Raw genomic sequence first — 107,792 nt, 5'->3', positions numbered from 1 at the left:
ACTGTGTTGGTGTACGAACAGCTATGTACATTCCGGTACATAAGTCTTACAGTTTAATTCATCGGTTTATTTTTTAAAGCAAGGATAATATAAGCCTCGTTTACTCCTAAGAGCATGTACTATCGGCTTATTTTTTATATAGGTCTGAAATGGGCTTTGTTTAATCTCATCTATAATCATATTCAGGCCTCGTTCTTCTAAAGAAATGATACCGACTTTCGTTATTCATATATGTAAGTGATAATACCAACTTTGCTTTATGTACATATAGGTACTGCGGGGCCCTTCTATATCATATAGAGTTATACACACATTCATGAGGAAGGTATGTGGCGTGTAGAGGTTGAGTGTGCGAATAACGGCATTGTAAGAGGTGTGACAGGCAGGGTAACGGGGTTGTGTCACGGGATTAACATCAAGTAACTCTCGGAGATTATGAAGGACGTCTGTTACACTGTCATTTAGAAATGACCCTTCGAGGAGCTTTGGGGTATCGGGGCCTGAACATTCAAGAAGGTGAAAGGCATGTGAAATGGTCACGGTAAACCAAGAAGTTGTCTGTCAGGCTTGGTTGTGGATTGTAGTCTCTAGCTGTTGTGGTACGCAATAAAAGACAGCTGAGGTTGTGTGTGAATGAGGCCACAACCAGGCGCCATGGCATAGGTCTTGTGTGCGTTTGTAAGGATATTATCGAACTTGTTTATTCCCGTACACTGGATAAGTTTTCTGTTCTTTGAGTATCACAGGCCATATTCTCAACTCGTCTCTCTCATATATTCCTAGATAAGGATGTCATCGGCTTTCTTTGTCTTCAAATACAGGCAATGTTGTCCTTCTTTTGTGTATATAGGTATTTAAATTCGTCCTTACTTTGGTATTCACTCTACCGTTACTTTTACTTCTGCCACGATGTATTTCTTTCAGATTTCTATATTCATTATTCATCTGACTCGCTGGGGCAACCCTAGGGTATGAGGGCGTGGTCTTTGACCTGAGTGACCTCTAAAGAGCTAGAACAAAGGTCAGGCCATCGCATGCAAAGGTCTTACGATCGTGATCGTATACTTTCTTGCTCACCGATCGTACCACCGTCGTGCTGAAGGATCGCACCGTCGTGCTCAAGGGTCGTATTTTCGTGCTCAAGGATCGCACCGTCGTGCTCAAGGGTCGTACTTTCGTGCTCAAGGAGCGTACCGTCATGCTCAAGGATCGCACCGTCGTGCTCAAGGATCGTACAGTCTTGGTCAAGGATCGCACCGTCGTGCTCAAGGGTCGCACCGTCGTGCTCAAGGATTGTGCCATCGTGCCTAGATCAAGTCTCTGCGTTCCCCAGCAGCGAAAGATATCAGATGTGCATACACAGAGATCTTCACTTCGGTGTATTGGGTGAGCCCGGCCTTTGTCCTCGAGAAACATCTAGACCGTCAACCATTTCCTGTGGTGGCCAACTGTGTTAAGGGGGAACAGAGAGAAGACATAGGCAGAGAGAGAGACCTATGGACGGGGAGACATACGGTCACTAAGTGTAACTAGACAGGACCCTCTCCTACAAGTCTCACAACTTCCCACGTCATGATGGGGGAGAAAGAGAGAGACAGAGAGAGAGAGATAAGGGCAGGGAAAGTCGTTCAAAGAAAGGCATGTCTAGCATAATCGGCTTGAAATGCCTCCACCAGAGGCCATTTCCTTGATTTCTGTGAACCCAGAAAGTTTGTCTATGTGGCCCCATGCTTCCACCCCTCCCCCCCCCTCCCTCCCTCCCTCCCTCAGAGCATTCGCATTACCTTCACCCTTGCCGCCTTATAGCGAGCGGCAGACGCCAGCTCCCAGCCCAGGGAGGAGGCGGAGGATATTGTTGCGCTACCTCTCAAATTGTTTCGTTTCTTCCCGAGCAGTTCCTGCAAATAATACAGTCTAAGCTTTGTCTAGCAACTTGGAATGGTCTGAAACTACCGACGCTCAAATATGTATACAATAAGTATCAGAAACCCAGTTGTCAGTTTTAAGTAAAGTGGGTTTAGATCCTCCTAGATAGTAGCGTTCGAATGTCTTCCCCGCGCTTGGGCGTCGTCTATAAGAGGAGCATCGCGCGTAATGCGATTAGGAAAGCCCAACACAATTATGTAAACTCAAAGGCGTCTCACACCACAATTATATGGTCTACATCACCCCAGGTTCGTACTAATGGAGATTTTCACTTATATTCCACGTCAATTACGAAAAGTTATGGAGAATATCGTCTGTTTTACCGTTATTCCGTTAGGGTTAGGCGGCCTGAGAGGACCGTTACAAGGGGGCTTTGGGAGCATTTTTTTTTTCGATTCCATTAAGATGCAATTTTGCGCTTCTCTCTAAAGTCTTTTGTCGTTTAAACTGAGGTAACTATTGTGGACTTGCCATAGCGCCATATCTTTGGGAGATCAACGTCTTCTTCAGTTAAAACAAACAGCTCAGTAGTTGACTTGCCTTTGTTGACGTTGTTTGATTGGTGCAGTGACGTGCGTCATGGCGGGCAACGTTATTTGAATCTCGATGAAATTCAAGGAATTCGGAGAAAGGAAGACATGTGTGGCAAACCTCTTAAACTTCTATGAGAGAGTCAGTTCAGCTCTACGTAGGAGGAAAGGTTAGGTAAATTGTGTGTACCGAGAATGGCTGAAAGACTTTGACACTACTAAATGCGAAGATGGTAAAGAATTCGAATCTTCAGGTAGAGATAAGGGGGGAAACTCCCTCAGCGGATAGAAATTCACCTTATGGTAAGGAACGAGCGCCATATGTCAGAGGAGCATTCTCAAAATGAGTTGGGGACATCCAACTGGCGTACCACAAGTTCCAATCCTAGGACCATCGTTCTTCTTGATCCATTCCAGTGACTCGTTAGGACCGGACTCAAACCTGAGTATGTTTACTGTTGATGTCAAGGTTGCCAGAAATAAGGAACAAGTGAGGAGTGCAACAACTTACAAGGGGACCAAGACAGAGTCCAAAGTTGGTCTAATACATGCTTGATGAAGTTCATCCCAAGGAAACCCAGAGTACAGAGGATGGGACGCAATGGAGAGTCGCGATACGACTATCATCTAGCACAAAATAAGTTGCAGGATTATGAGTGTGAGAGGGACTTCGAAATTGAAAGTGAACCTAATCTTTTACCACAGGGCCCACCTTAAAGAGCTGTTAAGGACACGAACTGTCAGGAATCAAATATTAGACATCTATTCATGTGTACTTTGTTCAAAAATATTTGGTTATCTGTTTACATCGTATATCAGAACAAACCTTGGACATACATATTAAGTTTACATCGTATATCAGAACAAACCTTGGACATACATATTAAGTTTGTTCAGCGAACTTTGAAGTAGCACAAAGACCTAATTGCAGAGGTCCGGTGGGGGATGGCAACAAAGATGGCGCCAGAATTAAAAGAACCGAGTTTTAGTGAGAACTTTTGAAAGTCATGAATACGTCCGCCTGGAGGAGAGTTGAGCGTGACGACCACAACTTTCAGGTTTTTAAAGCTGTTTGATGACGCCGACAGTGAATACATCATCGATAGATGTACAGATTGAACAACCAGGACACGTAACGTGAAATCAAGCAAGTTACTTGTTAAAGAAAGACGTCAAGAACTACTTTTACAGTAGAAAGAAGACGACTGAAGCAGACTTAACGAGGAGATAATGAAGATAAGTGGAACATACCGAGTTATGTGAGACTGTGAATGTGGACAGCATACGGAAACTTAAAAAGTTGTATGAGAGTAAAGATTGTTCAAGTGATGGGGGCCCCAGGAATGTAGAACTCTCTCCTCGTCCTCTAAAAATTGGTAATTACACATACACATATGAACACACGCATCCCCCTTCCAATACACACATACACACACACACACACACACACACGAACAACATCTCACCAAATAAACGAACAAATACATATGCATAAGCACATTAGACACAAAGACAAATCAAATAGGTATTTGAGGCAGTAGACGGTCAAACGACACAAGGAAGAGGGTCATCTGAAACCCCAGTACTCATGTGATGCGAAGCTTTACAACCTTAGCAACAAGCTGGTCAGGCGAACCCAGCCTGTTGATATTCAGACAACAACAACGCCACGGGAAATGGATGCACAATCTCCAACAATTTTGAACGAAGAGTATCTGAAACGTTGAGTTCAAACAGCTTATTGCAGACCTAAGGATTGCAAGGTACTTTGTCCTCTGTTCAAACGGAGGTTGCACCACTGAACGTGGCTACCAAGGTCACAAAGCCAGATATTAACACCTCCGGTTGGTTCATTGGTTCGATTCCCCCCACACCTCCTCCTCCTCCTCCTCCCGAAGTATTCAAAACAGCTCGAACCTGCCAACTACTTGTCGTCACCCGAACGGGAATCCCATACGTGCGCTTGGCAAAGGAGATTGGAATGTAGATTTCCATTGCCACCATCCGTGATATGTCCTCGCGCTGTCATCGAAGTGGTTTAGGAGCTAAAAAAAAAAAAACAGAGGCAAGATCACATGCAAAGGGTCATCGAGAGGTCACTTACGAACTGCCAAAGAAGGGGTCAAATGTCTTGTCACTCGTGTAAGGCAGGTCTCTGGATTCGAGGAGAGTAAAGGACCAACCAACCAACCCCCCCCCCCTCCCCTTCCTCAGTCATAGCTGTGGGACACAGTGAGCTACACATGTTGTCGCCTCCAAAAAACACAGAAAAAAAAAAAGATGAGAAAAAATCCTTCACGGAAAGCTTCAATTTTGGATGGAAGGCGAAAACATGTGCCCAGCGAATGGCAAGAGCGGCCGTCAGGGGCCGAAATTAACATACAAATGAAAACGGAGGCGACAGTCGATTGTCAGAGTGTTGATTAAAATTATCATGAAAGTGCTGTCGCAGACAGTCACAAGAAGCAGCTTACCGTAGGGTCGAAGATCCTACCCGCTGACCGTTACCACGTCTCCCTTACGTCCGCCACCCGGCACCACACTGGACGCCCCAAAAGGAGGAGGCCCCACCCACCCCCCTTTCCTTTCTCCCTCGCTGGGGAAGTTGGAAAGAACAATATCTGTTCTTGTGTCGCCTTCGGCTCATATTGGCCACGACGCGGCCAACTTTTCTCATCGGGAGGGCGTGGTGCTTGCGACAAGGCGCGGGTAATACACTTTATATCCACCATCTGGCGCGGCAAGGGGCGGCCCGGCCCCCCACGCCTCCTTACCGTCTAATATGCAGTCGCGGTCCAGACGGGGGCCAAAGCCAACCTCACTTTTCTTTCCCGGCTCACAAGAGACGTCTGTACAGACCCAGGGCACCAATAGCGACTGTATAGATGACCAGATGTTTCAGGAACTGAATTCACGGGTTAGAATATATATGGAGAAGGTTTTCTGTAATGCACATAGAATTGAATACGACAGAATATTTAGAGTTATCATTCTTCTTATGTTCTCTTATTTTCTCAGTATTATGCTACCATTAGGTGGGTGCTCAAACACCAGTTATTCATTTAATTTCAATCAAGCTTTCGCCTTCACAGAGGCGTCAGCAGGAATGTACAAAAAAAGAGGAAAAAAACTGTCACAAAACTTGGATATGACAAGAAAATCGCAAAAGAATATGAATAAGAAACACACTCGGAAAAAAAAAATTACGAAGCACTAAACGCGAAACAAATTAACATCATCATGAAAAGTAGTATGACTTACATTCTAAATGCAAAATATGGAAACAAATATACGAAAACTTACAGTTGAAGAAACAAAGGGCAATATCAAACGAGGCAGGAACATAGAAAGTCCATCATCAAATACATTAAGTTGGGCCGTTATTATCAGGATGTGTGGTTGAGGTCAGGTTGGGCCCGTCTGATTCTCTCTGACCTTCGTAACGCCAGACCGGGTTGGGCAGAGCCGCGTTCCTCCTCTCCAGAAAGGGGGGACTCGGTAACTTCTGGCGGGTCAGTGACGTATTCTAAAACGGCATTAGGTCTACGTCCTATGTGGGTGCCATCAAAGACAGCTGTATGGCGGTGGTCGTGTTTGTCTGGGTATTAATGACAGGTGCTTTCTCTAACGTGGATGGCTTCTATTATCTGTAGTCTCCTCGGATCAGTTCAACTTATAATGATTTTGATGTTATTCACTATAATCTCCCTCATTAGTCTCCTTCCATACTTCTGTTGATGATTTTGATTCTACTTTCTTGTAAGTGCAGGTTGTATGTCCAATGAAGTTTATGTGGTGGGGCTGACAGTCCCTAATACTGCATTGGTACTCATATACCACATCGGTACGATTCAAACCTCCAGAGCGACCTCACCATATTGTTGTTCTTTACGAGCGAACATGATTTCGGACTGTTGTTGCATATTACCCAACATATTCTTGCCTTCATCAATTGCTTTCCAGTTCTGACCACGATATCTTGCACAAATTTCTCATCCTTTCGATATGTGTCGTAAATGTGTTCCTGTTGCAGACTTTAATGCTGTCACGTTGAGGCTGTCTGTTTGCAACGAGATGTTGCTCCAGCATGTTGTTCACAATGGTATCAAATTCAGTATTTGAATAACCATTGTTAATCAACATTTGCCAGACACGTCGAAGTTCTTGGTGTAGAAGCTAGCCAGGTTGAGCACACCTTGATCGCTCTCCTCACGTATGCACGAATGACACTCCTCTTGAAAAATTCTGAGTGCATTCACTTATTCCATTCATACATTTACCTTGGTTGGTGGGTTTTCTGTAAACGTCGGTGACGAAAGATCCTGTTGTGGCAGTTCCCATTACATCTAAGAAAGGGATCTTACCATCATTATTCAACTTTACTGTAACTCTTAAGCCTGAAGTTTCTTGGAGTCGGTAACGGAGGTTTTGCTGAGTTTCGAGTTATCGACGCAGATGAAAATATCGTCTATATATCTGCAGTAAATCTGGAGTGTTAAGCTCTCAGGTCGCAATGAGCATGCATTTATGTCCTATGTCGACACTACCATGGCCTCTTACTGGCAACATTGCTTGCATGATATTGTAATATACTGATTGCTTGCGAAATTTCCCGTCAAAAGTCGTACTGAATGTTATTTCATATTTCGATGTAAATAATCATGAGGTAGGGCGACCATGATTATGAGGTGGGGCGACCATGATTATGAGGTAGGGCGACCATGATTATGAGGTGGGGCGACCATGATTATGAGGTAGGGCGACCATGATTATGAGGTGGGGCGACCATGATTATGAGGTAGGGCGACCATGATTATGAGGTGGGGCGACCATGATTATTGGGAAATTTCAGTCACATTCACGCTTATCAATAACGAGAAATCACGAGTCGTAATGGTCGATTCGAAATTCATCGTACCCTTCCGGGAAGATACTTTTTTTGCCGTTTGTACAATGAACTCCCTTACCGTATGGAGCATAACGCCTCACGAAGTATTCTTTTAAAAGGTAGATCACATCTCACCCCTTATCGCTGTCCACTACTTCGATAATTTGTAAGAACAACGAAAATTATGACGTGAACGTCTCTTTCGGAAGCCATCCTGTCCATCCCTCATCGAAGTGTTTTCTTTACGAGGTTTTCTACCTTCGACGTCCCAGGTCCGTCTTGGGACGCGTGAACGTTTATACTTAAGCTTTACGTCTGAGTTCGCAGCCGTTGGCTGATGAAGTACCGTCCTGTGTGTTAGGAAACGCTTCAGCATCCTTGTGAAAAGTAGGTCACCCCGGCCTACACTTCCACGCCTTGGAGGCGCGTATCATCATGGGTGATTACCTATGTATTGTCTGGCTCGACCCAACGAGCTATCCGAGAGTCAGCGGCGCTATCTGAACTTTGGGATTTATTGACCAACTTAAGACCAACTTAGGTTACGAAGTTCTTCCCTCCATCTCTACGGCGCTCTTGCATATAACTTACCAGAAACGAGGGACTTGTTCGGTAGAAGTCTAACTATTCATTTAATGATTTCTTTGATCAATATCAGTCAACGTGACCAACTTTAACATCAATCAATATGATCTACTTTATTATTAATCAACATGATCTATTTCTTGCTTCATCAACGGGATCTTTTTCACTATAATACAACACGACCTATTCTATTGCAAATCAACATGACCTTTTTTTTTGTCAATCAACGTGACTTAGTCTATCATCAACTAACTCGACGTATTTCATTGTTAATCAGTAAGATCTATTTCCCAAACAGCTCTGTACACATCTACGAGTTTTCCGCGTCCTGTCATGTAGACAGACATGGTATAATCACTCAGGCCATCACTTATATCTACAATGCTCTCCGTAAGTAGTCCTGAATACCGTTTTTTGAAGGCTCCGTTTTTTCTCGAGCCTTTGGTGGATGAATTGACGAAACTACATCACGGATCTGACTTAGACTCTTTTGTACACCTAATTCCATAAACCCTTTTTGCCTTTACCGATTCTTTTTCAACAATTATCTAATTCCTTCTTCGTCGAAGTACTACGCTCCTTTCAAAATCTTTTGTTTTTGTGTTCCACGACACCCTGAGGTAAAACTCTCTAATCTAATCTTTCTCTTTAGGCTTTTCCATCAACCCATACGAGATCCTTATCAATCTTTCCTTCATTCATCAAGGGTCGAGTGTGACTGATTCTCAGTATTCGCAGAGAGCAAAGTGTGTGCGAGTGTGAAAGGTGTGTGTGTGTGTGTGTGTGTGTGAGGAGGGCGAGAGCGAATATGAGCATAAGTTAGGTAAGGAGAGGCCTCAGCAATGGGATGAGGCAGGACGGTTGGAAAGGATGTCTGAATTTGAGTCGGTGGTTTAGTATAAGAGATGAGACTGAGAATACGATAGTCAGGAGTTTACGGGTTCTTGACTAGAAGGTGTTGGATCGTGTTTGTCGATCCCCTTCGCTAACATGTAGCTATGCTTTGTTTTCCTGAGACCCTTCTTAGAACCGTCTGTGAAGTTGGGAATACGATCTTGTGTTCGTGGGTTTGTCGATCCCTTCGTCCTTATACCGACATTATGAGATGCTTCAGTGACATGGCGGTTTCGGGACGAGGAACCGTCTACTGACAAGGTATTGCGACCCTCTGGGGGCGTAGGGTATAGTGCTCCTCGATGTTGTGGGTGGGTGGCGAGGCGGGGGCTGTGTGAGGCGGTAGCCATGCCAACATACACCTGTTTATCCGGCGAGCAGCTGAATGCTGTCTGTAGCCAGGATAGGATGTATGTATGAATATATGGACGAGCGAGTGTGTCTGCGTGTGTGAGTGAGAGGGGTGCATGCAAATGAACGTGTGTGTGTTTGTGTGTGTGTGTGTGAAAGAGAGAGAGAGAGAGAGAGAGAGAGAGAGAGAGAGAGAGAGAGAGAGAGAGAGAGAGACCATATGTACGTGTGTAATGACCTATCTGTACAGCACAGGGAGGGGTTTCTACACTCATGGGGACTCCCCTCCCCCACTACATCTTGCCCTATCTCTACTTTCACACACTTTTTCTAAGCTTCTGAATGCTGTCTGTATTTTCAGCTTCTGTATGTTGTTTGCATTTGAAGCTTATGTATGCTGTCTGCATTTTAAGCTTTTGTATGCTGTCTACATTTGAAGCTTCTGTATGCTGTCTGCATTTTAAGCTTCTGTATACTGTGTGCATTTCAAGCATCTGTATTCTGTATGCATCTTAAGCTTCTGTATGCTGTCTACATTTGAAGCTTCTGTATGCTGTCTGCATTTCAAGCTTCTGTATGCTGTCTGTATTTGAAGCTTCTGTATGCTGTCTACATTCACCGTCTCATCACTCAGCTTATTTCAGTCGTGCAGTTCTCTTATACAATTAAAAAAACATTTCTTTACATTTCTTTCTCTAGTGTTCGCGTGTATTCTAATTTACCACTACCTCCTCGTCTATAAGGGCAGGGAGGCCTTCACTCATAGGTCGTCATCTATCCTTCGACCTGACCCTTAAGAGAAGGTCGGAGACCCTTAAGAGCAAGGGTCGTATTTGGTGAAGGCAATACTGTATTTGACTACATATATATTGTATCTGGAGGAGGTAACACTACATTCGAGGAAGCCAGTATGAAATAGACTCTATTACGGTATGCATAGAGTCGATTATCGCTCGCCTTATATTGCATGCTTGAGTGTGTGTGTGTGTGTGTGTGTGTGTGTACAGACGATGGGGAGAGGTTTAGCACAGTGAAGATATCCCATGGTTACTAGAAGTCGTCGACTATGACGTAAATGGTGAACCTAGAAATCGTATTTTCTCCATCATTAAAGATTTCCTAAACCCGGCAGGCGGGTCTTGTCTTTAAACGGTCCGTCCTGCCCTTAGCCTGGTACGAAGCCCTTGTCTTTAAACGGCTTCGTCCTGCCCTTAGCCTGGCACGAGGCCCTTGTCTTTAAATGCCCCGTCCTGCCCTTAGCCTGGCACGAGGCCCTTGTCTTTAAACGCCCCGTCTTGCCCTTAGCCTGGCACGAGGCCCTTGTCTTTAAACGCCCCTATCCTTCATTCCTCCCCTGACTGGGGTGAAGTTAGGGACAACGATAACATATATATCTTGATCGTTAAGGTCAAAGCGTGGCTGGGACTGACCTCCGGCACACACACAGGGACGAAGGCCATACTGCCGATCCTCGCACACCTTAATACTCGCCCTTGAAGAACAATAACGATCACCCTTTTGGAGAACATCATCCTCAACCCTTCTGAAGAACAATAAGAACAACCCTTTCGAAGAACATCACCCACCTCCCCAGCATCGTACAGCCAGACATCTTTTTCTCTGTTTTTATAATCTCTTAAAATGAACCTCCCACCACCCACCACCATCCCGATGGCTAACCGGTTAGATTAAATCGAGGAACAAAGTCGGAGGGGTTCGAACACCTTCCTCCCCCGCCAACCAGGGAGAGGAGGATCAGAGATCGCCAAGCCAGCAGACTCGAGCATCGAACACGTTTCTTCCCCTCCACCCCCTTTTTTTTTCTCCCCCCCCCCCCCCCCCAACGAGGAATATTGCAATCGAGAACCCGAATCGCCGCGCTGTTGAAGACTAATAAACCCACAGTGGTTAATTTGGCCCCTGGGGCGCGGCGGCGTAGGGGCCAAAGTCCCTCGCAACAATTAGCCCATCATTTTGTATTCTGGGGTTCCTATGGACATTTTAGCGGCGACCGGGAAATAGGGTGAGACAGGGAGAGATAGGAGAGATGGAGGAGGAGGAGGAAGAGGGGGGGATGGAGACATTCTCTTCCCCCCCCACCTTCCTTCGCCCTCCTTTGAAACTTAATCAAACGAGTCTTGTACACCACCTAATAGAGCGCTACTGTACATTTGCAAGGGAGCCGGGGACCTTGTGAGAGAGAGAGAGAGAGAGAGAGAGAGAGAGAGAGAGAAAATAGGGCCGACGATAGCTTGACCTGGATCGTTTTAATAATTCAAGGTGCCATTAGCGAGAGGGTGGATCCGGCCCTGGGTCACAACACACACACACACACACACACACACACACACACACACACACACACTTTTCCCGTGGAGATTTGTAATGGAATTATGCAGCTCGAAAATTGTTTGGGGAACTGCGTGGCGCGTAATTAGTAATGTAAACTGGATTAGTCATTCTGTAGTTCAGTGTCATATAACATGAGCTTGGCGGACGTGGAAGGGGGGAGAGGGGAGGGGAGAGGAGTATGTGGAGTGGTGGATAGGGAAGGTCGTGATAGGGGGTGTGTGGATGGGAGGTGGAGCAGCAGCAGCAGCTGTTGCGAAATGAAGCTAAAGCAATGAACATACTGAAATAAAACTAAAGGAACGAATATGGGGAAATAAGACTAAGGGAGCGAACATGGGGAAATAAAGCTAAAGGAACGAACATGGGGAAATAAAGCTAAAGGAACGAACATGGGGAAATAAAGCTAAAGGAACGAACATGGGGAAATAAAGCTAAACAAATGAAAATGGTGGAATGAAGCTACAGCAATGAACATGGCGCAATGGAGCTAAAGGGATATACACAGTGAAATGAAACTAAAAGGAACGAACGTGGGAGTAATAAAGCTAAAGGAGCGAACATGGGGTATTAAAGCTAAAGGAACGATCATGGTAAAATGAGGACACAGGAACGCACACAAGTAACAAGACGGACCAGACGGATCACTAAACGAGAGAGAGAAAAAAAAAAAGATAAAGCGAAGACTTCGGACAAGCCATTAGCGGAGGAGAGCATCTCTCCTGCTGACGACAGACGAAGGGGGGGACGAAATATAGGGAGGAATTGGTCACAGGAGATACGTAGGTCGAGGGCGGGAGGAGGATTAGAGGGAGAGAAATGGACAGGGCGAGGGAGGGGGTTGTCTACAGGGACGCCTTAGATTAGGAGGAAGAGGGAGCAAACTGGAGTGTCAGGGAGGGTAGTCCAGGGGGAGGAGTCGCATTTACCCCCCCTTCCTTTCCCTACAGGCACCCTTCTCCCTTTGTTCCCCTTTCCCGCATCCCCATTTCCCTTTACTCCCTCCCCTCACCCACACACCACCCTTGCCTCCTCTTGTACACACACACACACACACACACACATACGAATGGCGACATCCATTCCCCCATGTCAACAAACGCTGACAACTCTCAGACGTCGAAATGATGGGTGACGCCTACCCAGGAGAGCAACATACACGGTAACCGACAACAGGAGACCAGAGGGAGCCACACAACAGGAGACCAGAGGGAGCCACACAACAGGAGACCAGTGGGAGCCAGATAACAGGAGACCAGTGGAAGCCAGACAACAGGAGACCAGAGGGAGCCAGATAACAGGAGACCAGAGGGAGCCAGACAACAGGAGACCAGAGGGAGCCAGACAACAGGAGACCAGAGGGAGCCACACAACAGGAGACCAGAGGGAGCCAGACAACAGGAGACCAGAGGGAGACAGAACAAATAAGAACAATGAACGGTACAGTGAAATACAGACAGAGAGACACAGAGACTTAAATAAAATAACCTACAGAAAGATAAGAAATCATATCGATAATATGAGAATGAATTGAGGGTCCTAAAAAGAGATATGACTGATAAAGATAAGAGATAACAGAACGAACTTAAAAGATTCAGCAAGTGTAAGGAGGGGGGGTGAAGAGGGGGGGGAGATAACATAACCAGCTTGTTAACAGATATGACGATAAAGACAATCTCACGAAACAATGATTCGTGATAGCGATAATTGGTTATAGCGTAACACCGATCCATTCATCATCTACCATCACCATAACACTGATTATAGCAATCATAATTTCATTCAGGGATATCTGATGTAGAGTCATACTTGACAAGCATGAAGAAAACGTCACAATATCACGATAGAAACGATAGACTCGGGACATTTAACTGATGATATATCATGATAGAAAAGATAGACTCAGGACATTTAACTGATGATACCACGATAGAAACGATAGACTTAGTACATTTAACTGATATATCACGATAGAAACAATAGACTTAGTACATCTAACTGATGATATACCTTGATAGAAACGATAGACTCAGAACATTTAACTGATGATATCTCACGATAGAAACGATAGACTCGGGACATTTAACCGATACCACGATAGAAACGATAGACAGTACATTTAACTGATATATCACGATAGAAACAATAGACTTAGTACATCTAACTGATGATATAATCACGTTTGGAAACAAAGATCGGGAATTAATGATACTACGATAGACGATAGACTTATAATTTAACTGATATCCATAAAACAATACTTGTCATCTAACGATGATATATCACTGATAGAACCAAAAGACTCGGGACATTTAACTATACACGGAACATAGACTTATACATTAACTGATATATCACGATAGAAACAATAGACTTAGTACATCTAACTGATGATATATCATGATAGAAACGATAGACTTAGTACATTTAACTGATATATCACGATAGAAACAATAGACTTAGTACATCTAACTGATGATATATCACGATAGAAACAATAGACTCGGGACATTTAACTGATACCACGATAGAAACGATAGACTTAGTACATTTAACTGATATATCACGATAGAAACAATAGACTCAGATCATTTAACTGATGATATCTCACGATAGAAACGATAGACTCAGAACATTTAACTGATGATATCTCACGATAGAAATGATCGAATCAGGACATTTAACTGATGATATAGATAAAGCTGATGCTGCTAACAGTGTGGAAAGATTCTACTGATCAAAGTTTATTTTAACGAGTTCCTCAAAATATCTGTCCCGATTCTCGAACTACCTCGAGGACAGGCCCCTCATCCCACATCCCTACAACAGGAACAGCCTATTCAATCACCTCGAAGGACAGCTTAATGGTCCGTCTGGCTTGTTCCAGGGCTTAATGACCTCAACTGCCACCAGTGGTAGGGGTCGTGGTGACGTGTGGTGGTCAGTTGGTCAAAAGCGAGGAGCCAGCCAGGTTGGGTTGAGGCAAGAAAGCCAGGTCGTCGTGCCCAAGGGTCGTACATCTGCCCCAGTCGTAGTCGGCCAAGGGTCGTACCGTCGTGCTCAGATCGACCGGTGTCAGATGTACCGTCGTGCTCAAGAATCGTACCGTCGTGCTCAAGGATCGTACGTACCGTCGTGCTCAAGGATCGTACGTCGTGTAAGATCGTACGTCGTGCTCAAGGATCGAGTACCGTCGTGCTCAAGTGACGTCGGCTAGATCTACCGTCGTGCTCAAGGAGTACGTGTGCTCAAGGATCGTACCGTCGTGCTCAAGGAAACGTACCGTCGTGCTCAAGAATCGTACCGTCGTGCTCAAGAATCGTACCGTCGTGCTCAAGAATCGTACCGTCGTGCTCAAGATCGTACGTACCGTCGTGCTCAAGAATCGTACCGTCGTGTCAAGATCGTACGCGTGCTCAGGATGTACGTCGTGCTCAAGAATCGTACCGTCGTGCTCAAGGATCGTACCGTCGTGCTCAAGGATCGTACCGTCGTGCTCAAGTATCGTACCGTCGTGCTCAGATCGACGTCGTGCTCAAGGATCGTACCGTCGTGCTCAAGGATCGTACCGTCGTGCTCAAGAATCGTACCGTCGTGCTCAAGGATCGTACCGTCGTGCTCAAGGATCGTACCGTCGTGCTCATGGATCGTACCGTCGTGCTCATGGATCGTACCGTCGTGCTCAAGGATCGTCCGTCGTGCTCAAGGATCGTACCGTCGTGCTCAAGATCGTACGTCGTGCTCAAGATCGTACCGTCGTGCTCAAGGATCGTAGCGTCGTGCTCAAGGATCGTAGCGTCGTGCTCAAGGATCGTACGTCTGCTCAAGACGTACCGTCGTGCTAGATCTCGTGCTCAAGGGTCGTACCGTCGTGCTCAAGGGTCGTACCGTCGTGCTCAAGGGTCGTACCGTCGTGCTCAAGGATCGTACCGTCGTGCTCAAGGATCGTACCGTCGTGCTCAAGGATCGTACCGTCGTGCTCAAGATCGTACCGTCGTGCTCATGGGACAGAAATTCTGGTCGGTGCCCAAAGATGGCGACGACATTTATAGTGCCTAATGTCTAGTATACGCGGAACTATACTGATATATATTATACCTTGACAAAGAACATACTCGATATGTTGACGCAGCATCTACTTCTACTGGTAGTTAGCATACCTGCAACGATATACTGCAAAAAATGAAGAGAATTATACCCATCAACCCCGATCATACTCCCAGTGAAAACATACTAGGATAATTGTATGTTTAATAATAGCTGCCGCGTATACTACATGCGCATACCGAATAAAACTTTAAACCCTTGATAAAACCAGCTTTAATAAACAAAAGTTTAAGTTTTTTTTCTCTGCTTCTAGTAACAATCGGAACCGTTTAAATGTCGACTTCAGCTTTTAAAATCTCGACTGTTAAATATAAAATACTATCACGACATCTCTATACATTTTGTAGTTCACACGTATTTCAAACAGGATTACACGCATCTCAATATGTTCTATTCATTTTGATCGGCCAAGCTCAGTCCTGTGTTGACAATAGTATTAAACAGTATTTCTTGCAAATTAGAATATAAATCTCTATATCGTCTATACATGTATAGAAAATGCGCAATATTCGGACGATGATAGATTTGCATATTGTCTGATGCACTTTGCCTAATGCTTCTAGGGATACTCTGCAGTTCTACCATAACTGGTGAACTGTACGATACAAGATATTCACGACGAAATCCCCTTGCGAAAGGACGTAACACAGGAAACTGAAGACACTAGTAGCCCAAACAGCACAGCGAGACAGAACGGGGAAAAGAGATCTTGGAAAGCACAGAGACACTGAACACAAATGTGAACAGACTTGTACAAGAGTCCTTGATCTGTCTAATCCTTGTAACCTGACTGTCTCCATATATGCTGAAGAAGTGAGCAGATGTGCTTGACAAAGATGCTGATAGATGTCTCTGGGTGGACAAGGGGAATGGAGGATGGCGAATGTTAAACGATTCTTTTAAGAGAGGAGACTGAGAAGCTGTACTGAACTGTTGAACAGAGTGTCGAAAGTGGTTGTTGATGTAACGGAAAAAGCTAATCGGAAAGCAAACACGTGAATGCTGAAGGTGAAATCACTTAAATGATTTCACAAAAGATCATGCCTAATAAACGTAAACTCTGAGAGTCGATTCCATTTTAGACAAAAGAAAACGATGGATGAATATGTGTATTTGGACCACCAGAAAGACGTTGACACTGTCTCTTCAGGATGGCTGGAATGGTTGTCTCTGAACCGCCAGAGCGCCTTTGACACTTACCATATAGGATGATTTGAAGATCATCACATAACCCCGGGACTCCTTCACCAGGAGCTCTTGCAACTTCAAGGATGCACTACAAACAGTAGCAGGGAAAGGATGGAGTGAAATTCTTCGACGAGATAATGCTCCAATAACATATCCACGGCTAAGGTGACCTTTAAACTCTCAGAATAACCACAAGCAGGCAAAATCCGGTAACACCAAGGAGTAACACCTGATAAAAGTACCTTTAAAATGCACTATCACCAATAGCATGTTATTCTCCCTTCAAAATGAATATATAAATATATAATATAATTATATATATATATATATATATATATATATATATATATATATATATACACACACACACGCTATTTCTGTCTAATAACCAAAATGTTTTAGCAATTATCAGCTGGTGTATACTGAAAGAGATTTGATAGTATAAGCAAAGACTATCAGTAACCTTCATATAAAGCTTGGCAAATACTTTAGTGATATCTTTTTTTTTCCCCCTCCAGTAGGTAGTCGAGCCCGAGAGTTGAGTATGTTATATCCCATCTGTTTCTGTAATCCAACAACTTCCAATTTCTATCAATATTTTCATAGCTTCTATCAATCACATTTCATCCAGTTATGGTTATCAAGTATCATCCAATTTCTATCCATCAATTCTGTCATCTAGTTTCGATGAAATTAATTCTACTGCGTCTATAGATTTCATCTTATCCAGTTTCCATCAGTTTTAGATAACCACAGAGCATCGAGTCTTCTATCATCCGTCTGCCCAAGTACTCCCATTAGTCAGCAGAGAGGAGATAAGTGGTCAGTTCCTCAAGCATGACCCTTCACCTGTGGTTGTGTGAACTAACTTCCTCAGATGTACACTAGCGAGTGACTCACTCTTCCTTGTGGTAATGTCGAACCTCCTCTTCTGCATGCTAAACATTTACTCACTGTTAGGCCAGTCAGTGAAGCCTGACACTTCACAATAAAAGTGAGTCTGCTGCCATTTAAAAAAGCCGAATCTTCAGGTGGAGATAGAGTAAGAATCTCCTCAATGGATAGTTACCTCAGTGGAATTGGAAGAAAGAATGGAAGTAGGCGAAGACCTCGAAATGGTATTTTAAGACGGAGACAATCAATTGAATCTTTCGTCAATCTTCAGTTTACATTGTCTTCCCTACCATTACCAAATCAATTCAAGGTCTTCCCTACCATTACCAATCAGTTTACTGCTCAATTATGATATTCCTGGAACTTTCCGAGACTGATTTGATGCATTTACTACTACACTGAACAAGGTGGGATTAAGTATTCCACCTTGGGGAATACCAGTAGCAAATCTTTGACTTCGCTTTTGTAACCTTGTAACAACAGAGCAGACTTTGTGAGAGATATAATGGAGTATCAAGTGCAGGAGCCGAACACCTTAACCATTTTTGAAAGCTCATACAAAATCACTTGCTTATTAGCAATATCAAATGAATCTCTTCGGTCTAGAAACGCGAGAAGAATATATGTAAAGACTGAAGCAGTGTGCAGACATAAACATGTGTGCACATTCTTTCCTTAAAGAGGAAGAAACGTATTCTATTATAGGACTGGTAGCAAATTCAAAATACATAAAAATAATAACATTTATGGTCATGCAATAACAACTAAACTAGAGTACATTGCAGCTTTCCTAAAAAAAAAATTTACAAAACGGTTTTATCTACAGTTTTATAAATACTTAAACAACAAGGCTGCAAGAGTTGCCGAGACTGTTGAAACATCTTCCATCCATCCAAGACTTGGGTTGACTGGCAGTAGTCAAGACCTACATACGCCTTGTTTTGGTAACACTGTCATGCTGGTCGTGTGGAAACTTAAAACAAGCGCATACCTTTAGGATTTAAAGTGAGACACCTGCTCAACACCATGAATTGATGTTTCCAATCATCTCATGTCAATGTAATGGAAGGTAATTATTCTCTTGGTGAAACAATGAAGGTGCCATGAACACTTTTCTAGAGGGAAATTGGGTTATATAGTCATCTAAGTAAACATCTGATGAATGAAGACATTTCTTAAGAGATATTCTGAAAGTTGATGACATCTTGCAGACATAAACAGCCCTGAAAAGTCTTGTGTGAGCGTGTGTATGTGGCTCTATTCTAATAAATGAAGACATGTCTTGCTCAAAGATATTCCGAAGGTCGATGATGGAGTATCTTTCTGAAGACATCAATATCCCGGAAACATCTTGTGTGTCATATGGAACAACTTCGTCCTCATCACAGCCAGGAGTCCGTCTCACGAACCAGGTCCTCCGCCTCGAAGTCTCATCTCCAGTACCTGTCCTGGAGTTTCGACTATCACTTGTCGCGAGTCCGAACACCTCTGACCAGCCACAGCGATTCTGTGCACCACCGCGTCCCCAGCGCGGGTCAACCAAGCTTCCAGAGTTAGTTTTCCAGGAATGTGGAGTTCCCCTTCCTTCCAGAACCTGTGGATCCAGTTATGTAAATACATAAATCGCATCTGATGTTGAAAACTAAATTATTCTTATGTCTAAAACTCAGAATATAGTATTTACTGGAGGACAGTGATCAATAGAATATAAGAATCAAGTCTAAGCACCCAGCTGAATTAGAAATGAATCCTCCTTTTAACTTGCATTTTTGTATTGCACTTATTACAAACAACAATGACGGATATACAAAGGAATACAGAAGGATTCAAAACACCAACAACAGACTATAGGAAACCAATGGTCCGTTCTTGTCTGGATTCCTTTGTATTCCCGTGACTGACCTGTGCACGCCCTGTCGAGAAAACCAGGTGACCACCCCATCACGAGTGATGACATACAGGTACAGTTCCCCTGTGGGAAGGAGGGCGAAGTGGCCTCCTGGGGCAGCTCCACCAGCAGCTCTTGGATGCCGAAGAAATTCGGGTTGGGCGTCAGGTCCGCCAGACTCGGAGGAGGGTCTGCGCTCTTCACGACGGTGCCGTACTGGCCGAACTGCGTGATTCCGTCTTCACTGAACCAGTCCATCCTGGATGGTAATTAGTCTAACGTGTAAGAATTTCTGATCAAGTTCAAGACAACAGACTGTGCCATTATCTGTATGGCATCAGAAAATACTCTCCTTATGACTAATATAAATTACGATGCAGACCATAGATCAATCTTTAAGTCTCTCTTAGGAATATTTGCCTCATACTTTGGCTTCTTAGGTAATGTTAGAAAATGACTTTTGCCCAACAGTAGGAAAAAGAGAAAGGTAGAGCGTGATATACACTGGCGACGTCTATCAAGAAAACCCATCGACTGAATCTTGTTCACACAAGCTTGTAAGCCACAAAATACCACAATGTCGCTTTGGTGTAGTTTAACGATTCATCATGTAGGTGTTACCGGACTCACCGCTCCGCTAGTTAAAAGACACCTTTAGCTAGGCTGTATCATCGTCAATTGGATCAGTCTCGTCGAAGAACATCTATATCAATGTAGTCCATCCTGTCCCTGCTACCGAATGCAGCGCAGCCTTGAAGCTGCACGAGTCCTTGGATAATGGGTCCTGGCGTTATACTTAAAAAAAAAAAACTTTCATCTAGATATTTCTTTCCACGAAGATAGAATAAAAACGACGAAAAACTGCACAAAGAGGATCTTAAGGAAGACTAACCTGTAGATGTAGACCTTGTTCTGACGGGGTTGTAGATTCTCCGCGAGAGCCACAAGGAGGAGGTCATTGTCGTGAGAATCAGCTCCACCCACACCGCGTTCTCCAGGTACTCTCTCTGAAGCATGGACAAGACGAGATCTACGTGAGGCAAGGAATTCTTGAGATGACGTAATTACAAGAGTATTGATCTTAGTCCTCTTCAAGCTCCCTTCTTCACGATATTGCATCTAAATATCCTTAAATGATGGCTTGAAAAACAGTATATTTTAAGTTACAAGAAAACCTAAAACCTATCTATAGTAATCTCTCGCGAAATATGTATTAAAATGATAACATTCAAGCGTTTTTGGAAGGGTTTGTCGTCTCCAACACCTATTTCAATATATAATGTGGCAAACAAAGTATCTATTCGATGCTTTGAATATCCACTTTGAATTTGAAAGTCTTTTTCGAACTAGAGACTAATGATGCGGAGTCTTCGTGAGAAAAACCTAAAATCAAATGTAACAAATTTGGATTGTGGAGTTGTGGCATTCGCGGCTCCTCTACCTGCAGGACGTGACCACCGCACCTGCAGCAGGGAGAACTCCTCTGTGGCTTCGTCGAAGGCAAACACGTAGATGGAACCTCCTTCCCTAGTCGAATCTCCGGGATCGGCGATGGCCATGAAGGTCCGTGTACGATCACTCGGGTCTGTATGTCGGGCCAGAGACACCTGATGACATATGGTGGTCTTTACTCGATAGGAAAAAATGTAATTTACATTTCATTCATTTTAGAATTATCGAAAAAGTTTCCTTTAAAAATAACTAATCATGGGAGACCCTTGAGTAAATTTGGATCTGGTAGCTCTTTGTTCTCCATATAAGATCAGTAAAGAAAAATTCTAACATTATTAATTCCGTCTTTACCTCATAGCTAAAGGAAGTAGTCACTGATACCCCTGTGTTGTTAAAGATGGTTAAGAACAATTATCTTCAGAGACACGTAGTATTACGAGGGAATTCAGGCATTAACAGACCACTGGGTAGAAACGAGGCTGTTTCTGATGGTGGAACCGAGTAAAGACCAACTCATGAGCAGTTCTGCCCAAGAACACGTATTTATAACGTGGTACTTCAGCGTCCACCTCTGGTCCTCCCTTACCTTGGTTGGGTTCGTTGTTGGAATCCGCTGCCGCTTGTAGAAGATCCCAGCCGTCACCTCGCAGGCCACCACAGTGTCCGTCCCGCGGGCCTCCACCACCACCAGACACACCAGGCCATCCAGGGACATCACCTGAGGATGGCAGAGTGTCAACGCCCTCCGGACTACATCGGCCTCTCAGTGCTGCCCTTAGTGACCAACGGCTCAAAGGATCGCAAGGAGGAAAGAGCAAGGAATCTATTCTTAACGAGTCTCGACAACACTTTCAGGAGATAACGATTCTTGTCGAAACTAACCGAAAAGAATAAATTCCTATGCCTTTTTCACAGTTTTTCTCGATTCCTTTTTCCCATCACCAGCGTCGTCAAATCAAAGGACATCACCTTCTCTGGTATAAATTAACTAAATCTATACAACTTTAATCTCATTGGTTTCTAGTCTTTTGATAATGAACATCACCTTGTCTGGTTATAAATCGACCCTAAATCTATACAACTTTAAACTCATTGGTTTCTAGTCTCTCTTGATAATGAATCAATGAAGTGTAAGTGAAAAACGTATATACCAGTCTGCTAGGTAACCCCAAGCCATTTAACTAGGGTAGGGTAGGGGTTCCTTAAGGTTCGAGGCTCCCCAGGGTAATGTGGCTATACCTGCACGTCCTTAGCTCCGGGTATCCTAAGGGAGGAGATCAGCTCGGGCCCCTGCGGCCTCACCTCCCACACGTGCACGGCCTCGTCGTCCTCGCTCTCGACACCGCGCTGGTCGGTGGAAAGAATAACAGATTCCATACATCATTTACCAGATTACGTACATTCTAATTCCAGAATACATCTCATATGGCGGAAATACCTGGAAATAATTACCTCAAATTCTTCCATTAAGAACATCTCCAACACCAGTTATCTCGCCAGTTTGTAAGTGATTACTTAATATTACTGTAAGCAGGTAATTAGACCGTAAATCTAATGGCAAACTTCCTAACTGCAACACCAGCTGTGAGGCGTTAACTCAATGGTAACATGACTGGTTCTCCTACATCATCCAACCAAGGTGTCTGCCTTCGTGTTATGATATTATGAACTGGATGTGTGGGATATACGAACAGGAGTGCATGGGAAAGGCTAATCAAAGGCGGCCAGATGGTCTATTATACCTGCCCGAGAGCAAATGTGAAGGACAGACAAGAGAAGACCTGATGGTTTATGATGAGGTTATCTGCCGGATGACTACATCATCCTGCAATCGTACTCTATTTTGATGGGGACAAGATAATCAACAAGTCTCTATCAAAGATATGCCTCGCTAAAAAGACGCTGGATAAAATGATTAATAAAGACACAAGAGGATAAATATATCTTCGCAGAGTCGGATAGTGTGGTACATCGTCTTTACTTAGAATCTGTTTTGGTAAATGTCATCCACACACGACCATCACGACCGGAGGATATCCTGTCCTCACACCAACAAACTCTCTACCAATGTGGATTGGATTGTATCATAGAATTTAGGCTTATAAGCCAAGTCCTGGAGCTTCTAAGGGTATTCAGAGCTCTTAATACAGAATAAAACTCTACCAATGTGGTAGTCTTAAAGCATAATAAGTGATATTTTCTGAAAGGAATTTTCACCAGCCTTTAAATAAATCATTCCCTAATACCACATCACTATGTAGAACTATCACTTAAATTCCGTGGGTCTCAAAATCCAACGTGTCTCCGGATCTCGTCCACGTTAATCAAGACACATTCATCTCACATTTAAGAAGTTGACGGTATACTCCAGTGCTAGCTTAGTATGCATGGTATGTGAGCCATACTTAACGGGTCCCTAATGATGTTGGACTAAGCTCATGTTTCTATCCCAGATCCCGGAACTTAATATCCTTACGTAACCCCCTCGGTCCGTTTTCCGTCTGCTCTTTCCCCTAACATTTGAAGATCGCGTTCGACTTCGACAACATGGACTTCTATTTTTTTCTTCCTATTTCTATAATCTAGGAGACGATTTACGCCTATTGTTTGGGATGGAAACTATATTTCATCTCGTATATATACTTTTCCTCATTCTTAACACCTGCAGGAAACGCTTGAATCCCTAAATATCCGCCACCGAAGCGGCTCTGCTAATTCTCTGCTGACGAAGCGACCTACCGGCGTTAAGGGCTCTGCGAACTCGGACTTCGGAGCCTCTCGCCGGCAGGCATGGCCGTCACCACGAACCACCGGCCCTGAGAGGCATAGCTAGCCACACTGCTGGTGCAGCGCCCAGGTAACACCATACCTGCAACACCCAAGCTTTTATATACATAACGACCACAACGAGCCTTTTAGAAGCCCCCGCACAACACTGAAGAAAATGGGTTGGCCAAGGCAATTTATGCAACATGAATTAGTAAACATATAACAATTTTCTTAGAAAACGAATAGAATTATTTATTCCATAAATTTCTTAAGATGACACGATGAAAATTGTTCCTCATACCAGGGTCTTGGTACCGGTCAGTGCCTGGGTCGTACTCGAGCACCAGGGTCTCGCCGAGCCTGGTTACTTGTGCCAAGAACCTGGAGGCGAGGGGAAGACCCCCAGTCTCTCCCCAGTCCATCCTGAGGGGTACGAGACGCTCTGGAATCTCGTCAAACGTCTGCAGCCGACGCCATCCCCAGTATTCCCAGACCTGACCTGTTCGTAAGGGGAACACACACAACGCTCTTACATTACCGAGATCACTAAGCCATTGGTACATCACTCACAAAGCAAATCAAGATAAATCTCTCAATGAGACTATACCCAGCAAGTGGCCAGAGAGTAACAGATGCAACGTCATTGATACGAGTAACCTAAAGAAATTGTGGCGAGGGATCTATTCTGAACACTTGCCATTCTAAACACTTGATCAGGGATCAGACGTTTACAGGCTCGGGTCAAAGGCCATGACATCCATTGGGTACGATGGCCCGGCCTTTGACCCGATCCTCAAAGAGCTCCTCCTTCCACGAGTAATAACTTTACGATGAAGTCAAACCAGCTCTCACTTCAGGGCCTGAACCTCCATCGCCCATCGAACCCAAACCCCTCGAGTCAACCCACCTCGCCACTAACCTTGCAGAACCTCTTTGTTCCTGAGGCTTCGTTGTGCAGGAGGTTGAAGGCCTGGAGGAAGGGACTCAAGTTCAGGCTTGGGAAGGTCCGCAGGTCCACTGCGGTGGTTGTGGTGACCGGTATGTGGTAGTTGGCGTCGAAGAAGAAGACAGCGTTCTCGAAGTGAACCGTTGAGGTGACGGTGTTGTTGTGATCGCGCGAGAAACTGCAGGTGGTGGCGGCATCCAGGAAGAAAAAGAATTTATTCTAATTTTTTTTTTTTGGCTTTATGTTAGCAGAGGCGGTACAGGCAACATAACGCCCAAGAGAAGACCGTCTTACTAATGCGATTCTATATATAACTGTGGGCCGACTGCCCCGTCCAGGATTCGAACCTATGCTGACTCGACCCCTGTTGGGCGGCCCGTGAATGCGTTACGGCCAGGAACGCTAACCACTTACACCACGTTGGTGTTCTTTCCCATTCATGAGGGACGTTCTGTTAGCTGATGGAATGGCTAACACTTGCTTTCGTCTGTTAATTATTGACAACCGCTACACTCTTACTACGGACTATCCTCTCTTGACAGGAACACACTGATACTATCCCAGGTTACCAGACCCATCTCCCATTTCACCTCTGACACAAACAGTATTCTGAATACCTAAAAGAAGATATACGAATCCTTCATTCATACACCAGATGAGATCCCCCCAGCAATAGACCCGATATCAGGCCAAAGACACATCGGTAATATACCCTATTCCATCAGTACTCAGGCTGCCGTCTTATTCCAAATACCATCAAAATACCTGTACGATTACCACAGTCATATGAACGATACCCCACTTCCAGACAACCCACTTTGTCCTTCACTAATGTGTACCTTGTACCACTACTCTATGGCCCACTCCAACTACCCACTCTACCGCTAACCTGTACTCTTTCACTCTCTTCGCCACTCACCGCCCTCCTCACAAGCTCAGTAAGGTCGAGGTTATTGAAGAGCCCATCTCTGGCAGAGATACTCGGAGACAACACGGCAAAATCTGTAGGGGACAAGAAACCAACAACTGTGAACTGATCACATTCAAGGCCCCATTTGGCTACACTCATCCTGCATTTTCGCAACGTCCTCACTCACGAACTACTAGTTAAGGTAGTTATGAGCTAGTAACATGGCTAGTTTAATCAAGGCCTCAGACTTGAGGGGCACAGGGCATTAAGATTGTAGATGAGGAAGAATAATTTTGATTACTACTCTTAAGTTATTCAAAACTTCAAGTTTGAGTTAGTGGTGCAAACTTTAGAGAGATTCGTCGACCCGTTAATTGCAGTACTGCTAGTCTGTTGCGTTAGTGGAGTGCACTGACCTCTGGGGCTGGTGATGACGAAGGCCGCGGTAAGAGTCTGTTGACCTGTGCGGGTCAACAGGTGTCTGGAAGTGACCTTGACCCTGTTCACCAGCCCGTGAACTCTGGTGACACCAGCAGGTTTTCGGGAGGTCACCAACACGTAACGAGGTTGCCACGACGTTACCAGAAGTTTGCCATCGCACCATTTGGTCACCAAGTTGCCATCAGGTCACCAGGAGGTCACAAGCACGTCATCACGACACCACCATGTCACCAGCAACAGTCCATCAGGTCATGAAGATACGTCATGAAATGAGATGAAGTAAATATATCATACACTGACTGTCAATTGCGAGACAAAAGCTGATTAGCTGATTTGTTAGTTAATCAGACTTTTGGCCTCAACTGCCAGGGTCGTTAAGGCCGTCAACGTCAAATCATAACCACCTACTGAAAAATGGCGAACACCTTTAAGTATGTGAGATGATTCAAAGGCCATACACACTGTTGATACATATACTGCTCTCCGTCAGGCCGCCGTCTTGGAGAGCAATACTGAGGCTCACCTGGGTCTCCAAGAAGCTTCAGAACCATATTTGATGTCTTATACATGTGATATAAGCCATGCATAACTATATGAGGAATTCGTTCAGTATATCATTGGAACTTACGAAAAAAAAGTTTTCTTTATAAAAGATTCTGCATACAAACATTTAAAAAAGAAAAAAACAAGAATTAGAGCATAAGACACCTAGAGAGTGGATAGAATTAGACATAGACGGGGAAAACAGTAGAAGACACCTAGCGAGTGGACGGAATTAGACACAACAGACTGGGAAATAAAAGACAGGGTAAAATAGGTTTCCACCCAGGACGAACCTTATCCTAGAGAGCGCGAGGGAGTCGCTGAAGACGGTGAGGCCAGGAATTTGGCCACAGGAATACCTGCTGATCCAGTGGGTGAAGGCTGCAGACACATCCACACCCTGCACAGTCCTGGTGATGGAAACACCAGGGAGCCCATGAGCCCAGGGGGAAAAATGTTGACTAGTATCACGAAGAAACAGGAGGAAGAAGTTGAAACGAGGAGAAACACAAACGGGACAAAGAGAAAGGAAATAATAAAATGGTCGAAGAATACAGACAAACATGTGTTTAAAGATTACATAGTTTGGTCCCTTTTTTATATGTTGGAGGCTCCAGTCAAGGAGAAAAGTCCACATCAAGGCCGGGCCTTTGTTGAAATATAGAGAAGGACTATGAAAGGGAAAAGGGAGGAGAGGAAATGCATTTACGAACGAACATCATCAAATACTTTTCAGTGTCTGAACTTATCTATGAATCACTCAAGACCAACACGACAAGCACGACGGAGGAGACCTGTTGTCCTGGACGTCGACGTCGCCCCTGACGACAAGGTCCTCCCGGAAGGTCTTGTGGGCGAAGATGACACAGGGCGACCTCCTCCTGCAGTACTCAGTCACCCTCACGCCGTTCAAGGTGCCGACGGAGGTCACGACGTTCTCTGTAGGGGAGGGAACGGACTCGTATGAGTAGAGACTCGCGAGTCAAAAGAGGAGGACGAGTCAAAAGAGGATCTAGAATGCGCTTAGGAGAAAAGCTTGAACAGAACATGTGAATCAAAATGGGCAATAGAAAACTTCGACCAGGCTCGAAACACAAGCTCTGTGAGGTTCTTGATGGTAATATCCCAGACTGTTCCTAAACGTCTCGCTGTCCATTTACATGAAGCCAATCGTAACGTCGTCCAACATAAATGGTTTGCCTTCCTCGCGATCCTTTACCACAGCATCCGATGATCTTGCTTGCTACGGGGTCGACTCTGTGTCACCTCTCTGGACCCACTCAACTCGATTCTCAATTCCCTCTGATGTGGTGGCCACTGATTGGTCAGTTTAAACTACCAATCCTGTCTTCACGACACCTTTTATCGTTCGAATTCTCAGCTCAATCTATGTTCGACCTTTGGTTCATTCCGAGAGTCCAGGGATGCCTGGAACGTTGGTTGGACAGGAGGTACGAGGAATCCAATCGAGACACGAGGAACATCGGAACAAACACGAGTCAAGGGGAACGGGGAACACGACCGAGACAAAGGGAACCGGGAACAATCAATGAGTCAAGAACTTGGGAGGAAACAGTTCATAAAACAAGAACAGACGGAACAATTCGTGAATAAAGAACTGAAAGAACAATCAGAGGCCAGATGAATCACACGAGTCAGTAGAACAGCCAGTAGAGAATACCTCATCATCAACTGTGCGAACACGACCTGTCATGACCAACCATATAAATTTTCCGCCACTAAAATGACAAAATCAGGCACGCGCTACCCTTTCCAACAATCCTACTTTCAACAGAGGAATCAATCCTAATTATTTCCTCCACAAATTTCGTGATTTGTTCATGGATCTACTTCTCTGTAACGACAACTACGAATCATTTGACTAACAACTCTCTAAAAATGTCTGCAGACGTCACGAGCAGAATTCGTTGCTACATCTAGAAGTCGTGGCCACACTCAGCATTCGTGACCACATCTAAAATGACCGTACAAAACTCCTTCCTATACCCAGAATTCGTTACTACTCCCGGAATTCTTTACTACTTCCAGAATTCGTCACTATATCCCGGGCGCGCGCGCGCGCGCGCGTGTGTGTGTGTGTGTGTGTGTGTGTGTGTGTGTGTGTGGTGGGGGGGGGGGGGGTCGCATCCGCTCGCTGGGTGAAGACCATCATCGACAGTCCATCTCAACTTTAAATCACCTGTCCGTCCACTTTCCACCTGGCCAGATGTAAACTTCGTAAACACGACAGACAACCTCGTGATGAAGTACGGACCCAGCTGATGAATCCTGCTGGTGGTAATGACCCCAGCTGGTGGTCGTGATGGTGGTAATGACCCCAGCTGGTGGTAGTGACCCCAGCTGGTGGTCGTGATGGTGGTAATGACCCCAGCTGGTGGTCGTGATGGTGGTAATGACCCCAGCTGGTGGTAGTGACCCCAGCTGGTGGTCGTGATGGTGGTAATGACCCCAACTGGTGGTAGTGACCCCAGCTGGTGGTCGTGATGGTGGTAATGACCCCAGCTGGTGGTAGTGACCCCAGCTGGTGGTGGTGGTGGCACGAACAGTGATCTCTACCCGAGGTGTCAATGCCATCTGTGACCCCAGATGAAGGTTCTGACCACAAGTAAAGACCCTGGAATGTTGTCACAGACCTAATTTCCGTTCCAGCTGCCAACACACACACACACACACCACACACACACACACACAACACAAACACACACACACACAAACACACACACACTTGCAGTCACTGGAAAATCTCTTTAACATACACAACGAAATCCAACAAGCGAATTGCACTCTCTTACCCCATTCCACCAAGAGAGACACACACCTAGTTCAGGTGACCCTTACCCACAACCAGTATGCTGTTCAGGGCGAGGTGACCCGTGACGACCTGGGCGCCATCAGTCGTTAGGATGTCTCCGACGTCAATGGTGTTCTCCCCATTCATAGTGGTGGCCTACAGGGTGAAGAAGAAAAGATAATTTTTCAGTTCGGTTTTACCCAGACCTGGAACTTTCACCCCTCCACCACCCACACCCTGCCACTTCAGGTCCTTATTAATTCTAAGACTCCAGGATCTATTCCTGTGAGGGAGTCCTGGTGTTACCCAGGACTTCCCCATCGGCTCCTGCAGCAGGGAAATGTAGAGTCCTTTGGAGTTCAAAAGGTTCTTGGACGAGGCTCTACTCCCTAGAGATGACAGCCTCGCCAAATGGTGACTTTTCACTCGCGGCGTAACCTCGAACAGGCGGAGTCCGGAAACACCAAAGATCCTCATATTATCAAATGCCAACCTTAATCGCGCGTTTCTGAAGGCAATCTTTTTTTTCTTTATGTTCCTACAGCTCTTTGTGCTCACGTGTGATGACGGTACGACGAGTGGGTGCTCAAGGGTCGTACCGTCGTGTTCAAGGGGCTAACTGTCGAGCTCAAGGGTTGAACCGTCGTGCTCAAGGGTCGTACAGTCGTGTTCAAGGGACTAACTGTCGTGCTCATGGGTTGAACCGTAGCGCTCAAGGGTCGAACCGTCGTGTTCAAGGGTCGTGCCGTCGTGCTCAGGGGTTGAACCGTCGTGCTCAAGGGTCGTACCGTCGTGCTCAAGGGTCTACCTGTCGTGCTCAAGGGTCTAACTGTCGTGCTCAAGGGTTGAACCGTCGCGTTCAAGGGTCGAACCGTCTTGCTCAAGTGTCGTACCATCGAACTCAATGGTTGTATCAGTATGCTCCAAGGCTGAATTATACTTATCTTTTCAACAATTCAATCTTGCTTGTAGAAAAATGACAGCATAGCAAGGTTTATGATACCCATTCTGATTATACCCTCCCCGACGTGTGCCAGACGACAAGTGGTCTAGACGAAAAAAAAATCATTGTTTAGTTAGCATTAGTAATGATAATCGAGGATCGCTTCAGAGGTATACAAAACGTCCAGTAAATCTTAGTTTATGCATAACCAGACGACTGCGCGCGCGCGCGCGCACACACACACACACACACACACTCGAGTGTACAAAACCCTCCCCATACAATACATACGAAATTACACACACACACTCGAGTGTACAAAACCCTTCCCATATAATACATACGTAATTACTTACACACACACACACACACACACACACACACACACACACACACACACACTGGCAACAAGAACCTGGTTGATCTTCAGGAGTTTACACGTCTATTCTCACTACGTTGAAGTTAAACATGTTAATTCCCACTACTTTGAAGTTAAACATGTTAATTCCCACTGCTTTGAAGTTAAACATGTCAAATATCTCAGGTCGAAGTAAATAAACACGTTTAACATAAGACGAAAATAGCGAGGCACTCAAATCCCCCGAGTGGCTATCAAAATACAGACGACAGATTATGTTTCAGGAGTACCGTAATGGCTTGGGTGATAAGGGCGTCTGTCGTCAGATCCCGAAGGAGGTGCAGCGTCCCCGTAAGGGTCTGGGAGCCGTTACAGAACCTTGGGACCATCCTCGCCCAGAGTTTCGCTATGTCTCTCCCGTTGACCTGCCGGGAAGAAATATACCTCGAAGTTAAACGGAGGCAAAAGATTTATATCAAGTCCTAAATTACTGGGGAATCTGCGGGTGCGAGGAAGACGTAAGGTGGGTGAAACAAGACTCACCCTCTGTGTGTGGATGTTCAGAGCATTCATCCTCCTCATCCTCACCCGCGCGCGCAACGTAGCATCCCTGTCTGTCATCCAGTAGTTATCCACCGCCTCGCCTGTGATTTGGCGCCCACCCACATGCACAGTGTCTGCGTCGACCGTGTTCTTGAACTTCACTGTGCCTGCAGGAGGTGTTGGAGGGGATTATTGTGCTTCATTAAACCTGCAGGAAGGGGGTAGGGGTCGAGTGTCTCAATATGCCAGCGGAAGAAGTTTTGGAAATTCTACAGGAACCATTCAAAGGAATCAACGGTGGCGCTACATGAAAAACTTCAAAGTTACGACCCCCCGAGGTCAGAGCAATTCACAGGTCGCCCTGATTTACCGAGGCCCTGAGGTGGTCAACTCACCCACACGACCTTCCTCCGGACGCCGTCAATAGTCCCGTGACCTCGTTTCCAAGTTGCAATAAACATCACGGGCAACGAACAGTCGGCTCACCTCCACTACAACAAACTACAATGCGAACTGATGAGAGAATTCTCCCGCAGATGTTAAGTGTTTACCATAAACTGTGAGAGAATCAACAGTTAGCTGGGCACAGAGGGAGCCGAGGTCGACGTTGCTGACAACCTCGACTGCGTGGAGGTTGCGTGTGACGAAGACGGAGGAGAGGAAGGTCTTGGAGGAGGTGAAGACGACGGAGGAGGAGGAGTTCTGGAGGACCCCTTCTTCAGACAGGTCCCAGCCTTGCACCAGACCCGCCACGTACACGTCTGTTTTAGACTCCACCTCACCTGCAAGACATGGGGACAAATATGAGGACCCATCCCGAGTACAATCCACCCTCACGTCTCCTCAAGAAATCCCACATTGACTATCATTCAGGCCCTCAGTTCACTCATGTACTGGAGGCAACCTCAGTGAACACACAAAGGGTCGCCAATGCACTTACCGAACCTGACTGATGATGTCACCACCACGGGTTCATCGGTCATTACAGCGAAGTTTTGAAGATGAGCGACGTCGACCCCTTGGATCCTGACCCCAGGTGCTGTTATGACATCATTCGAGGTCATGTTGACGACAGACAGGTGACCTGCGATTGCCTGCTCGGTCGTCGCCAGCAACCAGCCGTTGTTGTAGTCGGCTACCGTCACGGCGTCGAAGCTTTCTAGGGATAGACACAGACACGACGGATGAGGGACCCTAACCCCTGGGGAACAATACCCAAAAAATATCGCTCATTTCTGTCGTCACTTCTTAGTTAACGTCCTGGAGTACGACTCACGGCTCTGGAACACGACGAGACGACCCGCTAAAGTATAACGGCTTGGCCCTCAAGGATTATTTTGAAGCCTCGGCGGTATCATACCCAAGGGTCGTACCGTGGTGTTCAAGGGTCGTACCGTCGTGTTCAAGGGTCGTACCGTCGTGCTCAAGAGTCGTACCGTCGTGCTCCAGGGTCGTATGCAGAGTTCTAGAGCCGCCTGCTCTGGACGGTCGTCTAGGAGTGAGGAACTGGGACTTACCGTAGAACAGCAAGTAGGCGAAGAAGGTGTTGCCCACGAACGCCAGGCTCCCGTCGATGGTGGAGGTTCCTTCAGTCTTGTCCACCACCCTGCTGGCCAGCCTGAAAGAACACAAAACTCGTCCGTAAGTCCGCCTCTTCTTCCATGGACGTCAGGCTTTGAAATAGCTTTGGAGGACATCTTTTTAAATGGTTTCTCAGTACGAGTACGTTTAATTTCCATTACACCGGTAACTCTGCTCTTGTGTGTTCTATTCTGAAGGTCCCTTGTATAGCAAGTATAAGAAATTATGATATTTTATGATTTTAAAATTCAAGATGGATTTCTTTACGTGTGGAATATTTTCTTTCATCTGGAGGACAAGAGAGGTACAAGATACATTACCGCTGGAGGTCGAGGACTTCACCGTCAGAAGGGAGGGTGGTAAGTCCCCACGTTCTCAGGTCCTCCTCCACCACCAGCGTGTCTATCTGCATGTTCCCTGACACCACCTGCGGCACCCCTGCCAACGGCAGCAAGGTCAGTGTGGGTAGACTTCAAACATGAAAATATGAGGAAATATTCAATATACCAAATTCTCTCGATTAAGCAACTTTTCCTTTGTTTTACAGATATAGAAAGGGACAAGAATTGAATCCAGGCGACTTGCTACATAACAGTTTGAGTTGTGGCTTTCCTCAAGACTTTTTGCATATTTCTCTCTTAATGATCGCTTGCGTGTGTGTGTGTGTGTGTGTGTGTGTGTGTGTGTTGTGTAACTGTCTACATTCTGTATATTATAGGGAGGGAGTTCTACACTCGTGGGGACCCATCTCCTAAACTTGTTTTACCTTAGACGAGACAGTGTCAAGATGGTGAGTCTTTGTGGACTGAAATGCCAGCCACCTACGTGTATGCGAGGCAGACAGAAAATACAAAAAACTGGACCAAGGAGGAGAATGTGACATCCACTATAGTGCTTGCCCCTGCGCCCGCCGTAGTCGCTAACCCTGTCGATAACCAGGTGGGGGTGTATTACCTTCCTCCCGAAGAGCGTCCCTTACTTACCTGGGTTCTTCCTGAGGGAGTCGGTGAAGAGTCTGTTCACACTGACGCCCTTGATGAAGTCCGCCGTGACTCTGCCAGCCTGGACCTCTCCCTCCCTCACTTCCACCTCCAGGAAGGTCTTCTTGCCTACAAAAGCAGGTTATCCATCACAAGCAAAGCAATCGAGATTACAAAGACAAAAAAATATATTTTTCCTGTCTCTCTAGTCAAAAGAGCCTCCTTTCAGTGGAATCCATATTTTCAACATATCAATAACAACCATTTCTACTGTGAAAAAACGCAAAATCAATGGAACTTTTTCCTAAAGTAGTGACACGCTTCTAACTACCCTTTCAGGAGCTGAGGATAAAATACCTTCAACGACCCACGGGTTCAGCACTCCAGGGTCCTGGCACTCACCTGTGATGACGGCCGTCTGGTTCAGCAGCACCCAATCACTCACCAGGACCCCAGCCACCTGCCCGACCTCGCACTCCACACTGAGGAGAGGACATCGTGTGAGCAGGTGCGACTGTAAGGTTCAGTTCAGGTGTATATCATCAACCACACGTGTCTCGCAGGTGTCATATTGAGGAGCTAGACTCAATTCATCCACTACTGACGTATACCAGCAGATCCTTGTGTTAGTATATCGTATGAATGAAAGAAAATGTTACCAGAAATATATTCCTCGTGTATGGGGTGAGCTGAGAAGTATAAGACGTACAATAAATACATCAAATATGATTTAGATGTTTTAAGGATTTGTCATGAGACTCACCTCTGGGCGGCGACGCTGACGAAGGCGACGGAGGAGGAGAACACTTGAGAGGCGGCGTTGGTGAGCGCCACACTCCTGCTGAAGGCCTGGAGGTCCACCTTGTTAACCGTTGACACCACTGCCACCCTCCGAGTCACTGACACAGTGTTCTGGAGAGGTTATGTGTGTGTAAATCCTAGCCTAAGCCAGGTACCTATTTTCTCAAGCAATGCTTAGGGGAGGATGAACAGCTGTGTTGACTGTGGACTGAGAGTCGCGTCCAAGATTTGAACCTATTCAGACTCGACCATAAGCGGCCCATATATATATATATATATTATTTTATATATATATATATAATATATAATATATATAATATATATATATATTTTTTTTGCTTTGTCGCTGTCTCTCGCGTTTGCGAGGTAGCGCAAGGAAACAGACGAAAGAAATGGCCCAACTCACCCCCATACACATGTATATACATACGTCCACACACGCAAATATACATAACTACACAGCTTTCCATGGTTTACCCCAGACGCTTCACATGCCTTGATTCAATCCACTGACAGCACGTCAACCCCGGTATACCACATCGCTCCAATTCACTCTATTCCTTGCCCTCCTTTCACCCTCCTGCATGTTCAGGCCCCGATCACACAAAATCTTTTTCACTCCATCCTTCCACCTCCAATTTGGTCTCCCTCTTCTCCTCGTTCCCTCCACCTCCGACACATATATCCTCTTGGTCAATCTTTCCTCACTCATTCTCTCCACGTGACCAAACGATTTCAAAACACCCTCTTCTGCTCTCTCAACCACACACTTTTTATTACCACACATCTCTCTTACCCTTTCATTACTTACTCGATCAAACCACCTCACACCACATATTGTCCTCAAACATCTCATTTCCACCTTCCTCAGCACAACTCTTTGTGTATATAAAATATATATATATATATATATATATATATATATATATATATATATATATATATATATATAACGAGCACACACGCGCACACACACACACACAATGCAGTTATACCCAAGGATTTTGGAGGAAATCTTACGATTCACAACACATCATAATGCTTCTTGTGTATGACCCGGGAGTGAAAACAGCACCGCTGGCGCATCTTCACACCATCCCTGGCCCGTGAGTGATGAAGGTCTCACGGAGGCGTCACGCGAGGAGGGGCTGTCAGGAGGGGGGGTGAAAAACCACCTCCGTTAAAGAAGTTGGCGCCACAAGTGTGGGTTATAGCTGGCGGTGGTGTGACCACGCACGGACGCTCCACGTATGGTCTCCCACTCAAAAGTACAGGTAAAACAAGGACTTGTCCTTAAGGCCAAGGGACGGGGTAGCACGTGGTGGCAGGACTCGTCTTAAAGACCACAAGGGACGGGGTAGCACGTGGTAGCAGAAGCCTGCTTAAAGGATAAGGAACGGGGACAGCACGTGGTGGTGGGACCCACCTTCAAGGCCAGGGGGATAGGGGCAGCACGTGGTGGCAGGACTCACCTGAAAGACGATGGAGCTGAGCAGCACGTGTTGACCAGCTAAGGTGACGTAGGCAGCATCCGACACACCGTTGATGCGGGCTGCTCTCACGTCCCCAACAACCTGCCGCACAAAGTCATCCTCAAGAACCTAAAATAAGACCTTGACACCACAAGTCTTCTGCATTACACACACGGTACAGTATGTCAACAAAGAGTATTGGACTCCCGGGCCAGAAGCTTCTAATAATCTACAAGTGGCTGACCGAGACCAACACTAGACTCCGCTGCCACCCTGAGGCAGTTTACATCAGCGTCAGGTTGGCAGCGAAGCTCAAGTTTTAATCTCGGTCGGACAGGTGTATATTATTATTAACTTCAGACCCGTTGGGTCCGATACTTTTTAGGGGGATTGTACATCAATTTACACAGTGACCGCCCTACTGAAATCTATCTCTCTCCCTGTTTATATGAGCGTCGTCGCATGAACTCCATTCCCGGAATAGAGACAATAGGTTCAAAAACATAGCGACGTGTTGCTTTCGCTGTCCTCCCTCTGAACACGGCACCGACGGAGGCGGAAAGTATCCCCTAAAACTCGGTCTAAAGCCAAGGAGATGATAACTCGTCCCTCATTACCTCATATTTTGTGACTACACTGCCTAATAGCTACTGGTACTACATGACGCCAGATGATCCCACAAGACAACAAGGTGCGTTCGAGATTTATCTGGACGCCTGTGGAGATGATGACAGAGGAAATGAGGAGATGCAGTCTGTGTCCCCGCCACACCTCCGCCCCTCAATCCCCACACTGCTGTAGACTTGTAGCCACACACACACACACACACCCACATTTGCACTCACCGTGACGTGTCGAATGAAAGCCACGGACGAGTCGAAGGTGGTGGCACTCAAGGAAAGGCCGTGGTCCTCCACTCGCCGGACATCGACGCCGTTCACCGTCGCCACGTTCAACACATCCTCGAACGCCATGTTCCTGACGCTGGCCAGGTTGGCCGCTGGAGGAAGAAAATCATCGTCACCCAAAGAACGAACGCACGTATCTCAAATACGTGCGTGTTTTGGAGGTGGAACAATACATTCTGAAATCTCAAAAGTAACTTGCGAAATCTTTAGTTTCCTTGAAGAAAAATGATGATTGCGAGCTTACATATAGTTCAGTGGACACCAAAATTAGAGAGAGAGAGAGAGAGAGAGAGAGAGAGAGAGAGAATCAACCCACGTCCTAATGGCGATAATATTGTATAAACCATTCACTTACGTGTCGTCATTACAGACGATATCAGTGTAGCAGACCACCAGAGATCTGAATTTTACCTTCTGTCCACATCATCTGCAGATTCATTTCGGTGACTTAACCAAGACAATTTTGTATTACCAATAGCTAACCAGATTAACAGGCGTTGATGAATCGACAGCTGCTGTGCGCGGCTGGATTGTTTGATACATTACATAATTCTTATAGAATGATAACCTAAACGGGGAGGTAACAGAGGCAATGTTTTAGTCGCATGACGACTCCCGGAACCCGTTCATTCCTCACGTGACGACTTCCGGAACCTGTTAAGTTCTCACATGATGACTCCCGGGACATGTCAAGTCCTCACGTGATGACTCACGGAGTTTGAGGGATACAGAGCTGAAACATGACCAGAGGAACTCACCGATGTACTCGCTTGGCGTGAGGTCGACGGGCAGGTGTTGAGCGGCGAGTTGTGCCAAGTCCCGCAGCCTGTAGCCAACGACTTGCCCCCGCACCTGGGACCCAGGACCAGACTTCCTCCAGATAATGAATGGTTTCTCTGTGGTGCGTCTGTCTGTGGTGGGTGCCGTTTTACCCAAGGGAGGTATCTCTGTGCCTCCTTCACTCAAGAAGGATATCAGCTGCTCCAACGCCTTATTGGCGTTCGTCAGCTGACGAAGACGCCGTGTGATGGACTCCTCGGCGTCGATGGCCATCCTGGGTTCGATGGCGTCGTAGATCCGGCGTATCGCCTCCTCGACATCTGGCGGCAGTCCATCAGGAAGCAACATCTGCGCCATCTTCATCGCCGTCTGGTGCTGCAGCAGCAGGCTGCTCAGCTCCTGGTTATTGTAACTAGAGGTGTGATTGGTTTCATCTGCCATGATCGAGCTAAGGGCCTCGCGGACATCTTCGGCAGTAGTGAGAATGAAAGTGGTGTTGATAGCTAGTGGGGGAGGCGCGTCGATGGGCTGTCCCCAAGGGTTGAGAGCCATCACCTCCTTCAAGAAGTTCAGGCTTTCGGCCATACGTGATATCAGGTGTTTATTCTCCTCCAGCAGAGATAAGAATCTCCCAGCTTGTAAAGATGTTCCCCCGCCGTCTGGCCGCAGTGGACTATCCGTTGAAGGTGGAGGCATGGGAGTGGTTCCGATGTCTGTCGACGTGTATTGTATCTCAAACGGTTCGAAGCAAGCCAGAATATCTGCAATCACCTTCATGCTCTCCAACACGAGAGCTTCTAAATTTTCTAATTTCGGTCTCACCAAGTTAGAAAATGGGTACTGACATAATTTCGCGAAATCCATCGCGGCATCAAAAAGCTGCGCCTCTTTCTCTAAGTTTTTGGTATTTATGGAGTCGAAGTAATCCAGTGTGTTGTTTAGAAGCTTCTCAACAGTTTCGGTGACATATCCAATCACGACCAAGAGATCGGAATCCAGTTTCTCGTCTCGCTGGAAGGTGGACGCGCCCTCAACGGCCCAAGGCTGGGTGGCAGCGATGGTTCGAAGGTACTGCTGGATTATCCTCAAGCGGGACACTGCCTTCTTCATGTGATCATACTCCTGGTAATAGCGTAGAGGGATTTCGTGACAGTACTCAAAGGAAATGGTGGATGCTGAAGAGTTGCCCTGAGGCTGCAAGGTGTGGGAGTGCGCGCGCACACTTTCACTACTGTCTCCTGACGAAGAACTGTTTGTAGTGGTAGAGACGTTCTCGGTGACAGGAAAGACCGAGGCGCTTTCTGTAATCCATCCACCAACAGATGTGGTGGGCGACGGCGCAGCCGAATCGGTGCTTGAAGGCTCCCCTGTTTCAACGTGGAAGGGGAAACTTGTTGAGGAACCAGTGCTGAAGCCTGGCGCTGTGGACGGCGTGTCAACATCGGTGACGACGCAGTCCACGCATGCGCCTGTTGTCGTGGTTTTGGCTCGATTCCTCAGTTCCAAGAGCTCGATCAGCACGTTCCCGGCCGACAGGTGTGGTGGGAAGTGGGAACGGCCCAGCTTGAACGGACCGTCGTCTGTAAAAAGCCCTTCCGGGGTGGTGGAGACGATTGCGCTCGAGGAGTGGTCCGTGGTCGAAGGGACGTCCGTGCTTGAAGGTTCGTCCGTGTTTGCAGGAGAGCCCGTAGTCGAGAGAGTCTCTGTGCTCAACACGTCCGTGCTTGAAGGGCCGTCCATTTTTGGAGGGCTACCCAAAGTTGAGGGGATGTCCGTGCTTGGGAGACCATCCAGAGTCGTGGGGGCGTCAGTGCTTATCATTGGGGTGTCCGTAATCGATAGGAATTCCGTGCTTGAGAAGTTATCCGTCCCTAAGTGGGCGTCCGTGTTTGGAGTGGTGTCAGTGCTTGAAGGGGCGTACGTTGTCGAGGTGGCGTTCGTGCTTGAGTTGTCAGTGCTTGAAGGGGCACCCGTGCTTGTCGTGAGGTCGTCCGTAATCGGTAGGGCCTCCGTGATCCAAGGGGTGGCAGAGGTCGAGGGGTCGTCCGTGTTCAAGGGGCCGTCCGTGATCCAAGGGGTTGCAGAGGTCGAGGGGTCGGCCGTGGTGGGACGAGCGTCCGTGGCGGGAGAGTCATCGGTGGTCGGATGGATGCCGGATCTTCTGTGAACGTCACTCGTCGAAAGGAAGGCGTTGGTCGGATAAGCGTCGGAGATGCCATAACCATCAACGATGAGTTCTGTAGTCGGGTGAGCGTCGGTGTTCGGATAAGCCTCGGTGTTCGGATAGGCGTCGGTAGTCGGATAGGCCTCGGTGATCGAGGGCGCGTCCGTGCCCGGAGCACCATCAGGAGCCGACGTGTCGTACGCAGCGTTCTTCGTCGATGGAGGATCCGTGGAAAAAGGGGCATCTCTGGTCGTGGGCAGGTTAGTAACCCAGGAGGTCGTGGGCACGTCCGTGATCAAGGAAGCTCCTACGTTCATGATGGAATTAATGTCCGTGATAAGCGACTTGTCCGTGGTCGAGGGATAGCCCTCTTGATTATCCAGGTCCGTGGTTGGGGGAATGGCAGCAAGATCGTCTTCGTCCGTCGTCGATTTTGACGGACTGGTCACAGTCGAAGGAAAAGAATCTGAGGCCAATTCATTGTCCGCAGTCGAGGGTAAATCCACGAAGGTGGACGTGGATGTCTGAGCGATGGCTTCCCCAGCTGAGGGCGCACCATAGCTCGTGGGAGTGGTCGACCCAGCATCATCTTTTGTGGGGGACGAGTCTATGCTCACACGATTGTCCATTGGTGCGTTTGTGGTGGAGGATGCGCCCGTGGTAGAGGATGCCTCCGTGGCTGAAGCAGAGAAGGTGGCTGAGGCAGGGGCTGTAGCTGAGGAAGAGTCGGTCGCCGAGGACTTTACATCCGTAGCTAAAGGGACGTTTGTGGTCGGCGACGCGTCTCTCGCTCGAGGAACGTTTGCGTCCCAGGAGCCGTTTATGTACCAAGAGCTGTTCGTCGGCAAGATATCCATGATAAACGAAGGCACCTCCGTATTCCAGGTACCGTTTACGTACCAGTAACCTTGAGTAGGTAAGATGTGTTCGATGTACAGCGGGACGTCCGTCTTCCAGGTAACGTTCATATACCAGGGTTCGTCGGCGGAGAAGAGATCCTCGATAAACAAGGGTTCTTCTGTGGCCCAGGTGCCTTCGAAGTACCAGGGAACGTCGGTGGAGAAGAGGTCTTCGAAATACAAGGGAGCTTCAGTCACCTGGGTATCGTCTATGTACCATGCACCGTCGGTGGGCATGAGGTCCTCGATGTACAAGGGGGGTTCACTGAGCTGGGTACTATCCATGTACCATGCACCGTCGATGGGCATGAGGTCCTCAATGTACAAGGGAGCTTCACTGGCCTGGGTACCATCCGTGTACCATGCACCGTCGGTGGGCATGAGATCTTCGATGTACAAAGGGGCTTCAGTCACCCGAGTAACGTCCACGTACCATGCCCCGTCGGTGGGTACAATATCCTCGACATACAAGGGATGGTCCGTGACCCAATCATCGTAATCCATGTACCAGAGGTCATCACTGGGCCACAGGATCTCGCTGGACGGTAGATCATCGCTGGCCCAGGAACCGTCATTGGCTGATGGACCATAGTTGGACCATGAGCCCTCACCAGCAGGAGGTCCAGTGCTTGGACCGTCCCCAATGGAAGTACTGTCCACAACCTCCGCGTCGCCTAAGAGAGAGGTGTGCTCGATGGGATGAGGATCGTCAGTGCTGGACAATACCGAAGAACCACCTGTTGGATATAATGAAACAACTCGTTAGCTTGCTACCGAAGCAATGTTTGACGAGAACACTAACTGTGCCGAAGAATGAACCATATCTGTGACTACAAATTTAGAAAGCTATATTTCTACACGTGTATGACAGATTTCATTCCCTTTGATCCTCAGCCCTTAGCGTGCTTTGCGATGTGCATTGCGCATCCACATTAAACGATGGAAATAAAGAGTTATTCACCTGGAATGAAGATGTATGCCTTACCTGAAGGAGGGGCTTCTCTCCTCCTCCTTCGGGAGGATGAGTCAGCGGGGCTGCTCCTACGTGAGGATGGGTCAGCAGTACTCCTGCCGGGGAAGAACGTGGCACCAACACCCAGCTCCCTAGAGGAAGTCACCAGCAACTCCAGTATTCTCCTCCTGTCTTGTAGACTCCCTAGGGAAACACCGCACAGCACCGCGACCTGAAGCCCTTGCCTAAGGTAACCCCTCGCCCTGATCATATCTAGGAGTCTGCCAAGGTCCTGTTCCACTGCCATCGTCTGCAGCGCCTTGCCCCGACGGTCCGACAGAAACTTCATCTTCCTGATAATGGAAGGGTACAGACTGATCCTCCTGAGGGCATTGTATAGAAGGGCAACACCTGGACTGCAGGTTCCAGAGCGGAGATCTGGAACACCCTTCTCAGGCTCCAGTTCAGGACAAACGAGTCTGCAGTTCGTATAGCGGTAGTCAACCTGATGGGACTCTCTTAAACTGTTTTCAAATACATAGATTAAAAGCTTCAGGGTAAGAATATCTACCTGGCGTAATCTCTTCAATCTTCTCGTCTTGATAAAACTCATAAAGACATCATGCCAGCTTAACCTAAGGTTCACAAGCTGCGTCTCCGTGTCTTCTTTAAGCTTTTGGACGTTTCCCTCGAGAACGGTAATGTTGGCTTGAGAGAGCCACAGATTAGCTCGTCCTAACCCGTTCTTCCAAGTTGCCTCCAGGCTATCGAGGAGTAACATGAAGTTGTCATCGACGTGGGAGAAGGCACATGGCGCATCCTGAGCCAGTCTGGCGTAGAACTGTACACTGTGTTGAGGGAGAGTCATTATACCAGGCTGTATAGCAGCCAAGATGCTCAGCAGGTCCTGAGCAGTGGCCACACTCCTAACGCCCCACAAGAGCGCCTCCCTGCGGGCCTCAGCCTCCGTCAGGCCCCGGCTGCCACGGAACCCACAGGGGAGTTCGCCCTCGCTCGACTCGTGCCGTCGACGCCTTACTCCTGTAGGAGGATAACCGGCAGGCGGGTCTCCCTGAAGCAGATAGACGGAGTTGAAGATCTTGTTGGCCGTAACGACTTGATCCCCAACGAGACGAAGGACAGAGAGCTGACCATCAGTCACCTGTTATGATAATTCGCGAAATCATAAAAGAAAATCCGACGGAAATCAGGTTATATGCTTCACGCGAATATCATTAAACTGACCAAAGAAATGGCGACTAAACGACCTTGAAGACGTTTAGACGTTTTAAAATGTGATCATGAATACCGAAGACGACTTACCGTGATGGTGTCGAGAGCTGTGTTGACGGTGACGGAGGAGGAAGCCAGGACTTGGGTGAAGACGGCCGACGGGACGGTGTAAGAGTAGCCAGCCCGCCTCAGGAACACGTCCTCCGGCACCCTGACAGAGTTGACCCTCCCTTCCACACTCACTGACTGGCTTCTCACGCTCTCCACCCGATGCTGACCTGCACCGTGGCCCAACAGATTATACCAGTTAGTACAGTACAACAGGCAAGTGACTGGCTACTGCTGCCCTGCACCGTGGCCCAATATATTATACCAGTTAGTACCGTACAACAGGCAAGTGACTGTCTGCTACTTTGCACAGGAGGGGAAAAGACATACCAGTTAGAATAACTATACTGGAAAGTAACTGTCACTACTGTTGCCAGTGTGGAACATGTGTCATACATCATAATAGCCAACACATCACGCAGACACCCATCCAAAAAAAAAAAGAATAAATTTATCCGTAAATATAAAGCATTATGACCTATAACTAACCGTATCGTCGAAACTATTCTCTCTGATAATGTAACGCTCAGCCATCTACAGAAAAATACTAAACTACATTGCTTCAACTTTAAATGTTCAAGCCTCATATTCTGCATTTAAGTCAAGTGAAATAATTCTGTGCAGAACCTCAAAGAGGAGTAATTTCCCTGCCATGTATCTTCAAGCCTTCAAAGGCTTTTGACATCAGCTTAGAGGGCTTTACTTCTTCGAGCTTGGCTAAATCCTACAATCTTGGAACAAATTCCATGACAATGGATGAAAGCACTTAGGAAAATGGCTTCTTCCAGCAATGTGCGAATGAAATGGCTTATTTCAGTGAAAGAAGGATATGGCTTCTCCCAGCAAAAAGAAGAAAATGGCTTCTTCCAGCACGGGACCAATGACTGGCTTCCTCCAGCACGGGACGAAGGACATGGCTTCTTGCATCATCGGATGACGGAAAGGGTTTCTAATAAGGGAACTCTCCCATCTACCTTGTAGCAAGACAATCCAGTCGACTAATCTGCTCCTTTTTATGCAACTTCGACGACCCAATAACTCTCTTCTTCGAACCTTTTCAAAGCACATTTTCACGTCGTACTTTTATTCCAGCTACAAAATTTAAGATACAAATGTAGACTGAAATATAAAAAAAAGTTTTCTACACGATTGGCCGTTAAACCTACGGGTGGATTAATCAATTATTTAGTTTTACCTTCCATGTCGGTACCAGAGATCTTCACTGGCACCCGTGGTGTAGAATCTTAAAAGACTTCAAGCGTTGAGCAACACCACACTTGCATCCACCACGAATGCCGCTTTCCCCCATTCACAACATGACTTACAGAGTCAGCAAAGGACCACTTACAGTATTACTTACTAAGTCAGCCACGGACCATGACTTACCAGTGATGACTTGCACGTCCGTGCGGTCAACCCTCAGTGGGTTCTCCAAGTCAACCGAAGCTGTGATGGCAACTTTCAGGTCCCTGTGGCTCGTCAGATCACCTCGAATCACCACTCTGCCTGCAATTAGTTATACAAGACTAGGAATTTCAATTTCGAGCTTCTGAGTCCAATAAACAATTAACTGGTATCATCATTCACTGTACGAACTGACATGGGGGTAATTCTAAGTCTCCCTCTTTTCATAACTGACATATAGTTCTTAAGGTCTTTTGATACAAATTCAGGACATGGTTTTACAAGTCTTAAAGAGCATGGACACAGAAATGGGAGATTTCCCTCCTACAAAGACATTAATAATTGGAGACTTAATCAAGAGGATATATTTACCCGAGATAACATGAAGACCATCACGCAGAACGAGGGAGTTGAACAGCTGGTTCATGTTGACACCGCTGACGGTGTTCACCAGCACACTGGCAGCTCTTACCTGGCCACAGGTGACCCGACCTGGTGAATATGAGAGATGCGAGATGACGTCATGCTTTGGTAGATGTGATAGTACTGCTATAAAGTCTAAACTGACCCGTGAGTACTGCTATAGTCTAAACTGACCCGTGAGTACCGCTATAAAGTCTAAACTGACCCGTGAGTACTGCTATAAAGTTTAAACTGACCCGTGAGTACTGCTATAGTCTAAACTGATCCGTGAGTACTGCTATAAAGTCTAAACTGACCCGTGAGTACTGCTATAAAGTCCAAACTGACCCGTGAGTACCGCTATAAAGTCTAAACTGACCGGTGAGGACGTGTGTGGAGGTTTCATCGTTCCTCCATCCCCGACACTTCAGCAAAGACTGGGTTCAGACTGGTCTCAGATGATCAAGCAATTGTTTAACGAGTCACAAGTACAATATTCGCTTCACACCTTCAATATTAATCCAAGTTATATACTCTGAACATAGTGATGTACATGTGTATTTCTTGAGGGAAGATATATCAAAAAATGAGTGTTAATTTAGGTAATGAAGTAATAAGAGACTGTACCAGCTTTCACGAGTGTGAACTACTGCAATAGAGAGAGACATGAAGGTACTGAATCCTGGTGGCTCATGAGTGGCGTTGAAGATGGCAAGGCCGACCTGTGTGATTCTGATGGGTGGAGGTGAGGAGTATCGAGTCCCTGCCGACGATGATGCCGTCAACCACGCCGAAGCTGATCACGGAGGCGGCGGCGACGGGCGTGAGGAAGGTGACGTGGTCGCGGAAGGCGTGGTGTCCCGTTAGGCTCACGTAGGTAGAGAACTCGAGCCCCTGAAGCCTGGAGACCCTGGCCGCCACCCCCTGTGTAGGGCAAAGACACCCACTGGGTCAGGTTAGTGCATTAAAAGACCTCCTCCTTCAGCAATGTACCTGACAAACGAGGAAGACGAGTAATTGCTTATAGCTACGACTCCTGTCATTGGTGGGAGACGACTTGTTCTTTAGCCTTAAAATCCATGATGACGCTAATGATTCCCCCAAAGTTCCCTGTACTTCTGCTCTGTCATAAATTTAGAATACCGCTAACACCCAAGCATTTAGCGATACTGTTAGACGTTACAGTCGCCTTGTATACATGAACATATACAATCTCAGGGAGATACGAAACAGAGAAGTCAGGAAAGATACAAAGAAATAAGACAAGTTTTGAGGAAGTGAGGTGCTAACGGACCCTGCCGGCATGAGGTTACACAGCGAGACAGTCACCTTTGGTGAGGCTGTATCACTGGGAGTAGAGTCTCGTCAAAGAACTATTACCATTCCAAAGGAGTCTGTATTTCCCTGGCACTGGAAGTAGCCTAACTTTCGGTTGCCTAACTTTTCGGAACCTCCAAGAAGAGGCCCTGGGCAAACACCAGAACTCTTCTATAGAAAATGGTTCTAGGGTAATCACAACTCAATAACTGACCTGGAGTAAGCTGGGTCAGAGAGTAGTCGAGTGCTTGGTTATGTGGGCTTTAAGCCCATTTGCGTCTTTCACACACACGAGTTAAATTTGCGTCGCACACACACACACACACACACACACACACACACACTACCTGCATCAGGAGGTGGCTGAAGCGGATGAAGCCGATGTGGACGACGCGCGAGGACGTCAGCGGAATGATCTCGTCGAGCGCCGTCGATACGCCATTGACCACTAGGGTGGTCAGGTACCTGACGGAGGACGTCGCCGAGACCTGGCTAGCCACGAGGTGGCCGAAGTGGAGGCCACCTGACGGGGGAGACGACAGTGTAAACACAGTCCAACACCTGATTTATAAGACCCACTGAACCTCCTCTAATGACTAATTAGGGTAATCAAATCATTCACCTCTGTCGATCTATGAGACCATTTGCCCTCAGTCTCTGACCCAAAGATACACTTGGCGAGATAAATTTAAAGTTTTCTTACTAATAACAAGGCCAACGAGACTATTTTCAAGCGAGTGCTTTAGATGTCGAGTATCTATTAATTCTTTATGAGGAAAAAGATCTCTGAGAATGATACACCCACAATACTTCGAAGACAGGAGATGGGGGTTATATGACATGGACATAATGGATGGATTTACTGCACAAATCAGTTCTTTAGGACATCTTCATTACGTCATGAAATTTCGATCCTATAGTTTCGCCAGGTGTAAAAGAGAAGATACCTTCGCATGGTAAAGTAGAGAGACACGGCACATTTAATGATCGAAGTTTATCCGAGGGATTAACAGAATTTATCTACAGTGTGACCCTACGACCTATATTTCATCGAAAGGTGTGGTGACCAGTCTGACCTCTACTGACCTGGCCAAGTGGCCGGACCCACGATCTTCAGACACTGCTCGAGTCTGGCTTTGGCTCGGGCGATCTCCACGTGTAGGTCGGAGAACACCTGGGCTACGCTGCCGGCGACGTCGGGGACCCACCTGTCGCGGGACGTCTCGTATACCTACGTCGGGCAGGGAGAACACCATCAGGACACCTCAACATGTCTGCCTAAGCTAAGGGCGTCCTGATGAATCACAGGCAACTACTGTACACTCGTATACCAGCGACCTCCTCCTCCTCCTCCCTCTTCTTACCTTCGTGGCTTCGCTGGGCTTCAGGATGGCCAAGTTACCGTGGATGGTCACAGGCTGGGTGAAGGTGTATGGCTGGGTCACCGTGGGCGCGGCCTCCACCCGCTGACGGAGGGAGACCACCTCCTCCGTCCTCACAAGTTCCACCTGCTGCGCCTGGCACCAGGCCTCTGACCTCTCGTGGAACTCCTGGCTCACGGCAGAGATGGGGCATCATGAGGGAGAAGGTTGTCATGGACAGAGGGGAGATAAGACAAGTATGAGTAGACATGGAGGAAAGAGAGGTGGGAGTAGACATGGAAGAGAGATAAGAGAGGTGGGAGTAGACATGAAGGAGAGATAAGAGAGGTGGGAGTAGACATGAAGGAGAGATAAGAGAGGTGGGAGTAGACATGAAGGAGAGATAAGAGAGGTGGGAGTAGACATGAAGGAGAGATAAGAGAGGTGGGAGTAGACATGAAGGAGAGATAAGAGAAGTGGGTGTAGACATGAAGGAGAGATAAGAGAGGTGGGAGTAGACATGAAGGAGAGATAAGAGAAGTGGGTGTAGACATGAAGGAGAGATAAGAGAAGTGGGTGTAGACATGAAGGAGAGATAAGAGAAGTGGGTGTAGACATGAAGGAGAGATAAGAGAAGTGGGTGTAGACATGAAGGAGAGATAAGAGAGGTGGGAGTAGACATGAAGGAGAGATAAGAGAAGTGGGGGTAGACATGAAGGAGAGATAAGAGAAGTGGGTGTAGACATGAAGGAGAGATAAGAGAAGTGGGTGTAGACATGAAGGAGAGATAAGAGAAGTGGGTGTAGACATGAAGGAGAGATAAGAGAGGTGGGAGTAGACATGAAGGAGAGATAAGAGAGGTGGGAGTAGACATGAAGGAGAGATAAGAGAGGTGGGAGTAGACATGAAGGAGAGATAAGAGAGGTGGGGTAGACATGAAGGAGAGATAAGAGAGGTGGGAGTAGACATGAAGGAGAGATAAGAGAGGTGGGAGTAGACATGAAGGAGAGATAAGAGAGGTGGGAGTAGACATGAAGGAGAGATAAGAGAGGTGGGAGTAGACATGAAGGAGAGATAAGAGAGGTGGGTGTAGACATGAAGGAGAGATAAGAGAGGTGGGAGTAGACATGAAGGAGAGATAAGAGAGGTGGGAGTAGACATGAAGGAGAGATAAGAGAGGTGGGAGTAGACATGAAGGAGAGATAGAGAAGTGGGTGTAGACATGAAGGAGAGATAAGAGAGGTGGGAGTAGACATGAAGGAGAGATAAGAGAGGTGGGAGTAGACATGAAGGAGAGATAAGAGAAGTGGGGGTAGACATGAAGGAGAGATAAGAGAGGTGGGAGTAGACATGAAGGAGAGATAAGAGAGGTGGGAGTAGACATGAAGGAGAGATAAGAGAAGTGGGGTAGACATGAAGGAGAGATAAGAGAAGTGGGGGTAGACATGAAGGAGAGATAAGAGAGGTGGGAGTAGACATGAAGGAGAGATAAGAGAGGTGGGAGTAGACATGAAGGAGAGATAAGAGAAGTGGGGTAGACATGAAGGAGAGATAAGAGAGGTGGGAGTAGACATGAAGGAGAGATAAGAGAAGGTGGGGTAGACATGAAGGAGAGATAAGAGAGGTGGGAGTAGACATGAAGGAGAGATAAGAGAAGTGGGGTAGACATGAAGGAGAGATAAGAGAGGTGGGAGTAGACATGAAGGAGAGATAAGAGAAGTGGGGTAGACATGAAGGAGAGATAAGAGAGGTGGGAGTAGACATGAAGGAGAGATAAGAGAGGTGGGAGTAGACATGAAGGAGAGATAAGAGAGTGGGGTAGACATGAAGGAGAGATAAGAGAGGTGGGAGTAGACATGAAGGAGAGATAAGAGAGGTGGGAGTAGACATGAAGGAGAGATAAGAGAGGTGGGAGTAGACATGAAGGAGAGATAAGAGAGGTGGGAGTAGACATGAAGGAGAGATAAGAGAGGTGGGAGTAGACATGAAGGAGAGATAAGAGAGGTGGGAGTAGACATGAAGGAGAGATAAGAGAGGTGGGAGTAGACATGAAGGAGAGATAAGAGAGGTGGGAGTAGACATGAAGGAGAGATAAGAGAGGTGGGAGTAGACATGAAGGAGAGATAAGAGAAGTGGGAGTAGACATGAAGGAGAGATAAGAGAGGTGGGAGTAGACATGAAGGAGAGATAAGAGAAGTCGGAGTAGACATGAAGGAGAGATAAGAGAGTGGGAGTAGACATGAAGGAGAGATAAGAGAAGGGTGGGAGTAGACATGAAGAGAGATAAGAGAGGTGGGAGTAGACATGAAGGAGAGATAAGAGAGGTGGGAGTAGACATGAAGGAGAGATAAGAGAGGTGGGTGTAGACATGAAGGAGAGATAAGAGAGGTGGGAGTAGACATGAAGGAGAGATAAGAGAGGTGGGAGTAGACATGGAGAGATTGTGATTATTGACATCTATTGGAAGAGTTCTTGAAGTTACTCGGGGTAACAGTCAGTGACAACCTTTAGTTATCAACTTTAATGGACAGTTATTGAAACTATTGTCCTTGATATAAAAAACATACACGCTTACGCACTGGCGTGTGTGTGTGTGTGTGTGTGTGTGTGTGTGTGTGTACACAAGATTAAAGACACACACAAACACAATCACCGACTCATATTCATCGTCACTCACCCTCACATATACTTATTCTCCCACACACTTCCTATCTCTCCTGCTCTCTCACTCATTCCTTATCACTTTACCATTCACGTTCACCCACGGGTTCACACTCCCTCCGTCTTTACCACAAGTCCTCATTTTCTTTCACTATCTCTTTCCCTCGTGTAATTCTTTTCTCGACTCTTCGAAGGCGCCCTCACAGTTACCATTTGCAGGCGGAGTCCGGGAACACTATTCTGAAAGCTATATAACACCTACAGTCTCCATACAGGATTTATTTCCAGATCATAGAATGAAAAACATAGGTCTTTTGTAGGAGGATCTGATCAACCTGAAATGAGGATCGTGGATTACATAAACCTTTCCAAGGTTTTTAAAATCGAGAGCGGTTCTGCCCTTGCTTCGAGATCTGGTTCAGATGCGATTCTACTAAAACACATGCTAATATGTGGAGAATTACCGGACTCCTCATATAAGCGGTTACACTGTATCATCATCGTCAGTGGACTGAAAGCAATACATACTCAAGGACCTTGTCGCTTCAAAGGAGTCGCATCATTCCCCAGCTACTGATTGGAGTGCAGTTTTGGGGCTATAGGAGCCCTATAACAGTGGTCCTAGGTTTACAAAACTACGGATACCACTAAATCACAAACGAACACGTGATATGGTAATGTGCTGGTAGCCATAAGGAAAGTCAATCAGGATATCCAGTGCGCTTTGTGATAATTCACATCTTCACGAGAGCGTTCGTGTCTTCCTGTTTCACTTTGTTCGTGACGACCGTCAAATAACGATGAATACACACACACACACACACACATACACACACATCCTGGGGAGGAATACTTGCCTGCAGAGATTTCTCATTCCTGAAGACTATCTTGTAGAGGGTTGAGGCTCCCAGCGAAGACTTCTCTGGGTTTTCATTGCTTATTGCTGCCAAAAATACAAAAAAAAAAAATCTCTTAGCTACCTTTAAAAGTTGAAAAAGAATGAAAGTAATTCTTCATATAATTCTTTTGTTTATATTATAGCCTCTGGTTTTGGATACATAACGTCCAATATCATTCTATAAAAAATTGAGTGTCGACCTGTGTATTACGTGTGTGATTACGAATGCACGAGTATAGATGACCCATTTCTCTAAACTTCTGCTAACTGCTCCAGTTTCGTGACTCGTAGACGTCACAAACAGCCTCTTACGAATAAACAGTTCCCTTTCTTCATCAGACTACTGGCCAGTTAGCCTTCACCTCAAAACGTCCCAAAAGCTAATTCAAATCTAAAACAAATCTTTTCCATTAGCCAAAACAAACATAAAAGCCACACCGTCTGAAAGTTACAGACACATCGTTCTTAAGTAGATTTCCTCGTGTCGTTATTACTGCAATTCCTCCCCAGGTAACTGTGATGAACAACCCCTCGTTGCACATAATTGGCATCAGGTTCTTCTCGCCAAGTTTCCCTCCAGCGGTCTTCCTCCTATTATGAATTTCCCCTTTTCTGCCTCATCACAGCATCTGTGACTGTTGAAGGGCGGTGATCACCTTCCCCTTGATTTCAGAATTCCCATCTTTAACCCTCGTTTTCTGCCCTGATTAACCATTTTTTCCTTCCAGGTCTCCAGTTCCCTAAACTCCCATCGCCTCGAATCCTAAAATCCTACCTCAAAGCCATTGTATTCTAAAGACACCAACCTCTAATTGGTTACCCTTTATATCAACCGAACGTTTATACGCACTCAAATACTGCTCTCAGTCAAGCCCAGGGTTAAACACTTTAATCACCGACACACGAACCTACCACATTAATCTTTACGTACACGCTCAGGGCTCGGGTGCATATCCGTTTCATCTAATATCTCGCCTAAGACACTTTACTCGCTGCTCCACCTATATACACCGTCTCTCTCCAAACCCTCAGCATATAATCATCGTCCCCTCGCCCACGCTTCTCCTGAGGGGAAAACCACCTCTCCCTACATAGCCCTCATCTTAATGCATTTAACCTGCAGCTTTTGAAGTATGGATTACATGGCTATCACACGTCTCATCTTCAGGGTAGGATGAGGAGGGATGGCTTAGGTGTACAAAGTTTCCCAATACAGAAGGCAAGACAGGATTCATTCTCTGTGATGTTACTGACGGATACACTCCAGTCTGTTGTTTAAGTACTTCACTACCAGTTGTACTGTACTACCAACTGTGCAGATTATAAAAAAGGAAGAAGTGGAACATACACACACATGAATGTTCATAAATGTCAATATTCATCTTGAAACACGGTTGAATATGGTTACAGAAGATATGAACAATTAAGCCATACAACCTTCCCCCGACGCCAACCATACACTCAACCAATTACAACCACCTTCGCCCCATTCCCTCATGGTCTGACTCCACTCACCCATGACTTTCTCTTCGTTCCAGTCAACGGCGGCCATGTATTTGACTCCAGCTCCAAAGGGCCCAGCGTAATGCTGGATGGTCGTGGGCACGAACCTCCACCCGTTGTACTGGTAGAACCTCACTCCAGCAACGGTGTTGGCTACTGCCAGCAGCACATTGTCTTTCACCTGGAATAGGAGACCGGGTTACAAATGGACAATATCGTTCGGGCTCTGGAAAGCAAATTTGTGTTGTGTAGACCAAGAGGCGGCGCTGAGAGTGACGCAAGTAGGGCATAAAGAGGAGAGCAAACACATCAATCGTGCTGTGGTTCTATGAGGAACATTCTTGTTATATTACAACATATACATCTTGCTGGAAAGATAAACACACAGTGTCCAAGCTTTCGACGGTATATCGAGCTCCTGGATAATACCTCGTAATATAGTCGAAGAACTGAAGCTTCTGTGTTTATCATCTACCTAGCTAGTTTTCCACGAGAAAACATGTCATGTGGGTTACATTCAGTGAAAACATGGGGTAGGTCTATGTACGCTTGTGGCACGTAATGCCCAGACTATCATTTGGGGGATAGAGACAAGTGTAGGAAGAAATTATATTGGGAAATGCTAAGAAACTTCGTACACAAAAAACAAGAGGATAATTTCTGAGAAAATGGATAGAAATTATTCACAAACGTCAATACAAATCGGTTGAAAAGGAGTCAAAGGAAATTGCGAGTGCCATCGTGAACCTAAAACCGTATTCAGAAAAGAGTAGTGGAGGATATGAAGCTTTTTTAAAAGGTGTTTAGAAGGAAAGCCTATTTCCAAGGCACTTTTGCAGTAAGACAAACTATACAGAACACATGGCGATAAAAAAATTAAACTGGGGAAAATACTGGATCTGTGAAGCTAAGGAAAGTGTGAACATGATTTCCAGCAGAGCGAACTTCTGACCCACGAACCTGGATAGCCAGCCACTGGACAGCGTAGGAGGTCGGGATCTCCTGGAAGAGGATGAACTTTCCAGAATGGTATCGGTAGATCCTCGAGTGCGTGTCTGGATTGCAGGGACCTGGAAGAGAAGAATGCGAGTGTGTTGTCTCACTTTCTCGTGTGTGTGTGTGAGCTGCAGGGACGTGGAAGAGATGAGGTCGTGTGCGTTGTCTCAATTCCCTGGAAATAATGTGGATTTCAAAATTTTCTTTAAGAAAAAAAAAAAGTACCTTTACAACTTCGATCATATTGAAGGGCCGAGTAGACATACCTCACAAAAACGCGAAAATCTACGCCATCATCCATCAAACTACGCCACCACTCTCCAACCTACGCCACCATCCACCAAACTGCACACCAGGTTAACACCACCCACCAAACTGCACACCAGGTTAACACCACCCACCAAACTGCACACCAGGTTAACACCACCCACCAAACTGCACACCAGGTTAACACCACACACCAAACTGCACACCAGGTTAACACCACCCACCAAACTGCACACCAGGTTAACACCACCCACCAAACTGCACACCAGGTTAACACCACACACCAAACTGCACACCAGGTTAACACCACACACCAAACTGCACACCAGGTTAACACCACACACCAAACTGCACACCAGGTTAACACCACACACCAAACTGCACACCAGGTTAACACCACACACCAAACTCGTTGTCTTCACAGTAATTGGCCACAGCGAGGAAGGCGTGGGAGTACTTTTGCTCTCCGAGGGTGAAGCTCTCGAAGTGGAAGGCGCCCTTAGTGAGGATCTCCTGCTGGACGACGTAGTGGTCCACATCGAGGGAGTACCGGTAGATCAGACTGTGGCAGTTGTGGTGGCCTGCAAGGGGGTAAAGAGGTCGAGGTGATGATGAACGAAGCCATATACGTCTCCCGCCAAGCATCTTTCTGCGTCAACGTACTAGATGTATATCCTGTGCGATACACGCATTAACTTTATTGCTATCTATCGCTTCTGTATCACCATATTCATCAAACTAAAGAGTTATAGGTGAGGACAAGGATATGACCTATCAATGTCTTCAAAACTGAAGCGTTTGGTCTCTGATCTAATCCTTAATCCAAGGTCGCACCGTCGCGCTCAAGAGGTCGTACCATCGTGCTCAAGAGATCGTACCGTCGTGCTCAAGGATCGTACCGTCGTGCTCAAGGATCGTACCGACGTCCTCGTAGTCAAGTTCCGACAATATTCCTTCAGATTCAATAAAAACTAACAAAACCCTAAATTCATGTTCTGCCATGGGATTCCTTCAACTGCCTGAAGGATGTTACAACCTCATTTCTCAAAACCTCGGAGGACCTTCGTGACTCTGACGAAGAGATCCCAACCCTGTCTTCGACTTCCTCTTCGAGTCGAGTGACACGAGATGCTAGCGACAATTTTCACCGCAACTACGAGCTGTAACCGACAGCAAAGTTACCCATGATAATTTACATTTTCTTTCCCTCCTCTCTCTCAGTACATACCCGCATCTCGTCTTCTTACCTTTGTTGTTCCTGAAGTTGGCCATGGCGATGAAGTGCAGATTTTGGATGACGAAGTGCTTGACGGACCTCGGGTACGTCCCCGGCAGCTCCTGCAGGACGTCGAAATACTCGCCCGTCCAATGGTAGAGGCGGGAGGTGGTGTGGTAATTGGTCTTGTTGGCGAGCAGGATCCCGCCGGCCTTGTACACGAAGCTCTCCGTCACCTCTCTCGTGTCGGCGATCAGCAGGAAGTTCCTGTCGGCGTGTGTCCTGTAGGGGGAGTTGGTGGACGGGAAGGAGTAAGGCGTGAGCTGCGGCTGTGAAGTAGACGCGTCTCAGTCTGCAGTCGTGTGTGTGTGTGTGTGTGTGTGTGTCGTACCAGTGCTCAGTGTCGTGAAGGTGTAGAGCAAGTGTCGAGTAGGAGTAGCGGGACAGTATTCGGGGAGTGTAGCGAGTCAGCGTCGAGTACGGGTAGCGAGACTGTATTCAGGGAGTGTAGCGAGTCGGGTATACTGGGAGGAGGTGAGGTCTGGTTCACGGAGCGAGATGAGGGGAATGAGGACCTTTTGTAGGGGTGGACGGGGGGCCTTACATGACCTGCCTAACGAGGCTAACCTTATGTTTCTGCATTCCACACACAAGAACTTCCAACCACACACGAGAACCACCACAAACTACACATCAGCACCGGGAACCATACACGGGCACCAACACCATACACGGAAGCCATACGCCAACGCCATCAACCATACACGAACCACGGGCCATGTACGCCAGCAGCACCACACGCGATCGTGAGCACCACATACCATATGCCAGCACCACCACACGAACCTCAGCGCCACAAACCACACGCCAGCAACACCCACCACATGGTTAGGTCGCGGGAATCCTCTGTCTGGATCTTCTGCCTGAACTGTAAGGTAAGGTCGCCTCTTCCAGGCGCCTCCTCCATCACCTGGAAGACGGTCACCTCGCCCTGGACCTTCTCGTAAAAGGTGGCGTACCGACTGGAGAAGGGCGCGATGCAAGCCACCAGAAGCTCGTCTCCCGGCACCACAGTCATGCCGCAGCTGTGCCTGGCCGGGAACCTCAGTGCGTGCGACGTCTGCGCGAGAGAGGAAGATGTTTGAGAATGGAAGAGGAGAAAGAGCAAGGCTGCTGGGATTAAGAGATATCAGACGAAATCTGGGAAAAATGGAGTCTTCCAAAGGGTGATTGTAATATGGACTAAGTTACGAGATTCGTCTATTATACTCGTGCATGGGACTCGAGATTTTCCTAACGTTACGCACGTCTATACATGTCTCAGGGACATGGCCCTCACTAACAAGCCAAATAAACCTACCAAGAGACGATATCTTACCTACATCCATTTACTCATCTTTTTCTCCATCGCTCCTATACCCATTCCCCATTTTCATCATCGTATATGTAATGTACACTCCCCCCCAAAAAATTATAAGACCACCGGGCCAGAAGTTCCAAATGATCTACAACACGTCGACCGTGATTAGACCTTGACTTCGCTGCCACCCTGATGCAGTTTACAACTGTTTACATCAGGGTGGCAGTAGCGTCGAAGTTTCAATCTCGGTCGGCCAGTTGTAGATGATTAGAAACCCATGGCCCGGGGCTCATACCTTTTTTGGGGAGAATGCACATATGACACTCCCGTGTCCTGTCTATCCCCTGAGGGGGACAGTATGGACGACGGGCACTCCTCTCACCTGTCGCAGGTGCTGGTCTAAGGTAAAGATGGAGACGTTCATGGTGTTGTCAATGGCCGCCACGAACAGTCGGCCGTGCCACGAGATCATCTTGACGCTCTGAGATCCTCGCAGTCCCAAGTCCACCACTCCCCTCACGTCCTCCAGTAATGGCATCCCTGCAGGAGCAGAGAGAGGTTTAAAGGAGACTCGTCGTGGTGTCAAAGGTTTACGGAGTGTTGACCTCATCTTTAAGTCTGGGGAAATTCTAAGACGAACAGACGCTTCCCTTGGCCAACAGACGGACGGTTGGTAAACGACAAAAAGGCGGACGACAGATGGGCGGCCAACGGACCAACGACAGTGACACGAACACACGAACAACAGATGAACGGTTAACAGACAATGGACGGGTGGCCTACAGACATAGATGAAATCGAAGAAAACTGGTACGGGATCAAAGATGAACTAAAGACTATTTAGACAAGTAAAAATCTATATTTTTCTTCAAAAGAAGTCCATCAAAACTACAAAACCTCAAAGTTTAAAGAAAACCCCAGGCGTTGCTATAACGGAAAAGCTACATGTTGTAAAGATCCACTTCCATAAAGGAGAAATAAAGTTAACTTTAATATACGAATATAATTAGCTAAGCACAAGGAAAGGTGCTATGGCCTAGCTACACTCACCATCAGGATCTCTAGTAAGAGGGAACTCCATGGGATGCTCACGCCTGGTCCGGCGCCTCCCCACGTCATCGCCTTCTTCGGCGCCTTCGTCATCAGCCGCCCATCCAGGAGACGGCCTTGGTCGATCTGAGAAGCATTGAGAATCTTATCACCGTCTCGCACCCGGCTACCGCCACACTCATCCGGCCACCGCAAGACTCACCCAGCAACCACTAGACTCAACCGTTAATCATCAGACTCATCCATTAACTGCCAGTCTCACTTAGTAATCACCAGATTCGCCCAAAATCCACCAAACTCACCTAGCATCCACCAGACTCACCCAACAACCACTAGGCTCATCCTGCAGCCACCAAACTCACCCAACAACCACTAGGCTCATCCTGCAGCCACCAAACTCACACAGCATCTACCAGACTCACCCACAATCACCAGACTCTCTCATCAACGACCACACTCGCACGTCAGCCATCTCCACTCACCCGACAAGCGGTCCTCGGCGGCGCGGGAGAAGAGCGCGACCATGTCCTCAGCCTTCGTCAGTAGGGTCCTCCTGAAGGTGGCCAGACGCTCCGCTGCAGGAGGAAAACGCCAACCCCGAGTTAGTTACTAACTTGGCAGAGTAATGTCACAGTGCGCCTTAGCACCACGGTGCGAATCAGTGATACATGAATCAGTACAACACAGCACGCAGCAGTATCTCTGGGCGGATCAATGTCAACACATAATACCACAATACGTGTCAGCGCCACATTGCGAATCGGTACCACATGCCGATCTACTACCACAAAAAAAAAAAAGTGCGGATCAATACCACACCGTTTGTCGGTGCCAAGTACGAGTTACTACCACATTACGGATCAATACCACAGTATGATTAAATACCACAACATACGAATGAGGACCACAGAACAGTAATGACTGGTTGGTGTAGACATCGGTGCAGTTATCTGGTGTGTCTAGACATATATGTCACTACAGTACATATGATACTAAATACATATTTTCTAACCATATAAATACTTTATCATACACATTCCCATGTTCTGAGACTGTAGTTTATTGAGCAGCTTTTATCATCACACACACACACACAGTCTCCTCTGTCAATACACCCACACAACCACCCTCAAAACCTTACCCAGTTCGGCAGCGTCCCGACCAACTATATACGGCCGGATCCGGGCCCATAGAGAACCCACTGTCGTCGCTCCGAAGATACCGCCTCCACCGTCGTCGTCCTCCACAGCGCCTCCGTCACTAGCCTGGGACGTGTTCGCCCACGCCCCTGAGACAGCCTCGTCCACACCGTCAGGTTGGTCCTCCGCTCTCGCTTGCTGAAAACTATGAAGTGAAACTTGGGTAGACTAAAGCTATCGAAGGGACATTTTCCCCTCCCTACGAGTCCAATCACTCGTAAAAATCCTAACAACCAAAGCTGTGTTTCAATTCAGTTTTCACACGTCAAACCCAACTAACCTTTACGACTTATCCCCTGGACGAATCAGGTCAGGTTTCAGTACACTGATCCCAAGGGATATGGGTAAACTGGGTCATTCTTACTTTAACTTCAAGTAATGGTTCACCAAAGACCCTTTACTGCAAGCAAAACAAAAGTCGCAAAGTCCTCGTGTGACCACCTTTCCATCTGACCTTGTATTGTGGGCGTGGACGGAGATGAGCAGCGTGACGAGGGCACTAAAGGTCAAGAGAGGTCGTGACCCCACCATCGTCGTCTTGGCAACCGCGGTTGAGACCCTCTCTCGCGCGCGGGGCAGGTCAGATAAGGTCAGTGCTCGTCTGGGGGCACAGTCTGAGGAAGAAGCGAAAATCTTTAGCTCTGCAGTATGGCAGCCATTTGCATTTACTTCATCATAGTATCAATTAGTCAAAATAAATTCCATGTAATTAGTACCTTGAAATTAAGACCTTGTATTGGTATGCGTATGACGTGAGACAAACTATCGTTAGCCTGTCACGGTGCGATCTTTCACCATAACGGTACGACCGCTTGTAGCACAACGGTACAACTCTCGGGAATAATAGGGTGGCCTTTGACCTTGACCCTTAAGGCTCAAGGTCAAAGGCCACCCTATCATACCAGAAGGCCGTACCGTCATGCTCAAAGGGTCGTACAGTCACCCTCAGATGGCTAGCATAACCCACAACAAACAAACCAAACTATCCGCCATTCAGTACACAAAATCTTAATTTCACTCATTTACCCAACATGTCGACCGAAATCTTCGTACTTACCAGAAGTTTCAGGACGTGTTTATGGTCGGGTCGTCGACCATATCCGTCCGGGTCTGACGAGTAGAGGTACTGAGGACACTGCTGACGGAGGACCGTCACAGCCCCAGGGACAGTGCGACAGGAGGACGAGACACTCTCCCCCGCGATCATTTTACGAACGATAACACTGCATCTGGCAACTCACTTCTCAGTGCTGCGCCTGATCGAGAGATGGCGCTGATGTTGGTGTTCGTGGTTGGTTGGCTGGTTGTATGTAGACACAGACTCGAGTATTCTAACTTTCCTGTTCGGCTGTCGAAAGAAAGATGCCATATGATGATGAGCAGTCTTGCTTCATAACACACACACACACACACACACACGAACATTCGTAATATTTACACACACAAACACACACACGAACATTCGTAATATCACCATCAAATAACGAGAGGCAGCCATACAGCACAGAGTTGGTTACTTCAGCAACAACAAAGAAGAACCCTACCCAATTGCCTATTAACCCCAGGAAGGCCAAGATCACCAGTAGATTAATTTCAAGCCATTTCAGGCGCTTGCCCATGTAGTCTGTTACCCGCTTTCACCTCGCGCATGGCGGGCGGGGCTTAGCACAGAGAGGAGTTTCTTATCTGAAATTGATCTTATTTTCACTACGCCCTTATCACCCTCGTTCGCTCTAATAAAGGCTCATTGACGGTAGACATGAGTAGAGCGGGGTCAGCCGCTGCTCAGCACCCGAGCTAAGGCTCAATACAATTTTTTTTCTTTTCACGCGAAGCGCTTTGCCTGGTCTCGACCCCAGGCTTCACGTGTGTCTCGAGCCGGGCCGAGTGAACCCCACGAAGCCAAAGATTTCTCATCTCCATTATTAAATGTTTGTTTAGAAGGGAGGAAGGGAAGGGTCTCTTGTACTATCTGCGTCTTCGATACAACGTTTGGACTTCAATAAGATACTGAATGTCTCCTCGTGGGTAGACGACATATTTCAAGGTGAAGTTTCTGAAACATTTCGGGACAGTTCCAGTCAGCTTCGGTGTGACGCTAGTCGCCTGAGAGAGGAGAGTAAGTGCTGGAACGAGCAGTTGAGCGCAAAGTACACTTCTGTATGACTGATTTATACACACGACGGGGCGATAGAACTCGTTCTGATTACCTTTATAATTATCTTTGCAATTACCTTCATGACGCTACCTTTTCCCATGGGTCTAGTCATAACTTTCCATAAACTCGACAAAAGAACGTAGCAAAAAAAAAAAAAAAAAAGCAAAAAGAAGCGGATTCTATATTCAGGTGTAATTGCCTTTTAATGGTAGAGCTTTTATAGAAAGAAGATGAAGGAAAAATAAAGGCCTCTGGGGTTTGCTCTGGTTTCATGCATTTTAATGAGTGCAGAAAGAAGGGACGGCAGTACCTATATAAAGGTGCAGGAGGAAATTTAAAAAGCAATTTGCATATTATTGCTATCGTGCAGGATTAACACGCTATCTATATCTTCAATTTCCAGTAATCTTCTATTATTATTATCATTATATATATATATATAATATATATATATATATATATATATCTTTTCTTTCTTTTATACTATTCGCCATTTCCCGCATTAGCGAGGTAGCATTAAGAACAGAGGACTGGGCCTTTGAGGAATACCTCACCTGGCCCAATTCTCTGTTCCTTCTTTTGGAAAAAAAAAAAAAAAAAAAAAAAAAAATATATATATATCATTATATATATATATATATATATATATATATATATATATATATATTATTATATATATATATATATTATATTATACTTTGTCGCTGTCTCCCGCGTTAGCGAGCAAGCGCAAGGAAACATGAAAGAATGGCCCAACCCACCCACATGCACATGTATATACATACACGTCCACACACGCACATATACATACCTATACATTTTAACGTATACATATATATACATACACAGACATACACATATATACACAAGCCCATAATTCATACTTGCCGCCTTTATTCATCCCGTCGCCACCCGCCACACATGAAATAGCATCCCCCCTCCCCCCGCGAGGTAGCGCTAGGAAAGGACAAAAGGCCACATTCGTTCACACTCAGTCTCTAGCTGTCATGTGTAATACACCAAGACCACAGCTCCCTTTCCAAATCCAGGCCCCACAAAAATTTCCATAGTTTACCCCAGACGCTTCACATGCCCTGGTTCAATCCACTGACAGCACGTCGAAACTAGTATACCACATCGTTCCAATTCACTTTTATTCTTTGCACGCCTTTCACCCTCCTGCATTTTCAGGCCCCGATCGCTCAAAATATTTTTCACTCCATCCTTCCACATCCAATTTATTTGGTCTCCCACTTCTCGTTCCCTCCACCTCTGACACATATATCCTCTTTGTCAATCTTTCCTCACTCATTCCCTCGATGTGACCAAACCATTTCAATACACCCTCTTCTGCTCTCTCAACCACACTCTTTTTATTACCACAAATCTCTCTCACTCTTCCATTACTTACTCGATCAAACCACCTCACATCACATGTTGTCTGTCCTCAAAAATCTGATTTCCAACACATCCACCCTCCTCCGCACAACCCTATCTATAGCCCATGCCTCACAAGCATATAACATTGTTGGAACCACTATTCCTTCAAACATACCCACTTTTGCTCTCCGAGATAACGTTCTCGCCTTCCACACATTCTATATATATATATATATATATATATATATATATATATATATATATATATATAATATATATATATATATATATTATATAAGACAAACGTATATGGTTTTCAGGCGTCTTACCGTCACTATACGTCAGGCAGAAACAGCAGTTCATTAGATCGTCTTAATAACCCATGGTACGAAGCTGTTTACACCCGTTTTCTCGTGAATCCCAGTTCTCGTGGTTTCTATTTTTCTCATGACGTCATGGCTGATAGAAAGTTAACCTACGGGTTTTTTTTTTTTATTGTGCTTCATGTAAGTTAGAATACTGAAAGTCCTTGAACTTTTTTTTGCTTTATATTTCGTCTGTCAGAGGCTTTTTATGTCATTTTCTGGATATCATTATCAAATCCGCTGGGTTGTGAAGAAAACGGGAGACAAAGAGGACACCGAACTCAACGCCATCTATCGACCGAGTGCTTATTTAAAGGAAAAGGGTTCAACTTAGTCATATAACTGCAGGCAGGGTTGGAGAGTCGTCTCCCAGTAGGACTCAGTGGCTACGAGTCGATGATTAATTCGCCGGCGACCACAGTCTGTGAGTGAGTGACGTGAGTAAGGTGCGGTCCGGGCACCACGGCAGATCTGCGTTCGAGACTTCAGTAAGGGAATTAGCGATGGTGGATTCTGTGTGTCAATTGAAGTTCTAGGATTTTAAGAGCTGTAATTCTGTTCAAAATATGTGATCTGGGTATAAGTTGGGGAGATTTAAAGTTATAATGAGGTCTTTACCATTTGGTTCTTGAGTTTGAACATGTGATTTCAGTTGTCATGTAGAACTAGTGGACTGTTCTCGCCCATGGGGAAGAACCGGTAGTTTAAAGTATTTTGGGGACACTTGATTAAGTCTCTGATTACCTTAATCGAATCTGCGACTTTAAACCGTTGTCCCTCTACTTTGCTAGGTTGAAACTGTGGCTCGGTGTTTTGTTGGGCTAAATCAGTGGCCCTGTATCATGCTAGGCTGAACTGGCGACCCTATACTTTTCTAGTTTAAACCAGTGGCCATGCAATTTGTTAGGTTGATATTGTGGCACCACCTATTTTCATAGATCAAATCGGCGAACATTATTTTCTAGGTTGAACCAGATGCCGTAAGGTTGAATTAATGTCAGGAAGACACTGGTCCTTTATTTCTGCCTAAGCTGGAGTCGCCAGCGGCGTTCTGTAGGGCTTTCTGGAACCACTGCAAACGAATCGCTCGAGTGCATGAATGGTCTTCTGTACCCTGCCCTGTTCGAATCTGAGGTCAACCTGAACCATTTCGGGCTAGATGGTGGTTGACCTGAACCCTTTCCTGCTCGAACCAGTTGTTGCTTTGAAATCTTTCCTGTTCGAACCAGAGGTCAAACTGAAGCCCTATTTGAACCATTGGTTGTCCAGTGCCGGCAAATGTTCGTTTTAAATTTAGTGTATCAAAAATCTATCATAATCGTGTAAAGATTCGGATGTTTCGCTTAGTGTCACAAGTGCAACTTCGGATGTTTGTCACAAGTGCAATTTAATGGAATTAAGGTATTTGTGGACTCGTATCACTAAGAAATGACGCAAGAGATGAGTTTGATCCTGTGATAAATGACCGTAATGTCCTTTGGCTCTACAAGGCTTATGAACCATCATCCCTCTCGAACCACTGGGCCCTCCGCTGACACGAAGCTGAACCAGTAATCTAGTACGCCCTTGCAGAGTAAAACACCTTCCCAAAAGTCTCTTAAAAAGAAAAAAATCTCTGCAAAAGATCGAACCAGGGCCCATCTATTTCCTCGTAGAGACAGTACTACTATTCTAACCCGAGCCATTTTGCTGTTCTTGTTTGGTAAAATCTATCGTGCAATTTCCACTACATTATTGACCCACCCCCACCAGATCGTGGCGTGAGCGGGCCGTGACCTTCCTTGACTTGACGTCCACCGCTGGGTGTAGTGTACCAGACGATGCCGAGGCTACGCCTTCTGTTGACCTGTGTTGCCACCCTCCTCCTCCCGGCCTTGACCTCTGCCATCACTGTCAACCACTCCAGGTGAGTTCATCGGTTAAATTTTTCCTTATTTACCAGGGATGATCCCGGTGGAGCAGAGTACCATCTTTGTCCCCTCCAATGTTGGAAGGATCAAAACATCCAACATACCACTCTGCCGTCATACTCCTTTTTCTTCACCCCTCCCGCTATACATGTCACATTTCTACCACTATAGGGTCCTCTGACCAAAAATGTATCTCGTCCAACCGGTCACACCGACCTTGTAAAACCAATCAGAATGCCAACTTTGGACTTAATTGGAGACCTCGGTGCTGAACCTTCCTACTATTACCGTTGGAAAAGAATGTCCAGTAGAGAAATAAATTTCTTCATGTCCAGACATAAGATGCATGTACCATATGCCTCCTTGATAATGAGGACTGACTTGCCTCTGTACAGCAAGTGTGAATGCCACAGCTCAGCAGGGGGGTGTACAGCACTGGGGCTGTGTTGCTGTGCGTTCGGACACGAAGGATAAGTTAGGGGATAGTACAGCCCCCCTTTTATGGTCCAAACTGCCTCGTCCACTACCAGGGATTAGCTTCTTTGAGACACTCCCTGCGGCGGTCACCGGCTGTGCTACAGTGTATTGGTGACAGATGCGCGTGGTAATGCCCAACCCGTTCACAGATGGAAGTGGCAATACTAAAGCCACCGGATGATCCACGTGTTAGCACTAGCTTAGGAAGCAGATTCATGCACACACACACACACACACACACACACACTGTTGAAAGAAACTGTCTTAACAATGACAGTTCCTTGCAGCGTGCGTCAAGCCAACCTTGGAACAGCATTTAGTCAAAAATATACGGAAATATTAACAACCACAAAATCATACATATCTAAGAAGTTAGCAAGACACAAACTGGCTTGCAGATAGAGGCACAAAGAACCTATGGTATCAGAGGACAACTTTCAAAGTCGAATGAATTTGAAGAAAAGAAAGCTGTCGACAAGAACATTCAAATCCAACAAGCCTCCTGGAAAGTAGGAGAAACATTTTACTGGAATTCTTGGGCAGAGTGGAGGGCCTGGGGGGATTTTCCAGACTTCTCTAGGGAGGAGGGAGGGAGGGAGGGCGTTCCAAGATTTTAGTGACTTAGTCTCCAGAATCTGGAGGATTTCCTAAGTCACAAATCTTAGTCTTAATGGGGGAAGGAGGTTCATGGATTTGCATATCTGGGCCACTAGGATTCCTACACGAAGTGCTACTGTGTAAGGAACTTTCAGTTTTTGAAAATCTTTCCAGAGATTTGTGGAGTTAAATACGGTGCATCATGTATAGGTGTGGGGTATGGAGAGAGTCGTGAGGAGGATCTTGGCAATAGATAAGAGCGCCTTGTGTAGTTCAGTGGGAATGATTGTGATATTTTCTTCCATGACTACAACTTCAGCTGCAGTAACATGAACAAGCATCAGATAGGCTTCGAAGGGTGAACTAGGGTCCTAGACAGGCCATATGCATGCTGAAGTTGAATCGGCATTTTCTCATTCATTAGTGTACGTTAATAATGAAATATTCATTGCATTCTATAAATGGCCTTCCCTTGCCCTTTCAACATTACCCTACATGCCTATACCCTTACGTACACATGCTTTTTTACGTACACACACACGCGTGCGCGCGCGCGAAAAATAAAAACCTCGCACGGCGAGATGGGCAAATACGCATGACGTTAATTATTGAACACTCAGCATGAGAAGGTCTTTCCAGTTGTGTAATTCGGGGGAACTCTCTGAAAGCAAAACTGCAAGAGTCTCTACCATTTTGCTCGACTTTTAGTATCCTTAATTAAAACCTCGTCACAAAGATTCTCACCTGCAATTACTTTACCCAGCGGGTACCAGCAGGATGGACAAAGCAATTCCAGTAGTGAAGACTTCACCAACTCCTCCCAAGTGTGGCACGGGTCAGGCCTGGCTACCGACGGAGGCGCTGAAGGCAGCGTTCTGGGTATAGCTTTGGGATCCCTGTGGGAGAGGGTTCGACCTTACATCTTCCAGGACACGGCCAAACTCGGTAAGTGTGATGCAAGTTAGTGTGTGTATCATCTCTACGTGTCGGCGACATACAACATCTTCTACACGTTACTTCCTTACTGAACCGACAACACGGGACATCTTTTACACATCACTTCCTCACTGAACAGAAGCAGGACATCTTTTACACATTAATCACTGAATCCACGACACCGAACATCTTACACGTTAGTTCTTTATTGGGTCTACGACACGGAACATTGTATACTAATTGCAGAATTTTGAGTGACTGTCGAATCTTTTAACACTAGTAATCTATTCCCTTCATCCCTAGATTACAACCATCACATGCTTACGTCTTTCTATAAATCGCCAAGTTACCCTCATTCTATCTTCTTCTAACGAACGGTGTTGCCTAAATCTTGAAGAGATTGTTGGGCGAACGTCTGAAAGGGAGACCATAAGTTATATGAATAAATACCAGCTTTGTTTTTTCATTATACGCGTCTAAACTCCACCGTCCTGTGTATTAAGCTCCATAGCATGATCGGGTCGTGCAAAGCCTTGCTGCATAGGATTACTGAGCGTTGTTGACTTGTATTATAAAGTAGTATTGCTGATGTAACTGGTGTTTCATCCCCCGACCAGCCGATCGCTTGACGGCCTTCAGGCAACGAATGCTCACGAAGGCCGAAGACGCCGTGAATGTGTACACAAGCGCAGCTGCAACCCGCTTTCCAGGTGAGTCGATTCGCCCTATTCCACTATAGCTTTCCTATCAAGCAGGTACGTTGCCTATGTTCCCTTGGCCTTACTCTCATCGTGGCACAGTGACAATCGATGACACGAAAGATTTGGTAATGAATCGCATTGTCTCAGTCCCAGGCAGGCAGAGGTTTGCTCGACGACTGGAGAGCGTAGGAGATGCTACCAGTGAGGGAGGATGGACACGCCAGAGGGTGAAGAGGGAAGCCCTGCATGATATCTTCAATTACAAAGACCCAGACGGTGAGTGGCAACCACACTCTTCAGGGTTTGTGGTAGCAGCGATGGCTTCAGCTATGGCCGTGGGGATTTTCCTTTCCCTGGTAGGTTGAACCATGCTACAGAGTTCAAGCTTGAGCTGTCACACCCAAACACACTAAGGCTATTTTCTCTCCTATACTTTTTGTTCTTCCCTTCCTGGTCTATCAAAACTTGAAAACTGCTCAAGAGCGTACCAAATATATGTAATTTACAATCTTTTTCGACTTCGCAGGTCTGCCAATTTTGAGCAAGATAGAGGGACTGTTGGACCTGGGAGTACGTGGCTCCAGGAGCATCGAAATGACCCAGTGGAACGGCCGGCTGATCGTGGCTGTTATAGACGCCGCCATGAACGTGTCCATCTATGCTGTGGACGAACAGATCAGACAGGTGGGTGGGTTCCTGGGCTCCTCGCTAACACGAACGACGATGCTTCGTAAATCCAGTTCACGATCTGTTTGGACAGGATAAAGTGTTGGACCGAAGTCAGTGTCACATGAACATACTTTAGACCTACATACAATAGGTGTTAGTGTAGGAAAGGAATGCAAACATGATAGTCGAACTTTCGACTAGAAATTGAATATTAGGGTTTTGGTGCTAACAATATTAGTTTTTGTTGCTGAAATTCTGACTGGAGTTGGCTGATTATTCTACAATGAGGCCTGTCAATTGCCAGGGTCAGTGAGGCTATGAGTGTCACGCGATGACCATTAATTTGAAAACCTGTCACACCAGCAAGCGTTGACGATAATTCTAAGCTTAAACGCTCTCGCATGCTTATAAACACCTTCGTAACCTGAATGAATTTATATAATTCTACACGTACACACTCTAACTATATACACCGCCGTAGCCAGAATGGATGAAATGATTTGGTTTCGATGTATGTTTGGGAGAGAAAGGTAGTGAAGAAGTAAAAGTAAAGCGCTAATTTTCCAAGGAAGGTTAGACGAAGAGAAGTTAGTTATCAATTAGTGGTTGGAAGTAAAAGTTAACAGCGTGTTCAGAGAGACAGGAGTGAAATTCGACAAAAGGCATGTTGGGACCTTTAAATTGTCATGTCCATGAGATCAATAAGAGGCTCTGAAAGCTTTTGTGTGTGTGACGTGCTTCCAGGAAAGAGTACTTAACCCAGCCTTGGGCATGAGAAATGATTAGATACAAATTCGCTACACGACAGACGTTGCTGACTATTTATCCTCCAATACCTTCACATCTGGCCAGGTCCATCACACCGCTAGGCTGAAGGGCGACCACAAGTGCGACTTCTGCCGCGTGGGTCTGGGCCGTCTACTTCTCGTGTGTATCACCGTCGGGGAGCCGGATCCATACCAAGGCTTCTTCAGCGGCGAGGACACGTTGGACGAAGTGACGGTCTACCTGGTGGATGAGGAAGCCCCTGGCCAGGGCCGTCTGCACCTGAACTTCCTCCAGACCATCCCGACCCCGAGTCCTCGATACGTCGATATCTGGTAGGTAGGGAGAGGCCCTGGTGCGGAGGGCGAAAGGTTAGCAAGTTGCACTATGGGTGGAGTTGAAATTTGACATTGAGACGCTCAAGTTCATAATGGCACCTGGGTAGGTAGGAAACCCAAGATAATCAAAGCAATTAATGAAATTACGGCATGGATCACGAAAATGAGGTAAAGTAATTTCAGTGTAGTAGAACTGAGTAGATAGTACAAATTTCATGACTGTAACTTCGAATTTCTGGTCAGGGTAAACTTAATAATGTCCCTCCAAACACTGAGGTTATGACGTTCAACAAGAAACTTATTTGTATGAAACACCTTCGTTGTTTGCGCGTTACATTTTGAGTTACATTTGTAAATGCTGCATGTTTGAAATGGACTCCATGACTGCATACGACGTTGTCATGTTGACCCGTGAATGAAAGTAGTATAAACTATGAGACACAATAGTATGTTTCTTGGAAAAGCGCTCAAAACTTTGGTTCATAACGAGTAATTCGCATGCACGTCTACCACCCCACAGGACACAGCAGCACAAGACCTACCTGGCCGTAATCAACGCGGAGGTCACCGTAACCAACGGGATGTCTGGGGGACACGCGGGATACGGGACCTACAAGAACTACCACACCACCTCCCGCCTCTACCGCTGGACGGGTCTCTACTTCGACATCGTCCAGGAACTGCCGGGCACCAACCCGAGAGCCGTCCACTACTTCATAGCAAGCAAATTCTTCTTCCTGGCCGTAGCCAACTTCAGGAATAACAAGGGTAAATGAAAGGATATGTGTACGTCTTGTTTCCTACATGCCCATGAGTCTGATGTGTGATTAACGATAGAACTTGCGTTTAACGAGGTTATGAACTATCCACAGGCCAACACAACTGCGACAGCGTCATCTACCGGTACTCTGTGGACATGAACCGATACGTGCCCTTCCAGCAGATCCTCACCAAGGGCGCCACACACTTCGAGAGCTTCACCCTCGGCGTCGACCCGCGGAAGAACACTTTCCTGGCTGTGGCCAACTTCTGTGAGGATGACGAGTTCGGTGGGTGGAATTTTCGACACTGTTTTCCCACGTACCATCTGCCTGCTTAGTGCCGCATCCTCGCAAATTCTTGTGCCTCTACCTTAACTCGACCCAGTGCAAACAGTTTGCCTTCACCATTCTAACCCTTCCTCATGCACTTGCCCAACCGCACATACTCATCACATGTTTAACCAGTACCTTTTCCATATAAGTATGGCGTGGTCCCATTTTTCATCGTACAACTCGCTGTTCCAAATCTAAATTGTGTACTCTGCTTGCTGCACATCCTGGTCCTGAAATAATCTTTCAACTCGTCCACTTGCTCCTTCACCAGTGTTCTCTGCACATCAGTGTTGGCTGAACTCTGTTAGGCACACGAGTGAACTAGCCGTCGCCTAAGACAGACCATCAACATTGTGGCATTTAACCTCTCACCTTAGTCTCGGATTTTTACAGCTTGATATTTTACTATCCTTTTTGGGAGAGTAACCTTCTACCATGTACAGTACCTTGGATAAAGTGGATACGCTACCCACAGTTTTAACATCCTCTACTGTATCGGAAGACACTTGTTTTCGGTGTAATCTGGTCCACAAGCGTCAGTCTAGGATCCACCAACCGCAGGATGGTAATGTCCTTCCGTCCCTTCATCTTGACTGTAATCTACCAGAATGTTCCTTGCCACATCCAGGTCCCAATCATACTCTTGTCTTTAAGGAAATGTTTAGGTATTTTTCTTCGCTTGCGTCTTGCACGTATCCATTTCTTGCCTTCTTTTGATAGCTGTCTACCATCTATAGTCTCTTGTCTCTATCCCTAAAGTATCCCCATCTTGTTATGCATTAAAAGCATTACCTGGACAAGTCTTTTGTTATAGAATGCTTCATTTACTGAATGTTCTGTACACAGAATGTCGTGTCTTGACATCAACCGTTTCATTTGATGAATCTTCGGAATTTAGTATACTTTCCTTTTTATCAACTTGCTCACTTCACTATGCTGTGCTTTAGCACTCGTATTCTCTAACCAATTGGTATTTTCTCTCGTCTCCTAATATTTTCTCTACTTTTTACGATGGCTCTCGCATTCCTCAATCATTCCAGGTACGCTTACAGCTTGTAACCTTCATGACATGTTTTTCAACACGCATTACATGTCAACAAACCTAATTTACCATTTGCTTCGAGCTGGTATGACTATGTAAATTCCAGGACTAGTCTTCGCAATTATGCACATTAACATTACTAACCTGAACACATTTATCCATTATCATTTCCAATATCGGCAGCAAGAGTGAAAAATGTTGATTTACATAAATGTTATTTTTGGTGTAAAACTATAAATAGTTACGGTGAATGGTATTAAAAAAAAAGAAATTCATTTTTCAGGCAACTGCAACCCCTATACAACATCAAGAATCTACCAGTACCACCTTGGGAAGTTCGTGCTCTTCCAGGAGATACCAACTAACCACGCCATCCAGTGGTTGGCTGTTCAGGTATATACATGTATCCAATGAGCTTGCAAGAGGGTGTAAAGCGTGCGCGGGATAGTAACAGGAAGCGATATGATATACAGGGGGCTTCGTGCTGTCGGTGTATTGAAATATTACCTAAAGAATGTACTTTTTTCCGGCATAGCTTTGTTTTTTTCTTTGACTCGTACTTAAAAATCATGAGTAATTAGATTGTACAAGTTAACAATTTCAGATCCTAATGACTGTCGAAGTTCATTGCTTAATGCTACAAAGCCCATATAACCAGGCTGAGGTAGATAGTCACTCCTTTAACAATAGACACGATTCCTGTCTATTAGGTTTTTTTTCCTAATAGAATTTAGTTTTCACCCACATCATTTCAAGTTACGACACTGTTACGTCTGTCGGGTACGCGACCTTGACACTCTCGCGCCTTTTCTTGGGTCAGGTGGAAGACACCGTGCTCTTAGCCGTGGCCAGCAGTGTGACTGGGATCAAGTTCTACCAGTACAACGGATGGCGGTTCACGCCCACGGAACTGCAGCGCGCGGAAGGTCCCTTCGGCGTGGGGGTCACCAGCATGTCTGCCGTCACCTGGAATGGTGTGGTGATCATGGGTGAGTGGCGCTCCTTCTCCTCCAACCACTTCTGTGCGGTTAATTCCCTAGCTATAATTACCCAAAGACCAATTTGTGAGAGTCTTGGTGTTAACCAGGACCTCCCTAAGGGCCCTTGCAGTTCAACGGCTGCTCTACATCCAGTCGGAGGGAAATGTAAACTCCTTTGGAGTAGGTAGGTCTCCTACGAGACTGTACTCGGTGATACAACCTCGCTAACTGGTGATTTTTCACTCGTGGTTCAACACCTTGCAGCCGGAGTCCGGTAACACCTGATCTATTATATCATATAATTAAAATGGTGCTTTAAAAATAATCATACTTTAAAAAAACAGATTTGTTAGTGACTTTTATATCAAAAATAAATATTTTTGTTTTCGAAAAATGGACGTGTTCCCGAGTACGTAATGACCCTATGTATGCAGGTGTGAGCAACGAGGATGATGGCAGGTCGTCCAATGAACCAACGCTGTACACCATATCCTTCAGAACCGACAAGACTCTACAAGTAAGGGCCACTTGAAGTAGCGTAGGACATGGTAAATGTGGGAATAACTTGTGAAATTCATCCAAATATCTTCGTATCTTTAATTGAAGGGGATTTAATGCTGGGGGGCCACGAGAGACCTTGTTTACCGATGTAATAATCCCGCACCTTCGTTCAGGAGTTCTACGAGGCCACAGAGAAGCGGTGTCAGGACCTGTTGAAAGGAGCGAGGGAGCAAGGATGTCGACATTCTTCTCAGCAGCTGGAAACCAACCCCATGATCACTGGGCCTCACGCCTTCACGGTTCCCGTGGTTATTAAGGGGAACCTGACCGTGCTCTCGCCTAGTGAGGTGTCACAGGTATTTGTCGAGGCTTGTCACACACACGTTTTAAATGTCATTGTGTTATGCCTTTGATGTGTACAGTCTCAATCATGAAAGGCAAGACCTTTAACATGTAAGTAGCGGATAATGTTTGAGTATTGAATATCTTGCTTGCTCTGATTCTGCATCTTAATGTTCAATAATTGTAGTTAATACACGTATACGTAAGTCTGAAATTGCTCGGTGAATATACAGTATACCATATTTATCATACTGCTGATATACTGCAGTAATACAGGCACGCCCTTGTATTCTCGAATATTACTACTTGCCAGTTTCAAGCCGATGGGCAGGAAAGATCCACAGATTCCACTCCTTTGTCTCTAAAACAGTCTTTACATAGCAGTCTGATATGTGTGCTATGGATCAAACATATCTTACGACTATTGTTGACGCCATGCGTCATACCATAACCTCGATTTTGTCGCCGTCAGGTGTTAAGGCACTGCTCTCTGGTGACAATGGTTTCAATTTCTTGTAATATATTTCCCAGTAAAAGCCAGACCACCTAGCCTTGTCCTTGGGTCTGTCGTCGTCTGTGTATTGCACATAACTTCCTCGTACATGTCCAGGTGCACGTCCGGTCCACGGGCGAACTGTTCCCAGCCACTTTACACGGCGTACAACAAAAGATCGAAGCCCTGGAACAGGAACTGGGAGGAGCCTGGCGAAGGTTCGTCAACACCATCCCTATCAACAGCCCCATCACATGGCCTGGTAAGTCTTATCTCAACCCTCCGCATTACCTACCCTGGTTTCTGCCTGTCTGAAGTAGGATCAGAATCCCCTACAGTCACTTGATGTATGCGATACAATTGTAGCGTCAACCTAACACCATCCTTAAATTACGCGAAATTGTACTGAACCCCTAACAACTTGCTCGATCTAAACAAAGTCGTATAGAGTAATTTTGAACTGGCTTCCCTTCTGTCTCCACCACGGTTATCGCATCCATGATTTGGCCTTTCTTCATGATCATATCCTGTTCGCACTTCCTTGCTTAATTGCTATATATAATTCTGACGCTTGCCCGCTGTTAACCCCAGTTTGCGAGGAGCGATAGGAAAAGATGAAGACGGGCCGCATTCCTTCACATCCATTGCGGCGTGTGTAATGCACCGAAACCACAGCTCCCTAACCACAACAGTGTCCCATAGACCTTTGCATGGTTAACCCAAGACGCTTCACATACCCTGGTTCAGTCCATTGACATCATGTCGCCCCTTGTATACCACATCGCTCCAACTGGCTCTATCCCGTGTGCATCCATCACCCTCCTCCATGTTCAGGCCTCGATTACCCTACATCATTCACTCCATCCTTCCATCTCAGTTGGGTTTCCTTACTTTGTCGTTTCCCCTCCACATGCGACACGTCTGTTTTAGAAGTGTCCTTGTTAGACTTCATTTGTATATAAAGCCAATGTGGATGGAACTTTTTATTTTTTCTCAGATGACCTTCACTTCAGTCATTTGATAATTGGGTCCGCCGGCGTGTCCTCTGTGAGTGACCTGAGGGCAGTTAGGGTCAATGGTCAGCTGATCCCGGCCGTCGACGACCTCGTTCGCCTAGAGGAATTGGAGTAGTGTCCACCTGGGCACGATGCGTTTTACCCAGATAGATTCGCAGGTATACTTTGTGTGGGATTTCGTACGAACGAAGCAACGTATGTCCAATTAGGTTCTTAAAAGAGGTTTAGAAATCCTTAAACGTTTTTGACCATAGATTAATGAACTAAGCTCCGAGTCTGTGGTCTCTTGATACAGCTGGGAATAGTAGCTTATATATTACCTATCCACATAGTAGTTACATACATACCTATCCACAGTCTGCGACATTTGTGGAGAGCTTACAAGGTCACCCCGTCTCCTCGTACGTGACCCTGTCTGGCCAGCACACAATTAGCGGAGAGACGACATTCCTGGACGTGCTGTGGACCCCTCGCGTCCACGCTGCCTCGTCCCTTGACGGCGTACACGTCGCCACAGACTCCATCCTTCTGACCACCACCGTCCAGAACCACACAGGTCTGCTCCCTGCCCACTCCTAACCTACTATGAACCAGTGATTGCTAATATGTGTATCTTGATGACCTCTAGAAATTCGCTATCACAGTGAGACACGTCGAATCTTGACAGAAGACTGAATGATTTTAGATAGCAGTAGCGTCTCTTATCTTGAAGTGGTTCTACAGAACTAGGATGACATGACAATGGGATCCCCTTAGAGCAATTTTTCCGTTGCCTTCCAAATGACCTTGCCTAATGACGTGACCTAATCTTGCATGCAAACTCTTTTGATAACCTCGCGTGTTATAATCCTGAGAGAGTTCATAGGGCAATTTCATGACCATTGCCTAGTTTGACCCTTTCTAATGAGCTTCATTTTGCCTGGTGCAGGATCTCTCGCCTGTGGCACCCTGGAGGTCGACTCTCTCCAAGTCAACACCATCAACGACATCAACATTGATCACTTGTTGCAAAGCCTCGTGACTCGTGATGCTGCAGCCTCCATCACAGGTAAACAACCTCGAACACCCTTCCATCACTGGTCACAGATAAACACTTCTCTATTGCCAGCAGACGCTACTCCATCAATGGTAAACACTCCATAATCAATAGGTCTCGTGGTGCTACTCCACTGGCAGAAGTCTCGCTGATGATCTCCACAATGAGTGGGATGTGTTTTTCTTCCAGTAGTGCTGTTGTCAGCAGGGTAATTTTTTTTTTCGAGGGTAGGAAAGTAAGCCTCGAGACCCCATATGTAAACTTCCTTGTACTTCTGAGGAAGAAAAAAAGGGATAAGCTTCTCTGAGGAGGATAACACAGGACCCAATCTACAATGAAACTTGGGAGAGGAGGAGATATACATATTTCCACTTTCTGATACATAAATCGCAGAGCCAAAGACTCGAGCATCTGAATGATGAACGAATGGGTAGTTTTCGCAGTCGGCTGACGATAACCTAATGATGTAATCTTAACATTTACTCCATAAGTGAACGACATGGGTAATATGACTAAAGCTTCACATGGCTGAACATTGAAATGTTCCCCAAACCTGCAGGAGATCCCCCATTCATATTGGCCCTCCGCATCTAGCACTCCCCTCTGTTTCCATCACTCGGCATATAGTCTCTCTATCACCCGTGGTGGACGGTAATAAACATGGACAATCGCAAGAAACTCTCCAAACTCATTTGTCACTCGCAAGGATGCCACACACATTTGTCACTCGCAAGTATGCCAAACGTGCCACGAGCAATATATCGACCTCCACCAGCTTAGACAAAGCAGACCCCATTTGGTAATACACGGTGGGCGAGCACATACAACACATCTAGTCTGTGGATATCAAACTGCAGATTTCAATATACGTAAATACGAACAGAAGGAAATGTAAATTCCATCTCGAATGTAGTCTTAGCGTTTGAGAATTTGGAAAGCTTGAAATCCGGAGGACTGCATTTTGACACAACAGTTCTAAGTTATCAATGAAGAATCTTAAAAAATTATGAAAATTGAATTTCGGATTCAATTTTTTTCAGGATTTTTAAATATATCTGATCTCTAAAACTACCGGAGTGAATTCACGGGTTTGATATTCAACGTAAATGTATATACAAGACCTTTAAAGCTTGCCGAGTGAATTCAAAAAGATAAGAATGGTCTAATATTAAACATAAAAGCAAGACGAGTTACACAGGCACTTTAGTTCATCTTCATAAATTTTCAGGTCATGTTCGTATCCTGGGTGACCTCATATATCCCGGGAACCTGGAGGTCAACCTCACCTCGAGTGTCGACCTCATCAACCCATTAAGGACGGATGATAAAAACCTGCAGCTTGTAACAGGTGAGTGAGGCTCCCCGGTAGAGTTTTTGGTCCCGTTATCTGTTGTTGTCCCTTAGTGGTGGGGTGGGGGGATATCTGAACCAAGTCTGGGTCCTAGGTCGCTTGACATTGGCGAGGAAGAGGACAATAAACATCTTCGATGACGCAACAAGACTCCTTTACGGACGTCTCTGCCACCATTTGTGAGCTGTTTTTCCACCATATCACTTAAGTAGGATCTACCAAAAAGTTAGTCAGTCTCGGGCCCCAACCGTGATTTCCTGTACAAGACCACAGAGCCGTGAAGGGTCTTTCTGGTCATAGCCAGCAGCAGTCTCGTCCCTCAAATCAAGACGCCTAATCTTAAACTATCTATCACACCTAAAGTCAAATCAAAATCAAATTGCCACACAGACGCGTAGTGTAAAACACGTATGCAATTGTGAAACAAGTGTTGTAATCAAAAATGGTAATCGCACACGCACGACATTATTCGCATCCACTGCAAAATCCTGCACCATTACACGACCACCATATGCAACTTCGTGCACACACTCGCCTTACACCCGACCGAATACAACTAAAAAAAAACCTTCGTCCAAACCGAACGTTCAGCCTTCCAAACCTCCACCTCCCTCCCTACCATATATAGAAACCACCACCACTACAAATCAGTCCAGAGTGGAGCCAGACTCCTCGTCTGTGTCACCCACCATCTGCTCCACAACCAATACGACCAAACAGCCTTAGCCAGAATCCAACTCCGTCCGCCCATCACAATACCCGGTTGGCCGCCGACCATCACCCAATAGCTCATCACCTCCCCCTCTCCATACAATAGGCGTCTCGGAGCGATCTGTAAATGTTCCCGGACACCTGAGGGCCGTCCATTAGCCTTGCACGCCTCTGAGATGAGGTTGCGAGGAGGACAGCAAAATGTGTGTTGGCCGATCTTGTGTTCGTATTACTACTGTTTGAGCCCTTTTCTGACTATTTTTGTACATCTGTGTTTACCAGTAACTATCTGCACAGTACAGGAAGGGGAGTTCTACACTCGTGGGCCTCCATCTCTCGACCATACTGTCTGTATTCCTAAAGCTCTTTCAAAGTTGTGTACAAAATACACGACTTCATCCTGGTTTACTTATCTGCCACGCCTCTCGTGCTCTCGACGTACTTTTTTGCAGCTTGGTTTCAATCCTCATTTTATAACTATTGTTTATTTCACCCTTAAAAGACCTGGCTTCTCTGATGGTAACAAACTGGGTTAGAAACTCGACAGTTGTAGCCACCCTTTGCTCTTGTATGGTGGACAAATGGTGTTTCCCTCTTTAGGACCTTCTCTATTAGTCCTGTTCTTTGTTGGGGTGGCGAGGCTTCAGAAGTATACTGCAACACTGAATTAAGATAACGATCCAAATTCTAAATATTTCTCAGCCCAGCACACTTGAATTGTGTTCAAAATGTCAAGAAAGATTTTCTCCATTGGTTCTTCTAAGATGGGCATTCTGGCGACAAATTTATATGTTGACGTCAAAAACCCTCTCGGATAGATTCCAACACGCTATTCCCTGACTGATGATCGTATTGAGAAATTCCATCAGTCTTATCCGTATTACCTTGCATAGGTTCAACCATGGATCATAACCTTCTTGTAATTTGTCTGTGTTCCCTTGTAAAGTGATGCAATCGCCCTCACTTTTTATCTTTTCCCATGACCTTAGTATCATCAGTAAACTTGTAAGTACGAGGAGTTCTTCAGGCCAGTCAGCTAACTGGTGTAGCAGTTGGGCCACTGTGCGGGGCAGCAGCAGACAGTCGCTTGTCTGTTGTACGGTACTAACTGGTATAATCTGTTGGGCCACGATGCAGGGCAGCATCGGGTGGAGAGCGTGAGGAGCCAGTCGGTGAGGGTGGCAGGGAGGGTCAACTCTGTCAGGGTGCCGGAGGACGTGTTCCTGAGGCGGGCTGGCCACTCCTACACCGTCCAGTCAGCCGCCTTCACCCAAGTCCTGGCCTCCTCCGTCGCCATCAGCACAGCTCTCGACACCATCACGGTCAGTAGAAGTAGCTATTTCATCCCACTTGGTCTCGGCCAGTGTGACATATCAAAGTCTTGAACAGATCTGGCTAGCTCTTTCCTATTACAATTTGAGTAGAATAACTTTGTCCACTTTCTTGTATAGACTATTTTCTCGTAGGTACAAGACAACCAACTGGCGGTTCTCAAAGTCAGGGGTGACCAAGTAGTCACAGCCTCCAAGACCTTCTCGTCCATCCACTTGCTCCAAGATGATTTGTATTCTAGTTACTCCACGTCCGGCGGTCGACGGCGGAGAGATACAAGCGGCAGCAGCGAACAGTCCTGTGGATTATTTGACAGCAGCAGCCGGGACCTGACTGAGGCTGAAGCCCGTAGGGAAGCTCTAATGTGGGGAGTCAGGAGTGCGGCCGTTGCAGAGGACCTGCTGAGCATCTTAGATGCTTCAGAGCCTAACATGCTGACTCTCCTTCAGCACAATGCTCAGTTCTTCTCCAGACTCGCTCAGGATGTGCCCTGTGCCTTCCCCTACAGGGGATACGAAGTGCTGTTCTCTGACATCCTCGGTTCAGACTGGAGGGATGAAGACAATATGACGGTAACTTTCACTAAGGAGGATATTGAAAGGTCTCTCGATACCATAGAGAAACACGTACGAAATGTCACCGAGGAACTCTCTCACCTCCACTTGGAATGGCAAGATGTTTTATCTGTCTATATCGATGCTAAGAGAAATATGAAATCCGACGACGAAAGCCTGTTAATCACAGACCTTCTAAAGATCTTATTTGACGAAAACATTAGACATAACTACACTAGATCCGACGACACAGAAGACTGTAGGATGATTTGTTCTGTGGGACATCAGGGCACCACCGACTTTGCACAGAGGGAGGAAAACTGCGGCACAGCGATTTCGTTGATACAGAAGGTCCTGAGGAGAATAACTGGTTATCCTTCGATTATCCAAAACATGGCCCTTGTGTCTGGCTTCAAGAGCCGAGCGCTGCAGACGGCAGTGGTGGAACACGATCTCGGGAAGCTTCTGCAAGTGATCAAAGACGAGGCAGGGCTACAGCAAGCCCTCAGCGCTGCCGTGCAGTGTCAAGTGGCACCGGCGAGACGGACTGACAACCGAGAGGTGGTGAGGATGCTGACGTCTTACGGAAGAGAGCAGAGGAAATTTGCTGTTTTCACTTTCGGCGGCAACAATAGAATAGCGGTGCCAGGTAAGTACCCCATTACGCATTGCTACGGATACCGGATTTATTTCGGTAGAAACATGAAGGGAATTTTCGCTATAATGTTACTGCAAAAATGTATGTAAACTTGTCAGTCTTCCATCAGGTGTCTGAACTACAAAGTGGTTCTATTTTTCTTATGATTAATGAAGTCCACGTCACGTCAAAAGTTAGCAATTCACTATTTCTTGGAATCTCTGCAACGTATATGTTCTAACTTGCTTTTAAGACTTCCAGCTACAAGCCGTAACGAGTAATATCTACATCTGAAGTTCGTTATGATCAAATCTCGAAGAAACTAAGTAAATGTCGGATGCATCATTGTCTTCGGGTTTAGAAATAAACTTTAGGCCCCATTAATTTCATTCCTATAAGTATCTAAATCATAGGAAGAATAAAATCCTTCAGAATGTAAATCAGATTCGATTTCTCTTAAATATGAAAACTATTGGGTCAGTTGATGTATTGTTTAAATATTGTATATGAACTTTTCACGTATTGTTTAAATATTGTATATGAACTTTTCACGTATTGTTTAAATATTGTATATGAACTTTTCACGTATTGTTTAAATATTGTATATGAACTTTTCACGTATTGTTTAAATATTGTATATGAACTTTTCACGTATTGTTCAAATAGTGTATGAACTTTTCACAAGTGTAATGATTCGGCATGAACTGAGGTAAACACCAAATTATCTAAGGCTCTTTCCTTTCGTTTTAGGTCCAACGAGAGTATCTGCTGATTCTGTGCCATCGTCCCTCCCACCTGACTTGCCTCGTCCTCGTGCAGCTGGCCGGGTCACTCCCGAGGACATGGGCGATATAGAAGGATCCTTGTCTGCCAGTAGAAGCGGGTCACTAACTCCTCTCAAACAGACCAAGTCGCTTCCAGTCGATGTAGTGGAGGTCTCCAGTACTGATGGCCATTCTCCTGCAGAATCTGATGGTCCAAACTCCTCAGCTGGTATAGAATTTGAAACTATAGGTATGGAGAAGACGGAGAGTCTTGGATCTCTGACGAACACCTCAGATATGGGGAAGCTTCATGCTGGAGGATCAGATGAAACAAAAGGACTATCAAGGAGGACTCGTGGGGTATCGGATCCTTCTGAAGCAGTCGAATCGTTTATATCAGTTTTGCAATCTTACTTGGACGACATTAAGGAGAATCGTGGTGATGTGAGCATTGTCGTATCGAAATGGAATGGACGCGATTTGATTTCGGAGTTTAACGAAATGGAAAAAGTGTTTTACCAGAATCCCGAGACAATAACGGATGATGCCGAACGAAAAATTTTGATTCTCCATAAACTGGTGGATGATATCAAGAATGCTGTTATGGCCTTTGAAGATTCCGAGAGGAAGGTAGCATCTCAAGCGAGGCTTAAATCCTCTGAGCCACAAATGGAAGAGGATGTGGAGGGAAATGCTTCAGCAATGGAAAGAAACGATGTCTTCAGTGATCCCGTGGTAGAATCTCCTTTAACACCCGGGTCGACGCCAGGGGAGACTGCTGCAGAAGGAACAACAATCTCGGCGACGAAGGAAGAGTCCAACATTGAGGATTCGACGGGAGAGGAACCGACTAACTGAAAATGTTCATCTCGGTAATCGGCTTCATGATAATGCGCATGTTTCAGATGATCAGGACGGCGGAAAAGACAAGAACACCGCACCTGTCGGCTCGCTGGAGTCGACACACTCCTCGTCAGACTACATCCACGCTGACACCTTCATGACTGAACTACCGACAAAACAGTCAGAAAAGTCGAACGTTAACAGCAAAGATGTACTCACCGTTACGAAGCAGTTCGACTATACGACGGCCTCGTACCTCATGCATTTGACGACATTCATTAACTGCATCGAATGCACGTTCCTTGTTCCTTCGGTTGATCAAGATAGCGTTTCCAATACGGTGATTGTTCTGGCCACGTCGACTACACTCCCTGGACAAGAAACGCTCGGCTTGTTAGCGACAGAGGGAGAAGACATCGTAAATGGGACTTCAAAGTCCCTGCAGAAACGAGACATTGATGCCGATTCTTACAACGCTAATACGATAAATATTATGGCGGAGAAACCCCATAACCTGAGCGCAGGAATGCTTGGCAACGTGAGCGATCTGTTTAGTTACGGCATTCCTCTGGAACATCTCGGTCCTCCTCTCTCGCCTAGCTACAGCACCCCAATAGACTCGGGCAACGACGCCACCCGTACCTTACACTCTGCTACCTTTGTGGTCGAAGTCGATCGTCCGCCCACAGAGACTGAATCGGTCTACAGGCAAGACTCTCAGCCAGTGGACGAAGTACAGTTCGTTAGTGGCGGAAACGAAACCGCGCCTCGCGAAGTGACCTGCTCCAGTGGGAATGTTCATCATATTGTTATAAGCGATGAGGTTCCGTCTGATGTCTCTAGTCCAAAGGCCGCCTCAGACTCCATGACGACCCTGTACATTGGCAAGCCGCATGATAGAGGCATCTTGGTCAATATAGTAAAGGAATATCACTACACGACGGCCACGACTCATCTCAAGCACCACACCACGTACATCGACTGCACCAGTTGCATCTTCGTCCACCCCTCGGCGGGAGTGGAGGCAAAAGCCATTTTCCAAATGGTGGGTGGAACCTCTCTCTCCTGGACCTCTGGACTGAAGATGGCCACGAAATCAGACTGTGTCCACACGACGACCGTAACTAAAGTCTGCCAATTTACCTCGGTCTCTGGACCCCACCTCGATACCACAGACATGACCACCGGCGTAGCGTCTCCTGTTTTCGTCGACTACGCATCATTGCCATTGGCATCTCGCAGCCCTGCTGTCCCCATCAGCAATCGCCACGTCTGGTATGTAACTGATCATCCTGCGCCATCTGCTGGTGAGCCTGACACTACTTTATACACAGGCAGATCTAGTTCCCCTTCTGTGATCCCACTCTACAGATATCCAGGTGAACCAAGTCTCCAAACAGAGATGTGGGTGGATACTCTCCCTGCTACAGAGGTGGAGGGCTTCCAACCCTCGGGTTCCATAGTGGAAGGCTCTCCACCCGCAGAACCGTCCGAGGAAACTCCACCTGCCACAGAGGTGGAGGGCTTCCCAGCCACAGAACCCAGAGTGAAGGGCTTCTCGCTCTGGGAAATCTCTGCAGAAACCACCACCCTAGAGGAGGAAAGCCTCCCATCTATGGACCCCTCCACGGAAACCTCCACAGGGCTCTCTGTGGAAACCTATCCCATCACAGAAGTGGAAGCCTTGACCCCAAGAGGAACCCCTATTGAATATTTCACCAGTGAGCCCTCGAGGGAAAGCAACATTCCCGGAGAACCTCCTGTGGAAACCTACCGTCATATTGAACTGCCTTGGGAAATCTACACCACGACGGAAGCCCCTACGGAAACCTACCCCATCACAGAGGTGGAAGCCTTGACCCCAAGAGAGTCCCCTATTGGATATTTCACCACAGAGTCCTCAACGGAAAGCAACATTCCCGGAGAACCTCCTGTGGAAACCTACCGCCATATTAAGCTGCCTTGGGAAATCTACACCACCACAGAAGCCCATGAGGAAATTTACCCCATCACAGAGGTGGAAGCCTTAACCCCAGGAGGGCATTCTATTGAAGTACATTCTACCACAGAGACCTCGACTGAAAACATCATCCCCGGAGAACCTCCTCGGGAAACCTACCCTTATATTAAGCTGCCTTGGGAAATCTACCCACCACAGAACCCACTACGGAAGCGTACCCTACCACAGAACCCACTACGGAAACGTACCCTACCACAGAACCCACTACGGAAACGTACCCCACCACGGAAGCGTACCCCACCACAGAATCCACTACGGAAACGTACCCCACCACAGAACCCGCTACGGAAACAATCCCGCCCTCGAATTACGATTTCGTGGCTTTACGATACCCAGAACCCGACCCTTACGAAGTGCCCCACACTCGACCCATTCCAGTACCTCCCAGTGGTCACTCCTGCCGTCACATCCCTCTGTATTACTACGAGGAGTTCGAACACTTGAACCATACGATACTCCAGTTACTCATTGCCGACGAGTACCTCCAGTCACTCCAGTCTACCAAGCCCTGGGATCTGGAAACAGCCCCTTGGGTCGACGACGAGGGCGTGGCCAGCTTCCTGAGGCAGGCGATCGAGAGGGTGAACGGGACGGTGTTCCAGCTCGTCCACAACACACTTCCAGCTGTGCATACCCTGGACATCCAGACCCTGGAAGCAGAGGCTCAGAACTTCAACATCGGACTGACCTTTGGCCTGATGACTGAACTCGCGTTCTCGAAGGAGTTCATTCGGAAGCTGGAGCACTTGGATCACCTCGTTGCGGCCGGGCGGAGGAGTGTCTCCGAGGCTTTGCTCTGCCTGAAGGACACATGGAAAGACTTCATGTCTCGCGCATCGTCGGGCGATGGAAGGACGCCTTCGCCGCCTTATACTGCGGCGTCCGTCGCCTCGCGTCCCACTGGTGCGAGGCTTGTTCCCGAGTGGTATACCACCACTGAGATTTCCTTGACCACTGAGGTGGTTTCTACAACCACTGAGACATCCACAACCACAGAGGTCACAACTACCGAAGAAACTCCCACAACCTCTGACATTTCCACAACCTTCGAGGTCACAACCACTGAGATTTCCACAACCACAGAGGTCACAACCAACGAGGAGATTTCCACAACAATGGGGTCACAGCCACTGAGGAGACTCCCACAACTAATGAGATCACAACCACTGACGAGATTCCCACAACCTCTGGTTTCATTGTTGAACCGCTTCCCACTTTTATACCCACAACCACTGATGAATCCTCCACCACTGAGGAGACTACAACAACCCCATCTATAACTGTTGATACGTCTGAAGTTATGACCTCTACAACCCTTGAGGAATCGTTCGCTACCCCAGAGGAGCCATTAACAACTCGTATCACAGATTCGGAGCCCACTGTGAGATTTCCTCAACCACTGATGAATCTCTTCCCCCTACTGAGGAGGCAACGAAACACTTTCTCATAGACCCCATTCCCCACCGTGGAAATGCTCTTAACCTTCGTTCCAGTGACGCCCATGGCTTCAGATGAGGACACTTCAACGCCGCCTGATATTTTCGACGACTGGTTCCACTTGGAGGAGTCCAGTGCCACCGAGGATGATGCGGATGCGCAGAAAAATGATACCGGTTCGAACCCCTGGGAGTCTGTTGTTGGCATGAAGCCCGACTACTCCCCCCGGATCGCAGACACGACAGCGGGAGACCTGAACGATCCATTCTGCATTTACCCGAACTCTGCTACCCCTCGTCTCTCCGGCCCGAGGAGGAGGCTCTACGGGTCGTGGGTCAAGGGCAGAGTGGCTGGCTATAGACTGGAAGACTTCGTCCGGTCCTCCACCGGCCGCTTCAAACCTGGAAGGGACCACATCAACTACATTGGTAAGTGCTTCCATGCCTTCGGGTCAGATGGGTAATCCATATGTATCTCTTAAGCTTTAGAAAGCTTAAAAAAAAGATTGTGCTTAATAATCTTCACTTTTCCTTTGTGTGTCATTTTACTGCCACGCTCTACTGGAAATTAGACCAGGTAAAATTTGATCGATGGGTTTTAAAGCTAAGCCAGCCAAGTTCCAGGAGGTATTGAGTCTGTCCGTTCCAGGATGTTCCAGCACGTTCAAAAGGGATGCTGGTAAGAGAACTGAAGCTCCTATATTGAAGGCCACGAGTGTTGGGAGGAGAAGAGGGTGGGAAATTTCTCCATGGACAGATAGGTCGATGGTCCAGTGTACCGAACGGGATGTATCCCTTAGAGTATGATGGCCTGGTCTTCGGGAAGACCCACTATCGGTTAGGATAAAGGTCCCGGCATTATACCCAATGGTATTCAGGTTTTCAAAAGGCCCAATGACCGTTAAGTAGTTCACACGGTGGTTAGGGCACATGAAGTAAACAACGTTACAATCAATACTGCATATGTGGCAAAGATTATCCCAAAATGCACAGGACTTCTTTTTTTTTCTAACCAATTATTCATTGTGCATGACTTAAAATTCTTACTTTCAGCCTAAGTATTGTATAGATCCTGTTCAGCTGGAATAACTTTGGAAAATAAATCTTAAGCTGCACAATGCACAGTTTCGAGTCACTGTAATTAGCAAATGCAGGTTGCTCATAAGTACCACCCGACGACGAAAAAAAAGGGCCTGTGGTGTTTGGTGATTACAACAGATGACCATTTTGTACGTAATTCCTATGCCCCGACCGCTGGGAAAAGAAAAATCTGACCCAAACCATGCTAGACGGCGTGTCATTCGCTGTGTTCGCCTGCTGAACTCGAGCGACAGAGGCACTGCAAAGGGATGGGATTGGTACTTAATGTCATGTGATTCGGGCATCCTTTGAGAGTTTTCATGCCAAAGGCGAGTTAATCGGTTCTCCGCACTTGGCGTTCGGACTCCGTCTTCTGTTCTGTTCCATTTCATGACGCGTGTAAAGTTCAAGATACGTTAAGTAGTTCTTCCCGAGTGACTTCAATCATTGGCTGTACCATGATGAATTAGAATTATACGTCTAAGATTTGAAATCGTAGTCTTGTATACACTGAAAAGCCAGTTTCTTGGTCTGTCTACCACGACCATAACGTCGTCAAAACATTCTAATCTCTAGCTAAGGGGAATATCAATTCGTGTAGTATTAGGAGAATATTTTAATCCTCATTCTGAGTCTTCTACCTCCTCCAGCCGCTAACCTGGTTAGGGTGAGGAACCTGGCGTTTAGGGCGGGCTTGAGCGTGGAGACTGTGAACGGCGTGGACGTCCTGAGAGTGGAAAAGCGAGGACTTCTGTTGAGTGCTACCTCCTTCAGATCTTCTATGATCTTCGCTCAATCTGTAGTGGTGAGTGCAATTGTGTGGGGCGTGCGCGCGTCTTTCTGCTCTGTAGCTCCTCTCACACATATATGTTGAGCAATGAAGAGTATAACAGAGGTGGTCTGTCGACCAATTCCTCAGTTCCTGTTGCCTTTTCCTTAACCTTTTCATTGTTCCAAGAAGTGAATCCTGAGCCCATTTCCCCCCCAAGCCAGATAGAATAAATAAAGCACTTAAGTTTCGCATTTAAGTTGATTTCTTGAACTCTGCTGCAGTAGAAGCGTAGCTTTTCTTTATCTGACCTGTGTGTGTGTGAGGACCATGTCTGCTTCAGCTTCCTGGTGTAAGATGGATGAAAATCCACACTAATTTGTGTACAAATCTTGGTGCATTATCCGTATAATGTCTGTATGATAAACCTGTACAGCGAAGTTTGTCGTGGTTCGTACATATATCATAATATCCATCAACTAGCACGTATCTTGTTACACAGACAGGCTACCTTTAGAACATGGTACAGCACGTGTGATACGTAGGTGTACACCATAGCTGTGCCTTGTGTGTGACTGACGAAGACTTGATGTTGCAGGTTGACGGGGACGTGAGAGCAGCCAACATCAACGGTGTGCTGGCCAGTGCCTACGTCACCTTGTCCGACCCCTTCGTGCTGTCCCGCCCCATGGCCTTTCAGGCGAGTCCTGCCGCTTGGTACTGCTGCGTCCCCCCTGGCCTAGGAAGTGCTGTTCCTCCCATCACACACTTCTGTCCTTTGACCTTTTTGACGAATAATAGGCGATAATCCAGGTCTTTACCAGAGTGGAAAAGGTCTAATTGACGTGTTCCTCCCACCACATTCTTGTCGTTTGACGAATAATAGGCAGTAATCCAGGTCTTTACAAGAAAGTGAAGAAAGGTCTAATTGAGGTGCAAATCTTGCCTTTTAAAAATGGTGTTAGTCGTAGCTAATGCAGATGGTATGGGAAGAGGTTGTTCCAAAGCTTAGCGGAGTAGGGAAAGAAACGGACACCATCACAACTGCCCTCCCACCCTTGTTACAAACAGCCACACCGTAATCGTCTGACGCAGGGGCTTTCAAGTATTACGTGGTGTAGCTAATGATGAGGGCACATACGTAGCCAGCTCTCAGACACCAAAGTAATATCTGCAGGAGGAGAGAGAGAGAGAACTAACACCAAGAGGTAATGGGATCATGTTTGGTGGATGGGCCACATTGTTAAATCGGGTGGTTTTGGACATAATAGTTGTGCAGTATGCAAAGCTAGAACCCCTAATTTTTCAGCAAGCTATGGATAGGTTTCTCACAGGTTCCAGCACAGAACACTGGACGCTAATACGTAGAACATCGTGAAGAACAGCTAACTGGACTAATCGAACTTCTCACCTTCCTTCTACCGTCCTCAGAACGCTGTGTCAGTGTCTGGGAGGGTGGCAGTGGTATCCACTGTCAACAAGGTGGACCTCCAGGCCTTCAGCAGGAGTGTGGCGCTCACCACCGCCGCCTCTCAAGTGTTCTCCTCCGTCGCCTTCGTCAGCGTCGCCGCCCAGAGGCGAGTCTCATGATAGATCCTTAAAACATCTAAATCATATTTGATGTATTTATTGTACAAGTCTTATACTTCTCAGCTCACCCCATACACAAGGAATATATTTCTAGCAACATTTTCTTTCATTCATACGATATACTAACACAAGGATCTGCTGGTATACGTCAGTAGTGGATGAATTGAGTCTATCTCCTCAGTATGACACCTGCGAGACACGTGTAGTTGATGATATACACCTGAACTGAACCTTACAGTCGCACCTGCTCACACGATGTCCTCTCCTCAGTGTGGAGTGCGAGGTCGGGCAGGTGGCCGGGGTCCTGGTGAGTGATTGGGTGCTGCTGAACCAGACGGCCGTCATCACAGGTGAGCCGTGGTCGCTGACTTCTAACAATATGAGCGGGGTCATGGGTCAACAGTCTTATTTCTCGCACAGTCGTGCAAAGAGACTTAAGATGGGTGGGCTGGGAAATCCTCCCTTTCTGTATTACTTTATCAAAGGAAAGAACACTGTAAGGAGCAAAGTGACGAATTTTCCCCTTTAAGGCTGCTCTTGACGCTACCTCGCTCACTCGGGAAATGACCAACATATATGAAAAAAATAACAGCTCATCGGTGGTTTTTTTTTTTTTTCTTACTGTAGGGGAAAATAGTAATTTTGTTTCTTGCACTTCATTTCTCTAACACAAATTCTTGAGCAGTTCCTGCATCGGATCCTTAGAGAGGTTCATTTTACTCTTTGACAAGACATCATTCTGCCTCTTGTGCTTGCAGGCAGGAAGACCTTCCTGGAGGTGACGGTGAGGGAGGAAAGGTGCAGGTCGGGCGTCTGACGGCGGACTTGATCAACGACGTCAACGTCAACAGCTTCTTCTTGGACTCCCTCAGGAAGAACCCAGGTGAGGGGAAGGTGTCGGGGACTGTGGGGCAGGTACTGCACCGTCGTGCCATGTTCTATGCGGACACTGACGAGAGAAAATGGGTGCCTCGTAGATACGAAAGTGTCGGGTAGCACCCGGTCCTGTTCTCTGGGGAAAGGTTCCTTACATGAAGACAATTTTCGTTTGCATCGACTAAATTCATAGGTAGAATAATGTTGCGTCTGCCACTACACTGTCTGCATTCCCGTCTGTACGAAGATAATACAATTTCGATGAAGCAAAATACAAAGGACTTTCATGGTCAAACCATAGTTAACTGTTGACACTGACTCGCTTGTCTCAACCTTGGAACAGGTAGTTGCATGATTCTGAGTGGAAACCACTAAGCAGAGATAAGATGATAGGAAAATGTTCCATAACACAAGTATTACACAAAGAATATCGGTGCATAACATTTTTTTACTAAGACCTCATTACCATAATTTTGTGTGCCTATTGGCGGGTTAAGCAACGCTTGGGCCTGCTCTCCAATGTAACACTTTAGCTAGGGGAGAAGATCACTTGTTTCACAAAATCTAATACACCCCTTGAAAGCGAGGAACTTTGAATCTCTCTTGCCGTTCTCTCGCTGGCAGCTGGACCCCAGGTGGTGCACGGCAACATGCAACTGAAGCAGCTGGTGGTAGAGCAAGAACTGACCACGCAAGGCTTCACACTTACCCGCCTCCCCACCCGACAGACTACAGTTGTTGACCTGAAAAGGTAAGTCGTATTTTCTCACACTGAAAATGATGTCCCCTGCGAAGTAAGAATTAGCCTATTGTTTTTACGATGGGGTCACACGGCTATTTTACTAAATCTGACTTTACAGGAGTTTGAGTAATCGTAGATTAATACAATTATTGATTCGAAGTAAGATAAACATTTTTCACATTTCAACGGGAATATTCATATTTCTTGGCCATCGCCATCAAGCGACCTACCTCCCCGCTGGGACAAAGAACAGGGAAGGGAAGTCGGATGTATAGTGCCGCTAGGGGAGTGAACTAACGGGCATACCAAAAATGGCAGCTTCCCTGGTAGCTTACCACCAATTGATGCTACCAGACGAGTTGCCATCCCTCACTTGTCTCCAAGGCTGTAGTACAACATATCACAGACTGCCAAGTCTAACTCTGCTTTGACAGACGTGTGGGGACATACCCATCATCATTCGTCTTTATCTGATAAGACCTAGTCCACATTCTGACCGAGTCGCGTGTCCTTCGCCATCTCCAACAGGTTATCCAGGAAGGTGGTGTACAAGGACCAAACCAGCACGATCAGCGGCGGTATCCTCCTCAACGGTGGTGCTTCAGTCTCGACCTTAAATTTCTTCGGTGAGTCTTGCCCAGGTGCTTCAAGCGCCCACACTCACCACAAACCACTCTTATCACCCATATGTGTAACACAGAGACTCTTGCCTCGCTGTTATTCCTAAGCTGCTACCATCACTTTCACAACCTTTGAGTAGACACTACACTGTCACACGAGACAATAAAAGATATGAGGTACTTCAGGGTGGGGTGATGGTTCCTTTGAGGCATTCTTCCTTCAGATTCATTCGATGGTGTTCCTGCAACTCGCTACGACGAGGGTTGGCTGCTCAAGTCTTCTCCCCAGACCATCATAGGTCATCTCACGCTTCCCAGCATGACGGCCGGTGACGTGCTGATAGTCCCTGGGGTCAAGGTGCAAGGCGTTGACATCTTGAATTTGAAGAACACCACAGCCATGGTGGACGAGCCGGTTGTCATCTCTTCTAGTGTCAGATTTGGTGAGCTGACAGACTTTCACAAGATTACTTTCTTGACTAAAAAAAGTTCTTAAATCAATAGTCTTTTCATCTAATCTACGACAATAAAGTCTTATAAGTGTAAAATACACTCGAGGATGATCTGATGTACTGTACTGCTGAGGAACATTGAATTACTTTGTGTATATGGAATCAAATCTGTTGTGAAAAGCGACCAAGTTCATCTGTAAATCCACCCCAGCTGAGATGGTGTCGTTGTCGGAGGTATACGTGGCGGGTCTGGTGCAAGGCTGGGACCTGTCTGAAGACGGAATCCTCCAGAACTCCTCCTCCGTCGTCTTCACATCATCCAAGACCTTCCTCTCCTCCATCTCCATAAGCCAAAGGTTCCAAGCCGTCAGGGGTATATCTGGCCTGGACTTGGACGCTCTCTGTCGCCAGATCCAGGTGGACTCCTTAACGATCATAGGTAAGCTCAGAAGGACTACGTTCTTGTGTATTATAATCCTTGGAGATAAAGGGTTATCCTTGGAGGTATGGGAGAAAGAATACTGCCTACGTACCATGAGTGGGGTAGGGGACGACTAGGGGTGAAGGGGAAGGCTAGAATCCTTCATTTCCGCATTGTTTTCCAAAGGAAGTGATGGAAAATTTCCTCGTAAGGTTTTGGTCACATGTTCCTGACGCTACCTTGCTAATGCGGGAAAAGAGCGAACGGGTATAAAGTTCGCGGGGAGAAAATTGTGTAAAAGGTAGTATGGCTAATATCCCTCGACTAAATTATTTCTTTACTTTCAGTAAGGATGAAAATACATTTTACATATTTGCTCCATTTTTCGTGTATTTTTTTTTTTTTTTTACAATACTGACTCTGGGATTACTTCCTGCTAGTAAATCTTGCGCACAATGGAGAGCTTCTTTGTTCATTTTTTCAGTGGAAAGGTTCAGATTACAGTAACTTGCTATACTGCGAGACACTAACTGTAAGCCTGCTGTTAGTTGGAGTCTGTACGGTGAATGTATGGTGTCTCTTCCTCCTGTCTGTTGTAGTCTGCACAGTGCCTGACTGACTGCACCCGTCTTCGTAATGTCATTTGGAGTCTATAGCCTTGACAGCAAAGGTACAGTATCTGTCTATCTGCCGTCAGATGGAGTTTGTAGTCTGTACAGCGCATCTGTAACTGTCGGTAAAGCCTTCCCTCCCCTGTTACAGGTACAGTGAGGCTGGCGGCTCGCGTAACTGCAGGCATAGTGCAGGTCGAAGACCACGTCATCAGTGGCGAGTCTGTGACTGATTATTGGCTGACAGACCAGAGCATCCTCTTGCCACAGCCCATCGCCCTTCAGGAGGTGTTCGCTAACCACGTCGTGGTCAAGGGCACTGTGAGTGGCTGCAAGATGCATTTCCACCCCATAAGAATGAGATTTGCCCCTTTAAAACACTTTCGTATACCTTGTTAAAATGCTCCTATCTTCTGCATTAAATTAGTGCATTTATACAGTACTCGCTGCACATGTAATTACCTAACCATACGAACACAGACCCGAAGTCGCTTGTCCATTGAAAAATTACTTTGCAATGAAATTATGAAACATCAGTGTGCTATGTTAACATCATCGCATTTGATACTGTCACGTTAGCTGACACTGAAATAATGTTGAATTTTTTACTTCGCCTTCCCGATTTCATGGGGAAGGGGGTGAAAATTAGCCAAAAATGTCGTGAATCCAATGCTTACGTACTGTTACAGTGAATTCATCCGTGGTAAACTTTAAGCTCTGAATATAAAGCAAAATCCACGTTTGTATTTTGACTGACCAGCACGATCTAACAGCGTTGTGTATTCGCTACTGGTTCCTCCACAGATAAATGGTGTAGACCTGGTGAGTCTGAGCACACGCCTTCTGCAGAACACTTGTCGAGATTGGCAGGTGTTGACAGGGAGGTTAAGCATCAACGAACTGGCCGCCTATACTCTCTCCACCCCAGAAGTGCTGGCAAGTTATACGACAAATCTTCACTCGTTTCTAATTACTGTACATATAGGTTGTAATAGCATTACTATATATCTTAGTGCAGCCTATATAACCAGGTTAGTGTACACATGTTGGCCAGGTTCAGTGAATGACTTGGAGCAAATGATTACCGAATACAATTATCCAAATGATTACCGAATACAATTATCGAGATTTAAGTTCTCAATTCAAAGGTGATTCTACCGATTACTTTTGATTTCAAATAACCTTTTCTGTCAAACTCCCGACTTAAGTGTTCCGTTCTGTTCCCCCAGGCCAGGACACTGAATGGTCATCCCGTTACTGATTTGAGCAACATATTTACCCTTGACGGGGATCAGGTCATTCGAGGTCACTGGATTATTCGAAGTGTACATGTCTTCGGTAAGTTGCAAGAGGTTTATATCGCATCAGGAATCCAGCTGTTAGTACCTGGATTATTAAAGTCTAGAGAATTAAGCGACTTGATAATCTCTCTCCCTTAAAATGGAGGCTTCGCAATGCATTGAGGTAAAGTGTTCAAATTGTGCGAGTCCCCTGAAGCTCTTGCTAGACCTGAGTCTGCACACAGGTCTTTATCAAATCCTGGTGGGCTCCATTTAATATATCATGAGGCTGGCTCGGGTGGAGTCCCCTTGGCGTGTCAATCGCTACAAGACTTTGGGAGATCGTTTCTGAAATGTACGTGGTGAAAAGGACAGAAAGACTATATAGATCTTGACATGATGTAGGTCTATATAACTCGTGTAATTTATGTATGACACTAGTCATGATATGGCCTTGGTAAAAACTAATTTGACCAAAAAATTATGGCAAATTTAATCTTGTAGATTCAAACTTGAGATCTTTACCAACAAATCGCTGATATTCTGAAATTTTAGACCGTCAAAAAGGACATTTTTCCGGCAAAGTCTTGTAATCATTTACAACCCATCGTATCTCCCTCCACCCGCAGGCAACGTCGAGTCAACGGACCTGGTCAACGGGATGAGGATGACAGATCTCTGCCAGCTCAGGAGACCGTGCGTCATCCACGCCACGAAGACCTTCAGCGAAGACGTCGTCGTCCTGGGCCATCATTATGTTCAGGATGATAGGTACCTACGAACACTGGGTTTTATGAGATCCAAACCAGTCGAGTTAAACCTTAGACGTTGATTCCTAAAGGTCTTAAAAACCGAGGTACATCTATGCAGCATGTGTACTTAAAAATTAGCACTTTTCGCATCTTAAAATCATCTTTCCTTCCTCCTGCAGGACGGTCCAGGGAGTGGACGTGTCCGAGGCCTTTAAGTACATAGTGTCGAGGACTTCCTGTGGCGAGATCCCCGGCGTCACCACCTTCAGTGGAGGCTTGGCGCTCTCGAGTATATTGTGAGTTGGTCCTTGTTACTCGGTCCATCTATGGCTGAAGAGAATATCTTATCGGTATTTAGTAATGCCACAATAACCCGTGAATTCAATATTCTTATTCTCGCATCCAGTAAAAATATTACTGGTGCATCGTGTCTTGAACTACATTTCAATTTGATGTACTCGTCTCCATCGCCTCCTCCAGGGTGCATGGTCTCGTAGACGGGGTCAAAGTGACAGCAGACAACCTGCTGACCCGCTCTGGGAACCAAGTCATGACGGGTCTACTGGTCATTACATACAGGGGAGGCAAGTGTCGCCAACTCTCTGGTTCTGCCTATCATAGCAATATTCATCTATACACTGGAAAGGTCCTTATTCCATTTGCTCCACTTGATCCAAGTTCCATTTTCCAGGCGATGTTGTGACGGCGAAGCAAATCACTGCTGCAGACGGTTTGTTCAATGGCCTGGACTTGACACTCTTGAACCAAGTGGTGAGTAAATTAGGGGATTGTTATAACTTGACCCGTGTTGGCCGAGGAGAGGTATCGTATCTTCGCAACGTGATGTCTAAGGCAGTGCTGAGGGAGGGATTGCTATACGCCAAGCTCAGAATGGATGTCCCTCTATGGTTTGCTGTCAAGGGATTACATAGGTAAAGGGGATTAATGCCAGTATATTGTCAGTAGAAGTAAAGGTCTTGACTTGCTAATCCAGAGAAATGCTTTTCCCTTCGTAGAAGCGGTGTTCGAGAGAGGAGAAATGATAGTCTAAATTAAAGAATAGCTTTCGAGATCGAGTTGAGGACTCGGAAGGTCTGCTTAATTCTGAAGCAATTTGGTGCCAAGGATGAGATATTTCGGGTCCTTCATAGCTTCTGCAGGTTAAACACACTGGACTCGGGTCGGAGCATGAACTGCCTCTGTGGCTTTGTGCATCCCGTAAGAGCTGAGAAGAGAATTACCGGGGTGATGGGAGAGTTAATGGGAAGATTGTGGGAATGTCGATAAAAAATACTGGTTATTCAAAACTTGCCATTCTTGTCTGACTGAAGAACATAAGAAAAATCAACAAAAAAAAAAAACATGGTTGCTGTAAACGGTTATCAAAATAAATGATTTTAAAACTCGAGATGTAGACGGATGTAGGCGCTACAAAACAGAGCAGCCATCATATCACAATGGTAAACACCGCGTAAGTAAATCAAAACGCTCAAAGAATACCAAGCATTTGATCCATGCGCGACTTTAAGGAAAGCAGAGCCGCTGGATCTAATCTGAAATCCATATTTGTTGTTGTGTACATCATACTACTAAGGCACAATTAGCGATGGTTAACTTGCCTCTTTCTCTCTCTTTCGTAGTTCCGTCTGGATGTCGCCAACACTGTGAAGTCTCCAGTGGTGTTCCTGATCGGTGTGGTCTTCAGGGACCTGAGCTACGGCCCTCACGTGAAATCGACGAACAAACCCCTCATAGATCTGTCGGACCTACGGCGGTGTGCATCTGCCTACGAATCGCTGTACAACCTGGGCAGCCGCAATTACTGGGCGGTTAAAAGTTCGTGATAACTGGTCACGGTTTTATCTTTTCCTTCCAAATGTATCTAGGGGTTTATTCTTCAGCCAAACAAGTGTTTGAAGACTGTACGGAAAGCGGCAGTCGTTGTAGTTCCTTGTGTATTCCATAGCCTCTCTGAACATGTACAGGTTAGCATACTGTTCTTACCAATGGTACATTTGTCTTCTGCATTGATACCCAAGAATACCTGCGACGTACAATGTTTGACACGTACTTTCTACACTGTTATAATTGAAGTGCCTGAAGTGGTCATCTTCACACCTGACAAGTTGCCTGCATAAGAGTGTAACTGATCAGGGCATTTTCACGCCTAATTTCAAGACCTACACTATGGTTTCAGCAATCACGATGCACAATTTTTTTTCTCATTAGCATCGACAGGCGAGGTTGAAACTTTGATACTGTTGCGCTTAGATCACACTTCGGTCAAAGTGTACTTTTCTGTTAAAGGCTTTTGAGAAAATAATAGTTTCCTGGGACTAGTCCCAAATGGACTGTTTTGGCTATTATCCTCTTGGGTATAAATTTCTTCATTGGAACCACCACCACTATGAAAGATGCAATACAATGTTACGCTAAAGATTTTGTACACGCACACACTCGTGTACACTTTATCTTAAACTGTGTTATATTGACAGATCAATTCAGAGAACTGTGGGGATGGAGAAGAGTACAGAAGTTCGAGGGAACGACCAAGCGGATTCAACCCCTAAGGATGGACGATGTGGAGGATGGATCCTCTGGTATGGCACCATCCTATTCTCAGTACTTGGCTGTCATACCCAAGTTTGGTAACACCAGGATATTGGTGTACAGCGCCACAAAGGACCAGTACCAGGATCTTAGTGAGTCTTGCAATCTCTTAAAAAGTAAATTGATTGTCGAACTCTACTCTCGTAAAGTTCACGTCGATGCCAGGCTTTAATGGAAGAGTAATAAGAGTCTGAGGAAAAAGTCAGATCTTGACCCCGATAATGTACAACCTCTTCATACTATTTCACTTTGTCCTCAGATCTTTTAATTGCTTTTTTAAAACAAAATTCACAAAACGGCAGTATGTATGTATTGTAGATTTTCTCTGTTCCGACACCCAACTCTGCTACGCCCAGTTGTTGCACGACCATTTACGAGTGTGGTCTGCTCAACCCGCTGGCAGGACACGTATGGTATACTCTCTATGTGCAGTGCCACTTATCGTCCTGCTTGACCCTCTCCTGTCGTATATAACCCTCTTCCCCTTAACCTAACATTCACACGCCTGTGTTGCTTTGAACACTGAACAATTTTCTCGTATGTCAATCCCATTAGCCTGAAAAAAAAAAAATGGTCTTCACCATATTTTTGTTAATCTTTCATACATCACTTGCATTAAAACTAACAGCCATAGATAATTTTCAATGATTATATAAATGTAATACAACAGATTTTTTCCCCCCTCGCTCTTGCCAGACATCGTTGTGAGCGGACGCTGCATCAGGAATGTAGTGGGCTACAGAACAAGACAGTATGACTACGTTGTCACTGGACACGCTTGCCAGTACCTCACCCAAGCTACTTACGGCGCAAACTACACCAGCCTCGTATGTATGGGTTGTGATGAAGAAACTGTATACATTATAGCTATGGAATCTCGTGTATCGGAAGGGCATGTATGCCCCGTCAGTTTTCATGGAACACTGTTCAATGTTCACAAAGCTGTATCTTATTGTTCTAGTTGCCTGTTCTTGTTCCACCAGGCTGTGCAGCCAGACCAGATGTTGCAGGTGTGGAAGATCACATCGCAAGCCCTGCTGGTTGGCAACATCCCCATACGTGGAGCTGCCGATGTACAGGTGGGTGACCTGCAGGTGTCTGTGTGGTCGATGACCCATTTTTTTTTTGTGTGCGCGCTGCTTCGTAGGCTCTCGAGACTATTGCAGCGTAGATTGGGATACTAAGTTCTGTGCTACACAGTGCGCTGGTTCACAAGAAAACTGTGCTTAAATATTGAATCTGTCCTCGCATTAAGATTTCATCAAATTCCCAGACGAGTGTTTAATACATTATGAAATAGGGATTTCAAATACAAACGATAGATGAAGTGATTATGTATTGTAATCATTAATAACTCGACCCAGAAGGGAATATCTAGGGATATTATTTCTAGCCAAATTCAAGGGGAAGGGAAGATGGAAAATAATTTTTAAGAAAACTCAAAACTGGTTTTTTATATTAGGGAAAAGTATGTGAAGACGCTGAACTTTTTGAAACGCACCGTATGCTACCATGTATGTATGCTGGTCCGAAGCATTACGAAATTCATTTTTTCCCTGACAGGTGTTGCGTCTGAGGGGCGTGCTGTGTTTGGTAGTGGTCGAGGCGTGGGGGCCCGACACCGTCATCCTCTGTGAGCAGGGGCCTGACAACTTCGTGGAACATCAGCGACTGCCAACTGGCGACCCTCGTAAAGTAAGGAAGAATAGTGTGGTGTGTGTGTCGGGTGGTGACGTGCATTGTGTATGTGTGCACAGGATGGATATGGTTGACATTCAGTTTTTTTTTTTTTTACCGTCTTTAATCTATAAGTCAGGGCCGCTGATGTACGTATATGATACTGTCCTTCCATTGCTTATGAAGCGGTTACAGTGATTTCGTAGTTGTAATAACAATACTGCTCTTTGTGTGTTGTTGAAATCACTGTCGAGCATGTAAAACATATGAAATGTATCACTATTGAGGTTCATTAAAAGGCAGGTTAAAAATTGATAAGGGAAAATCAAAAATAACTTATTTTTTTGCAGAAAATAAGGCAACCGAGCTTAAATTTGTCATATTTGTTAAAAGCGGATCTTTATTAAACATGGGAGTGGAGTCTTTGATGCCTGCTTGTGTGCGTGTGTGTGTGTAATGAATTAATCTCTTGGAGATACCACATGCATTGCTAATGATTACGTCGTGTTGAAACAAAGTTCGGGAAAAAACAGAATGATAACCACGTCCATCATAAAGCATTAAAAGCCCACCAATTCTCGTGTGACTCTGAGCACGACACTTAATAATTTGAAACTTGCAGAGTGGCTGCTGACCTTTGTAAATATACTGTGGGAAATATAGATATGAATTATTTCCCATTCATCCCACCCACATTTACCACACATGTTTCACTGCCACGGCTGCAGCATGCCAGTATAATACAGTAGTCCACGGAGTGTCGTCTATAATACTTTCATCAGCTCCGCTAAAGCTCTAAAAGAGACTGTCGTATAATCAATTTCGTGACGTGGGGCTACGTTCCCGCAGCCTCCTCGTTTAATTCGTAGAGCCGCACAGTTACGATATCGTATGTTGAGTAGAGAGGTTCCTCCCCATACAGTAACGTGTCATTACTCCCATGGTGTCCGATGATACAATACCGCAGCTGCAAAACCTCCCATGTAGTCGTCCTGTTTTGACATGGCATTGTACCTACGTTACCCCCCAATGCAGACATCGTATCACATATTTTCATGCGGCACTAGACCTACATTACCCCCGAGCAGACATTCTATCTTGACACTGCACTGAACCTGCATTACTCCAGGGTAGGTCAACTATTACCACACGGGGGAAATACACCTACATCTCCCCTTGTATTCCACGTAGGTAAAGACGGTACTACACAATAGCGCTGTATGGCCTGCCTTGAGTAATACATCAACTGCACCAGACAGTCTTCACTCCAGAGCCACAGGAATCCTGACTGACTAATCTACTCTGCACCACAGACTTGTATCCCTCCCTTCTTCGCCTCCTTCAGGTAGCAGTGGCGCACCACCGCGGCCCCCTAGGCCGGATGGGGACCTTCCTGGTGGTGGCAGGCTGGGGCTATACCCCCCAGGAACACAGCGCCTTTACCGTCTGGACCTACGATGCCGAGGTGGATTTGTTCCTCCTGATGCAGGTGGGTGAATGCGACTCCTACGGCCACAGGGAGGAGTGGATGGGTGGATCTGTGGGAGCCACAGAGGGGAAGTGGGTGGGTGGATCTGTGGAAGCCACTGGGAGGAGTGCGTGGGAGGACCTGTGGGAGTATAGGGCTGTATGTGTAGAACTAAAGGGAAATTGGGTAGAAACGATATCGTAAATTTCAAAAATAAATTTGCGATAATCACGGTTAAAGTGGCCATTCCCCTGTAAATAGTATAAAGAGATTTTCTAATTTTTCAGAGGAAAATTCAGAAAAATCTAGAATATTCACAAGACAAAATATTGACGTGAACAAAATATCTTTCCTTTCCAGAGTGTCTCGTTTGATAATGTGGAGTGGGTCGAGATGGTCTCGCATGGCGAGGACCTCTTCCTCGTAGTGGTTTCCAAGGGCTTCCGGGGTGAAGTGAAGGGAGAAGTAGATATTTACAGGTCAGTTCCTACGGCCCTGAAGGGTTAAGGCACAGTCTACAGCAGGGCAATGCCAGAGAATTGATCACGGCGATGCTGGTCAGTATATATTACTGTTGAGAGTAAACTGTCATAATGCTGATTATCTTTTGTCACGTTAATCTACGCGTGACAGGCTCGATTAATGTCTGCACACCCGTGCGCTTGAAGCGGTCAACTAGGCAGGTGCAAGGAGACGCCAAAAACAGTCGCATGGGTAGGGAGGGAGACGATACACCGTATGTGCTTGGGTTCCAGCCTGGCAGGTAAGTCAGGGAGGAGGAGGTGTCACTGAATCTTGAAGTTAACGGTGTTCCATCATTAACGTGTTGGATCACTTGTTTCGAAGATCTATATCCCTTTCCGCATCATTTTAATCACCACCAAAGAGTACGATTGGAAATTCCTTACATGTTCTGCAATTGTTTTCCATCGAGAAAATTTGAGATCTTTTCCATCTGCTTAAATCTTGCTTCCCGAAAGATTTGTACTTTTGATAAACCTTTCCAGTAGTCTTTCTTACCCTGTCATCACATCAACTGCTTGCCTCGGCAAAAGCAGCAGATTCTTGAACACCTGAAGCCTGAAGAGCTTAAATGGACATCTGCGCACCTCTTGGTGTAATATTTTCCAAAGACAGAGGCATGGGAGCAAGTCGTATTAGTGGAACGTTTGTAAATACTTCTACCAATTGTAAATGCATTTCAAAAGCAAAATCATCATTGTTCAGAGAGCCATCCGGTATAAAGAACGGATTGTCAAGCAATAAAAGCAAAACGGTGTAAGTATATAGACTGAGTAACTTCGGGCTGGCTGGTTAAGTTGTCGTTGGCGTTTGCATCCCAGGCTAGTAATATAGATTCATTAGATGCAAAGAGATACCAATTTAAGTGCCTGCCTAAAACAAAAGGGTATTTGAACAGCATCTGAATTATTCAGTACACATTTAGATGCCGTGCGGAGTTTTTGGCATTTGGCAGGGCGGCAATACGTACACGTTATCATTTATCATCCGGTAATTTCACTGTTATTAGCAAGTATGTTTATGTATAATAATAATCTCGAGTGGGTTTCCTTTCAAGTTATTCGCTTCTGGACAAACTATAGATTCCCTCCTGGGTAATTCAGAACCGGCGAATGTAAATTCTTCCATTTAGCTTAACGTGGGCGTGTGTACCTACAGGATGGACTGGTTCAGCGATGACGACTACACGCCTTTCGCCACTTCGGCGCTGTCCACCACAGCGACGTGTACGACAAGATCATCTCCCCGGCGCCCAGCCCTCGCTTCGTCTTGATGCAGGAGTTGGCCGTCAAGTGGCCGCTGGAGGCTCACTTCGCCGCACTGCCGTCGGGGGAGCTGTACCTGTACGTCATCGATAACGATGGTTACATCAGCTGGTTCTCCCAGAAGGGGATCCACAAGTGAGTGCCAGTTGCGACTCTGAGTCGGGGTGAAGCTGGAGACACTCCAGGCTTGGATCATTCGGATGAATATGGATTGGAAAAATTACTTCAATTCTATGGTTTGAGGATTAATTAAGATTGTACTGTTAGCATTCTGGAGTAGTTTGGTTAAACTGAGGGTTGAATTATCAAGGTTTGGTTATACGTAAAGGAACATTTACGACATTGGGATCTCGTAACCTTTAGCTCGTACTGATGTTGAGAAGAATTTTAATGCTTGATCTGGTGTAGGAATCTCATTCTAATCATTCCCATAGTTTGTTCATAAACCTATAATTGCCAAGATACTTTGCATTTCCATACACGCTTGAGCTTAACGCACTTCTCTTTCTCTGTTTAAGTAGCATGAATATTTCAAGCTGAACATGGGATACACTGCTAGGTTACTGGCCATTCCTAAAGTAATGCTCTTTTCTACTTAGCATTTAGGAACGCAAGCTCCAGCTACCCTTCATGCAAGTCATCCACTGTCGGGGTTTTAAAATGGAAATGCTGGTCAGGATTGTTTGCACTCGATAGGCCATTAAAGATGTTTCACCATGAAAAGCCTTGAACAAATTGTCTTCATTGGTGATACATCTCCTAAATGCCATGGGGGATTCATGACCACATCTTGGTCATGTTGACACTCGTTTCCCAAGCCGAATCAATTTCTTTACTTAGCATTGTACACGGTACTGATGTTTTTCATAAGCCTTTCAGCAAGTCAAAAAAATAAAGTCGCTGGACTAAACACGAAAACTAGAAATGCCTATGTAATTTCAAGACTAAATACCATAATTATACTCCCTTTTGCAGATTGTCATTAGGGCAGTTACATACGACTGACTGCTGTATAGTTCTTCAGTATCCACCACAGGTTTAATAAGACTTTTGCTCATTCAAAGCCTTTACTTCCAAGCATCACTTTCCAGGGCAAATAATCTAATCAGCGACCTGTGTATGTGTGTACAGGTTCTGGAAGGAGGGCGACTTGCACGTCCCTAAGAAGCAGACGATGGATGTGTGGGTTGACGTCTTCGGCCAGAGGTTCTCCCACAAGATTTCAGTGGCTGGCGACTTCTGCTCCGAAGAAGACGAGGCAGTCCCTGAACCAGCGGAGGTCCTGGAGGCCAACTTCAGACCAAGTCCTTACATGAAAGTACTGAGGTCCTGCTGGCGTTTATTTTCAGGTCACGCCTTTACAAGAAAATTGCCCTCCAAGGCAGTTTGGAAGGGTTCCTCCTTACCGAACCTCAAAGTGGATCATTAAGCAGGAGTTCGAAGCTATTTCCTTCAGATGTGGGACAAGAATAAGACTCGGGATGACACTGTCTCCGTAAACCAAAGCAAAAGAGAAATGCTACTTTGATTACCATTATATACGTAAGACTATAAGCTTTTCCAATAGGCTTATTTCAGGAATATTGTTTGTAAAAATGTAATGCTTAAACATAATCGTTAAAGATCTGTGTAAATATTTATATTTTAAATACATTATTTCTAAAATCAAAATTTTATATATAGATACTATAAAGACTATAAAACGTTCTGTATTTATAAAACTATATCAATAAACATATAAAGATCGAATATATTTTCCTATGTCCTTCCTGGGCTCCAGGATTAGATGCTAGTGTGCCATCAGGAGCCAATCCTAACCTAAGGAAAGAAAAGATTCTTTGCCTCGACGAAAGCACTGTTGATTGTGTGTAGATGATGGCGCCGCTTCGGAATAGCAAGGGGTATAGCATTTTGTTCGTCTGCTTTATGTAAGACTACCACTGGATTTGGATGCAAAAGGAATGCAAACGCCAAAATAGCACTGGATTCTCTCGATGCCGTTTGTAGTAAAAGACTATAACCTATAAAAATAAAGGAATTGAAAGTTACGAAGATACAAAAGCAAATGAATTAGAACTCATAATTTTTTCTAATCAAGACAGGACGAGAGCCAATTGGTCCCACTGTTCGTTTGTGGGGTACGTGTTCGCATTTGATAAGGGAAGACCCAAGTCGTTCAACAAATCATTAGACTGGTTATTACTGGAAGCATAATCAATGTGTGCCCTATATTGGACACTAATTTTCTTTAATCTTTACGCCTGGAAGACTAATATTTTTTTTTCCCCATGCAACTTTTTTTTTTTTTTTTTTTTTTTTTTAAACGACCTTTATCTATCCAGACGAGATTGTTTTTAAAAGACATGTCCCTCGATTGAGCAACGAGTGCGTTCCCGGAAATAACCACACATGCCCAGGATGCTGAGGGTAAACCTTCCTACACTGACTAGGAATAGGCAATGATTTCCCCCTTCCCAGCCTCGTAAAAAAAAAAAAATACAAAATTAGGCACTGATGAAAATAACCAGCAGCCACAAGGTAATATTCTTGAGGTCTCAAAGACCAAGAAGGTCCGTCATTGGACCACGTACCTCATGGCGAGAGGGTCTCTGGCGAGTCTTGGGTAATCAATCAGGATAACGATTGCGATCGTGTTCAGAAAGAGTGGTTGTTAAAAGGACCGTTGCAACAAGGCAGTCCCCATGGTTAAAGGGGGGAATGGGGAACGGAACGGATTAGTTCTGAGGTGTGTAATACAGACGTTTATTCTACGTGGAATGTACTAGAGATGAAGCTTAACGAGTTTGTGTGGGACCCGGGAATGCCTACGGATGAGGTGAGGTGCTTTACATGGTGGGTTTAGGGAGTCGAGGGGAGACTGATTGGACAGTAGAGTGAAGGGGTGTGACACTAGCGGTGTTCACGAAGGACTTGGCTCGACGGCAATAGTCTGGGTGGGGCGCGGGAGACGCTCAAAAATCACAGCATTTAGACAAAAATGTTGGCGTAAATTGTCAGCGGCATGTATGAAGTCTAGCCTCAAATGTAATCTATTACCTTAATATGAGAAAATGAGCTGGTTATTTTGTGTGTGTAAAGATAAGTTTTACTTTAATATACTCTGGTAGGGTAGAGGTACGTGTGAGCTTGAGTTTATGTAATGTTGAGGGATATATTGTAACTTGTTAATAAAAAGCTTGTCAACCTAAGATGTTTATCTAAATCCCCAAATCAATGGGAAATTTAAAGTTTCGAATGTGTGCCATTGTGCTAAGAAATCTTGAAATTGGACATTTACGATGTTCCCCTGAAATGGATGAAAACTTTGTTGAAACATGAAGAACCCCGAGTCGATAGTGAACTACTGTCATCACTACTGCTTTAGAGAAATGCAGACACAACTAGGATAATTAACATTTTCTAAAGGGTTCTGTGCCAACTTTTGAAACTCTGCTTCTGATAACCCAACCGTCCAAACTCGCTCGTTTTGTGCATATACACTGTACACCAAAAGTCATGTCAAACATGTAAACAAGTTTTTGGGCTTTTTTTAAACATGTAGACTGTGACCAAAATGGGTATTTACAAGGTAAATATTACCATGATTTATTCCACTAAACTGTTTCTAACGACATGCTTGTTTAATTTCCCTATGAAATGAACTAATCTCTCTCTACAGCTGGTGTTTACAAACCTGTTAGACACATTTGGCTCATTTAACCAAAACGAGCCGAACTATTTTCCTGTTAACTGTGGGATTTAAGATTTCGTGTGTGTTTTTGGAGGCATATGTGTGTGCACAAGCGGCTTCTCGAAAACTGTGATATATCTACGAAATGTGAGTCTGTTCAGAGACGCGCAGTAATACGAAAACGGGAAATATTTGTCACAGTAATTAATCCTTCTCGGGTTTTATACATAATGGTGTTACCGGGCTCTCATTATACATTCGGGATACAGTAAGCATACAGAAATACAACAGGAAAAACTACTTTAAACCAGTCGGGAGAGAAGACTTCACGATGCGTGATTGTCCATGACTGGAGGACCATAGAGAAGACTGTCTCCAAACGATATTAAGCCAAGATGGATGAACGCAGTGTGTGCTCACAAGTGACATCAATAATCAATTGACTGATTGATGTCATGTATAGAATATATCAAGGCGCCATAATAATACCATCGTGGTTTCAAGTTTTCAGTAATGGAATATATATATATATATATATATATATATACATATATATATATATATATATATATATATATATTTATATAGTGTCCACGTATGTGTGTGTCTGTGTGTAGCATCCAATAATGCTTCAACCCTTGAAGCGTGGGTGACGCAATATTGCGTACGGGAGTATTCCTGAAGGGCTGAGATGGGGGCTGGGCGGCAATATCCTAGCACGGTGAGGACGCTGGAATTCCGTAGCATAATCTTATTTCATTTGGGGAGGTCAAGTACCGAGCGACGTCCAGCCATACCCCCCCACCACCACAGGTGCTACCATCTATCGGCGGAAGGTGAAAGCTTGTTGTATACACCCGTGATCACGCGGACGCATTTTCACCCAAGTATTAATTTCTGTGATTCGGTGTCTGGGGGGAAGATTCTTCTTTTGGAACATCAGTCTGTGAAGATTAGGATAGTCCATGGAGAACCTGCAGCAACACTCTTATGCGATAACGTGGCAGAGAACTCCGAGGAAAGGAAGGGGGCGTAGCAACCCGCTGAATGGCGGACCCAATCGTCGAGCAAGAAATTTCCGATCGCCCGCCAAAGCGTTCGCCAGGTCGTTTATATATAAGCTTCCCCGACGCCTTTCTCATACAGGGTTGACCGCCTCATTTCACATCTCCCAGCACTCAAAGCGGCGTCCGCTTGGCGGTTCGCCTCCCCTCATCTTTCCACGCCATCCTGATTCCTTATTCCACACTTGAGAAATACGATGGTGCTGTTGACCCAAGTAATGAAGACGGGAGACTGTGAGACAACGCCTCGATGCGAACAGTAACTGGGGCGAAATATGCTGCAGGAATTTATAACCGAGAGTGACTCTGGGTGCACATATTGTCCCTATAACCTGTCGTCAAAGCCTAAACTTACGGGAACCTTAAAGGAGACCAACCTTCTGCTGGTTGATATTAGATTCACATTCATATACCTGAATGAGGGAATGTTCAATAAGCTGCTCCCATCCAATATTACACGAAAACTAGAATATACACGACTGAAATTTGGTCAAGGCAAGGGTACGTATGTGTGTACAGGTCAGAGGTGTTCATCCTTTTCTTGGTGTAAGCAACCCTGGAAGTAACATGCAATACTTCCTGGAACCCCATCTTTGTCCATCCCTTTTCTCCTCTTCTCCCTATGCAAAATCTCATCGCTTCATAAGTCATTATGCGTCAGCCTACAGCCAAAAGGGTACTATTCATAAACCATGGACTCTTAGGCTTCCATCCCTCACTTCTTTTGACTTATTCCAGACGTTCCCTGGAACAGGTCGTGTTCCAGGGAACCTCGGTCGCAAAAACAAAGGCACGTCATCAATGCGAATCCAAGTGAATGGGGATGATCAAGTGCATACCCTGTTAAATCTCTCTTCGTATCGTAACTGACATGGCACAAGCAGGAAGATGAAGTCATAACACACACACCACAGCCAGGGACCTTGCCAAAATCAAACGATCCAATAAACAGATGGCGGGAAAAAAGTACCTTTGCTTCACTGCCAATTCTGTTCAAAATCCAATAGTCTGCCATTGACATTTCT

At 46.0% G+C, this 107,792-nt stretch overlaps 3 protein-coding genes and 1 pseudogene across 5 annotated transcripts; 2 read left to right on the top strand and 2 right to left on the bottom strand.

The window, feature by feature from the left end:
• Nucleotides 1-18,443: 18,443 nt before the first annotated feature.
• On the bottom strand, nucleotides 18,444-21,078 carry LOC139754781 (uncharacterized; annotated as a pseudogene).
• A 1,211-nt stretch (nucleotides 21,079-22,289) lies between these two features.
• On the bottom strand, nucleotides 22,290-60,570 carry LOC139754780 (uncharacterized). Of its 2 annotated transcripts, XM_071672562.1 has the most exons (41): nucleotides 60,374-60,570; nucleotides 59,887-60,177; nucleotides 59,284-59,443; nucleotides 58,772-58,974; nucleotides 58,113-58,205; nucleotides 57,631-57,756; nucleotides 56,963-57,120; nucleotides 56,102-56,340; nucleotides 55,252-55,502; nucleotides 54,409-54,585; nucleotides 53,702-53,811; nucleotides 52,754-52,922; nucleotides 51,198-51,283; nucleotides 47,683-47,868; nucleotides 47,405-47,549; nucleotides 46,666-46,841; nucleotides 45,724-45,925; nucleotides 44,972-45,091; nucleotides 44,582-44,701; nucleotides 43,178-43,365; nucleotides 41,888-43,016; nucleotides 37,818-41,639; nucleotides 36,997-37,151; nucleotides 36,152-36,253; nucleotides 34,642-34,790; nucleotides 34,281-34,360; nucleotides 33,882-34,007; nucleotides 33,219-33,336; nucleotides 32,835-32,935; nucleotides 32,258-32,476; nucleotides 31,869-32,099; nucleotides 31,318-31,484; nucleotides 31,065-31,199; nucleotides 29,521-29,629; nucleotides 27,456-27,600; nucleotides 26,955-27,071; nucleotides 26,094-26,197; nucleotides 24,741-25,769; nucleotides 24,123-24,320; nucleotides 23,792-23,921; nucleotides 22,290-22,399 (listed from the first exon to the last, which is right to left on the bottom strand). In XM_071672562.1, the coding sequence occupies exons 3-38, from the start codon at nucleotides 59,358-59,360 to the stop codon at nucleotides 25,621-25,623; spliced, it is 9,984 nt and encodes a 3,327-aa protein (XP_071528663.1). In that variant the 5' UTR covers nucleotides 59,361-59,443; nucleotides 59,887-60,177; nucleotides 60,374-60,570; the 3' UTR covers nucleotides 22,290-22,399; nucleotides 23,792-23,921; nucleotides 24,123-24,320; nucleotides 24,741-25,620. The 2 variants fall into 2 exon arrangements, with proteins under 2 accessions (XP_071528663.1, XP_071528664.1); XM_071672563.1 differs by lacking the exon at nucleotides 54,409-54,585.
• A 2,560-nt stretch (nucleotides 60,571-63,130) lies between these two features.
• Nucleotides 63,131-81,839, top strand: LOC139754779 (uncharacterized). Of its 2 annotated transcripts, XM_071672560.1 has the most exons (16): nucleotides 63,131-63,220; nucleotides 64,485-64,638; nucleotides 66,480-66,661; nucleotides 67,270-67,362; nucleotides 67,501-67,629; nucleotides 67,880-68,037; nucleotides 68,875-69,122; nucleotides 69,646-69,893; nucleotides 69,998-70,174; nucleotides 71,545-71,654; nucleotides 72,082-72,250; nucleotides 72,676-72,758; nucleotides 72,916-73,098; nucleotides 73,695-73,839; nucleotides 74,575-74,751; nucleotides 74,951-75,089. In XM_071672560.1, exons 2-15 carry the CDS (start codon nucleotides 64,553-64,555, stop codon nucleotides 74,706-74,708), a joined length of 2,145 nt encoding a protein of 714 aa, XP_071528661.1. In that variant the 5' UTR covers nucleotides 63,131-63,220; nucleotides 64,485-64,552; the 3' UTR covers nucleotides 74,709-74,751; nucleotides 74,951-75,089. The 2 variants fall into 2 exon arrangements, with proteins under 2 accessions (XP_071528661.1, XP_071528660.1); XM_071672559.1 differs by lacking the exons at nucleotides 63,131-63,220; nucleotides 64,485-64,638; nucleotides 66,480-66,661; ... (9 more) ...; nucleotides 72,916-73,098; nucleotides 73,695-73,839 and adding exons at nucleotides 75,522-75,641; nucleotides 76,858-76,977; nucleotides 78,829-79,013; nucleotides 79,158-80,226; nucleotides 80,965-81,839 and having other exon boundaries at nucleotides 74,581-74,751; nucleotides 74,951-75,149.
• A 4,029-nt stretch (nucleotides 81,840-85,868) lies between these two features.
• LOC139754451 (uncharacterized) lies at nucleotides 85,869-103,761 on the top strand. The gene is made up of 26 exons (XM_071671725.1): nucleotides 85,869-85,956; nucleotides 87,008-87,162; nucleotides 87,725-87,826; nucleotides 88,558-88,703; nucleotides 88,987-89,184; nucleotides 89,475-89,599; nucleotides 90,217-90,343; nucleotides 90,863-90,960; nucleotides 91,179-91,397; nucleotides 91,618-91,845; nucleotides 92,590-92,759; nucleotides 93,243-93,374; nucleotides 93,668-93,776; nucleotides 94,348-94,489; nucleotides 94,650-94,766; nucleotides 94,951-95,054; nucleotides 95,162-95,241; nucleotides 96,111-96,306; nucleotides 96,966-97,172; nucleotides 97,777-97,907; nucleotides 98,064-98,159; nucleotides 98,644-98,775; nucleotides 100,103-100,246; nucleotides 100,586-100,704; nucleotides 101,906-102,147; nucleotides 103,144-103,761. The coding sequence occupies exons 1-25, from the start codon at nucleotides 85,869-85,871 to the stop codon at nucleotides 102,018-102,020; spliced, it is 3,480 nt and encodes a 1,159-aa protein (XP_071527826.1). The 3' UTR covers nucleotides 102,021-102,147; nucleotides 103,144-103,761.
• The last annotated feature ends 4,031 nt before the right edge of the window (nucleotides 103,762-107,792 follow it).

This window comes from Panulirus ornatus, chromosome 17 (genome assembly GCF_036320965.1).
Source record: "Panulirus ornatus isolate Po-2019 chromosome 17, ASM3632096v1, whole genome shotgun sequence".
NCBI lineage: Eukaryota > Metazoa > Arthropoda > Malacostraca > Decapoda > Palinuridae > Panulirus > Panulirus ornatus.
Note: the sequence above shows the minus strand (reverse complement) of the source record. Positions and strands in the feature narration are given on the sequence as shown.

Coding starts and splice junctions, on each gene's coding strand:
- LOC139754780 (XM_071672562.1), bottom strand. CDS start 59,360: ATGGTGGGGTCACGACCTCTCTTGACCTTTAGTGCCCTCGTCACGCTG. Junction 58,975..59,283: donor GTCCACGCCCACAATACAAG/GTCAGATGGAAA, acceptor TTCACTTCATAG/TTTTCAGCAAGCGAGAGCGG. Junction 34,361..34,641: donor GTCAGCGTCGCCGCCCAGAG/GTGAGTCTCATG, acceptor TCCTCTCCTCAG/TGTGGAGTGCGAGGTCGGGC.
- LOC139754779 (XM_071672559.1), top strand. CDS start 74,725: ATGCGTTTTACCCAGATAGATTCGCAG. Junction 75,150..75,521: donor CACCGTCCAGAACCACACAG/GTCTGCTCCCTG, acceptor TGCCTGGTGCAG/GATCTCTCGCCTGTGGCACC. Junction 76,978..78,828: donor AAACCTGCAGCTTGTAACAG/GTGAGTGAGGCT, acceptor GCCACGATGCAG/GGCAGCATCGGGTGGAGAGC.
- LOC139754451 (XM_071671725.1), top strand. CDS start 85,869: ATGGGTTTTAAAGCTAAGCCAGCCAAGTTCCAGGAGGTATTGAGTCTG. Junction 96,307..96,965: donor CAATTACTGGGCGGTTAAAA/GTTCGTGATAAC, acceptor TTATATTGACAG/ATCAATTCAGAGAACTGTGG. Junction 100,705..101,905: donor GGAGAAGTAGATATTTACAG/GTCAGTTCCTAC, acceptor GTGTACCTACAG/GATGGACTGGTTCAGCGATG.